At 35.7% G+C, this 144,179-nt stretch overlaps 1 protein-coding gene across 1 annotated transcript; it reads right to left on the bottom strand.

Moving 5' to 3' along the window:
• Nucleotides 1–60,843: 60,843 nt before the first annotated feature.
• CDH19 (cadherin 19) lies at nucleotides 60,844–132,047 on the bottom strand. Its single transcript, XM_043444374.1, has 12 exons — nucleotides 131,795–132,047; nucleotides 108,510–108,809; nucleotides 104,926–105,220; nucleotides 98,702–98,821; nucleotides 95,754–95,918; nucleotides 93,220–93,401; nucleotides 92,207–92,460; nucleotides 86,803–86,924; nucleotides 73,242–73,363; nucleotides 67,837–67,951; nucleotides 65,379–65,630; nucleotides 60,844–62,268 (listed from the first exon to the last, which is right to left on the bottom strand). The coding sequence occupies exons 2-12, from the start codon at nucleotides 108,702–108,704 to the stop codon at nucleotides 61,778–61,780; spliced, it is 2,313 nt and encodes a 770-aa protein (XP_043300309.1). The 5' UTR covers nucleotides 108,705–108,809; nucleotides 131,795–132,047; the 3' UTR covers nucleotides 60,844–61,777.
• Between the last annotated feature and the right edge of the window lie 12,132 nt (nucleotides 132,048–144,179).

The raw sequence follows: 144,179 nt of genomic DNA, 5'->3' as shown, positions 1-144,179 counted from the left end.
TCTTTTTTTTTTTTTTAATTTTTTATTAGTTGGAGGCTAATTACTTCACAACATTTCAGTGGGTTTTGTCATACATTGATATGAATCAGCCATAGATTTACACGTATTTCCCATCCCGATCCCCCCTCCCACCTCCCTCTCCACCCGATTCCTCTGGGTCTTCCCAGTGCACCAGGCCCGAGCACTTGTCTCATGCATCCCACCTGGGCTGGGGATCTGTTTTACCATAGATAGTAAAAGCGATTTTCAATCACTTTACTGTGCAGAGCTGAAATACAGAGATTTTGCACAGATCGAGATGAATGACTGTCCACTGTGGAAGCAGTCAGTCAAAAAAAGAGGGAAAAGATAAAGTCAAAATTGATGGCCTTCAATTTAGCATTCCTAATTATAAAGAAAACAGAATGTGGGACCATCAGAATCAAGGTAGGTACTGGCAGATATGAGAAAGTCAATTAAACTGAAAATAGTTCATGAGATTTTGTTCTTCCTAGTGTCTAATATTACGGTAGACCATAAAGAAACTAGAAAATCTGGTATTTTAATTAATTTTGTTAAGCTTTCCCAAAAGTTCTACTGGGAAAAAAAAAATCAGAAACAAAAAACGTGGCAAGTTTGAGTACTTTGAGGATAGCGTGTGAACCAGATTTCGTTTTATTCTCATCTCCATTTGTATTTCTAAAACTCAGAGTTTCTTGCTCCAGTGGGAAAATACATATCAGTACATGGACATAAGGCCAACTGCGCTGTGAAACATAATATTTGCTTTCAAGTCCGTTCTACCCACCCACCCCCACCTCGCAATTGTCCAAGTTCTTTGTGGAAAGGGAACATACAAAGAATAAAGACACTCATTCCAATGTAAAGTTTGCAAAGGAACCACAAATTCCTTCTGGATTCAACTTTGCTCATTCCTTCTACCATTTCAGAGTACAGATACAGTATAAATAAGACGTTAAATTATAAAATATATGTTAGGTAAAGAATGTGTCATTCAGTGACTTAAGGCAAACTCCTTTGCCTTAGTGAGTATGAGGACAAGCTCCCAAAAGGAAACACTCATCTGAGCCAAACACAATCATGAGCTGGAAAGAAACAGCAAGTTATCCTCATCAATTCTCATCCTAGATAATACCCTAAGTTATCCCTCTCATAGCTATGTTTCAAGTTATTGTGTAACTTGTGTATAGTGTAAGATCTTATCATTCACATAACCTGAAAAATATTTCCAGATCCCTTCCTTACCTTGACTTATCAGACCCTTCTTGCCAACCGGGCCCAGCTTACATATCTCAAGGAGATGGTGGGTTATGGAATGAAAAAAAAAAAAAAAAAAACCTCAAAAAGTTCTTTTAATAAGTAGTGACTTTCTGTTTCACTATATTTCTTTGAGACTCTGAGATCCAAATTCGTAGATTCATTCTTGATAGAATTGGAATTTGCTAAATTATTTCTCTGTGTTTTATCAGCTGCCCTTATAAGCATATTTGTTTAACAGCTTCTTGCTGCTTATAATTTTCCCCCAATGCTCTATTTTCCAAGACAGATGCCTCTAGTCAAGTGATCTGCTGATTGGCACCAGATACTCTAGCTGGATAGACTGAGGTTGCCAAGAAGCAGTGTCTTACATACATTCATATTATGGAGCTAATAAGTACCCAGAACATTAGCCTTCTTAGTCTGCCATTAGCAGTTTCATTTTGTCTCATTTACCAACTTAATGAGTTCTCTAAAATCTTACTAGGTGCAGCGTTACTAAATTAGGCCATCTACCTTTCTGAAGATGTCCACTCACTGAGAAAAGTATGCACCACTTTGTATTTACAAATGGAATTTTCCATGTGTACTTGACCAGAATATATAGAGATCCCTGCTAGAAAAATAATCAAGTGAGTAAAGCAAGTTAAATAGTAAATCTTTCAGAAATGTTTCTCAGCTTCACCTGGACCATTTCTAATTTTAAAATACAAATAAGTTGCTGCACCTTTGCCAAGAAACTAACCCTTATTTTTTTTTTTTTAAAAAAAAAGGTCACTTTTCACCCTTGTTTTCATTAATCCATCTCTTTGGGAGTAAGGTCTTTTTTTTTTTTTTTTGCTGGATAATCTAGCTTTGTAACAAACCAAGATCTCTTGAAATTGCAGAATACCAATGGCAAGAAGAAAGATAGCTCTAGTCAGTGCATAATCATTGTATGAAGAAAAGTTCTAGCTCTGGGGACAGGGTTGTGGGAACATGTGAGCATGGTCAGTCACTCAGTTGTGTTCGACTCTTTGTGACCTCATGGACTGTAGCCAACCAGGCTCCTCTTTCCATAGGATTTTCCAGGCAAGAATACTGGAGGCGGTTGTCATTTTCTACTCTAGGGGATCCTTCCGCCCAGGGATCGAATCTGCATCTCTTGTGTGTCTTGCACTGGCAGACGTATTCTTTATTATTGTACCAGTTGGGAAGCACTGATCCAGTCATATTAACAAAATGATTGTGTTTTTGAACAATCTTCTTTCAAGTGATATTTTCTGCAACTTGATTCATGCCACTGAGACTTAGCATTTCTCACATAATAATTGTTTATAATATGCCTTCAATATAGATATTAAGCTATTTATAATCATATTAAGTGTAGAATTGCATCTAGAAAGACGTTCCTGTCTAAATGTCCCTTTAATGTGAAGAATCAATGTGACATGATTTTGCTCACCCAATCCTATTACCCAGTTTTCACTAAAATAACACTGCATTAAAAAACAGCCTAAACTGTCCTGTTTTCCTTTTCATTTGTCTGTGGATTGGATGGGGAAGCTCTGTTGCAGGCCTTGAGTCAGTTCGCTTTGGCTTTCGACCTTGAGTTCCGTTTAGATATGCTCCATATTTCTCTGCATTGTCTTTGGATCAGCAGCTAGGTAGTGCACACCTTTCTCAGAGTGCTCACAGAAGTGCAAAGAAACAGGCAGAAACATGAACAGCCTCTTGAAGACTTGGCTTAGAAGTAGTATGATTGTAATTTCTTTACTAATTCCATTGACTAAACAAATCACATTGCTGAGTCAACACCAGTGGATGGGGAAGTACACTGCACAAATCTCACCTTGCATGGAAACAAAACTTACCTGCTGCTGCTGCTAAGTCACTTCAGTTGTGTCTGACTCTGTGCGACCCCACGGACGGCAGCCCACCAGGCTCCTCCATCCCTGGGATTCTCAAGGCAAGAACACTGGAGTGGGTTGCCATTCCCTTCTCCAATGCATGCATGCATGCCAAGTCGCTTCAGTCCTGTCTGACTCTGTGCGACCCCATGGACAGCAGCCCACCAGTGCTAGGAGTGAACAAGTAAAGAAAATTAATCTAATCTGCCACGGCAAACTTAAATACTGGAAACTAGGCTTAAAAACTGGAGAAGGCAATGGCACCCCACTCCAGCACTCGTGCCTGGAGAATCCCATGGACGGAGGAGCCTGGTGGGCTGCCGTCTATGGGGTCTCACAGGGTCGGACACGACTGAAGTGACTTAGCAGCAGCAGGCTTAAAAACATGCCTTGGCCCTGCGAAGGGCCCTGTAGTGTGGAATTCCTAGCAGTAGACAATATTTAGCATGACTTCATATGCAATCTAGGGATCTGTCGCTAACAGAGAATAGAGAGGAACAGCGCTTGTGGTTATTGAAACGTGGGTTCCCTTGAGGCAAAGAGTATCATGATAACATCAAGGGCAGAAGATGGATGTCCCAGCCCATGTAATCATGGCAAATTCTTCCTTTCTCAGACATCTGATTCTATTTAGGCTCTCAATGGATTGGATGATGCCCACCCACAGAAGGCAAGCTGCTTCACTGAGTCCTCTGATTGAAACACTAATTTTATCTGAAAACATCTTCACAGACATGCCCAGGAATAACATTTAGCCAAATAATCTGGGCACCTTGTCATATAGAGTTGGAACATAAAATTTACCATCACATCAGTTTCATTTTTTAACACACAAAGTGACTTGGGTATCTCATTCGCTTTTTATTATTTTGAAAAAATAAAAAAAATAATTTCCCTAAGAGAGATTGTCTCGGTTTCTTGACATATTGCTTACATACAAAGCCATCTGTCATACACACACACACACACAGTATATTTAATATGGTTTGGTTAATAATACTTCTGTTTTAACATTTATGTGTTTATTAATATTTTTCATTGAAACTAACAATTCTGAATTTCCTAGACATTTATGGTTTTTATTTAAATTTCCTAATTTGTTAACAAGTAATGATTCATGATGGTCATTTCTACATACCTGTCTTAGATACTGTTACTCATCTTTAATTTTATATTTTCAGACTTTTCTTCCTTTTCTCACCAATTATTTTTTCCCTTTATTTATCTGAATTGATAAAATCAGTCATCACATTTTTCATAGTCTATATTCCTGTATATGAAAGTCTTTTTAGGACTATTTATTTTATTCTTTGCCTATTTTTAATCTGATATCACAGAATTTAATTATAGTTTTAGAGTAGTTTTACCTGATGGTCTAGACTCAACTGCTCCTAGTAACTACTATTCATTAATATTTACATTTAAACTTTAAAAACTTCTTGCATAATTACAGAGGGAAAAAAATCAGATTCTATTTTTATTCAAATTGCTTTAAAGTTTTACATCACCTTGGAGATATTTTTATGATGCTGAGCTTCTCACTTCAAGAACACAGCACTATTCCTCATTAGTTCACATTTACAGTTGGGTCTTTCACAAGTGCTATGAGATTTCTTATTCTATTTTGGACACATTAAAGCAATCCTTTGAAATTTTATGTATTTTGTTTGTATATATAAAGTCTTTGTCTGTATACTAACATTGTATCTTACTATTCAAGAACTTTGCTATTGCTTACAATAGTTTTCATCTGATTATTTTATCTGACACTCACTGGAAAGTTCCTGTCTATTCATGTCAACAGATACATCTGATTAAATATTAAACACTCATGATGATTATAAACATGGCTCCTTGTTCATAGAACATGTCTACTACTTTCTACACAGAGACAATAGTGGATTGGAGATGTTTATGTGTAATATATTCATGAAAAACGTTGCATCATTTGTTGTTCTTGTCATATATGGAGATGTGTGTATGTATAGTCTCTAAGCCATGTCCAACTCTTTGCAACTCCATGGACTATAGCCTGACAGGCTCCTCTGTGCATGAGATTTCCTAGGAAAGATTACTGGAGTAGGTTGCCATTTCCTTCTCTCTAGCTAGTCCATAAATATATTTTTTTTATTTCTTAGAAAAGAAATGATTGATTATATTAAAGTTGAATAGTTTTTCAAATATTGTAATACATGTATATTTTTTCAAGTAGTTTCACTTAAGTTTGATGTATTGCTTTTCAATGATGACATTTGATTTTGTTTGCAAATATTTGCTTAGGGGTTCTGCAACAATATTTATGTGAGTTCATTGGAAGTTTCCTTAATATCTGTAAACTATTGGATAGAGACTTCTTTTGGGACAAGGGCTTCCCTTGCAGCTCAGCTGGTAAAGAATCCACCTGCAATGCAGGAGGTCCTTGTTTGATTCCTGGGTCAGAAGATCTACTGGAGAAGCAATAGGCTACCCATTCCAGTATACTTCGGCTTCCCTGGTGGCTCAGCTGGTAAAGAATCCGCCTGCAATGTGGGAGACCTAGATTCAATCCCTGGGTTGGGAAGATCCCCTGGAGAAGGGAATGGCTACCCACGCCAGTACTCTGGCCTGGAAAAGTACATGGATGACCCATGGGATTGCAAAGAGTTGGCCATAACTGAACAACTTTCACTTTTCACTTAAATTTTTATTGTTTTTGTTATGTTTACTTAATTAAAATTGTGTTTTCAAAAAACTTCCGTATGTTATGAAATAGTTAATTTTGAAATATTCTTTTTTCTTTAAGTTGTGGAAAATTTTTCCCTGTGGAACTGTCTGAGCCTGGTATTTTGGGACATGTTACAAAACTTTCTCTTTCATAAAGGGAAATTGATCTATTTAGACTCTTCTATTTCATCACAGACTAGTTTTGGTAAGTTGGTATTTTAAGTCAGATTTGCAAATGCATTAGAATAGACTTGTGCAAAGTTGAAATCTGTTATTTTTTAAAAGTTTCAACTATTTTAGTTTTTTTTCCTCCCTAGTTATTTCTTATTTTGTGTATTTGTACTTTATTCCTGTATTGTGAGATTAGATACTGAGAAATCATTCTCTTTTACTGACTTTTGCCTAAGGGGAAATTTTTATATTATACTTATGATAGTCTACAGATTTTCTGTTTTCTAACTCATTAGTTATCGTTTATATCTTTGCTTCCTATTTACTTATTTACGTCTGTTTTCTGATAGAGTTCTTAAACATTTTTCAACTTCAGATGAATAATTCATGCATTTTTATAAAGAAATTAAAGATATTTATGTATTTGTATACACATAATGATATAAGTGTATCAAGCCCCTATCTTCTGAGCATTGCTTTCTTTCTATTCATAGAGTCTGATTCTCTCTTAGCTCAGCTGGTAAAAAATCCACCTGCGATGAGGGCGATCTGGTTTCGATCCCTGGGTTGGGAAGATCCCCCAGAGAAGGGAAAGGCTACCCACTCCAGTATTCTGGCCTGGAGAATTCTATGGATTCTATAGTCCATCGGGTTGCAAAGAGTCAGACACGACTGAGCAACTTTCACTTCACTTCCGGTTCGATTCCTGGGTGGGAATATCCCAGGAGAAGGGATAGGCTACCCACTCCAGTGTTCTTGGGCTTCCTTTGTGACTCAGCTGGTGAAGAAACCGCCTGCAATGTGGGAGACCAGGGTTTGACCCCTGGGTTGGGAAGGTCCCCTGGAGAAGGGCATGGCAACCCACTCCGGTATCCTGGCTTGGAGAATTCCATGGACTGTATAGTCCAAAGGGTTGCAAAGAGTCGGACATGACTGAGGACTGTCACTTCACTTCATAGAGTCTAACACAAGATGTTTTCATTATTACTATTTTTTGGAAATCATGCATCTCAGCTTGTAGTTCCCCATGGATCTGAGATTTTTCTACATGGCTTTCTGTTTGTTTTCTGCAGAGGTTTCAAATTGTAAAACAAAAGTAACTATTGCTTCTAAATTTATGCTTCTTTAAAATAACACAAGATAGTTTTGTATGCATCATTTCTAGTTTGGGGAACTTACTGAGATTTTTCTGGGGGGCAGATAGATAATCCATCTTCATGAATCATACATGGGTCCTTGAAAAGATGTACTTTGCTTCATTCCACATTTTAAATTTATTCTTAACATTTGAAAATTTTTATTGAGGAAATACAATGCACAGGTAACACAATACAGGAAATATATATAGCTTAATAAATAATACTAATACCCATGATCCACGTTTCCACAGACAATCTGGGAGTAGCTCCTTGAGGTTCCAGGGAGCATGTCTTCCTGAGAAGAGACTCAGAAGACGGAGGTTATTGAGACCAGCTACACCTTCCAACGCTGAGGCTGGTCCTCAGCATCCACTGTCACTTATCCTCTCCCTCCCCACTTTTCATTCTAACCCCACCTGCAGCTCGCCCTGCCCCCGCATGTGGTCTTGGGTGTGCAGTTTCACACTCATCATCTCCATCTTTCATTATTGCCTCTAGGTTCCAGGGAAGACTCTCATCTGTCCCAAAGGAGCAAGTACAAGCAGCACAAATGTGTCTCATTTTCCTTCCTCTGCTCCCCTCTCTTTCTGCATGATTTATTTATTACTGGCCCCTGTGGAGAATTCTTGGTGGCTGGGCAGTAAAGAATCTACCTGCAAAGCAGGAAACTTGAGTTCAATCCCTGGGTGAGGAAATTCGCTGGAGAAGGAAATGGCAACCCACTCCAGTATTCTTGCCTGGGAAATCCCATGGACGGAGGAGCCTGGTGGGCTACAGTCCATGGGGTCGCAAAGAGCTGGACACGACTTAGCAACTAAACCACAACCACAACAGTAGCCCTTGTTTTTTTTTCTTATGAAATAACTAAGTTGATTAGGTTATTTAATCATCCTTTTCTGCCAATAGGCACTACTGCATTCTTGAGAGTTCCATGGGTTATTTTTGACTTGGTTTATCAAAGGGTGTTTTCAAGATGATATTCTCATTATAAACCTTCTAAAGCTTTGTACTCCCAGGGAACTCTTGACTGTGCTCTCTCCTTTAAATGTTATTTACAATAATGGTTCTAAAATTACAGAATCAACTTTGCTTTCAATACTTTGAAAACTGACTTCCTTGTCTCCTTATATCAAACTGAGTTGTTTCTAATTATCTACCTTGTATCTTTTCTCTCAGATGCTATTGAATTTTCTTGTTGCCACAGGTGTCCTTACATTTTATCATATTTCTAGATGTTTGTATTCTTCTGTTTGGCAATTAGTATAGCATTTTACATCACCTTCAGTCAGTTCTTCTTCTTTTTTTTTTTTTAATTTCTTGATCCTTGTTAATGTTTCTAACACTATATTTTGAGTTTATAAATCTCCAAGAGTATTTCATATCCTCATGATAAATCACTTTTTTCCTTCTCAAGTTTTTCTTTCCTTTTTTTAAAATTTTAATCTTTTTAACACCAAAAGCATTTTGTATCGGGGCATAACTGATTAACAATGTTGTAGTTTCAGGTGAATAGCGAAGGGACTCAGCCATACATATGCATGCATCCATTCTCCCCCAAACCTCCTTCTCATCCAGACTGACACATAGTATTGAGCAGAGCTCCAGGTGCTATACAGTGGGTCTTTGTTGGTTATCCATTTTTAAATATAGCAGTATGTACAAATGAACTTACTTACAGAACATAAAGAGACTCACAGACTTAGGAAATGGACTTATGGTTGCCTGGAAGGAGACATAGTTAGACTTTATATGAACAATCATTTATCTGACCAAACAAATCATGTCGTCATTTGTGGGGGAAAAAAATGAATAAACACAATAAAGAAATGAGTCAAAAATTATCTCTACAAAACTTCTCCCCTGAAATCCTGTTTAAAAGTTGACTACAGTAGAATTCATTTTGTTCTTTAATACCAGGACAATTAATACCCTACTCTACCCCTCCCATGAGAGAGAACACACATGACATATGTGACATTTATTTTCCCTGTTGCTGAGGAGACGAATTAGCTTACTTCTAGAATTGCATTTTGTTACAGTCCACTGGCTTATAATATCAGATTGTTAAATAAATCATTACTCTAGAGAAAAGACTACATCTTAATTGCTTTAAGTGTATAAAACTATTCATGACATGAGTAAATTTAACATAAAGAAAAATCATAATTTTTATTTTATGGACTAGTCCTTTTATTATTTTCTAGAACTGCAAAATATGCTTAAGACATTTTCAGTCCTTACATGACTGATTCTGCTGTATTGTCCTTCCGACAATCATTGTTGGAATAAATGCTCGTGGATGTGATTCTAAACAGAAAGAGTGGAATAAGGCATATCTGTTCTGTGTGCTGTCCTAAGTCGCTCCAGTCGTGTTGACTCTTTGTGATGCTGTGGACTGTGGTCCTCCAGGCTCCTCTGTCCATGAGCTGTCCCAGGCAAGAATGCTGGAGTGGGTTGTCAGGCCCTCCTCCAGGGGATCTTCCCAACCCAAGGATCGAACCCACATCTCTCATGTCTCCTGCATTGACAGGTGAGTTTCTTTACCACTAGCGCCACCTGAGAAGGCATATATAGTCAGAATAAAACCAAATAAAATATAATTTTCTCTCTAGTTATTTTTTGACTATTTTTATATGAATATCTAGAGTAGGAAGGGACACACATGATATATTCAAGCCAAATATCATGAAATTAATGTACTTCCTCCCCTGTAACAAATCTGTAATTCGAACATTAAAAAAAATGAAATTCTTGGGTTTAATTCTCTATTACAAAGAGAAACAGTTTCACTTGGAACTATAAGCATGAACACAAATGTACTAAGAATAAAGAAAAATATATCAACTAGGATCCATGTGTAGAAATAGTAACATCTCCAAATAATGTACTGTAATAACGAAACTATAGGAATAGTAAGCAAGTAGCATGCAAACAGCATGAATAATTCAAGTATCAAATGATGATTCTGGGTATTCTGAAGGGAAATTAGGAGTAAAGTTTGACATTGTAATTCTTATTCCATTTTCTTCTTCCTTAGTCATTTTATGACTGTATTTTCATGTTTACTTTCTACTGTACTCTAGTACTAGAGGTTTATATTCAACAACAAAAGCAGTTGAGATTAACATGCATACCTTTAAAGCAAACATTATGTAATAATCTTTTTCAGGATTGAAGGGAAAAGATTCTACTAGTCTGATTTAGCAGCGTGGATTTCACAATTAAAAAAAATAATGTTGTTAAAGCAGACTATGCCGTTGTAAATATGCACCAGCACCTCATCAGCTTGTAATGAGCTTTGAGACACCCGCTAAATCTCAGGACCACAGCAGTGTTGTCTTTAGAATCTAACTGAACAGTTGTTTTTGCTTCTTGGGTTCCTGAGGAAGGTTCTAAAATTGAATAGAAATGCGTTTGGGAACAATATGTAATTGTGCATATATATTAAGAATGGGTTGGAATGGGGGTTTGCATGCAGCCTGTGTGTGCCTGTTCTCAGCCCTCCTTGTTTTAGAGTACATTTCATTTTCATTTCTGAGTGGCATACTTTCGTTTAGATAACTTCCCCTCTCTCCATAGTATTGCTAAGAGAATATATCATCTAACACCTCCAGGGTTGAGGGTTCTTAACCTTGAGAATTAGAATGTTGCACAGGCACACTTATCTGTAAACACTCAGGGTCTGAATTATCATGATGACAACAACCTCCTGATGAATCTGTTTTCAACCTTTGAGTTTCCTAGAGCTACTTGTTTTCTCTCTGTGATGAGTTGGTGGGATCAGCTTTTTTTTTTTCCATAGATTAACTCCTTTGATTAACCAAGGATAATCTAGAAAACATCTATTTTTGTTTAATGTTATCCAAATTTAACTGGCTTTGATTGCCATGAAAAAAATCAGACAAATGTAGGTAGTTCTAAGGACTAGTGCTTCCTGTGACAGAAAATCACAAATTTGAGAAAAAAATTGTCATTATCCACTTAAGCAGACTATGAAAACAGTCAAAGATTTATAGCAAATAAATGTACACTGAATTTTTTAAAAAGGCAATAAAAAAATGTAAGAGAGCTTAATGATGTTTTTGTTCTGCCTGTCCCACCTTCTCCCTGGCTTTGTAATAGTATTGAAGAATGTAGCTCATATATCCTGGGTAGGGCCTGGACCCTATTCTAGAAGAAGCAGAGAATACCTCAGCCTCAAAGAACTATGTTGTCTGTTTTAACTTGTCTGTTGGGTAGTATTTGCAGGTAACATGATCTTATATGTATAGAAAATCCTAAAGTAACCACAAACAAATTATTAGAGCTAAAAGCTAGATTAGCAAAGTAGCAGGATAAAAGATCAACACATATAAATTCCTTGTGTTTCAAAGCACTAGCAATAAATTATCTGAAAAGGAAACTAAGCACAGAATTCCATTTCCAATAACACCCAAAAAGTAAAATATCTAGGAATAAACTTACCTAAGGGGATGAAAGACTGTATGCTGAAAGCTACAAAACACTGCTGGAAAAGATGAAAGAATATTTAAATAAGTGGAAAGACAACCTATATTGATAGATTGGAAGGTTAACATTATCAAGATGACAGTGCTACCTAAGATAATCTACAGATTCAGTGAAATCCCTGTAGAAGTTTTAATGACCTTTTCGTAGAAATAAAAAAGACAGTCTTTAATTCACATAGAATTTCAAGGAGCCCTAGATAAAAAATCTTGAAATATAAGAACAAAGTTGGAAGACTCATACCTCCTAATTTCAAAACTTACACAAAGCTAATATAGTCAAAACAGAGTGATGCTACAATAAGAATAGACAGACTAATGGAATAGAATTACATATATATATATAACCATTTTATTTTCTTAATTTCAAAAGGGGCCCAAGACCATAGAGTGAAAAAGAATAGCTTCTTCAATATATGATTCTTGATTAACTGAATTTTGACCTAACAGTGAATGAAGTTGAACTCAGACCTTACACTGTAAACAAAAACTACCTCAAAATGGACAAAAGACCTAAATATACTGGCTGAAATCCTAAAATTGTCAGAAGAAACAGAGGAGTAGATCTTCATAACTTTAGATTTAGCTGTGATCTTTTAGATATTATAAAGGAAGCACATGCCACAAAAGAAAATACAAACAAATTTGGCTTATTAAAAACAAATTTTGTTGCATCAAAGGACATTATCAAGTAAGAGAAAAGACAGTCTACAGAGTGGGAGAAAATATTTGCTATCTATAAATCTGAAAAGGGTCTAATATTCAGAATATAAAAAGATTTTTACAACTTAACAACAACCAATCTGATTTAAAAATAGGCAAAATACTTAAACAGACATTTCTCTGAAAAAGATATACAGGCAACCAACTAGCACATGAATTGAAACAGGTGCTCAAACAAATATTTGGACACAAATGCTCAATGCAGCACTATTGACTGCAGCCAAAAGGTGGGACAAAACCAAATGCTCATCAACAGACAAAGGAAAAGCAAACTGGGTTATATCCACACAATGGGCTTCCTTGGTGATTCAGAGGTAAAGAGCCCACCTGCCATGCAGGAGACAGCAGGAGATGAAGATTCCACTCCTGGGTTGGGAAGATCCCCTGGAGGAGGGCATGGCAACCTACTCCAATATTCTTGCCTGGAAAACCGCATGGACAGAGGAGCCTTGTGGGCTACAGTTCATGGGGTGGCAAAGAATTGGATTGGACTGTGCACACAGCACCGCTATACAATGGAATATTAGTCAACCATACAATATGAATTTTGTACCGATACATCCTAAACATGTATGAGCCTCGAAAGCTTATGCTTAGTGAAAGAATCTAGCCATACAACATCAAATTATGTCGTTGTATTTTACGAAATACTAATAATAGGATAAACAATGGGGCCCGAAGGTGGATAGGTGTTTGCCAGGGCTTTGCTGGGGCACCGAACAGAATGACCGTTCGGTGAGTTTCGGGTTGTCTGGGGGTTGATGAAAATTGTTTGATGCAAGTGGTAGTTGCACAGTATTGTGAATGTTCTAAATGCTACTGAATTCTATATTTTGAAGTGATTATTTTTATCCTATGTAAAATTCATCTCAATAAAAAATAAAACATATCAAATTTACGTATTTGTCTTGCAAAATTAAATAAACACTTTGGAACCAGTTTCTTCAGCTCTTCAGAGTGGATATGAATGACAGCAGGTAATATATTTGCAGGATTTCAGAGGTTCTTATAGCATATCTATAGCTTTAAAATTAATGTTTCTAATTGATTGGAGATAATGACAAAAGCCCACCTTAGACCTACATGCATTCTAGTAGGGCCATACTTTACCATCCATGGCTATCTGTCCCATCATAGTGCCTCTGCTATGTACTTGGAGAGAAAGAGAGACAGAGAAGAGAAATTGATTTTTTGCACTGAACTTTTCCCACCAGGTTCCATTTGCCTTCATGAGGCAAAAATGTGAGGAAAATATTATTTATGTGTAGGGTATATACATTAGCTAAATTGCATTTATTCTGAGAGGATTTGGGGTTTGTGTTTATTTTTAACTTAAAAATACTTTTCTAATTTCTTCCATATTTGTCTGTCTGTCCCTCTCCACACATCTTTTTTCAATTCTTTTAACAGTAGGTTGATGTAGTAAAAACTGATTGCTTATATTTAAATCAGAAATTGCATATGAAAGATAGTTATAAAATTTTTCAGGCCATTTAGAATGAAAGATGGGTGTTTTAATGACAGAAAAATGCTTTATTGTTGTAGTATTTTTCCACTCATTTATGAATGAAATGCAATGGTCCTCTGAGAAGTGAGAAAGTAAGTATATATATTAGAATTACAAAGGTTAGGGTAGGTAATATTAATGTCTAGTATTCAGTAGAATTAATACTAAAATAGATAATATTGATTATGATATAGAGTGGTGATTTAAATGCAAATACAATTATTATGGACTTTTAAAAATACATATAGAACAAAATACATTGATTTAGTATCTTCATCATTCAATATATATTAAATGATATAGGCAATGATGCCAAAATGGTTAGATTAAAATTGCTGCTAGAGATGCATTATTTCCTGAAGCTTCCTGTCTTTCTAATTTAATGGCAGTGGTCTTTGTGCTTATGCCAAACATTTGGCAGCTAATTGGGAATGAACCCTCACTTTTGTATCCTAATTTCAGATCTATGACAAGAATTTAATTTTATCATTCCCTTAAAAACAGAAAGCATTCACCAACTGTTGTCCCGCTGATGTTGAGACAATAGATTTTGCTGTTTTAACCTATAGGTTAGACTATCATCATGTCCCTTTTAAATGGTCTTTTAGGAAAAAAAAATAAAGAAAAATGTCGCAAAGGCTCCACTTCAGCAAAATGCTGCTGTCAAAATTTTATTCACACTAAATGGCCACAGCATGCTGCTGCTTTCCTGTGGGAACTGCGATGGCTCCCTGTCAAACACCAAATTGATTTTAAAATTGCTTGGATGGCTTCTGAGGCCGAGCAGTTGGGAGCTGTGTGTTTATCTGAGTCGGTGTCAGTGCACGAGCTGGGTGTCTTCCGGTAGGTGTGAGGTATGTTGATGCCATGTTCCAAGCACAGGAGAGGTCAAAGTCTCAGGTTCCACATCTTAACCTGCACATATGTTGATCACAGGAGCACCGTCAGTTACACATGTGAAATATTTAGCCTGTGTGCCTCTAATGTGAAAAGTGAAAGTGAAAGTGAAGGTTACTCAGTCATGTCCAAGTCTTTGCAACCCCACGGACTATACAGTCCATGGAATTCTCCAGGCCAGAATACTGGAGTGGGTAGCCTTTCCCTTCTTCAGGGAATCTTCCCAACCCAGGAATCCAACCAGGTTCTCCTACATTGCAGGTGGATTCTTTACCAACTAAACTATGAAAGTGAGCACGTTTGGAAAAGTTATCTTCCATAAGGTGCTAAATTGCTTCAGCTGTGTCCAACTCTTAGCAACCCCATGGACTGTAATACACCAGTCTCCTCTGTCCATGGAGTTTTCTAGGCAAGAATACTAGAGTGGGTTGCCATTTCCTTCTGCAGGGGATTCTCCAGATCCAGGGATCCAACCCACAGTCTCTTACGTCTCCTGCGTTGGTAGATGGGTTCTTTACTACTAGCGCCACTGAGTAGTGGGAAGCCCAAAGCTCAAAATTTTTAACTTGTTTTAAAATACATGACATTTTATATTCAGATTGTGACATAGAAATATGCTGTATACCCCCCCAAAAAAATTAAGGAAAAAATAAGTTTCCAAATGCAGTCATTCAGCTCTTATACATTTAGAACTTGTGAAAGAAGGCAGAGGATAAATCAAGGAAACTTGCAAATTCTCTGAAGATTTGGTAAATTTTAAGGCAATTAATCTTTATTTCCATTGTGCTTATTAACCATCAGTCGTTCAAAACGGACTATGAAAAATTACACCCAATTACATTTCAAGGGCACACACACAAACAACCTAGTTAACCATTTAGCTTTTGTTTGTTCTATATCTATTTTGGAAAGAATAAAAATGTGTTGATATTGTAAGAGAAAAAAATTAATTAGGAAATTTAAGAAGTCAAGAATATAGAAAAAGATGGGAGCAAGTTCAAAAGAATCAAGTTTATTTCCAGCATACAAAAATTGCCGAGTTTAGCGCAACAGACCGCATCCACCCTAGGAGGGACAGTAGATGGTGCAGACACTGTCGTGTGAGCATGTTTGGTGGCAACAAGGAGCACACACAGTCGTGTGAAATACCACCAAAGAACACGCAGAACCGCTGCCAACTTCCTACAGGATGTGGGGCATGGATGTGATGCAGGGAACATGAAAAGGTATTTTGATTGGGTTGTAAGAGTGAAGTAATATTCACAGGAAATAGCTAGGTTCAATAAGAAAAGGATATACACGCACCCTGAGAAAGATAAAGAAGGAACAATAAAGGATATTTTGCAAGTAATTGACTGTGAGTATGAGCGAAAATGGTAGAAGATTTTGGAGGATCAAAAAGGCATCTCAGATGGGGTCTCATTGACGGGTTGCCTAGCAACATACACAGAACAACTCATTGGATGATGACATCCCTAGAAGCTTCAGCTTCTGCTACAACTGAGGTCCCATGATCTGTAGGGCATGATGAGATCCACTATGATGATGTCTTGCAGGGAATGTGTGGGTGGGGTCAATGTTAACTCTATGGGTTCTTTTTGTCTCTCCTCCCCAGGAGGTTTCCTTTTCAGTCAAAACAAAGAGAGGAGGTATGATAGGAACATGCGGTGCTCTCATGGACTTCCCTGAAGTCCTCCTGTAGGGCAAGTCTTGGCCAGAGACAAGTCCGTCTATCCAAGCACCTGAGACCTCCAGGCATCTGGTATATTTTATTACCAGGGGGTGATCCTTCTTACAGACACACAGCTCTGCATGCCATCATAACACCTTGTTGTTTACTCTCTTATATCTCTCAGTGGTGACATTATCAAGAGTACTAATATTTCTATTTGTTTAAATGATTTAAAAAATGAAATAAAGGGTCTGACTCCATTTTTTACTGTTTGGCTGCTGACAGTGTGAAGCCTCAGTACCCTGCCCTCCGCCCGCCACTTATGTCCCACATCCGGACAAGCTGATAGAAAGTCTGGGTTCTCACCTCTTGGGTGCAAGTAGGAAATTCAAATAGAAAGTCTCTGCCTACGTGTGGGAAACCTTATCCTAACCCTTCCCCTTTAAAACTGAAAAAAAAAAAGAACAAAACCCAGCCAGCATTCTTGCTCTCAAGCCATCTCAGATGTGCTTTGGAGAGGCTTTCACCAGAGACCTCATTTCTGTACATAAGAAGAGTTTACATATTCTTGGAGTGTGTGTGTCATCATCGGTCTCAAGAGCCAACTAAATTATGTGAATTATATGTTAGGATGCTTCTGCTTTTCAGGGTGAGACTAACAATTGCAAGCACACACACAAAAATACCCTATTTAGAGAAAAGCATGTGTGTATTTCCTGAAGGGAATGAACCCTGAATATTCATTGGAAGAACCAATGGTGAAGCTGAAACTCCAGTATTTTCACCACCTGATGGGAAAAATTGACTCATGGGAAAGACCCTGATGCTAGGAAAGATTGAAGGTGGGAGGAGAAGGGGATGACAGAGGATGAGATGGTTGAATGGCATCACCAACTCAACGGACATGAGTTTGAGCAAGCTCTGGGAGATGGTGAAGGACAGGGAAGCCTAGACTGCTGCAGTCCATGAGGTCACAGAGTTGGACACGACTGAGTGACTGAACAACAAACTTTGAATATTAAAAGAAACTACATTTTCAACCTTCAAAATTATAGTGGCTTCAATATTGATCTCATATAAAATTTCAAAATAGGATATTTTGTCATAACTTATCAAAGTAAATATAGCAGGATATTGAGAGTGAATGTATGACTTTGATAATTGGCAAGGGAACACACAGCTAAGCTGAAAAAAAATTCAATCCTACATTTGAAATGGAGCTGCAAACATCCTGGCTAAAATGTCCTCCAAGGGTTATTAACTGGTAGGCCAACTAACTTCACTACGCTGACCATAATACCAGCCTGATATCCGCTATGGAATCCTTCATTCCTCTATACCCATAATGGCAGTTAGTTTGCAGAGGGGAGTTATTGGATAAATATACAGTCAGAATTAGAGGCATGCATTTGGAAATGTTGAGAATACTGCAAATTTTCTGTTAAAAGAAAGAGAAATGTATCTAAAAGCCAGGTTATAATAGAATCATGTGTAGGTAGGTGTTGAGGCTCATTCAAGGGAGTTATCGTCCACTCATGTCCAGGAAGATGGCAGTTTAGGCATTGAATCTCATGTCTCCTGTGCTTCACGGAAGAGAAAAGACATCAAAGAGAGAAAAGTTATACAGGCACCAAATAACTTCATAAAAATTTTCACTGTAATGTGTTTGTTTTTGCTTGCTTCTACTCAAATCTAGAGTTGGTCATTTCTAACTAGACTTTCAGTAACAGACAAGAATGTGACAATGTAGACATGGTGTATGTTATGATGTTGAAATAATATCAATGATTTCTTCCCTGTGTTCTCACTGTGTAAATGGAAATTCCTAGATTTTATTTTTAAACACTTTAAACATTATTACACACCTCACTGCATATTTTATGGCAAACTATAGGTGCCTAAGTGCAGACACTAGTATTGGACATATTTATATTTCAACCTCAATTCCAACACTGCATTTCACTAAACAGATGTTAATAATTTATTAAAATTATTATTGTTATTTTGTTAAATAAAGGGATACTTTTAAAATTTATATTATGGGACACTGATACCTACTGAAATGTTCTAGAAGGAAAGAAACTATTATTGCATTGTTGTTCATTCTTAGATAAGTCATATTTCTTATTTGAGCCTTAATTTCCTTTTGCATAAAATGATAGTCCTGTATTAAATCAGTATGATTTGTGGAGAATTACATGGAGTAGTGTTTAAATCATGGGCTCAGCAGGCAAATGGCTTGGTTTTGAATTGTGACTCTGTCTTTGACTATCTGTGAATTTGATAAGTTATCTAAACTGTCATATTTATGACAGGAATACTTGAGTATTAACTGCATACAACTGTACCTAGAATAAAAGTATATCCATATCTTATTATTTGACATCAAGAATTATTGTCTTAATAATTAGTCCTAACATTTTAGAGGAAATTACCTGATAGATCACTTACCAGTTAAAATACTTACAAAATAGTTTATTTCAGAATAAACATAGGAAACAACAGAACCTAGAATATAAAATTAATGTATTCAACTATCTGACTGTTTGAAGTATTTTTAATGATATAAAGTCACTGCAGATACAAAAATCATTACTAAAGTCTTTAGCTTTTCAAATTCTTTCCTTAATAGATGGATTATATCCTGCAAAACTATCCATTTGGTGAAGTCAATTTCCATGCATTTTTTAGAAGATCAGAACATATTTTTCTATTTAACAACAGGAAATTGGGGAAGCAGATGAAACATGAAATTGAATCTCATGAGAGATAAAGGCAACAATTACAGTAAAATCACTTTATAGAGATTTTAGAGCCAGTCCCTCAAACTGCATTTACAGAAATATTCTTGGGAGAACTATGAAAAGATATATTGACAAGTAATAGATGAAATCATGTTATAATCAAAAACTTCTTAAGAGGGTATTTTGTATTTGTATTTCCTAATATGAATTTAAAAGGTATCCATGTGTTGTATTTCTCTTTCACTGAGGACTGTCAGGGCTATTCGTTTTAGTTTAAGTACAATACCATATATTTGCATTTCAGTTTCCATATAAAATTCTGGTTTTCATTGTTTACTCAAGGATAAATGGGACTCTCCCACGACTTAGTTAGTGTACGTGGTATTCCTATAGAACATATTTAGACTGTTTACAAAATTAAAATCTCAGTATATATAATCAACTTTGCATGAAGGACCATGGTCATATGCTGGAGAAACTCTGCCTGATGCATATTTCTGATTAATTAGTCCTCTCATTTGACACTAACTTCACCCCTAGGTCTCAGGATCCAGATTATGAAACTATTGTTTGGCTTATAATTATGTCATACAGCCTACAGTTTGTTTATCATATATTTGGTGGTTTTCTGTTAGTTACTGTTAATTCTGTTACTTACTAACCAACTGTGACATGAGATACTCAAGACAACTTAGTGGTTTAAGAGTGTATTTCTCTCTACATGATGGTTAAGTGGAGATGTTCCAGGCCTGAGTGTAATTCTCATTCATTTGTTGGTTCACACTCAGAACCCTTCCATCTGTTAGGGCTTACTCACCACCTGCCCGATAGACCCCTGGTCACCATGTATAAGATGCAGATGATGAAACAAAAGGGATGTGTGAAGCTGGTATGCTGCTGACTTAGAAGCCTTTGCTCAGAAACAGAACACTTCTGCCTACATCCGATTCCCTTACCAAAAGATCAGACCTAAGTGAAAGAGTGGTGGAGAAATGATGTGCACCCTGACGAAGGGGTGGCTGAGGAAGTTTTGACAGCTAATAGTCTCTGCCACCCCATTATTTCCTTAGCTTTCACTGTGACAAATTTCTTATTCGGTATTCCAGGTATCATTAGGAGTTCTTTGGATGGGAAATAGAACACTCAAGAATATTTCATTCCATTATTTCTTGATAACACATCAAAATCAAGTGATGCAGGTTATTATTCCCTCAGGTATTCAATCTGTCCTCCGAACAGTGTCTCCCGGAGGGCAGGTGTGCCTCGTAAACTCAGGATGCAACTGGGGTCTTGGAGTAGAAGATGAATGTGCTCAACACCTTGGTTATGGTGTGAAGAATGGTGGCCAGGCAAAATTAAGATGGCTTTGCTATTTATAAAGATGGAAATGTTACTAACAACTAATTGCATTTGATTGCGACCCTGGGGATTTTTCACATATTTTGACACTAAATTTAAATAAAAATATCTGTAAGTGAGAGGGTTTGCCTACTTAAAGCAAGTTGATAAAGACTGACTCAGATGAAGTGCTAGTTAGTTCACTGCCATGTCATATGAAGAATGATAGCTGAATTATGACTAATTAGCTTATAGGGAAAAAAAACCACATGAGACTATGACAGCTGTTTCAAAGAAACACATATTACTGTTTCTGGAACTCCAAAGAAAATCTATATTTTTGGCTAGAAGTTCGTAAAGTGAAAGTGTTAGTTGCTCAGTTGTGTCCAATTTTTTTTGTGACCTCTTGGACTGCAGCCTACCAGTCTCCTCTGTCCATGGGATTCTCCAGGCAAGAATTACCAGAGAGGGAAGCCATTTCCTTCTCCAGGGGATCTTCCCAACCCAAGGATTGAACCCCAGTCTCCTGCATTGGCAGGTGGCTTCTTTATCATCTGATCCACCAGGGGAGCCCAGAAGTTCTTAACATGAATTTAAATAAGTAACTTTAATATATATCAAGAGGAGCCCACCAAGATGGTCACAGAAGGTTCCTAAGCTTCCTTCTTCCCACAAAAACACTGAATGTATAGCTGCAGAAGGGACAATTCCCTCTGAAAGAAACCCAGAAGCTAGCTAAGGCACTCTTACACAGTATGCAGGTGAGAAACGTTGAAACGTTTAGGAAAGGCAGAGACACAAACCCCAGTCCTAACATAGCGCCATACATCTGGGCAAGCATGCATGCTAAGTCACTTCAGTCATGTCCAGCTCCGTGGCCCCACGCACTGTGGTCCAACAGTCTCCTATGTTCATGGGATTCTCTAGGCAAGAATACTGGAGTGGGTTGCCATTCCCTTCTCCAGGGGATCTTCCCGACCCAGGTGTCAAACCTGTGTGTCCTCCATTGCAGGCAGATTCTTTACCATCTGAACCACCAGGGAAACCCTCATATGACTAGGAGGGACCCTGAACTCCCAGCTTCTCCTTGAGGGAAAAGGGTTTGGACTCCACATCTAGACCTCAACTTTTAAGACTCCCACTGCAGGGTCTGGCTTCCAAAACACCTAGTTCAATCTATTTCTGCTTTATTGACTATGCCAAAGCCTTCGACTGTGTCGATCACAATAAACTGTGGAAAATTCTGAAAGAGATGGGAATACCAGACCACCTGACCTGCCTCTTGAGAAACCTGTATGCAGGTCAGGAAGCAACAGTTAGAACTGGGCATGGAAAAACAGACTGGTTCCAAATAGGAAAAGGAGTACATCAAGGCTGTATATTGTCACCCTGCTTATTTAACTTATATGCAGCATACATCATGAGAAATGCTGGGCTGGAGGAAGCACAAGCTGGAATCAAGATTGCTGGGAGAAATATTAATAACCTCAGATATGCAGATGATACCTCCCTTATGGCAGAAAGTGAAGAGGAACTAAAAAGCCTCTTGATGAAAGTGAAAGAGGAGAGTGAAAAAGTTGGCTTAAAGCTTAACATTCAGAAAACTAAGATCATGGCATCTGATCCCATCACCTCATGGGAGATAAATGGGGAGACAGTGGAAACAGTGTCAGACTTAATTTTGGGGGGCTCCAAAATCACTGAAGATGGTGACTACAGCCATGAAATTAAAAGACGCTTACTCCTTGGAAGGAAAGCTATGACCAACCTAGACAGCATATTAAAAAAAGCAGAGACATTACTTTGCCAACAAAGGTCCGTCTGGTCAAAGCTATGGCTTTTCCAGTTGTCATGTATGGATGTGACAGTTGGATTGTGAGGAAAGCTGAATACTGAAAAATTGATGCTTTTGAACTGTGGTGTTGGAAAAGACTCTTGAGAGTCCCTTGGACTGCAAGGAGATCCAACCAGTCCATCCTGAAGGAGATCAGTCCTGGGTGTTCATTGGGAAGACTGATGCTGAAGCTGAAACTCCAGTACTTTGGCCACCTCATGCGAAGAGCTGACTCATTGGAAAAGACCCTGATGCTGGGAGGGATTGGAGGCAGGAGGAGAAGTGGGCGACAGAGGATGAGATGGCTGGATGGCATCACCGACTCAATGGGCATGAGTTTGAGTAAACTCCCGGAGCTGGTGATGGACAGGGAGGCCTGGCGTGCTGCGATTCATGGGGTCGCAAAGAGTCAGACACGACTGAGTGACTGAACTGAACTGAACTGAATCAGGGAACTGCAAATGGAAACCACAATGAGATGTCACCTCACACTACTTAGAATAGCTATTATCAGAAAGTCAAGAGATAACAAATGCTGATTAGGACCTGTAAAAAAAGGGGACTCTTTTGCCTTATTTGTAGGAATGTAAATTGAAACAACCAGTATGGAAAACAGTACAGAATTTCCTCAAGAAATTAAAAATATAAATAACATATGGTCTATCAATTCCTCTTCTGGGTATGTATCCAAAGAAAATGAAATCATTAAGACATATTGGCATTCTCATATTTATTGCAGCATTATTCACAGTAGCCGAGATATGCAAACTACCTAAGTGTCCACTGATGGATAAATGCATAAAGACAGTGTGGTATGCACATCCTATGGAATATTATTCAAATAAAATTATATTATAGTATATTTCAATAAACCTGTGAATTCAAGGTTTTCTCTCTGATGAACAACTTTTGGTTTGCTGAATGAGAAAGTAAAGTCATTCAAATAAATAAGCAAAATCATATTGCCAAATATTAAATTTATATTAAATTGCCATCATTAATTTTAATATCATAAAATTGACAAACTATTTTTCTTTTATTTACCCTTGCCTTGAGTTTTAACTGAGTTATAACTAGAGACAGTATTAATAAAGCCAAATGAGTAAAGCTGCATCACATTCATCATTGCAGGGGCTTCTATTCTCCAAATCATTGGGGGAATAATGCCCTTTTCAAGTGTATCAAGCAATCTTTACACTTGACGACAAGCATCTGTTAACAAAAATAAATAAATAAATAAAATGCAAACAAAAGCATAAAATATGTAAGCATATGGGAGCAACTATAAAAGGCATTTCTCTTTGATTTTCAATAAATAGTCCTTGGCTCAGCTACAGAGAGTATCTATTCTCTTTGTGGAAATAAATGCAGTTCACTTGATATCTGCAAAATGTTGGAAACACAACAAACATAAACATACTTAAAATATTTTCATAATCATTTACCTGATGCAAAATATTTAATTTTAGTTTGCATTTTGTGTTGATTAATAGAATAGAAGTCTATGAGCCTGTATCCATCATGTATCATCAATATCTGTCTTGAATTGACTTCATAACCCATAATGCAATGCATCACCACACTTCCCTTGCTACTGCTTCTCTGTATTTATGCAGCAATGATTGGCATTTTGATTTTCAAATAACTGGAAAATTTAAAAATTATAGCAAAATAATACAGCATAAAAATTACTATTAAGCTTTTCCTTTTTTGGCTCTGCCACGCACCATCTTAGTTCCCCAACCAGGGATCAGACACATCCCCTGTAGTGGAAGTGTAGAGTCTTAACCACTAGACCACCAGCAAAATCCCTACCGTTAACCATTTTTAAGTACAATTCAATGGCATTAAGTACATCCATGTTGCTGTGCTCCTATCACCATCATCCATCCACAGAAGCCTTGTTATCTTGCAAAACTGAAATTCTATACCTAAAGTAAAGTACTCCCACCTACTCCCAGTTCCTACCAACCATTATTCTATTTTCCATCTCTATAAATTTGATTACTGTAGGTACCTTGTGTAAATGGAATCCTACAGTACTTGTTCTTCTGTGATTGGCATACTTCACTTAGCATAATGTCCTTAGGGTTAGTCATGCTGTAACACATGTCAGAATTTACTCTCTTTTTAAGGTTGAATAGTATTCAGTTGTATGCATATTGCACATTTTGTTATTTCATTCACCCATCAATAGATGCTTGAGTTACTTCCACCTTTTGGCTAATGCAAATAATGCTGCAATAACATGGGAGTACCAAATACCTCTTTAAGATGTTTCAGGTTCTTTTGGATACATACCCAGAGGTGAAATTGCTGTATCGTATGGTTATACTATACTTAATTTTTTGAGGAACTGCCATACTGTTTTCCACAGCAGCCATACCATTTACATTCTCATCAACAGAGTATAAAATTTCCCATTTCTCCACATCCTTGTCAACACTTCTCATTTCCTATATTTTGAGGATAGCCATACTTATGAGTGTGAAGTGGTATCTCGTTGTCATTTTTATTTGCATTTCCCTAATTATTAGTGACATTGGGCATCTTTTCATGTGTTTATTAGCCATATATATTTTTTCTTTGGGGAAATGACCATTCAAGTCCTTTCTCTCTTTTTTTAAATTGATTTTGTTCTTGTATGTGTATTATCAAGAAGTCTTTATGTGTTTATGTGTTTCTGATATTAATTCTCTTGCAGATATTTTCTCCCATTTTATGGATTGCCCTTTCATTCTGGTGAGTGTTATGTTGATGCAGTTCTTCATCTGTAGGTTTTATTTTCTTCATCTGCCTGATACATATTTTCTCAGCAGTTATGCCTACATATTCCATGCATTCATCACTAAATTCCTTCAGTCAATTTTTCACAAACTTTACAATAATATTCACATCTTATCTCTGCAAGTAGTGATCTACACTGTTTTAATAATACTGAGAAATTCCATTGGATATGTTTATTTTCTCTATCAGATTTGCTCTTCGGTCTTCATTGTAGATTTAATTTTAATATTGGCCTGGCAGTAACTCTGTTATACTGCAGTAGGCAATCAAAACAGATATAAGGCTTTCAAGCAAGAAAATACTTATGTTGTGGTTCTCACAAAAAAAAAAAAAACTCTTTAATTCCTTAAACCATTTTCATCCATTTTACCCCTTAGAATACCAAACTTATTAACTTCTGCTTACTATTCTATGTTTACAGTAATTAAATCCACCTTGCCTCTAAAGTTTAAGCAATACAATTTGACATCTTCTATTTCGCACACAGCTTTCTTTTTAGGGTAGAAGTGATATGGCCAGTGAGGAAAATCTGGATAGGAATCAATACTGTAATGTCTAGTCACTCAGTCATCTCCAACTCTTTGCAACCCTGTGGACTGTAGCCCACCAGGTTCCTCTGTCAGTGGGATTCTCCTGCATTTTAGCAGGGGCATTCTTTACCACTGAGCCACCTGGGAAGCCCAGGGAGGAAAAAATGGATAGATACTGTGATACGTCAACCCACAATTCTCCCTGAGTCCCCCAGTTCTACCTCTGAGCAGGCATGTGAATTTTGACCATGATAGGGACCTCTCCAGGTCTGGTTCTTAAATCAAAATATGCATGTAATACACATATATACATGCAAAATATGAAATATATATAATATATGAAAGAGATAAGCATTAATTCATTGCTGGAATTCTCAGATGCAATCTGAGTGTTAGACTTGAAATAAGTGACAATCTAACATAGAATGAGCCCCAAAGAGGATGAACAGGATTTTGAGGAAAAGAAAAGTTTATGTATGTGAAATGAAATATGCCCATGCAAGGAAAAAATTGGGGGAGGGGACATGAATATTTTCTTTAAATTATTAAAAGGACACCCTCATAAGAGGAATTAGATGTATAGAATAAAATCCCAGATGAGAGAAGTATAATAAAAGTAATGGATAGAAACTATGGTGAGGAAGATTCTGTATCAAGCTGACAATATTCTTTAAACAACTACAGAAAAAAAATGGACTAAAATTTCTCTAGAATGGGCTTATTCTTACCTCTGTGGATATTTTAAGCAGAGTGGGATGTGCATTTGCCCAGTATGTTGAATGAATTTATGCACCTCAGGACAATATGCTAAGCAATTAATTTTGATTATGAGATCCTAGCCCCACGATAAGTTATAATTAATTCATGATTATATTTAATGAAATATCCAGTAGCAGAATTAATATACATAATATGAGTATTAATAGACATTAATATGCATAATAAGTATTTGTTTATTATAAAACTTTGTACCATAAAACATATAACACTTTCATTGGGAAAAAAATAAATGATTACTGACAAATTCAAAACAGCCTAGAGGTAAGGATTCATTTATAAAATTATGTATGAAATGTTACAGTGTTTTCTCACATAGTACTACTGAAAGTCATGGTTATGATATTTCATTTTACCTTTTATTTATTACAAGCTTACTTTTCTACTGTTATTAGTCAATGTTAATACAACTTAAACTAAACCAGCATTATTCATTTTGTTTTGTTTTTGTGAAACTTGGCTTTGCCGGGTATAATAGTGACTAAAGTTTTATAGGCAGCTCAATTTCCCCTCAATAATCAGGTTCAGTTTCCCACCCAGTAAATTAATTCCCTTCTTTGCTTAAATCAGAGACATGAGGAGGTAAAAATGGACAGAGGCAGTAGTAACCTCTCACTAGTGGAGACATTTTGTCTCTTTGAAGGAAGCACTCATTCCTTTGCCAGGGTGCAGGCTCAGTCATGTCCAACTCTTTGCGACCTCATGGCCTGTAGCCTGCCTGGCTCCTCCGTCCATGGAATTTTCCAAGCAAGAATACTGGGATGGGTTGCCATTTCCTACTCCCAACCCAGGATCAAACCCATGTCTCTTACATCTCCTGCTTTGGAAGACAGATTCTTTCACCACTATACCCCTGGCAAGCCCCATTCCTTCCTTTGGAAGTCTCTAAATTAGCAGAGGACATCATGAGAAATGCCGGGCTGGAGGAAGCACAAGCTGGAATCAAGGTTGCCGGGAGAAATATCAATAACCTCACATATGCAGATAACACCACCCTTACGGCAGAAAGTGAAGAGGTATTGAGGAGTCTCTTGGTGAAAGTGAAAGAGGAGAGTGAAAAAGGCAGCCTAAAACTCAACTTTCAAAAAAGAAAGATCATAGCATCTGGTCCCATCACTTCATGGCAAATAGATGGGGAAACAATGGAAACAGTGATAGATTTTATTTTTTTGGTGGGGGGAGGTGCTCCAAATCACTACAGATGGTGACTGCAGCCATGAAATTAAGACTCTTGCTCCTTGGAAGAAAAGCTATCACCAACCTAGACAGCATATTAAAAAGCAGAGACATTACTTTGCTGACAAAATCTGTCTAGTCAAAGCTATGGTTTTTTCCAGTGGGCATGTGTGGATGTAAGAGTTGAACCATAAAGAAAGCTGAGCACTGAAGAATTCATGCTTTTGAAATCTGGTGCTGGAGAAGACTCTTGAGAATCCCTTGGACTGCAAGGATGTCCAACCAGTCATTCCTAAAGGAAATCAGTCCTGAATAGTCATTGGAAGGACTGATGTTGAAGCTGAAGCTCCAATACTTTGGCCACCTGATGCAAAGAATTGACTCACTGGAAAAGACCCTGATGCAGGGAAAGATTGAAAGCAGGAGGAGAAGGAAACTATAGAGGACAAGATGCTTGGATAGCATCACCAATTCAATGGGCATGAGTCTGAGCAAGTTCTGAGAGATGGTGAAGGACAGAGAAACTTGGAGTGCTGCAGTCCGTGGGGTCACAAATAGTCAGACTCAGAGACTGAACTGAACTGAACTGAAGCTAGGAGAGCCTAACTTCACAGGTATAGGAAGCAAATGATTCACTTGTAGGTCTGTGGGCATCAGTATGAGTCAGCTACTCCCATTTCCACTCTTGATTCCTGAATGTATAATCCTGGATATGGGAAAAGCAGCAACATTTTTGAACACTGATTAAAGGTATATACAGAATTTTGAACATGTCCCTGGTCCCACTTGTATTATTACTTAGCTGACACTGAGAGTCTTCAGAAGGCCTCCCTGTCCCTCTATCAAGTCAGGTGGACCAGTGAATTGCATTTGCATGGTTGCACTCTATTTACTGTCTAATGAGTTCCACGATATGAACAGATTAAGTCTGTCATTTTTTTATTTGTTTCTAACTCATTGATGTAAATAAAAAAGGAAAAAAGAAATGTTCATTCTCAAGAAAATAATTAGCAACTGTGGAGACACATTGAGTTTGTTTCAAAGAAATACTTTATAAAAAGTCAAACAGCATTCCTATGATAATGCAATACATCTTTTTTTGGTTTTTTAATACAAGGATAAGAGAGTGAATATTTTTTCAAAGCAATCTGAAGTCCGGGTCTCAGAATTTTTTGTGCTTAGGAAAATTTGCTTCAAAAGGACACATTCCAGATAATGGAAAATCTAACCATAAATCAATTTTTGTATAAAAAAGCTAATTGCATATTGGAGAAGATGAGTTGGCTGCATACTGAGTGATGGTTCAGGGGGTGCTGTAAAACTGACTTTTTAATGAATATTGTTATTTTGCCAGGCTTTTAAAAACCATATAACCACATAAGGTAATGAATAAGTCCTCAGTAAAGATTTTTGAATGGCTGAAGATATGAACAAATGAGAGATCACAAATTTCATAATAAATGTGTTCTTTGACTTATGCATATTAACAAAATTACATATTTTATCACTGTCTTCATAGAATTAATAATTGCTTAGAAATATATTAAATTATCCATAATTTATCTAGGACAGTCAATTTTTATAATATCTGAATATTTTGAATTGGAAAAGTTGAGAAATCTTAAGGATTAGTATCTAGAAATTTTAAAATATAAAATATTTACATATGCCATTTATTCACAAAACCATAAAGTACCGTAAAAGGTGAATGAAATAATTTGGAAAAATGAAGCAAGAATTACAATATGGAATAATTACACTTACTTTGAAAATGATTATTTTTAAAATTAAAATAAAGACAGACAAGCTAGACACACTCTAGCTAATTGAATACTCAACAAGGGTTTAAAAGCATACAGATATAAAACTAAGAAAAGGCAAGTGAAACTCACAGAACAAAGATATTTTAAAAAAGAGGAATAACTTAAAATATATCTCCCCTAAAATTTGGATATTCAGATGAAATGTATTCTTTGGAGAAAATATAGCACACAAAAACTGCAGCCAGAAGATGCAGAGAGTGTAAATAATTTAAAAGAATTTCCCAATAAAATACCCTAGACTTGTTATTTTTTTCTGAGGGCAATTTTACCCAATTTTTAAAGATCAGAGAGAGCAAATTCACATGTAAACTGTTTCAGAGAAAATAAAAGATATTTTTTCAATTTGTATGGAGTTATACTGAAGTGTAATTAGTGTAAATGATAAAGCAATACATTAGGCCAATATCACTTAAGAATATCATTGAAAATTATTATCAAGCAATCCCACAGAAAACTAAAGATAACCCCTTAAGACTAACTACATTTTTAAAATTCAATGACTGTATAGATCAAGAAAATATTTAATATAATACATCTATTTCTAATACTTGGAAGTAATATATTCTTTGCTGTGTAAACTATATTTTTAAAAGTTGAACTTCAATAAGTACCTGTGATGTCAGTTTTACACATGAAAAAATTGAGGTTAAGATGGTTTAAAGGATTTTTTCAGAGGTGACACAGCTAGCAAGTGGGGGATGTGGGATTCCAGTCCTCACCTTCCTGATTCTGTGTGTTTGGGTAGTGTTCAGTCGTGTCGGACTCTGCAATGCCATGAACCCATCAGGTTCCTCTGCACCTGGACTTTCCCAGGCAAGACTATTGGAATGGGTTGCCATTTCCTACTCCAGGGGATCTTCCCAACCCAGGGATAGAACTCACATCTACTGAGTCTCCTACATCAGCAGGCAGATTCTTTGCCACAGCTTCCTGATTTTCTGAACTGTTTCAATTTTGGTTTATCTGTTGCTGAAGCAAGCACTTACCTTCCTGATTCTAAATGTCACTGTAACCCAGTTCTCACCAATGGGCAAGGCTTTCATTTACATGCTGGAGAGTTGCTCTGTGCCTGGTACTGTTCTACATGTCTTATTTCCGTCATCCTGCTTAGTCTTCACCACAGTCTCATAAGACAGGTAATATAATTCTTCCTGTTTAGTGAAAATGGAAACAAGCCCAGAAGTGTTTAAAAAAATTAAAATTCTATTAATTATAAAAAGCAATAGAATAATGTGACATATGGTCATGGCCTGTTTATATTATAAACTCACAAGTCAGAATCTTATTGGTCACTGGGTACCAACTTCCAACTATAAGATGATAAAGTTCTGAGGATTGGATTCACAGCATTGTGGATACAGTTGACCGTACAGTTGTATATTCTCAAAGGTTCTCACCACAGAAAATAAATGGCATTATGTGACATGATGGTGATGTTAAGTAATCACACTGCACTATATTAAGTGTATCAAATCAACCCATTGTATTCATTAAGCTTACACATGTCATATGTCAATTACAGTTCAATAAACCTGGAAAATTGTATATAAATAGAAATAAAATTACTAAAAAGAGAGAGACAGTGATTCCACCTAGCTCTGGAGCCCCTTCTAACATGTGAGGACACAATGAGAAGCTTGCCACCTGGGAGTGGACCGTCACCCAATCATGCTAGCATCCTGATCTGGGACTTTCAGCCTCCAGAACAGTAAGAAATAACTTTCTGTTTCTCACAAGCTACTTGGCCTGTGGCATTTTGCTACAGCAGCTCAAATGAGCAAAGGCAGCAATATAATAAAAATTATTAATACGACACCTCTGATTTCCATCCGACTTTTTTGTTGCTACTCTCCAGGATACCATGTACAAATAACTGCTGTGAGAGCAGGAAAATTCTACAAAATCCAAAGGATGAAACTGGAGCCATTAATAAACTAAAGGCTGTGTTCCTTCATTAATTTGGGTCCATGTATAGTTCAAGCATGAACTGTTTTAATGCAGCAAGATTGTGTTTAAACAATTGTTGATTACTTATGTCTTATTTTTACTGAGATGATAAGTGTGTATGTTTTCAAGGAAACAATGTTTTTTGTTTGGTTGTTCTTTTAAAAAAATTTTGAATAAAAAAGTGTGCCTTGAGAAAATCCTTTCACTCTTCTTCCTGGATTTACAAAGTTAAGTCTGTGCATTTGTTTTGGAGGGAATGTGGGGAATGAGAATATAAGATGTAGATGTTTACTGTATACTTTTCAGTAATATAACAACCTTATACTGAATATTATATGAATTAGACATAGGACACCATGTCTGTGCAGACATAGATCTTTGGGTGAAGGAATAGGGTATGGCATCTTAGTCTGCTTGAGTTGCTATAAAAACTATCACAAGCAAGGTGGCTTATACACAATGTTTGTTTCTTATAGTTCTAGAGATAGGGAAGTCCAAGATCATAATGCCGGCAGATTCAATGTGGTTTCTGGTGAGGACTTCTTCTTGGTTCATAGACTGTGCCATATGCTGGAATGGCCAACAAGCTCTTTGGTGTTTTTAACAAAGGACACTAATTCCATCCATGAGGACACCACCCCCAAGACCTAATCATCTCCCCTAAACCCCATCTTCAAATACTGTCACCTCAGGCTTAAGATTTCAACACAAGACTTTTGCAGGACACAAACATTCAGTCCATAGCAAATTCCATGATTTTAGCCATCCTTTTTCTCTTCTGCAGGGTATACAGACCGCACACAGGTAGCTCTGTCCTGACAGAAACCCACTCGCTGCCTTCCATGCAGTGTGATAACACTGCCCTCATTCAGTCCTGGAAGGCTCCAATTCAAAGACACCTTTACTTTCTACAAAAAAAAGAACCCTGATAGTCTTCAGACATGACTGAGCGACTTCACTTTCACTTTTCACTTTCTTGCATTGGAGAGGGAAATGGCAACCCACTCCAGTGTTCTTGCCTGGAGAATCCCAGGGATGGGGTCACACAGAGTCGGACACGACTGAAGTGACTTAGCAGCAGCAGCAGCAGTCTTCAGGAACCTTGTTAGGCTTCCCAGGTGAACCAGTGGTAAAGAATCCACCTGCCAATGCAGGAGATGTGGGTTCGATCCCAGGTTGGGAAGATCCCCTGGAGAAAGAAATGGCAACCCACTCCAGTATTCTTGCCCAGAGAATCCCATGGACAGAGGAACCCGGTGGCCTCCAGCCAAGGGGGTCACAAAGAGTCTGACAGGTCTTAGCAAGTGAACAACAATAAGACTTCAGACAGTGTCCAGAGAAATGACTTCATGGTACAGAATATCTTGGAGATATTCATCTTATCCCTGAGTTATACCTCACTTTTAGGAAAATCTGAAGCCTACTAATTCCTAAGCATTTTGCAAGTTTTCTCAGGAAAATCAGGGAGCATCTTGACTTTCTCTGCTACCAGTTTACGATTCTTCCTTCTTGTGGCTGCTAAGTCACTTATCACCTTCGCAGGTCCTCTAACTTTGGTATTTTGCTGTTGTTTTCTTCATTCACATTCTCTCTCTTTTTTTTTTCTTGGAATCATCTCTTAAGAATCCTAGTATTGTCATTTTAGGGGGATTTTTATGGCAAGGGAGGTAATTCATATAGTCATTTCAATGATTCTACATGAATTGATTGTAGGGTTTTGAAAAGAACATGTTTATAGTATTATCTATTTTTTGCCCATATCCTTGAGGTGTTGAGCACTAAAAGAGAAAAACTTAACAGGGAAATCATGAATGTGGATAGAAGGGCAGAATACTGCTCGAATGGATGGGATGATATTTCATCTGCAATCTGCATGACATTACCTGCCTGAAGAATGGTTTCTTTCAAAAACAGTTTGTTTCTCCAGTCGTATTCTATTAATCACATATACAAATATGATAATGTTAAATTCAATCCAAACACATGATAAAAGCAAAAAAATAGCAGAATAAAAAAAAAAAGCTCAAAATATTTATGCCACATTAATCACCTGCTACTCCCAATACTGTCAATTATCTCTTCATCGTATGTGGACTGTTCAAAGAAACATTGGTACAGGTGGTCTGGACATACACTAACTAAATATGCTTAATTTAATTCCTGGAAGGTATAAAGTACATTGAAAATGACTTGCATTGTCTTAAGACAACATTTTTTTTTTTTCCCATTCGCTTTATGGGAAGAGGTGCAAAAGCTGAATCTTCAACAAGCGAGATACACTGTTGCTACAATTAATATTATAATTTGAGGGAATGTAAAGATGTGTGGGTCAATGTAAATTTTATCATTTGCAGTATTTATCCTGAGGAATAATGTTAAACTTTTGCTTCTAAATAATAAACTCTAAATAATAATAAATATAAAACAGAGAGAGAAAAGGAAAATTCTCAAACTTCCTCAGTGTACACTGCATATTAGTGGAACTAAAGGTAAATCAAAATGTGGAGAAAAATGTAGTCCTTATGCAGATGTCAAAAATTGGAAATACACTTACTGGGGCAAGCCCAGATTAAGTGTGATTCACATGAATGCAGTTTCATTTATTCTATTTTACCAAGTTAGATGGTGTTAAGGAACCCAAGGAAGGAACAGACTTATTGAACCAACATCCAAGTTATCAATTTATTTCAAAGAAGATTAATTTAGGATGAGAGATTTTTCTGGTTTAAATTCATGGTACTATCTCCTGGAAGCAAATCCAATATGGTGATGAAAGTATAGACAAGAATTATGCTTCAGGAGAGAAAACTTACAACAAAAAATGAGAGCACAGAAGAATACTTTCATGTAACAGCTGATAATGGCTCCTGATATCTGAAGGGCCTAAACGTGGAAAAATTGTACCCCCATCTCATCTACTTGGCTTTGTGTGCCTTTCAGCAAATCATGGGGGAATGGGCTTTATTAATTCACTTGCCTTCAGAGTTTGAATATGATGGTATTTGGCCCCTTACTAACCCACTACTGAAAAATCCTAAATTCATGCTTCACACACTGGTCCTGGTGACAATGTTTTGGCTCTACTTTTCACTATTAGAAGAAAAAGGATCATTAATATTGTTATTTCTCTAATTTATTTTTGGCGAGTTAAAACTTTTCAGCTTCTTGGTAAATAAATTTGAGATAAAGAAAAATTATTGCAAGTTGGCAGTGTTTATACCATGAATTATTTACCAGTTTTTATTAGAAATGCTTGAATAACACTACTAAAATTTATCACATTCAGAGGAATGGGATTTGTGCTTATCCAGACATTATTTTCACAGCAGAACACAATTAAATTTTTATATGAAATAGTAAATACACTTTTTTAAAGTTATTCTTTGTTCTCTTTATTTGATGATTTTTCTACAAACCCAAGTTCTTAAAGTTTTACATTAAATATTCTATATAACTGAAAGAAATAGCTTTATTTTCACCAGAAAGGTGACGTGTTAGTTTTAAGGGAGGTTGACATTTTTCTCTCTTTAAATATTACAGATGATTAAAACTCAGTTATCTTTCAATGAAATATTGCCATTTGTAGCAATGTGGATGGACCGAGGCAATGCTGTGCTTAGTCAAATAACTCAAACAGAGGAAAAAAAACAAAACAAAACACTGTATGACATCACTAATACATGGAATCCAAAAAATAAGCAAATGTATATGGCAAAATGGAAACACACTCACAGCAAGATAAAACAAACTAATGGTTATCGGAGGGGAGAGGGAAGCAGGAAGGGGCAAGTTAGGGGTATGAGGATAAGAGATGCACACTACTGTGCATGAAATAGGAAAGCAACAATGATATGTCATATACCACGGACAATTACAGGTACTGTCTTGTAATATGGAGAAGGAAATGGCAGCCCACTCCAGTGTTCTTGCCTGGAGAATCCCATGGACAGAGCAGCCTGGTGGGCTAAAGTCCACGGGGTCGCAAAGAGTCAGACACGACTGAATGACTAACACACACACATCTTGTAATAACTGAATGGAATATAATTATAAAAATACTGAATCACTATGCTGCACAACTGAAACTAATCTATTAATAGTAAATCAAATATACTTCAAACAGCAAATTTTTAAAATAAAAGAAAGCTGAGTGCAGAAGAATTGATGCTTTTGAACTGTGGTATTGGAGAAGACTCTTGAGAGTCCCTTGGACTGCAAGGAGAGCAAATCAGTCCATCCTAAAGGAAATCAGTCCTGAATATTCATTGGAAGGACTGATGTTGAAGCTGAAACTCCAATATTTTGGCCACCTGATGTGAAAGGCTGACTCATTTGAAAAGACCCTGATGTTGGGAAAGACTGAAGGCAGGAGGAGAAGGGGATGACAGAGGATGAGATGGTTGGATGGCATCACTGACTCAATGGACATGAGTTTGGGTAACCTCTGGGAGTTGGTGATGGACAGGGAGGCCTGGTGTGCTGCAGTTCATGGGGTCACAAGGAGTTGGACACGACTGAGCAACTGAACTGAACTGAAAATAAAAAAGGGGGAAAATTGACTGCTCTTTCAAGTTCTTACTCTTCATTTATATTTAGACTAAATGAGTCTGATTATGTTTATGAAATAAACACCATGATTGACTAAATTTGGGATGAATAGTCCCTTACACACAACAATCAAATAACATATATAGATAAAATAATAATTTAGGTGAATTTAAGCATAATTCATTTTCAAGACTCCATCAAACAACTAATGCTCATAAAAATATTTTTCTCAGGAACCATTTGAATTGCTTAATGTACTTTAAGTCACTAAATGGTTGTAGCTTTATTATTAGTTATATCCTACCTATGAGAAAACAAGGCATAGAGAAACTTGTTCAAGCTGGATATACTTGGCTGGTTTCATACTCAGTCTATGAGGTGATAGTTTTCCCTGGAAAGTAATTTCAATTCCCATCATGTTATAATGCTTCTTATTAAAGTTAAAAATGTGTTTGTTCACTTTGTATTTTATGGAATTCATTTTATGTAATTAAAATTGAAATTATCATAAAGGATTTGAATGTGAGAATTTTTTTTTTTTTACTTTTTTTTTTGTATTTGCCTCTTTTTTTCCAGTTTTATTTATTTATTTATTTTACTTTACAACATTGTATTGGTTTTGCCATACATTGACTTGAATCTGCCATGGGTGTACATGTGTTCCTCATCCTGAACTCCCCTCCCACCTCCTCCCTATCCCTTCCCTCTGGGTCATCCCAGTACACCAGCCCGGTGTACTGTACACCCTGTCTCATGCATTGAACCTGGACTAGCGATTCGTTTCACATATGATAATTTACATGTTTCAATGCCATTCTCCCATATCATCCCACCCTCACCCTCTCCCACAGAGTCCAAAAGACTGTTCAATACATCTGTGTCTCTTGCTGCCTCACATACAGGGTTATTGTTACCATCTTTCTAAATTCCATATATATGCATTAGTATACTGCATTGGTGTTTTTCTTTCTGGCTTACTTCACTCTGTATAATAGGCTCAGGTTTCATCCACCTCATTAGAACTGATTCAAATGTATTCTTTTTAATGGCCGAGTAATATTCCATTGTGTATATGTACCACAGCTTTCTTACCCATTTGTCTGCTGGAGAATTTTATATAAAGATCAACTCCATGTTTTAGCTGAGGCATTTTTTCTATTTCACTGCAAACATGAACAGCTATTCACTACTGTAAATTGCATAAGTATCCATACTATATTAAGGTATGAGGAATCCCTTAACTCTGATAAATAATTCAAGAAATTATCATTAATCTTCCCTTCATATTTGTGATTAAATTCAAACTTCAAATTGAAATCCCAATTTAAATATGAATAGCCAATATTGTTACTATACAGACTGGGTACCACTTTTAGTGCTGGGAAAGATTGAAGGCAGGAGGAGAAGGGGATGACAGAGGATGAGATGGTTGGATGGCATCACTGACTCAATGGACATGAGTTTGAGCAAGCTCCGGAGTTGGTGATGGACAGGGAGGCCTGGTGTGCTGCAGTCCATGGGGTGGCAAAGAGTCAGACACGACTGAGCGGCTGAACTGAACCACTTTTAGAGGGTTTCCAAAGTCAGATTGCCTTCAAGTGCTTTCAATTATGTGTACAATAATAATTTTTAATGCCATTTAGTAGAATTTTTCAAGTATCAGTGAGGTCACTATATGCAATGTTAGATCAAAAGGAATAAACCTAAATTATTAGATTAAAGGAGATAAACTTGTGGCGGTAAGTTCATTGATTTATTCATTTGCCCAACATTTATTTGGCATCTATATGGGAGAATCAGGTTCAATCCCTGAGTCAGGAAGATCCCCTGGAGAAGGAAATGGCAACCCACTCCAGTATTCTTGACTGGAGAATCCCATGGCTGGAGGAGGAGCCTGGCAGGCCATAGTCCATGGAGTCACAAAGAGTTGGACATGACTGAGTGACTAACACTTTTAATTCTGAAACTCATACTCCTGTTATCAATAATGATGACCCAAGATTGGAAATATTTAAATCATCAATAGAGTCCACAGTCTCCTTTTAATCTTTGTTTCATAGAAAAAGCAACTAAATTATCAAGCTGTTCAGAAATGCTTCCCACTGCCTGCCTTGTCCCTGAGGTATGTGTCTTCTATAACATACACCGCTTATTCCCTGTAACACTGCTTGATACCAGAAACTCTCACCCTTCCTATCACTGTTGTCTACCATCTCTCTGGTCATTTCCCCCCATTTATCATCATATCTTTCTCTCTACCCAAATCTTACCTTCAGTATAAATATCTACAATCTTGATATGGATGATTCATCCTCTCTTCTTTACCCACCCACTCTCAGGATCATACCTTGAATCCTGTCAATGTAAATAATTGTTTCCTAAATAAAAAGGAAATTTAGACATCCCATTTTTCTGAAACGACTGTATAACTTTCCTGTGATAAACACCATCAACTCTTTTCTAAGAGATTCACCTTCCAGATATCTACCTTTAAAAATGCAGCACATTTTGTAGAGTACAGTTGAAATAATAGTTCTAAAAGCTAAATACACTTATCAAAATTATCTCATTGTAACTTAGAGCAGCTCTAGAGAAACTCCTCAAAATTTTTCAGTGTAACATGTATCCTTCATGAACTAGCTCTGCTTTTATTCTTGAATTTTTCATCATGCCCCAACTAAGAAGTACATTTGAAATCATATAAAAAAAACATTGTACTAGTTAAGTACGCCAGAGAAATGGAATCAATAGGAGATAATAGGTAGATAGACAAATAGATTTGTTTTAAGGAACTTGGGCTTTGACAAGTTCAAAATCTGTAGGACAGCTCTGGTAGGCTAGCATTCAGGTCACAGTTGATGTCTCAATCTTGAGTCCAAATCCTTTCTTTGGGTAACTTCAGTCTTTGTCCTTAAGACCTTCAACTGACTGGAATAAATTGGATTAGTGGTAAAGAAACCACCTACCAATGCAGGAGAAATAAGAGACTGGGTTGGGAAGATCCCATGGAGTAGGAAAAGGTAACCCACTCCAGTATTCTCGCCTGGGGAAATCCCATGGACAGAGGAGTCTCATGGGCTATAGTCCATGGGGTTGCAGAGTCAGACACAACTGAAGTGACTTAACAATCTGCTTTATGCAGAGTCTACTGATGTAAATGTTAATCACATCTGAAAAATGTCTTCCTGGCAACAACTTACTCTCATCTCTGATACAACAATTGAGTAACATAGTCTCCTCAAGGTGATACACAAAATTAATCATCAGAGACAGAAAGGAAAAAGCAAAGAAATAAGATGTGTAGTTGAATAATAAATTACACTTACATAATGTGCACATTTTAATAAGTTTGTATTGACTATGAGTATTATACTGAATATGAGTAGTGGAAAGAATACTGACAAGTTACCCAGAGGTATGGTGTCATACCATATAGATAGAATTGATAATATAGCAATGCATAAAATCTGTAAATAAATATGAGCATATACCTTTTATACACATTCATATCATTTCATACAATACATTTACATCTTTCACATAAAGCCCTGGAAATGTGTTTCTAGTGTCAATGAGTAAATACACTTTTATTTTAAAAGCTATCTAAAAATTACCAAGATAAAGAAAGGTAGGAATTTAAAAGTTTAATTTAAAAGCCATCACTTTATGGCAAATAAATGGGGAAACAATGAAAACAGTGAGAAACTTTATATTTTTGGGCTCCAAAGTCACTTCTGATGATGACTGCCGCCATGAAATTAAAAGCCGCTTGCCACTTGGAAGAAAAGCTATGACTTTTCTAGACAGAGTATTAAAAACCAGAGACATTACTTTTCCAACAAAGGTCCATCTAGTCAAAGTATTGGTTTTTCCAGTAGTCATGTACAGATGTGAGAGTTGTACTATAAAGAAAGCTGAGCACCAAAGAATTGATGCTTTTGAGCTGTGGTGCTGGAGAAGACCCTTGAGAGTCCCTTGGACTGCAAAGAAATCAAACCAGGCAATTCTAAAGGAAATGAGTCCTGAATATTCATTAGAAGGACTGATGCTAAAGCTGAAGCTCCAATACTTTGGCCACCTGATGCAAAGGGCAGACTCATCAGAAAAGACCCTGATGCTGGGAAAGACTGACGGCAGGAGGAGAAGCAGATGACAGAGGTGGCATCACAGACTCAGTGGGCATGAGTTTCAGCAAGCTTCAGACATGTTGGAGAACAGGGAAACCTGGCATTCTGCAGTCCATGGAGTCACAGAGTCGGACACAACTGAATGACTGAACAACAACAAATAATAATTAAAATATACGCTGAGTGAAGGAATGACTACAAGAATATTTTGAGTTACATACTTTTATGTTGAAATAAATATTGTCAAAATATGGTAAATCAGTCATGTTATTCTTTGGTTATCCATTTGAACTTGTGTGTATCTCCCTTATTGATATGGAATAAATGTAATAGTGATACACCTTGACATCACATTATTTCTGACAATGAGACTTCACTTGACTGGTAGTAAATAGTTAACCTTTGATGTGAAAAGATATGAACAACATTCTCCAGAAGAATTAAAAGAAAAGGTAGTTTTTGAGTCTGTACACAGAATCTTCAGAGTCACAGATTAGATGAGGTTGTGGACCAATAATGCCGAAGAAGCTGAAGTTGAACAGTTCTATGAAGACCTACAAAAATTTCTAAAACTAACACCCCCCAAAAGATGTCCTCTTAATTATAGGGACTGGAATGCAAAAGTAGGAAGTCAAGATCTACCTGGAGTAACAGCCAAATTTGGCCTTGGAGTACAGAATGAAGCAGGGCAAAGACTAAAAGAGTTTTGCTGAGAGAATGCACTGGTCATAGCAAACATCCACTTCCAGCAACACAAGTGAGGACTCTAAACATGGACATCACTAGATGGTCAATACTGAAATCAGACTGATTATATTCTTTGCAGTCAAAGATGGAAAAGCTCTATACAGTCAGCAAAAATAAGACTGGGAGCTGACTGTGGCTCAGATCATGAACTCCTTATTGCCAAATTCAGACTTAAATTGAAGAAAGTAGGGAAAACCACTAGACCATTCAGGTATGACCTAAATCAAAGCCCTTATGATTATACAGTGGAAGTGACTAATAGATTCAAGGGATTAGATCTGACAGAGTGTCTGAAGAACTATGGATGGAGGCTCCTGACTTTGCACAGGAGGCAGTGATCAAGACCATCCCCAAGAAAATGAAATACAAAAAAGCAAAATGTTTGTCTTATGAGGCCTTACAAAGAGCTGAGAAAAGAAGAGAAGCTAAAGGCAAAGGAGAAAAGGAAAGATATACCCATTTGAATGCAGAGTTACAAAGAATAGCAAGGAGAGATAAGAAAGCTTTCCTCAGCAATCAATGCAAAGAAATAGAGGAAAACAACAGAATGGAAAAGACTAGAGATCTCTTCAAGAAAATTAGAGATACAAAAGGAATATTTCATGCAAAGATGGGCTCAATAAAGGACAGAAATGGTATGGACCCAACAGAAGCAGAAGATATTAAGAAGAGTTATCAAGAATACACAGAAGAACTATACAAAAAGATCTTCATGACCCAGATAACCACGATGGTGTGATCACTCACCTAGAGCCAGATATCTTGGAATGTCAAGTCAAGTGGGCCTTAGGAAGCATCACTAGGAACAAAGCTAGTGGAGGTGATGGAACTCCAATTGAGCTATTTCAAATGCTAAAAGATGATGCTGTGAAAGTGGTGCACTCAATATGCCAGCAAGCCAATATTTGCTGGATCATCAAAAAAGCAAGAATTCCAGAAAAAATCAAGTACTTCTGCTTTATTGACTACACCAAAGCTTTTGACTGTGTGGATCCACAACAAACTGTGGAAAATTCTTAAAGAGATGGGAATAGCAGACCCCCTTGACTTTCCTCCTGAGAAATCTGTATGCAGGTAAAAAGTAACAGTTAGAACTGGACATGGAACAAACAGACTGCTTGCAGATCAGGAAAGGGGTACATCATCTGTATATTGTCATCTGCTTATTTAACTTATATGCAGAGTACATCATGCGAAATGCCAGGCTGGATGAAACACAACCTGGAAACAAGATTGCTGGGAGAAATATCAATAACCTCAGATATGCAGTTGACACCACCCTTTTGGCAGAAAGCGAAGAAGAACTAAAGAGCCTCTTGATGAATGTGAGTAGGCTCCAGGAGTTGGTGATGGACAGGGATGCCTGGTGGGCTGCATTCCCTGGGGTCACAAAGAGTCAGATACCACTTAGCAGCTGAACTGAAGAGACCAGTTAATTATCATTGTGATAGTCCAGGTGAGAAAGAATGATGGCATGTAACAGGAAGATAGGGACTTCCGAGGTGGCTCAGTAGTAAAAAAACATCTGCCTGCTATTGTAGGAAACACTAGAGACATGCATTCTGTTCCTAGGTTAGGAAGCTCCACTGGAGGAGCAATTGGCAACCCACTCCAGTATTCTTCTCTAGGAAATCCGACAGACAGAGATGCTGGCATCCTACACAGTCCATAGGGTCATAAAGTGTCAGACACAACTGAGTGAGCACACACACTCACACACACACACTCACACAACAGGAGGATAAGGACAAAGGTGGAGATAAGTAAATACATTTGAGATCTGTATAACAAGCAGAATCCACAGAACTTGATGAGAGTTTGGATATGACTGAGTAAGAACTGGGGAAAACTACCTATTTCAACTATCAATCATCACCATCATCTTCCGACCCTTGCTGAATTATGGACAGGAAACACTGAGAGCAAATTTCTGGTTGAGGTTTCATCAATGGGAAACTTTGAAAAGGAGAAAAGCAAAGCCAGTTTGGAAGGCAGAACAGAAGCAGAAACCATTTGTGTCTCCTGCAGAGTTTTCAGGTGTAGGCTTGGGCTTTGGAAGACCTGAAGCGATGTAGCTCTCCTAGTGTTTCCCTGATAATTTCCCTGTCTGCTGTTACAGGCAGTTCCTTTTATTGTCTGAAGTTTCCTTGTATTTCTGCAAAACTGACTTTCTAAAATCTAAGAATGAAATTGAGAGTTAGTAATAATTTCCCAGGCCTTGACTCCTCCAGCATTCTAACAGAATTTTAAGGTTATCATTTCTTGTATGAAACACCTACCTGTAGAAAAGGCAGGTTTCTATTTTTCTGTCTGATTCTGGCCAAACTGTGTCTGATGTGAGAAATGTGCTGAACCTCCCCCAAGTCTGCATTATTTCAGGTTTAAATCTACTGATAAGAAGTATTTGTGTGAGACCTGGAAAACGAAAGAGAAAAATAAAGGCAATTATTCCATCCAGGGTGGGCAGGACCCACAGGTTTCTGAGGAAGTAATACACTGTCAACACTTCAGGCTTTAATAATTTTTTCCTGCAAATTTCCTGTCCTCTGCTATAGGCATCTATGATCATGGGCATTTCCCTGCTAGTTTGATGACTCTCTTCATTTCCTGAAACCTCTCCTAGAAAATGTTCTACTAGACTATTGTAAATCAAATCTTCCAATAATTCTTATATACTTAATTCCTTCAATTACTTTAAACCTTTTGACTTACGTAGAGTGATAAAAATCAAACTTCAGTAGGCACATACTCAGACCTATAAATGATACTTTGCAAGTGCAAGGTTAGGACATAAATTCAAGAAAAAAAAATGCATCTGGATCTTAACAACAAACTTGAAATTCTGTCTTATGATATTTTACTGATACTTCTGAATGAAGCAGATTTTGTGATAGTTCTTTTCAGAAGATATATATATATATATATGTTAGTGAGGGTATCTCACCAGAATTGATACCTTAAGGTACAATACTAATAATCTTTTGTAGGTTAACAGTGAAATTTAAGCTCTCCAAACATTGGTTCGAGCCTTCAATTAAAAAACAGAAGACATTGTATCATTTTATCAGCTTCAAGAAAGCTGAGAGATTCAAAGAATAAATTGTATACTGTTGAAAATTCTCTTTGGCTTGTGATTCTAGTCAGTTTGCTGCTTAAGTTTATTTTGACATTTGTCAAATCCAAATCTTTAACTTATAAGAGTCACAGGAGCTCTTTCACCTGCTTGGCATTTGTTCCCATGTTTGACATGAGACCATATAAAAATAACATACAAAGTCATGTAATATAAATGCACAGTAGCATGCAGGCTGCAGCAGTTCATTTAATTCTTATTAACTTGAAATAGGAAGCTGTTATGACCCCAAAAGAGCAATCATTTCTCTCAGCCCAACTCTAACTATTTCTCTTTTTGGATAAGTAAATTTTGTAAAGATAATTTATACCTATCTTAAGAGTCTAATTTATGATTTCATTGATGACCTATTAAGCAGGCAACTCTGTACTATGCTCTGTGATTATTAAAGAGATAACTTTCTGGTATGATAAATTAGGATCAATTCAGAGAGGAGTAACAGATAAGAATTTTAAAATCTAAGCTAACTAGAGATAAAAAGATAAGTGACCACTCCATCTTCCTATGTTCTGTAAAGTGTCACTATGGGACTTTACAAATGAAGTGACTTGCATTTAGTTCATTTTCTAAACGTGCTTCTCTCTGCACTTACAAGTTTCTCAAAAAGTAACTGTGGGTGGAGAGGCTAGTGCTTTAAAACTATTTCAGAATATACTCTGCTGGTATTAATTTTGAAATCAGGAAGGCTGATCCACACTGGACTATGTTTCAAAATAATATTGCCCATAAAGATATTATAGTTCCACCCTGACAAATTCGTGTTTTAAAGAATTTTCCATAATTCTTAAGCAAAGCATTAAACCCACTTCACTGTTAAATTATATAAGAAGAAATGATCTACAGGCTTCTGTTTTAAAGAAATGACAGGGATGGCCACTACTTAAACAAGATCTGTATCTTATGAGAAGTACTGTATATGATAATCACTTTAGGAAAAGTGTCCATTCAAAGGAATGGCTGCATTGGGAGAAATTATGGATGAATTGTAGAGTTAAATGCTGAAAATCTAGGTTATTTCAAAGTCATACAATCTTCTCTGAAGCATGCAGGTTAAAACAGAGCTGAATAACAAAAAGTATGCTATAAGCATCTCCTTTAACCTAAGCTAAAGCGCCTCCTTTAACAGCAGAGGACAAGGGATAAAAAAGTAATCACTGATCAATTGCTTAATTGATCAGATAGTGTTTCAATCCACAGGAATATGTCCAGTTAGAAACTTAGGTAATATTTTGTTCAATTACTAGTTCATGTCTGACTCTTTGCAACTCTGTGCTCTGTAGCCCTTCAGGCTCCTCTGTGCATGGGCTTCTCCAGGCAAGGATGCTGGAGCAGGTTGCCATTTCCTTCTCCAGGGAATCTCCCCAAACCAGGGTTAGAACCCGCTTGTCCTGCATCGGGAGGAGGATTCTTTACCGATGAGCCACCAGGGAAGCCCTAGAAAATATTTACCTGGCTATAAAGAACAAAATATGTTTACTATTTGTGTTTATAATAACCCTTAAACATCAAGTATCACATCATGTACTATACATTTTCAGATACATTTTCTAATTTGATCTTCAAAACTTGACCAAGTGTATAAAGCAGGCATATTTAATGAACTCCTATAAAGTACTAAAATAGGCATAGGGAAGGTATGACAATTTCATTTGTTTTCCTCAACTCTGTCTTCCTTTGTCATAGACATATTGCTATATTTGATTTTTTTCACATGAATAAACTGAAGTAGGAAACTATAATTACTTGCCAATATATGGTAGAATCTATATAAAAGCTGTTCTTCATGCATAATCCAGGCAAATTCCACACCAGATTGCTTAATTCATAGAACACTGGAAAAAAAAAATCATTACTTAAAGCACTAAAGTACTAACATAGAGCTGTAATTGGATTGGATTTGCAAAGAATATCTTAAAACAAGGGTTAGAAAACTAGGGCCTGTGGGCTTGCTGCCTGATTTTACAAATAATATTTTTATGGGAACATAGTTGTGCCACTAATTTATGTATCATCTGTGACTGTTTTACTCTATAAAAGCAAACATTGAGAAGTTACAATAAACACTGTAGGCAGAGCAAGGCTAAAATATTTACCCTCTGAGCCTTTAAGAAAGATTTGCTGCCCACTTTCTGGAATTCAGAAGGGCCACAAAGAATTTCGAATTAACAACACAACTGCAGGGAGAAGGTAACCCACAGTCAGGAGGAAACTCCAAACTGCAGCTTCTCCCAGAGAAGTGAATGGCTCTAACCCCCCAAGGGAGCACCCAACTTCCTGAGTGGGTTGGGCACCCATTGTGAAACCCAAGACATGAGCCCCCAAAACACCCAACTTGAAAAACCAGCACAGCTGGGGACTCGCGGTGGCCATACCCAAGAGCGAATTGAGAAACTGCTCTTAAAAGGCTTGCCCTTGGACCTGCCTGGTGATCCAGTGGTAAAGAATCCACTTGCCAATGCAGGGGACAGGGGTTTGGTCCCTGGTCTGCGTGGATCCCACATGCCATGCAGCAATTGAGCTGGTCTGTCACAGCTCCTGAAGCCGGTGTACCCCAGAGCCCGTGTTCCAGGACAAGGGAAGCTATGAGAAGCCGGGTACTGCAACTAGACGGTCGCCCCCACTCTCAGCAATGAGAGAAAGTCAATGCAGCAACGAAGAGCCAGCACAGAAAAAACCTCACCCTGGGGCCCAGCACAGAAGCAGCTCTGTGAAAAGCATCCACACTTGATATGAAGGAAGTCATGTTGTTAAGCTTAAGGCACTGCTCTGGGGGTCAGAGGTCACTGGGATAAACCCCATGGAGAGACACTGGCTGGTGTCTTTTATTTTTCTTCTTGTCTCCAGACAGTGCCACCTTTGTACTCCTTTCTGCCTTGTCCAGCTCGTGGGCTTGTCTTCATGCTTTCCCTCTGCCTTGCAAATCTGGGGGAGTGCAACAGTGGGTAAGGAGCTTGGAAGATGTCACCCCCAGTTTGCGCTGTGAAATTCAAACTGAAACTGACTTCTTAAACCTTTCAGAGAATCGATAGTGCAGTTCACTATTGCAGGGCAAAATTGCCACACTCAACTTTGGAAAGACAGGTGAATCTAGTCGGTCTCAGCTCCTGGAGTCATTAATTGGTCATTTGAACCAGTTGCTGGAGACGGAGTGTGGACTGGCACGAGAGCAAGAAACTCCTAAAAGCTTCAGTGTTTGGTGGACCCCCCCTCTCTGGAATTCCAGCAGCTTTTAAGAAAAAGAGCCTCTGCCTCCCCCCACAAAAGGAAAGAAAATAGAGAAGAGAGAAAGGAGGGAAGATGATAAAGAAGGAAGGAAAGAGAAGGTCATAGAGAAGGTTCCTTATATTTATAGCAGTAGGAAAAGAAAAATAACCATTGTGAAATTACGTCCAGGATATTCTTGGTGGGCCTATGGAATGATATCGCTGTGGCCTACCCTCCAAGGAAAAAGACCTCAGCAGAGACACAGCTACCTAGAGACAAGGGCATTTATCTGAGTCTAGCTCCCACTCCTCCCTGCCTCACTTTAGGGCTGGCGGGAGCCAAGAAATACTTGTGAAGGTCAAAGCACACGGACAGAGAGGCAGTAAATGAAATTAACCATAAATGGTTATATAACCATGAGATATAGCCATGAGATATAACCATGATGTTATAGAATGCTTCCCCTTCCCCCACAGTATTGCCATATCATCAGAGCTCCAGTAAATAAGAGTGGATTATAAATGAAATTGGAGAAGAAAATGGCAACTCAGTCCAGTATTCTTGCCTTGGAAATCCCATGAACAGAGGAGCCTGGCAGGCTACAGCCTATGGGGTTGCAAAGAGTCAAATACAATTTAGTGAATGAGCACTTAAGCATTAATGAAATAATCACAAGGCAGGGACCTCATGTAAGGAGACAAAGAGAAGGACACTAGGGGGATTTGAAGCTATATATGTATTTATATATAAAGTAAGAAAGTATTAATACTAGATGGGTTCAGTTGTGTCTGAACCTTTGCAACCCCATGAACTGTAGCCCTCCAGGCTCCTCTGTCCCTGGAATTCTCCAGGCAAGAAGACTAGAATGAGTTGCCATTCCCTGCTCCAGGGCATCTTCCCCACATAGGGATCGAACTCAGATCTCCTGCATTGTAGGCAGATTCTTTACCAACTGAGACACCAGGGCTCAGAATCCCATGTATATATAATATCACTTTAAATATGAATGGTATAATCATTAAAAAAAAAAGATTGTAAGACTGGATATAAAAATAACTCACTATGTGTTGGATATATGGAATCCACTTTTAATGTAAAGATTCAAATAAGTTAAAAGTAAAGGGATGGGGAAAATGTACGTTAATATTAAAAAAAAACTTGAGTAAGGGTATAAATTTCATAAAGAGTGGTCTTTAGGGAAGAGAAAATTATCGTTTATAATGAAGAATATCATGTAGATTATAGACAGACATAGACAGCAATGTTGTGGTGGTGGTTTAGTTGCTAAGTCGTGTCTGACTCTTTGCGACATCATGGACAGTAGCCCGCCAGGCTCCTCTGTCCATGGAATTCTCCAGGCAAGAATACTGAAGTGGGTTGCCATTTCTGTCTCCAGGGTATCTTCCCAACCCAGGAATGGAACCCGGGTCTCCTGCATTGCAGGTAAATTATCAGTTGAGCTACCAGAGAAGCCCCAGTAGATCGCAGTGGAGAGAGTCAATTTAACAGTCCTCATTGTGTATATCTAACAAAAGAGCAACAACACATGAGGCAAAAACTTAAAGAACTTAAAGGATAAACAAATCCATTCTTTAGTTTGAGACTTCAACACCCTCTTTCAGTAACTGACAGTTCAAGCAGGCAGAAGATTTGTAATGATATAAGTACCTGACCATCAATGTCATGCAATCAAATTGGCATTCATAGAATACTCTGTTTAACCACAGCAGAACACATGCATACAAAGTTTCATCCCACAGGGGTACTTGTTAACAATTCTGCTACTGCTGTAGATCTTTGTTAGAACTGAATAATTAAGTAAATGAATGGCAGTTACTAGAAACCAGGTTTCTCACTGTCGGAGCACAGTTTAGATATAAGCAAGTGTAGAAGGCTACAATGACCCACTAGCTAATGGATTAATATTGGAAACAAAGATATGAGCTCACATTTTGCTTAATTTATGAGTTTGAGCATGCTCCAGGAGGTGATGGCGGACAGGGAAGCCTGACGTGCTGCAATCCATGAGGTTGCAAAGAGTAAGACACAACTGAGTGACTGAACAACAACTTTGCTTAATACAGATGGTTGCATATGGAAATTGTTATGGTATGAGTAAGATACATGAATCCACACATGGCCATAAACATGTGTCTATTTCCCTGCTCTTACAGATAAGAGCCTAAAAGGAAAAAAAAGAAAAAAGAAGAGAAAAACCATTATCTCAGTAACAATAAACACTCTTATTGTCCAAATCTTGGTTTCTAGTATCATTCACCAGAAGACTTTGGAGAAATGATTGCTTCTGAGAGTAAAGCAGGAAATGTATAAGGTAAACCTAGAGCACCTTATCGTGCCAGAAAGTAAGAGACGTACTACAAACAGACACAGACTCAGAGCAGGGGGCAGGAGCGTCATAAGGACACCAAAGCCAAATGCCAGAACTCCAAATGGCCAATGCTGGAACAGTGTGAGTGACAAATAAAGTAATATTAGATTATAACCCAAAATATAAAGTAAATGCTCATGAGTATATGCTGATATAAATAACTGAGTAGATAGATAAATGTCAGGAAAACACACCTATCTCTCCTGCAAAACAATCCCTAGAAATATGCACTTCTTCTCAAGGTCAGAAAGCATAATTTCCCATGTCCTAAGTGTGGGCTACATATAGGGTCTTCCTTCCTAAAAGTATATTAGGAAAAGGGAGAAAAAAATAGTGACTTAACAGTGGAGAAAGCTGACAGACACTACCTTAACCAATCAAGGCAATCAAGGTCAACATCAGTAGCACAAAAAAATGTTGACAGTATGTACCCTTGATTTGATACCATGAAAATAGCGCCTCTGTGATCTTCCCCCCAAAATCCACCACCCCAGTCTAATGCAGGAAAACATTAGTCAAATTAGAGTGGTGTACTGCAAGGTACTTGACCAAAGATACTCAGAATAGTCAAGATCATCAAAAGCAATGAACACCTAGGAGACTATCACAGCCAAGAGGAGTCTCAGGAGCGGTGAAAACAAAGTGTGTTGTATCTGGTTTGGACCCTGGAACAAAGGAGACATTAGATAATATCTAAGGAAATTTGACTCATTTGTTGACTTTAATAATCATATGTCATTTTTTTGTTGATTAACTGTAATAAGTGTGCTGAACTAATGTAAAATGTTAATACTGGGGAGAAGTGGGTATGTGGTATACAGGTAGTCTGTACTATCAACACAAATGTAAATCTAACATGTAGTGTGTGTGGCCGATTCACTTTGCTCTATGGTAGAAACTAACACAGCCTTGTAAAGCAACTATATTCCAATACAAGTTTTAAAAAACTAAACTTACACAATGTTCATTATAGTTTATTACTTACAAAGAAATAATTTGTGTTAAAACATAGGTAAAGGGAAAGTGAAAGTGAAGTTGCTCAATCGTGTCTGACTCTTTGTGACCCCATGGACTATAGCCCACCAGGCTCTTCCGTCCATGGATTCTCCAGGCAAGAGTACTGGAGTGGGTTACCATTTCCTTCTCCAGAGGATCTTCCCAACCCAGGGACCGAACCCACGTCTTCCTCATTGTAGGCAGATGCTTTACCGTCTGAGCCACCAGGAAAGTCCTAAAACATAGGTAATTAATACTCAAAAAATAAAATGTAAATCTAAAAGTAATATAACAAACATAAATATAAAATTGTTTAAAAAATAGAGTATATTCACAGTGTTCTTGGGAGACAGACATTTGTGGCCAGAGTTACCACGAGTCAAATTCTATTGCAACATTGATTGCAAATAAATAGCACCTGCAGAGCTATGCAACCATGTTCCTTCTCTGCTGCATAGTTAGACTCTCTACCTAGTATTTGCATTTGCACTACACATTCACTACTGATGTACTAGCTTTGAGGCAGTTCTTAGGTACCTGCAAGCTAGAGGGTATCACCAGAAGTTTCTAACATCTGAAGAAATCCCACTGTGTTGTAGGGACATGTGGTCACATGACCCACAAAAATCATATAAACAACCACCTCCTTACCAATCTTTTTCAAACCCAGTTCAAATGTCACCTGCTTAGAGAAAGCTGTCTTGCCACATCCCCCTGCCCCAGCCCCTCCTGGGCACTGCTTTGAGATTATGAGAACTGGACCTGCATGGCCCTCTCTGTTTAGAGTGTATTTGGGTTCTTAAGAGACCTTGTGCCATTCTCTCTGACTTTAAAGCACTTTGGCATGTAATCAGTGCTCAATAAATACTTGCTGATTGGGATGTAAAAGGAAAAATTGAATAAATATGCTGTCTATATGTCATTAGAAAGAACCAAGGATGAGAACAGCAGAATGGATTCTCACTATCTTATGGTGTGGCTTCTGCCCCTCACAATGTATGTTACTATGAGTTGCTATAGTATGTATATGTGTATATATGTCTGTATATGATGGTATTTTTCATTGCTGGGCTTCCCTGGTGGCTCAGTGGTAGGGAATTCACCTGTCAATGTAGGAGATGCAGGATTGATCCCTAGGTTGGGAAGATCCTCTAGAGAAGGAAACGGCAACCTACTCCAGTATTCTTGCCTTGGAAATCCCACGGATAGAGGAGCACGGTGGGCTATAGAGGGGTCGCAAAAGAGTTGGACATGAGTTAGCAACTAAACAACAACAATTATTTTTCACTGCATGACCCCAAGTAAACTAGAACCAAATCATCCTAAAAAAAGTAACAATATAGGGATCATGTAGCTATCGCATTTTAATAGTATTATTCAAATGGATCTTTTGAAGAAAATAATTACTAAGTAGCAAAATCTTTTAAAATATGCATTTTCACATTTTCCTCCTACTTTTAGTAGTGAATGACACTTTGGGGACTTAAGTGTTATTGTGTCTTACAAGTGGTTTAATAGTGGTTTAACTGTATGGGATTTAACTTTTGAAAAGATTAACAATGTTAACTACATAGCACCTTTCCCCAAAGAATACCTACTAAATACTTGCGTATTCCAAACCAGTATTGCTTGACTCTTTTATTACTAATGCAAAGCAGTACAGGTATGTTATTTTAAAATTCATTGTTACTCTGATCCTCTCTCACTTGTTCTGATCCTCTCTCACCTGGGGCAATGTCTTAAGTCAAAAGTTAATTGTAAAAGCCACATCTCAGATCATTTCTGCTTGAATAAAGGGACTGTCTAGAAGAAGAGATGTTCCTTGGGTCGCTTTATAAAGGTCTGATGTTGCTGAGATTCCCAGTGTCTCGGTGGGATTGATGCCATGTTTAACATATTTGATACATTTAAGTATCCTACCTTTCAGAAAAGCAATTAGAGGTCATGATGGAATACTCTGATTAATTTAATGTTACAAACAGTATGAAAGTCAATGGAAGTGATTAGGGAAGGGAAACTATGAGCTGCAACCTGCCTCAGGGGTTAGCATACCTGCCACAAAAAGTAACATTTGGCTATCAGAAGTGTAAGGCATGTGGCAAAAGAAGACTCAGCATGGAAATGAATTGCTCTGCCCCTGCAAGGCTTTTTGAGTTCAAATCCCAAGGTTCCACAAGCTTTGTGCAATTTAATTAGAAAAAAGAATACATTATAAGGCAGCAAATGATTTACAAGGGCGGAAACCCTTCTGCCACCCAAATGTTAAATACACTAAGTTGGCTCACTCATAGAAGCCTAAGAAATGACTTCTAGTTCTAGTTGTCTCTGCATTTTAATAGCTCTGGTAGTTTTTATTAATGTTGCAAACCAAACATTTTAAAAAGCTGAAAATCACAAGAAAAATTTAGGATTTTAACGTAATATAAAATTCTGTGTGGGTTGGTGCTACTTCCTCATATTCAATTATATTCTCTTTCTCTGAGCCAATAATGATCATCTTTGCTTTGGCACAAAAATACAGAAGGGCCCATAGTCAGTCTTCTATTTAATTCTACCCACCCAACCCCAAAAGTGGGTAGAATGCACCCCCTCCCAGGACAGATTCTATGGATGTCATATCTACTTTGCCTTTACCAGATCAGTCAAGCTTTATTTCATCAATAGAAACATGCATTTTAACTGCTTGGCAATGCTTCAGTAATGATTCAATGTTAATAACTGCCCACCATGCTTTAATATTTACTCTAAAAATATTAAGAAGAAGGATTTTAGGTTACTTTCTTTCCATAAGGAGAGTAGAAAGAGAACATGGAGAATAGTCACTGTAGATAAAATGGAAACTTCTATTTTGTTTTCATCCTGAGTGAAGTGGGTGTGTGCTAGAGAAATCAGTAGATGACTTGGTGCTCAGTAGTGATGGTGGCTATTATCTCAGCATTTCAGGTCATCCCTTGGTCAGTTGCTGTCTCCTTTAATCAAGGAGAACTACATTCTTTGATATAATACAGACCATGAACTCTGATATCAGAAGAGGAGAATTAAAAGAACATGTCAGGCTTATTATCTTTCTTTTGTTCCTAGGGCAGAGATCATTTTGCTGAAAAATGCATCAGGGGACCATGTGTGTTTATTTATGAAAGCTTCTTTGTGCTACCCAAACACATCAGAATAATCCAACAATCCTGTGAGGCTTGGGTTCAGTTCTCTGTCTCTGTGAACCTCAAAAGTCATTGCTTAAAAATAGCAAATCCCTCTCTCTGGTTGAGGATTAAATTATGAAGAAAATCAAACACATTCTATTATAAGTTTTAAAAGATACAGAAAATGCTCACATAGAAAAAAGAAAAAAAAAAAAAAGCAAAGAAAGGAGCGGGGGGGATGTGACAAGAAGCAATGCAAATGAAGAGTAGTTTCTCTGAATTCGCCAATATGAATTGAGTGCTTTTTCATATTCTTGCCTAATTTTCTTTCTTTCTTTTGCTCATTACATACTTGCTACTCATGACAACATATACACAATTATGTATTTGTATGCCCTTTGTGGATGATCATTAATATGCAGTGGGAAAAATACATCATATTAAGTAAATTAACATTACTGCATTTTTATGCTAGTCTAATATGACAATAATTTAAGAATGCATATCCTTAAACAATCAAGGTTCTTTCTGTTCCCACATATGTTTTGAATGTGCCATTTCTATGGTTGATTAGTAGCAATAAGGAATGCTATACAATAATAATAGGAAAAGAAGAGTGTTTGCCATTTAATGTTGATAGAAACTCAGCTTCAGTAATAATAACATAAAAGTGGCTAAGGATGTTTTGAAAAAAGAATACTAATCATCTCTTTATTCTATCCATGTGTACTTATAAATATTACCATATCATTTAAAGTAACAAATCATTGGTAACTAAATGAAAAAGCCCCAGGTAAATAACCTAAGGAGGTGACGCAGATATAGGAGCTAATACGGTATGATGGATTAAACCTTGGAATCCAGAACTAACTTGATCTTGTGTATGACTTTAGGCAAATCAGTTTTTTTTTGTCCCAGTTTCCTTCTTAGTATGCTAGGAATAATATCAGCATCTTCCTTTGCTGATAGAGATTTAAATGAGATAACATTTAGAGCAACACTTAGAACAACACCTGGAAATGCAACTGCAATTAAACAAACAAAAAAAGAGGGAGTGAGGTTTAAGGAACAGCTTTGTTTGCATATCCAGAAACATTTGAAATACAAATCTCATCATGAATACTTCCTTGGTTTTGGCCAGTAGCATAACTGAAGACCAGTGGGAGGCAGTGGCTCCTTTTCGCAGCACAGAGGGAAGTGAACTCAGCACCTTGTCTCACCTGCGGGCTGGCCAGACAGGTCAGTCTGTTACTCAGCCTCCATGTGTTGCTCAGCATTCTTTTTCAGGCGAGGATACACACATAGCGTTTGTTAGGATGCCAATCGGGCTTCATTGCACAGCACTCAACATGGAGTTGTTCAGTAGATGATACTAGTGGATAAAATCTTTGATGTTTGCTATTTATTTACAGAGGATGAGTGAACACAAGTGTGAGAAAGACATAAGATTTGCACAGTTAACACATTTTCCCAGCATGTTCTTCAGGACAAATTTCAAGTATTTACTTAAAAAGATAAAGTAACATGACTGTAGAATACTTTACAAAGTGGGAGAAATGTTTGTTCTTAAACACTGTGCTATTTGGACAAATCGTTTTAACAATATATGGTGATGGGTGAGTATGAATAAATATATTATAAGATTCATGAACTTCTAATTTTATTTATATAGTCAATGAAACGTGACATTTTCGAGTGATCAGATAAAATTCTATGTAAATTGAATTTGTCAAGTGCAGGTATGTGTTAAGTTTTAAAGAGAGTTAAACTTAGATAATTAGTTCTGCAAAGGAAGCTTCCAGAATAATGCAGAGATCTTCTGGGATGAGAAAGAAGTTTCTGAAAACTGAGGTGTCAGTATGAGCTGGATAATTGCCTAGAACTTGCCTGAGCCTTAAGAGTAGATAGAAGAGAAAAAGATGATAAAAACGCTCTCATCAGAGAACATATGGCAACATGTCATTATTTTATTTTATTATTTTTTTAAAATGAGAAAGGACAGGGGAATATAGAGAGAAGTCAAGCTGCAGCTTTTCATTTTGTATCTTCAGAGGTGATGAGAACAGTCTGCTTTGTACTTTAAATTCTTAGTATAAAATTAGAACTCTGGGTATCAGAACTTAGATGCTACAAAAGGTATGAAAGCTTTCTCTTGGAGCCCTTAGCCCATTCACTTTGTTTTCCATGTAGTTCCAATATTAACATAACATAGAAATAATTTCACTTCTCCATCTGTTACAAAAGTGAGCAAAATCAACCCTTTCTTTTTTCATAGTTTTTTTTTTTTTCCTAAAACATATAAACCTAGAAAAAGTCACCACCAAGAGCGGTTACTACTTAATTTAGCAGATCTTTTTCCAAGTAAATGTCACAGGAGGGATGTTCAATCAGAACATCTCATACATAATGTATAACTCAAGCAATTAATTTTTACTTTGGTAGTAACAGCACATTACCATGGAAGGGTCAAAGTGGGCAGTGGCAGGAAGTAACAGCAAGCTAATTATTGTCCTAAATTAATTCATATTCTTCTCACCTTTTTTTGTATTATTAACTATAGTCAACATACTGTGCATTACATTCTCAGGACTTATTTTATAAACAGAAGTTTGTAGCTTGCAGCCACCTTCACCCATTTCCACTTCATTTTCTTTTGCCCATAATATTTCTAGAGTAGGATGAATCTATGAGCATTCCTAAAGATTAACTTCATATAATTATAATAATTATTATTTTTAACAATCACACAAGTTAAAATGTCATGTTTCCTATACATTAAGCTCAGTTAATTCTTTATATGTATTATTTCAGTTACTTCCTCCAATAGTGTGATAAAGTATATATCCTTAATGTTACCATTGTACAGATGGAGCTACCAAAAGACAATGTTTTAAGTAACTTGCCAAAGTTTACATAAGGAAGAAACATTTAGCAACTGGAAAACAATGTGAAATGTACTTTATACACCACTCACTCTTTAGAATATAAGTGAAGCAATATTACAGAAACACGAGATTTCCATATATCATCTCTACTCCCTTTTTTAGGGCAAAACATTCTAAAGATTTGTACCTCTGTGTCATCGTGAATGTATATGGTCATTTCCATGTCCAGTCTTATGTCTGGCTGAGATAAACCACTTAGCACTGCAAAACCCAAAGAACAGATCACAATTTAAATCTTAAAATGAATAAGCACAAAGAAATAGCATAAAATAAAGTTGTGCAAACTATTTTAATATGCTTGCAAGTGGCCTAAGAAAACTATAAATCATATTTACTTTTTTGTATTCTGCTAATGCTTTACACTAGCAAGGTGAATTTCAAATTATTCAAACTACATGAAATGCCAAATGGATTTGATACTTTAATGTATCCACTTTATCGATTAGTTTGCAATGTGAAAGAAACATCATGAAAACGCTTTATTTTATTCAGTTTTTAAGAGACATTTCCATTGATCTTTGTTATGCCCACCTTCCAGGGTGCCTCTGTCTCCCTCCCTCTTCCACTTACTCTCTGCGTCAGGACCTCTGGTTTCTGGGTGGGGATAGAAATGTGAGAGATAAGGGACTGGAACTGTCATAATGTCACAGCCGGAGTCCTGAGTGATGACAGGCGTCTGACATCTGTCCCTCCGTTCTGGATTTCATGCGGGGGGATTCGGAGACGTCTTAAGGACCAGAGGTCCCTGCTTCTCCTTAGCCTGTGTCACACAGTCTTTGAATGACTGATTTCAGCTCCCGAAGCTTCTCCCTTCTGTGCAAAATATCTACAGCTGCAGTGACTTAACCTCTGGGAAATCAGGCAGTTTTGCCTTGTCAAAGGGTAGGAACTGCATTTTGCCCAGGTCTCGCCCTCTCTCTGGCCCTGCCCTTTCACACCAGGCAGCTTCCCATCCTCAGAGCTCTCTAGGAAGAGAAGACAAACAAGTACCAACATGTCCCAAGGATCTAACCTGTGATTGGGGTGCTGATCTCCAGTGTAATTGTGAAATTACAATTTCCTGGAGGAGGAGATAGACAATAGTCAGGAGATAGACGATAGATATGTGGATGGAAGGGTGGTTGGATGGGTACACAGGTAAAGAAGATAGACATAATTAGACATGTAAAAAGCCACACATGGGACTGGCCTGGCGGTCCAGTGGTTAGGACTCTGGGCGTCCACTGCAAGGGGCGTGGGTTCAATGCTGGTCAGGTTGCTAAGAGCCCACCTGCTGCTCAATGTGACCAAAAAAAAAAAGGAAAAAAAGCAGCATAATCCTTTCCTACATTTCTCTCACTAGTGTGCCTCCCACCTTTTAATGTCTTTGCTATCTAATGCTTATTTATATCATAAAAAAGAACAAGAAGCTACCTTGAAGGTTTTGTGCAGCCCTGCGAACTTAACAATGCATTTGTTCCCAGATTGTTTTCTAACATGTGAAGCAGAATTCCCATGCATCACAAATGTTTTCCTGCACATCACATTTCATGGGAACTTATTCATATGAGAATTTCTACAGCAATCATCAAAGGATGTGTTTTGACCAAGCAGGGTAACACCATTACCCCTCCCCACAGCAGGAAGTGATATAATTAAGTACAAAAAAGGTAAAACATCAAGCTTTTATAATTTACAGAAAGATTTTGAAAAATATTATTGTATCCCAGAACTACCCAGTGCCAACCTCGTTTGACAAATATCTTAATTCCTTATTAATATTCAACAAAGTTAAGGTTGCTTCTATATTACTTGACCAAGAAAAATAGATTGGAATTCATTACTGCATTCATTCAAGAAATAATTATTGGTCACATACTGTGTGCCAGAAGCTATTTCAGACAAGAACAAGTGAAAAAGTCAGACAATTCCTTGCCCAGTTAGGGTTTACATTGTAACAAAAGGATAAAGACAATAGCAAGTACCATATATACAAAGAAATACATGTAACTGAGAGATCTGATGCAAAGAAAGCAAAGCACGGGACCCACATTTGGGGGAGAGTGGCCCAGTAGGTCTTTCTGAAGAAGTCAGAATTGATCATGGACTTGAAAGAAGTGAGGGAATGAAAAATAGAAACCTTTGGAGAAAGGTTGTTTCAGGCCTTGAGCATGACATCGGAAGAGTGGCGCGCACTCAGAAATAAGCAAGGCACAGGATAATACAGGACCTCGTGTGTCAGGTCAGAAAGCCGACTTACGTTTCAAATGTGCTGTGAAGCCCTTGGGATCGCTCAGAGTTTGAAAAGAAAGGGATCTGTGCATTCCAGCAGAGCCGTGGTGGCTTTTGTGATGATGGGCTGTCGTTCATTGAGCTCTTGCATTTTGTCTGGTACTGCAAACTCTCTGTTTTACTTATTCTTCACAACAATCGTGTGAAAAAGGTAGATTGGACCTCGTTTTAGCGATCACAACCTCGGACGTGGAAAGATTATTCAGTTCAACAACGTTCACACAGTTACCTAAATAAAAGTGAAATAACGCAAACTCAGATCTGACAGGCTCAAGCCATGGCCTTAGTGAACAAAAATGGCTAATATTTTCTGATCCCTATAAAGGCTTTTAACATCTTCCTGTATCAACTACTAGAAATTTAAGACTTAGGCATCAACCTGTAAGTTAATGAAGAGTGTGTCTTAGTTGCTTAGTCATGTCTGACTCTTTGCAACCCCATAGACTGTAGCCCACAAGGCCCCTCCATCCATGGGATTCTCCAGGCAAGAACACTGTAGTGCAGGTAATAATGTGAAGCTGTGCTATTTCATTAAGTATCCGCACTGATTTACCTTTATTCAAATTTACAAAAATGAGATCTTAAAGCCATATCTTTCGCTTAGGATACAGCTATATTCTTGCAACACCTGTGTGACTAGAAAAAACTTAAAATAGTTATTGAAATATTACTGAGTATACTATCTAGAAAATTGCAATTTCTCTACTAGAATCTGATAGTATTATTTATATATAATTTTGAAAGAATGCTTTTTAGACTAACACATAGGTATCCATCCCTGAATCTCTTTTCCTATGTATGCTATGATTGACAATCCTATCATTAATTAAACCAGAATTTATGTTAACACATCTGCTTAATGCCACTGGACTCAAACATTAAACCTTATTGATGCAGATATTGCATCAATGTGCATTTTTATAAGGTGTTCATCCAAGTTGATAAGCTGTTTATAAAGCTTCCATCCATGACAGAACTGACTGTGAGCCCCGAAGTCTCTTTCTTTTTTTTTTTTCTAATCTATTTTCCATGGATTGCTTCACCTGCTATTTATCATACTTTCAATTTCTTTAACCAAGATTATATACACTATTTTCTAAACAGGGAGCAGCCATTCATGGAATGATTCATGAAAATTTCCCTAACTATACTTTTTCAATTTTTATGTCAATATGATAGGAATATAAATGTTCTCTCAACCCATACATTTATTTTTTACTTGCAAGTTTTTGCTCTTTTAGAAGCTTCTTTTGTTTACTGTTCTTACTTTTCCCTAAGTAAATAATGATATGCATGTACAAGGATTTACTACAGTCTATGTCCTTTCCAACGACTTTTAATAGCTTCCAAAATTGTGGTATTTCAAGTGTGTTTTTCTTAGGCTTTTGTAAAATTATTTCTGCGTTGCTGACACAAAATGATATCAATGATACCTGATTGATATTGATGAAAAAATTATCTTCTATTACATGGTATGGATGCTTATGTCTCAAAATACAGAGCGAGAGATTGTAGGTATTCAACTGTTCCAACTTAAGCTCAAAATTACTTGAAATATTTGATTTGAACATTTATGATCAACTTGGTTCAGTTCAGTTTCACACCCTATTAATAAAAAATGAACGCATAAAGCAATTTTGAGGACACAGTATTCACTACTTTCTGTTCAACCTACGAATTTCGAATTTCACTTTGATTTGGATAGAATAATAAGAATCATTCTTACAAGGCTGATTAAAATCAAAGTGTTTTATTATCTGACTATCTAATGTTACCTTCAAGCTTTATGTCCAGCAGCTTAGCATATTTCCTTCATAACATTACAATAAAAGTAACTATTGCACCTAATTTTATACTGCATAATAAAAAAATGACATGGAAGAATCAGTTACAGTCTAAGCATCAATAAAAAAGGAAATGCTGAGAATTTTATCATGTTTTATTTTATGCACAGTAAGAGCAGTGCAGTTGATCATAATATTTAGGATGAATACTAATTCCAGTTTGAACCCAGTACTCCTTTCACTTACTTCTATCATTTTGGTAGCAATAAAATTAAAAAATTTCACACTTTCAATTATTTTTAAAAAGTTTCAATTTAATCTTGAGGAAATATTGATATGTGCTTTGTGATTGCATTGTGATATGATAAAGAAGTACTTTGAAAACATAAGAAAATAACTTATGAAAATCTCCAAAACATAGTCTATGCCCTTTTTTTTATAAAGCTGTAATATCAAAGAGAATATAAATTTACACTATATCTTTGACTCATAAACAAATACCAAGCATCTGTCTAAATTTGAAATCAGTTTTAAAATGTGTTGAAGACAATTTTAAAATATCAAACTGAAATGAATCACAGACTTTCAGTCATAAGCTTGCATATTCATAGAAAAGAGTTTTTGAAAGTTGTATATAACCACCCAGATTCTCCTAGATGTTTTTCTCTTTAGAGTATCAGGAAGTTAACACACAGAAACACTTTACTGTTACTTTGCAAGATTTACAAAGTGACTAAATGAAATAAAATTAAGACTATCTAGTTCATTGTCCTTTTCATATTAAACAGTCAAAAATTTTGAGAATTTGTATTTGGCATAAAAAAAAAAAAAAAAAAATCCGAAAGAGTATTTCAGGGGCCTGCTAGCGGGAATCTGCAATGTTAGCTTCACTTCCCTTATCTGCAGTCAGGGACTATATGGGATATTTACTCCAAGAAAATCAGAGAAGAGTATAAATTGCGTCTCTTTCTTTTCCCAGGGAACTGAAGTAAACAACTTTTCACCAAGCGACTACCAGTTTGCCCAAACATACATTAGCATTAAAAAAAAAAAAAAGTCTTAATGAAAAAAGCCCTAATTCTTTGACTGCACAGCGGAACCGAACATGCACGCTAATCTTTTAAAGCGAGGTCCCAGTTGGTTAAGATAATCATAATTTTCATCGTGATCAGAGACTGTGGAGTCTAGGGAGCTCAGGGATCCAGCCAAGGACCCTGTTCCCTCAAAAGCATAGGTTTGGAGGGAGTCGAAAGGCGGGGCACAGGGGTCGGTGTCAGCCTCTTCCAGCTTTTCTAGAATGAACTGCCTGAACACCGCGCTGTCCGGGCCGGCCTGCAGAGACTGCCGGTAGAGGCTGCGCATCTCCGCCCTGGCGGCTCTGCGGGGCTTGCGGCCCCGCATCACCGCGCTGCCCCGCAGCTGCGCGATGTCAAAGGCCTCCGTGTCCGCCTCTCCGCCACCTTCATCATCGTATCTGAATATATTCTCTCTGAAGTCTTCACTTTTCTCGGGAAACAGAGTCTGTTTCCTCCGTTGTTTCAGACCGAGGTTCAGGAAAATAAACCCTGTCAAACAAAGCGTATCAGAACATTGACACAAATACAATATTATACATTATAAATGTTTAGGCTTCATATTACACTTATTATAAATATAATGCATGTTTATATTTGTATTACTATATTATAAGTAAACATATAATGCCTAATAATGTTATACTATATATTCATTCTATTTATACTGAAACACATTATCAAATATTGTTGCATTTATAATATTAATGCATACTATAATTAAATATATAGTTATCTATTTACATTATAAACTATTGTTAAAGAGTATGTTATTTATAATAAGCTATAAATTCTTGCTTTTGTTACAAGCTCAAGACATAAGCTTCAGTTTTCTGATCATAAAGCAAAGATATATTTGTCATTGTAAATTTATCAAAGGAACTTGCAGAAAGATAAGGAAGTAGAGCAGACTTAACTGGCTGATGATTTAGAGTGGAAAAACATCAGAAAAATATAGTGAACTTTATATGATGATCAATTTATGACAACAGTTTATTTTTTTTTTCTTTATTGAAAATAGAACAAAGATGAGAAGATTTTCCAATCTACGTGCCTCTGTCAATCTCAGGAACCAGTGATCCGTGTTAGAGGAAGTGAAGCACCCTGAGCCGGTTTGATTTTTACCACTGAGACACATTCTGTGGCATAATTTCTTCTTAAGTTAGTATTTATTGACTACAAAGTCTGTACCAGTCATTTTTCTAAAAGCTCTACATATATTCATTGATTTGCTGTGATACCCATATTTTATTATAGTGCTCTAGTAAAGATGGTGAAAACGAAGTGCAGAGAGATTAAATCACAAGCCCAGGAAACAAAAAGCTGGTATTCAAAACCAGAAAGCTGGTTCACAATCTGTGCTTTACTATATGACACTAATTTCAGAAATTCCAAACTTATCAGGTTTTTGAGTCATAACACTGGTATGTTCACATCAAATTGTATCAATATGAAATAGTTTTAACATTGTGTAGAAATAGAACAATTTCAGAATGCTTTTAAAAAATTTTTGGAGACAAGTGTGTGTATGTGTGTTTCATGCGCAGTCAACCCTTACACAATCTCAGATCTTATGTATCTGTTCAGAATTTCATCTACAGAAACTGAAACAAACAGGAAGTAATGCTGCTAATATTATCAAAAGAGAAATACATTAGGCAATATTTTAGGTAAATCTCACATTTTAAATAAATTGAAATAGTGTTCCTGAAATAAGTTCACTGTGCCTGAATCCAGGTACAGTAATTCAATACAGCTGAGATATATGGTTGAAATAGAAAGGGATCTAATAAATAATTTTGCAATCTATGAGTGGAAGAGCACATTCATGAAACTTTCACAGGAAACTGCTGACTCTTGTTGAACCTGACATTCCACCGTTTCAATATGACTCATGCCCTGGACTGTGAGGTTGCCCTTGGTTCACTTGCAGGGTCTTGGGACTAGGTTTAGGTCTGTACCAGTGAGCAATTTTGTACTTGCAACCTGCAAACATTATACTGTTTCTACTGCTTCTTGCCTCTGCTATCTAGTTATCTAGCTGTAAATTCAGTTTTATGATAAAAGATCATCAAAAATAATTTCAAAAACTGAAGCTAGGTAGAAAAGAAGGGTAACATTGTTAAAAGAGAAATGCATGCTTTTTAAAGCTTTGAGAAAGATGAGAAGAGTGAAGGTAAAGCAAATCCTGAAGCATTTTGTATGTCAGTTTGAGTAGTGAGTTTGGGATTTCATAACCCACGGCTCATATGGCTGCTGTCAACATTCAATACAGTTGTGTTGGCTTTGATATGAAGTTATGAGGGAAGCAACAGAAGGGTTTAGACTATATAGACTGGTATGTTAAGAAAGGGTAAAAGTTATGCTTGATGCATAATGTGTAGTTTTGAAAGCCTAGCTAGAACATCTGGAACCTCATTTGCCTCATCTGTAAAATGAGCAGAACTCATTTCCTTGTGGAAACAGCAGCAACAACAAAAACAAACAGATGAAAACAAATGGAGCTCTTTTACTGAGATTTCTTTTGTGTTTAACACTTTAAGTAAGACTCTCTCTTTTACATTTTTAGAATGAAAGCTATGTTTATTTTTAACTACAAAGCTAGCTTAAACATAATTATCCATCACAAACAAGTGATTTTTTTTTTTCTAAAGCAGAAAACTTTCTGTTTTCTTTCCTCGTGATATATGCTGGAAAGTTGGAAACCCTGGGAGAGATGTGACTGACAGAATTATGTATGTCCTGATCAGTTGGGATTTCTTTTGTTTTTGTTTTTTTTTTGAGTAGAGTTGATTTACAATATTGTGTTAGTTTTCAGCGTACAGCAAAGCGAATCAGTTATGCGTGTACACATATTGACTCTTTCTTAGACTTTTTCCTGTATAGGCCAGTGCAGAGTATTGATGAGTGCCCTGGGCTCTAGAGTAGATCCTTGTTACTTCTCATTTACATTTTTTTCATCCTAACATTTACTCCCCCAATGCTCCTAGGCTTCAGTGTGCTGTCCTAAAGGATTGGATGGAGGTGTGTTATGGTTATGGAACCTCAGCACTTCATTTACTAGCTACCTGACCCTTTGTAAATCAGGTCACTCTTTGACTTTCACTTTCTTCATCTGTCCAATACAGGCGATAACAGTTGCTACATCTTGAGGTTATCTTGAGGAGTACACTGCACAATTTCTGCAAATCACTTAAGACAGTCTCCTGGAGTATAATAAGCACTCAACCGAAGTTTGCCTTTATTATTACTAATTTTTATATTACTATATGTTGCAGTGTGTGTGTCAAAACCACTCCTAAAAGGATGTGCACGTGTGTACTCACATACTCATCAAATTCAAGGATCATTGATTTTGAACTTGGAGTGCATATTCACTCTATTTTTCATTTACTCCACTTGATTTAAGAATTGTTAACACATTCAGAAGGTCAATTCAGATCAATTGATCAATAAAAGATCAATTCAGAAGGACAATTGAACACATACACAAACATACACACACACACAAGTCAACATTATATCATTATAATGGAATTAACTCTTTTCTATATGTATCATGCTGTCAATAAATGAATATATGCTCAGTTCACATGACTTACCAAATATTATCATAATGCATATCAGAATAGCAGTTATGACTTCTGCCCTGAACCCCATGGAAAGCATAAAATCCTTATGACTGCAGGTGTGTGTGCCATCAGCATCACCACAGTCACACACGTGTATGGTAAGGGTGTTTGTACTTGTAAGTGATGGGATTCCATTGTCAGCAATTAGGATGGATACGTAGAAAACAGGCTCTTCTTGAAGGCTAAAACCAGTTCTATTGGTCAAAATCACCGCTGTGTTATCTAAAACAAAAATCCATGGGCATAATTTTTTTCAATAATGCAAAAGAAGTTCATAGCCACTAAGTGTAGAAGAGGCAGAAATGTAGAGATTAAATAAGCTCAAATAAGAAAGAGTACATTTCTGATGAAAAAGAAAATTAAAAGATCAATTAAAAAAGTCATTTCTGATTTTGACATTGCCTAAATCCCAATTACAAAATTAGATGAATTATATGAATCAGTTCTAAAATGTTTTGTTTTTTTCATTTTTTTGTAAAGATAGGAAACATACATATGGAACACAGAAAAGAAATAACTTTTTATTTAGCCATTGACAGTATACGGGGGTACTAGCATTAAATGTATAAAGACACATCAGTTTCATTTGAATTAAATACTCATGACTCATTTTTCTAACAGAAACTCATTACTTTCACAAATAATATAAATACATGAGATTTTCAAAGTCATCTCTGTCACAGTAAGTGATCTCAAATAATGTATTTATTAATAAGACAAAAGAATTAATTTTACTTGGAGTTAAAGTTTCTTTTAGAACATTTCATTTCACCTTGACATTATTAACCTATTTTCTACTTATATTTCAGAGAATCGTTAAACCTTAATAGTACTGATTAATTCACCTGGCTAGAACACTCAAATAGTTAACAAAAATAAATTATATATACAAAATTAAATTAATATTTAATTTTTTTTCCTTGAATCCCCAAATATGCTAAATGGTCTTCTCCAAAGCAGTTTATTGTGTATCAGTTTATGATACACAATATGTTTCCCCCCAGACACTTTGTTTTTTGTGTATTGGCATTCCTTGAAAGATATTCTGTAGCAATCAAACAAATTCTAGAAGATACAAACAAATAAGAGGAGATAGATAAATGGAAGTCTTTGAAATAGATAAATGAAAATAAATGGAAGTCTTTTGAAACGTATGCCTACTTATCACTTTTCCCAAGTCTCCTTTAAAAACAAATTCTCCATCATGCTATTGAAGTCTACAAACCATCTGTGATTTTATTCAGCAGACAGATCAAACAGGTGAGAAAGTTTATACTTTTTGGAATGTATTTTCTTAAATTACTTATAACCACAAATACTAAACCAATATTAAATTTTTCTCTTTATGTGTCAATATATTTATTTTGTCCCACTAATTTATTTTTTATTAATATAAACTAATCTAAGCAAATATAAACAAATATAAACAAATTCTTATTTTGCTGTTCATTTTTTTTCACTAGGGAATTTGACAAAGGCAAAGGGGAAAGAATATGTTTGCATTTATCCTTCCGTAGAAGATCTCCCCTTGATGGGAGCTTAAACTCAGGTATAAGGAAGAACAGCTGCACGTGTTTGGTTATAGATGCCTGAATAATTAATCTTACAGCGCTGCATATCTTTGTGATATGAAGCAAAATTAGAATAGAAATGTATATGAAGACAAAAAATATTTTATTGAAGCAAAAAAGAACAATGCAGCTTTGTACAAAGTTAATCTACTTCTATATGGAAGGAAAAGGAACTCTGTCTCTCCATACAAAATCCTTTAGAACATTTTGTTCTTAGGCTGATACAACCATTTTGTTTTGAAGGGAAAAGAACAGCCTTTTCATATATTTATAGCTTCTAATTAATGATTCCAAATATCTTTGAATCAATCAAGTGACTATGAAAAGTGAAAGTGTTGGTTGCTCAGTTGTGCCTGATTCTTTGGGACCCCAAGGACTGTAGTCCTCCAGGCTCCTCTGCCCATGGAATTCTCCAGACAAGAATATTAGAGTGAGTTGCCATTCCCTTTTTCAGGGGATCTTCCCAACCCAGGATTGAACTCCAGTCACCCTCATTGCAGACAGATTCTTTACTGTATTAGCCACCAGGGAAGTATATGTCATTTTCTTCTCCAGATATGAAGACATGAGAGGGACTGCAATTAGATTTTCAAGGTCATTCAGACTTTACAAGGGCTTATAGCCAATAATTACTTGAAAAAGTGCTTCCAGTTTAAAGAAATCCAGTGGGAAATGAGGCTAGTATTCCCAGAACATTACTTTGGGTTTTGTTTCCCATTTCCATTCCCACTCCTTGAATAATTTCTCAACACTATCATATTGCAGGAACAGTATAAAAAGTAATGCTATGAATTTTCTTAAAATTAAACAAGATCTCGAAGAATGAATAGAAAGCTATTATAAGTGAATGGCATTACCTTGGTTATCTATGATTGTAAAACTCGAGTTATTTTCTTCCACAGATAGATTGAAATAAAAATGGTGATGTTCTATGGATTCATCTCTATCCACTGCACTGATGGTCTGAATCACCTAGGAAAAAAAAAATGGGGATAAGTTTTGATCATTCTCTTTATAATATTCTGATTATTATTTAAAATTATTATTAGCTTTTATTAAAATTGCTTTACCAAAATCTTTATGGATATTCCAAAGGATATCTCAAAATTTGTGGAAAATATGTAAATATTTTCTGAGGTTAAAAACATGTTTACTTGCTCCTTTCAAAAGAATGTCTTGATATTACATAGAAAGTAAATTCTTGTTAATGGATGAGATGATTTCCATAAGCTAAGTTTGTCAGAAAACATCCTCCAATCCTTCCTGCCTGGATTTCTCCTTTTTGTCCTTTTCTCCTTCTCTCTTTTTTATCTGAATACTAACCATTACGATTTGCTGAAGTTAAATAGTTCCTGCATATATTGGAGACATAACTGTAATAAACTTTATTGTCTTACTTGAGTATTTGTTAAAGTAGTGAGTTTATAAGTTGATTTTAGGAATAGTGTATTTAAAGCTTAGGGGCGATGTACATGATTTCCTTTCACCCACAAGACTATAGCAAAAGTGTTCCATGTCAAGTAAATTCCTCTCTCTATCTCAGATCATAAAAAAGTGAGATAATGCAACTATGAACAAATCAGCTCACAATTAGTCCTTTGCCTTCAAGACATGAAAGTGTCAGTCAAGTAGTTAATTATTGTCAAAAAAGAGATGTGCTGTCAAGATCAAATAGTGAGACTGTGATTAATTCTGGAAATTAAAGTAAATTGACTATAGAAGTTATTGTTTTGAATTTTCTAGAATTAAATTGCTTTTAACAATGTGTCAAACAAAAATATCCTTAGTTGCAGGATGACAGATATGATTTATAATCTTATATTTCAAAGGATATCTCTCCACATGCATGAAGAATCTTGTGAAACTAATGCAGTTTGTACATTATTTCTCTACATTGATTTATCTTTTCCCTTACAACACATTTCTAATTAAATCACAATCATGGAGTGTTAATGAAATAATCTAATAAAAGAAAACATTTTTATTCAATCCATGACAACAATAATAAATGTGCATTGTATCAGAATAATGCTTTTACTTTGAGTTATTACAAGATTTTGTATAGCCAGGATGAAGGATATGGGCTTGGAAGTCTAATATTCTGAATTCTGTCTTTCCCACTTAATGTTCTAAGTTTAAAAATTGGAGAAACATTTATTTATTTATTGGCCACACTGCACGGCAAGTGGGATCTTGGTTCCCGGGATGGTGGGGCTAACAGTAAAGAATCCACCTGCCATTGCAGAAGATGTAAGAAATACGGGTTTGATCCCTGAGTTGGGAAGATCCCCTGGAGGAGGGCATGGCAACCCACTCCAGTATTCTTGCCTGGAGAATCCCACGGACAGAGGAGCCTGGCAGGCTATAGTCCATAGAATTGAAAAGAGTCGGACATGACTGAGGCAACTTAACATGCATGTAAACGATGAATCAAATCCATGCCCTCTGCAATGGAAGCCCAAATTCTTAACCACTGGAGCACCAACTAGTTCACTTTGTTGCATATTTGAAACTAACACAACACTGTAAATCAACTATATTCCAATATATTTTTTTTAATAAGGAGATATCAATTTTTTGAATTCATTTTTAAGATTTTTATCTACTTTTAGGATAGATACACATTTAGCACTCAAAAAGGTGACTGAACATCTGTTCTAAAGGTCAAAGTGCTAATCAAATAATAGAGCTACAAGAAAATTGAGTCTGTAGTCTGTTTTCTTTCTTAGTTTAGAATGTTTTTAGGAAAAAATTATTGAGAAGCTCATGGTATCCTAACATTTTGATAGTAGACAGAGGCAGAACTACTGTTTCAAAAAATTTTTCACAAAATTATATTAGATGTATTTAAATTACATTAAATGTAATGTTTTGTAAATGTAATGTAACTTGTATAAATATACATTTATTCTGTTAAAAATGATATATTCTTAGATTTTATCTCAATATATATTTTCTCATTTTCCTTTGATAAATTATTTTGTAAACATTCTTTATAAAAGTTCATATAAAATCATCACATACAAATTTAAAATTATGAAAGTATGTAATGAATATCCCAAATGTATCCATTTAACAAACATTTCACTGGCATTTGGAACATGCCAAGTCATCTCAGGTCTGGGTGTCCCATGGTGGCTGGGGCCAAGAGTGTATCTGTCACCACTGCTTACATTCCAGCAGAACAGAGGTAGACATTTTCTCTAATTATTTGGACTTACAGCATTAAATATAAGAGAAAGAACTGGCATAAAGATCTAGAAGTCATTTGCATATGAACGGTAATTGACACATTTTGTGTATAACAGAAAGAGTGAAAAAAATAAAAAGTTTGGGACAGGAGAGAGAGGAAGATGAAGAGAAAACTGGGATCGCACTGTGGGATCATAGAAACTTAGGCAGGAGAAAATTTTTACATGGAAAGAATGTAAATGTCTTTACTTTAGACAGTGTATTGGTATGAAGGAATCTAAAAATTACTGCTATTCTACTTCTGGAAAAGATATTTGGTATCAGTCAAGATAATGGGAATCATTAATTTGAAAAATGATGACTATTTACACCAAACAGAAAAGGCAAATTGCCCCAATGTCAGCTCATTTATTATATCCATACTTTGCAAACCCCTGAAAAGTTTTACTCTTCCTCTCCTCCCCATCCTGGCCATTTGCACATAAGGAACAGAAATAAAACTTCTGCTTAGCCACATAGGTCATTAGGGGAATGTCTGATTTCCTTCAGAATAGAATGCACTGTTCTGGCATTTTGGTTTCCTACAGTGATTGTATTATCTACCCAAAGCAGATAGATACAGGAGACCTTTTAACACACCATTTTGTCCAGCTGTCTGAGGCTGTGGGAAATGAGACAAGAGTGATTTTCCTAGTACGAGAAAAAACATAAAATATTTCCCTATATTTTTATTACATGTGAAAATCATCATATTCTGTCAAACAAACATTAAAATTAATTTTACCTTTTTCTCTTCTACATTTTAAAAACTTTGTGGCAAAAGCACTTAACATGAGATCCACCCTCTTAAACACATTTTTAACCATAGGGACAATGTCACAGGCTTATTCACCCAGCTAAATGGAAACATTATGCCTGTTGAAGAGCAACTTCCTCTTCTTTTTTTTTTAATGCTTTCAGAAAAATTAAAATTCTATCATATTTATTTGTCAGCACTTTACTCACTTTACTAGATAATCTTATGTTCTCAAACATATTTTCTTCTTTTTGGAAGTCTGCTTTGTATGAATTATACGTATTATTGTGTGGACCTATGCTTCGGAACACTATGAACTGACAGGGCAGGAAGCAGAGATTTAATTTTCATTATTATTTTAAAATATACTACCAAAAAATAAATAAAATACTACCAAATGTGTTTCAGTATTAAGGGAGATTTTGACTATTAGACTGAGTACCAGTTATATCATTTCATTCTTACTTTCAAATATTTTCTGCCACTCTGTAGATTGTCTTTTTTATTCTTTTAACAGAGATTTTTCACAGGCTTAATTTTGATTACATCAAATTAATACATGTTTTCTCTTATGGATTGGTATTTTGGTGCTATATTTAAGAACTCTTTGTCCAGCCATAAGATAATTCTTTCTCCTCTGTTTATCTCTAGTTTTAGGCTTATATTTAAATCTATGATACATCATAAAATAATCTTTGTATAAAGTGTGAGGCTTAGATGGAGTTTTCCATTTCCTCCCTCTTTCTTTCGTATTCATTTGTTACAGCAAAATTTGTTGAAAAGACTGGAGAATTTTAATACATTTATGTATCATCTTCCCAACACTGTTTATATCATTCAGATTTTCAAATTATTAGAACACACAAACATCACATTACAAAATAGGGATTTAATTTTTACAATTTACCTAATTTTTCTTTCTTTTTCTTGATATGCATACTCAAAGGTATCATTTCATTGTCTTTCAAAAAAATTTTTGAAATAAAATAATCTGATTAATTAAAATGTATTAACTTACTTTAAGAAAGAAAAATGAAATTTATTGAATTATTGCTTCTGAGATATTTTATAAAAACAACATAATACATTTCAAACCAACCAGAATAAATCAAGAATGTATGTAAGAAAACCTCCAATAAAAACAAAACCAATACCAGTAATACATTTATATTGGTTTTTGTAACTTTCAATTTTTGCTTTATAGTTTTGTAAGTACTTGATTTTTTTTTTTTTTTTGATGCTTCCAAATTGTGGTGTTAGAGAAGACTCTTGAGAGTTCTTTGGACAGTCAGCAGATCAAACTAGTCAATCCTAAAGGAAATCAACCCTGAATTTTCATTGGAAGAACTGATGCTGAAACTGAGTCTCCAATATTTTGGCCACCTAATGTGAAGAACTGATTCATTGGAAAAGAACCTAAGGCTAGGAAAGATTGAGGGCAAGAGGAGAAGGGGGAAACAGGATGAAATCGTTGCATGGCATCACTGACTCAGTGGACATGAGTTTGAGCAAACTCAGGGAGATAGTGAAGGACAGGGAAGCCTGGCGTGCTGCAGTTCATGGAGTTGCAGAGAGTCTGACACGACTTAAAGACTAAACAACAGCAATATTTATTCAGTATTTTAAAAAGTAGTTTGTTTTTTTTAAATGTTTTATGACATTTAATAGGATGCCTAAAAAAATGTAAAGTTATTGTGTATTGGAACTGAGATACTTAAAGGAGAATCTAACTTAAACTCTACATTTTACAAATGTAAAAAGGTAAGCCCCATATGAGAAAATGTGTGAAAAAACTGTGAAGAAATGATAATGTATTTCAAAATGAGTATGCTTTCCTAAGTCTTTATATATTTAATAATTCATTTCAAATTGAATTTCATCTGTTGATGTCTGATGTATTTTACATGTCATTTTGTCTTTATTTGCATGATGGCTGAAATAATAAAAATTAATTAATATTATATACTCTACAGAATCACAAAAAATCATTTCTATATTGACAAAGTACAAATGACTTACTATTAAATTCTAAGGGTTAGCAGATTTTTCAAACATGAGGAATTTGGAAGTAGAAAATTTGAAGTTTACATATTTTTTTGAAAGAAAGAAATTTAAATTATATGTAACTTACAACATTAAAGCCTATAATTAATATAGCCAAATAAAGGTTATTTTTATTAATATAATTTCAAAGATGGAGGAATACATAGAATATGCTATTCTCTATAACACAAAGTACTGTTTAGATATAGGCAATTTATGACAGATTCTTACCTGACCAGAGACTGCATTTTCACAAACGTAAGTCTCATAGTATTCAGAAAATTCAGGAGCATGATCATTGATATTGAGAACTTGTACATAGACAGGGACTGAAGAAATCCGTGCTATATTGTCTGCAAATTGAGTAAACAGAATGAAAATAAAGAATAATGCTGCTGTTAGGGGTAACATGGTCATGAAAATTGCATTAGAGGCTATGTGGTATATTTTTATTTCACATGAATAAAAGCTGAGGACAGGATCATTATATATTTCATTTATAGCACTATGGCCTACAAAAAATGTTCTCAGAACATTCAGCTCAATCAGTGTTTATCGAGTGCCTTGTACCTGCCATGGACTGCAGGAAGCTGATGAGGAAAAGCAGTCAAACTAAAGAAGATAGTCAGGTATGTGAACATTTTTTTTTTTTAAATCCAGGAACAGTCAAACATATTTGTATTCTCCCTGGCCTCTACTAACTAAATACCAGTAGCATTGTCCACTCTAGTTGTGATGATCTAAACTGTCTTCAGACGCGGCCTGAGGGTACTAGGAGGCAAAACTAGAAGGTCACAGCTATGACCTGTTGAAAGAAAATGCTAGTCACTCAGTCGTGTCTGACTTTTTGTGACCCTGTGAACTGTAGCCTGCCAGGGTCCTCGGTCCATAGGATTCTCCAGGCAAGAGAAGTGGGTTGCCCATGCCCTTCTCCAGGGGATCTTCCTGACCTAGGCATGGAACGTGGGTCTCCTGCATTGCAGGCAGATTTTTTATCAACTGAGCCATCAGGGAATGGTATTGCATATTATTATTTTAAATCTTTCTTTCTTCATTTAAAAAGCCACTTGAAGATACATACATTGAAGAGTGGGGAGAAGGAGTTTCCTTTGTCTCAGTGTCTTTATAATCTTGCATGCTCTTTTTTTTTTTAATCAAAAAAACATTATATTTGCAATTGTAATGTGTAAAGGCAAAGAACAATTAAAAAAAGAGAGAATTAGTTCTGCTGAAAATTAGGGAAAAGTCTTTCCTTCCTTCAACTTCTTAGAGTATTTACTTTAGAAAAGCTTGTAAATTATTTTTCTATCTCTTTGAAATGTATGTTAACTTTTTAAAACTGAGATAAATCTCTTGCCAACTTTACAACCCAAGCTTGTCTTTTTTCAGGGCTGGGAGCCAATTCTTTGGCATGTAATTAATCATCAAGGAAGATATTAATAGCATATTTTCTCCCATTTTCTGTGGGAGGGTAAGCACCTAGCTTCAGCGAAGACCTTGACCAAGATACAAAACTATTTCTTGTCACAAATGTATAAAACGTTTAGTTTCCATATGGATAAAGCCAGTTAGCAAACACAAACGGTCACTCCAACTACTTAGTGGACTTAGGATGAACTGTGTGACACATGGTGGCGTTAAGTGCTCCTGCTTTAACACCTTAATTGTCTATCTAGGCTTCCTGGTGGCTCAGTGGTGAAGAATCCGCCCTGGGTCTGGAAGATCACTTGGAGAAGGGAATGGCTACCCATTCCATTATTTTGAGACATGCCTGCAGTGGATCCTATTTGGTTGGCTATGTAAAAGGCTGAGGTTTCTTTCCGACTCAGCAATTTCTTTCCAACTATGATACATTTCTACCTCATGCGAAGAGTTGACTCATTGGAAAGGACCCTGATGCTGGGAGGGATGGGGGCAGGAGGAGAAGGGGACAATACAGGATGAGATGGCTGGATGGCATCACCAACTGGATGGACATGAGTTTGAGTAAACTCTGGGAGTTGGTGATGGACAGGGAGGCCTAGCCTGCTGCGAGCAATTCATGGGGTCGCAAAGAGTCAGACATGACTGAGTGACTGAACTGAACTGATGATACATTTCAAATCCTGGCTTGATGCTTTTTAATTATAAAACTGTTTGTATCTGTTTCACCTTGTGAAGAGATTTCCCAGGTTGGGATGAGATTTTTTTATGTAATTATTTTAACCAATACATAACCAATTAGTTAAAATTAAAACTTGCAATTTTTATTGCATATAAAAGAAACTCATGGGCTTTAGGAAATACATAAACCACTAAGAATTATTATTTGGTGACTCTTCTCTATTGTATTATGTTCAGGATCAAATAGATTAAAAACATTAAAATATGAAAAGATATTTCTAGAAATTTCAAGATGAAATTATTCAAAACCTAAGATTCACACTTTATGGTTTGTACATCACTGTAGAACAACTTTCTGCCTAAATAAAATGGGAAAAAGTATATCAGTTATAAATAAATTTAAGAAAATTAGTTTAAAAAATTCACTTAAAATCTTTGTCCTTTTTTTTGTTTGTTTTTTTCTGAAAAAGTTGCTTAAAATTAGGTTCAGGAATCAGAGAAGATAGTGGAGGAGTAAGAGGGGGAGATTGCTAGCCTTCCCCCAAATACATCAAAAACTGAAGATACGAAACAACTTCTACAAAGCAACTTCTAGGCGATTGCAGACGACCCCAGGCCTCAAAAGAGGTAGGAGAGAGGAGGGAGACATAAAAAAGAGAAAAGAGGAAGAAATTCTTGGCAGGAGCTTGTGCCCCAAGGGAGGGAGGGAGCCCTGAAACAGGAGTTCCCGTGCACTGGGAATCTCCCTCACAGGCGGGCCCAAAGGGGAGCTGCGAAGTCTTGGAAAATCAGGCAAAGCAGGGGGTTGGAGGGCAGTAAACAGAGAAAGCTGTACTTCTTAGCCCATTAACAACTCCCGGACTGTGACCCCAAACAGGCTCGGGAACCGAGAGTGGTGCTGCAGACAAACCCAATGGGCACACACAACCCTTGCAGCAGAGAGGGCGGGCCCAGGTAGCCGGCGGACAAACACAGCCGGGGCAAAGGGCGGGACTGGGGTGCAGACAGAGGGGAGGCTTGCAAACCTGGGCAGCGCACACAACCCTTCGCAGAGCCGGAAGAACAAATAACCCCCCCGCGACAAAGAGTGTAGGCAGTGAGACGAAAGAAGTGCACGTAAACCCCGCGATGCAGAGAACGGGCACGGGGAGCCGAAACAAGTCCGCACTAGCCCCACGACGCAGAGGGTGAGCGAAGCCCACACGAGTCTCCGCGACGCGAAAGGACCCACGCAAGCAGCTACCTAGCAAGTTTCGGCCAGCAGCGCAGGGCGGGAAACGGGAACAGAAGCACCGGCAAGGATCCAAGGGGCAAGTAGGAGGCTGGCGGCACTGCAGTTATGCTGAGAGGGCCACTTTGAAGCAGCTGCGGAAATAGACGCTCCTAACACCCTGAAAGCTACAACAGCTGCCCAAAGGCATACTGCACCCATAGACGCTCCAAAACCTACTACTGGACACTGCCCTTCAGACAGACCAGATCCAGCCCCATCAACCGGAACACAGGCACAAGCTCCGCCAACCAGGAAAACATCACAGGAGCTAACCCAACACCATCCACAGAGGCGAACTCCACAACCAAGAGCTAGGACCTTGAAAACCCTTCGTTTATTCTTTTTTTTTTTCCTGTTTCATTTCTTTCGTTTTCTCTCTTTCTTTCTTTTTCTCTTACTAATCACACTGTTTATTCCCCCAACATATCGCCACATTCACACTAGCATTTACTGGCACTGTGAAGTTTTCCTCTTTGAATTTCTTCTTAAAAAAAAAAAAATCATTTTAAGATTCTTTCTTTTTATAAATCACACTGCTTATTGCCCAACATGTTTCCACCATCATGTTAGTGCTTTGTGTTGCTGTGGAGTTTTCCTTGTTTAAAAAAAAAATTTTTTTTTTTAATTTTTTTTTCTCTTTTTTTTTTTTAGTAAATCACACGGTTTATAGCCTTTTGCGGTGCTGTGGATTTTCTTCGTTGTGTTCCTTGTCAAAAAAAAAAAAAAAGGCAAGAAAAACATTCATTTTAGGGTTTTGTTTTTGTTTTTCTTTTTTCTCCTCACGTTTTTTCCTTTCTTGATGAGTTGGGTTTTTTGTTTGTTTTTTGTTTTTTGTTTTGGATATACTCAATGCTTTTCCTACTGTTTTTTTACCAGCTGTAGCTATTTCTGAATATATATAAATCTTTTCCACACATGTCTATTAATATTTGCTCTATTTTTCTTCTCTTTTTTAATTTTTTAAAACCTCTTCTCCACCCTTTCCTTTTCTTTTCCCTCCCTTCTCTTTCTTTTTTCTCTCTTTTTTTATTCTCCATTTTTCCCTTCACTCTTTCTTCTTTCACCAAGTAGGTTAAACTGGTGAGCTCTCTATGCTATGTTTCCAAGTTGGCCCTCTGCTCATGTTCCGATTTCCAGATTGAGCTTTAATTAGCTCTTCTTTCAATTGGTTGATGTCACCTGTGGTTTCCCTTGCTCACCAAGTCAATCTCCTGTACTCTTTTCTTTAGAATGCTTTGGTTATAACTGTATGTGTGGAAGTGTGTGTCTTTATGTCCATTTCTCTAGATACATACCTGACCTTCTACCACAAGAACACAGGCACAAGTCACCCCCAATAAGAAATCAACACAAACCACTCAACCAGCATTTCCCTCCGAGGGCAAAAATCAAAAGGAAGAAGTTCAGTTTAGTTCAGTCATGTCTGACTCTTTGCGACCCCATGAACCGCAGCACACCAGGCCTCCCTGTCCATCACCAACTCCCAGAGTCCACCCAAACCCATGTCCATCGAGTTGGTGATGCCATCTAACCATCTCATCCTCTGCCGTCCCCTTCTCCACCTGCCCTCAATCTTTCCCAGCATCAGGGATTTTTCCAGTGAGTGAGCTCTTCACATCAGGTGGCCAAAGTATTGAAGTTGCAGCTTCAACATCAGTCCTTCCAATGAACACCCAGGACTTATCTCCTTCAGGATGGACTGGTTGTATCTCCTTGCAGTCCAAGGGACTCTCAAGAGTCTTCTCCAACACTACAGTTCAAAAGCATCAATTCTTAGGCATTCAGCTTTCTTTATAGTCCAAATCTCACATCCATATATGACGACTGGAAAAACCATAGCCTTGACTAGACGGACCTTTGTTGGCAAAGTAATGTCTCTGCTTTTTAATATGCTATCTAGGTTGGTCATAACTTTCCTTCCAAAGAGTAAGTGTCTTTTAATTTCATGGCTGCAATCACCATCTGCAGTGATTTTGGAGCTCCCAAAAATAAAGCCTGAAACTGTTACCACTGTTTCCCCATCTATTTGCCATGAAGTGATGGGACCAGATGCCATGATCTTAGTTTTCTGAGGATGAACTTTAAGCCAACTTTTTCATTCTCCTATTTCACTTTCATCAAGCGGCTCTTTAGTTCTTCTTCACTTTTCTGCCATAAGGGTGGTGTCTTCTGCATATCTGAGGTTATTGGTATTTCCCCCGGCAATCTTGATTCCAGCTTCTGATTCCTCCAGCCCAGCATTTCTCATGATGTACTCTGCATATAAGTTAAATGAGCAGGGTGGCAATGTAGAGCCTTGACGTACTCCTTTTCCTATTTGGAACCAGTCTGTTGTTCCATGTCCAGTTCTAACTATTGCTTCCTGACCTACATACAGGTTTCTCAAGAGGCAGGTCAGGTGGTCTGGTATGCCCATCTGTTTCAGAATTTTCCACAGTTTATTGTGATCTATACAGTCAAAGGCTTTGGCATAGTCAATAAAGCAGAAATAGATATTTTTCTGGAACTCGCTTGCCTTTTTGATGATCCATCAGATGTTGGCGATTTGATCTCTGGTTCCTCTGCCTTTTCTAAAACCAGCTTGAAGTAATATAACCCAAAAGCCTGGGAAAAGGAGACCTCAAGAGGAGCAAGTTAGATAAAAAAATGATGAAAATAGAAATACAACACAAATGAAAGAGGAAGGTAGAAACTCACAAGACCAAATAAACAATGTAATCTCCCTGAAAGGGAATTCAGAATAATGATAGTTAAAGATGCTCCTAAAACTTGAAAATAGAATGGAGAAAATGCAAGAAGCACTTAGCACAGTTAATGCAACCACCAAGAACATAGAGGAATTAAAGAATAAGCAAACAGAGATGAATAACACAATTACTGAAATTAAACATACTCTAGAAGGAACCAATAGCAGAATAGCTTAGAGGAATAGAGATGTGAGCTGGAGGATAGAATGGTGGAAATAACCACTGAAGAGCAGAATAAAGGGAAAGGAATAAAAAAAAAAAAGAGAAAGGCCTCAGAAACCTTTGGGACAATATTAAATGCACCAATATTCGAGTTATAGGAGTCTCAGAGGAACAAGAAAAAAAGAGGTACTGAGAAAATTTATGAAGAATTTATAGTTGAAAACTTCCCCAACATGGGAAGGGAAATAGTCAATCAAGTCCAAGAAGCGCAGAGAGTCCCCTAGAGTTTAAACCCAAGGAGAAACTCATTGAGACACATTTTAATCAAGCTAGCAGAGATTATGCACAAAGAAAGAATATTAAAAGCAGCAAGGGAAAAGCAACAAGTAACATACAAGGGAAAACCCATAAAATTAACTGTGGATCTTTCTGCAGAAACTGTACAGGCCAGAAGGGAATGGCAGGATATACTTACAGTACTGAAAGAGAAAAACTTACAACCACGATTACTATACCCAGCAAAGATCTCATTCAAAATTGGCCCAGAAATCAAAAGCTTTCAGACAAGCAGAAAGTAAGAGAATTCAGCACCACCAAACCAGCTTTGCAACAAACACTAAAGGGACTTACATAGCCTGTAAACACAAGAGAAAGGAAAGACCTACAAAAACAAACCCAAAACAATCAAGAAAATGCCAATAGGAACATATGTATCAATAATTACATTAAATGTAAATGGATGAAATGCATCAACCAAAAGATAGAGACTGACTGAATGGATACAAAAACAAGACCCATATATATGCTGCCTACAGGAGACCCACTTCAGACCTAGAGACACATACAGACACATACACAAAGTAAAAGGATGAAAGGATGAATAAAGATATTCCATGTGAACGGAAACCAAAAGAAAGCTGGAGTGGCAATCCTTATTTCAGACAAAATAGACTTTAAAATAAAGAATATTGTAAGAGACAAAGAAGGACACTACATAATGACCAAGGGATCAATCCAAGAAGACATAACAAATGTAAATGTCCATGCACTCAACATAAGAGCACCTCAATACATAGGGAAACACTAACAGACATAAGAAGAGAAATCAACAGCAACACAATAATAGTGGGGGACTTTAATACCCCACTTTCGTCAATGGATAGATCATCAAAAGAAAGAATCAATAAGGAAACACAAACCTTAAATGAAACATTAGACCAAATGGACCTAAATGATAATTTCAGGACTTTCCATCCAAATGCAGAAGAATACACTTCTTCTCAAGTGCACATGGAACATTCTTTAGCATAGGCCACATCTTGGGCCACAAATCAAGCCTCAGTAAATTTAAGAAAATTCAAATTGTATCAAGTATATTCTCTGACCACAACACTATGAGATTAGATATCAACTACAGGGGAAAAAAAACAAAACAGCAAAAAACACAAACTCATGGAGATTAAAAAATACATTACTAAATAGCAAAGAAATTACTGAAGAAATAAAAAAAATAAATCAAAGGATTCCTAGAAACAAATGACAATGAAATTATGATGACCCAAAACCTATGGGACTCAGCAAAGCAGTTCTAAGAGGGAGGTTTATAGTTGTACAATCATACCTCAAGAAGCAAGAAAAACATCGAATGGACAGCCTAATTCTACATCTAAAACAGCTGGAAAAAGAAGAACAGAAACCCCCCAAAGTCAGCAGAGGGAAGGAGAGCATAGAAATCAGAGCAGAAACAAATGAAAAAGAAATGAAGGAAACAATATTAAAGATTAATAAAACTAAAAGCTGGTTCTTTGAGAAGATTAATAAAATTGACAAAACACTAGCCAGACTCATCAAGACAAAAAAGGGAGAAAAATAAAATCAATAAAATTAGAAATGAAAAAGGAGAGATTACAATAGGTAACACAGAAATATAAAGGATCATAAGAGAATATTATGAGTAACTATATACTAACAAAATGGACAACCTAGAGGAAATGGACAGATACTTAGAAAAAATGAGCCTCCCAAGATTGAACCACGAAGAAATAGAAATTATGAGCAACCCAATTACAAACAGTGAACTTGAAGCAATGATCAAAAATCTCTCCTAAAACAAAAGCCCAGGGCCAGATCACTTCACAGGGGAAATCTATCAAACATTCAGAGAAAAGCTACTGCCTATTTTTCTGAAACTCTTCCAAAATTGCAGAGGAAGGAACACTTCCAAACTCATTCTATGAGGCCACAATCACCCTGATGCTAAAACCAGGAAAAGACAATATAAAAAAAAAGAAAACTATAGGCCAATATCACTGATGAATATAGATGCAAAAATCCTCAACAAAATTCTAGCAAACAGAATCCAACAACACATTAAAAAGCTCATGCACCATTTTCAAGTCAGGTTTATTCCAGGGATGCAAGGATTCTTCAATATATGTAAATCAACCAACATGATACACCATTAAGAACAAATTGAAAGATAAAAACCATATGATCATCTCAATGATCAGAAAAAGCCTTCAACAAAATCCAGCATCGATTTATGGTAAAAAACACTTCAAAAAATAGGCATAGAAGGAACTTCCCTCAACATAGTAAAGGTCATGTGTGAAAAGCCCACAGCAAACATTATTCTCAATGGTGAAAACTAAAAACTTTCCCTCTAAGATCAGGAATAAGACAAGGGTGTCCACTCTCACCACTATTATTCAAGATAGTTTTGGAAGTCCTAGCTACAGCAGTTAGGGAAGAAAAAGAAATAAAAGGAATCCAGATTGGAAAAGAAGAAGTAAAGCTCTCACTGTTTGCAGATGACAAGATACTAAACATAGAAAGCCCAAAAGAAAGTATCAGAAAATTACTAGAGCTAATCAGCGAATTCAGCAAAGTTGTGGGATACAAGGTCAATACACAGAAATCACTTGCACTCCTATATACTAACAATGAAAAATCATAAACAGCAATTAAGAAATCAATACTATTCACCACTGCAACAAAAGGAATAAGATATCTAGGAATAAACCTATCTAAGGAAACAAAAGACCTGTATATGGAAAACTCTAAGACACTGGTGAAAGAAATAAACAGATAAAGATATTCCTTGTTCCTGGGTGGGAAGAATCGATATTGTGAAAATGACTATTCCACCAAATGCAATCTACAGATTCAGTGCAATCCCTATCAAATTACCAATGGCTTTTATCACAGAACTAGAATAAAATATTTAACAATTCATATGGAAACACAAAAGACTCCAAATAGCCAAAGCAGTCTTAAGAAAGAAGAATGGAGCTGGAGGAATCAACTTTCCTGACTTCAGACTATACTGCAAAGGTGCAGTCATCAAGACCGTATGGTACTGGCACAGACACAGAAATACAGACAAAGGGAACAAGATAGAGAACCCATAGATAAACCCACACATCTATGAGTACCTTACTTTTGACAAAGGAGGCAAGAATATACAATGGGTCAAAGACAGCCTCTTCAATAAGTGGTGCTGAGATAACTGGACAGCTATGTGACAAAAGAATGAAATTATATCACTACCTAATGCCATACACAAATATAAACTCAAAAATGAATTAAAGACCTAAATGTAAGACCAGAAAATATGAAACTCTTAGATGAGAACATAAGCAGAACACTCAATGACATAAATCAAAGTAAGATCTCCTATGATACACCTCCTAGAGTAATGTAAATAAAAACAAAAATAAACAAGTGGGACCTAATTAAATTTAAAAGCTTTTGCACAACAAAGGAAACTACAAACAAGGTGAAAAGACAACCCACAGAATGGGAAAAAATAATAGCAAAAGAAACAACCAATAAAGAACTAATTTACAAAATATACAAAAAGCTTATACAACTCAGTACCAAAAAGCAAACAACCCAATCAAAAAGTGGGAAAGGGATCTGAAGAGACATTTATCAAAAGAATATATTCAGATGGCTAACAAGCACATGAAAAGATGATCAAATCACTCATTATCAGAGAAAAGCAATCAAAACTGCAATGAGATACCACCTCACACCGGTCAGAATGGCTATCATCAAAAAGTCTACAAAGAATAAATGCTGGAGAGGGTGTAGAGAAAAGGGAACAATCTTGCATTGCTGGTGGGAATGTAAACTGATACAGTCACTATGGAAGGCAATATGGAGATTCCTTAAAAAGCTAGGAATAAAACCACCATATGACCCAGCAGTCCCACTCCTAGGCATATACCCTGAGGAAACCAAAACTGAAAAAGACACATGTACCCCAATGTTACTGCAGCTCTATTTACAATAGCTAGCACATGGAAGCAACCTAGATGTCCATCAACAGATGAATGGATAAAGAAGGAGTGGTACATATATACAATCGAATGCTACTCAGCCTTAAAAAGGAACACATTTGAATCTGTTTTAATGAGGTGGATGAAACTAGAGCCTATTATACAGAGTGAAGTAAGTCAGAAAGAGAAATAGAAACATCATACTGACACATATATATGGAATCTGAAGAGATGGCACTGATGAATTTATTTTCAGGGTGGCAATGGAGAAACAGACATAGAGAACAGACCTATGGACAGGTGGGAGGAGAGGAGGGAGGAGGGGGGACATATGGAGAGAGTAACACAGAAATTTACAATACCATATGTAAAACAGATAGCCAATGGGAATTTGCTATAAGACTCAGGGAACTCAAACAGGGGCCCTGCGACAGGCTGAAGGGTGGATTGGGAAGGGAGATGGGAGGGAGGTTTGGGAGGGAGGGAACATGGGTATACCTATGGCTGATTCTTGTTGATGTATGACAGAAACCACAAAATTCTGTAAAGCAAATATGCTTCAATTTAAAATTTTAAAAATTTAAAAATAAAAATAAATTAAGTTCAAATTAAACCTTTGACATGACTATACAAACCATACACATATCTTTGCAGCTTCATTTTAAAGTAGTTAGTTGTTTTATTCTGTTAGGTAGTTAGAATAGGGAAAATGAGTCCCGAATGGCAGTGGCTAAAAGACAAAAAGGGGGGAAAGCCCATGAAAATAGAACAAAGGAAGGTCCCAGGACCGGAGTGAGAACCCCAGGTAAAACAAACAGCCCTCCTGGCTAGCGCAATAAAAAAAGAGGAGCCAAAATTGAGCCGGGGGCTTCTCTTCTCTTTGCGTCTTTTGGGTTGACCCACCCTTACTCCTCGATCCAGGATGTATTTTCCTTTGCTTGCCAAAATATACTGAGCTGTAACAATGGTCTGTCCATTGCTTCAAATTTCTGCTGTTGGTGAGACACAGCTGAGGAAATTACAAACTCCGAGGACAGTTCACTTAGCTGGCATGTTGATGAATAGCTTGGTGCTTAATTTGGGAAACTTCCCGGGAAAAAGACTAAGCACACAGTGAACTTCGTTTGCCAGGAAAACACATGTTAATTTGGAACATGTCTTTCCTATAATCAGCACAACTGATATGTCACAACCTTCCAGATAACGCATGCAACAAGTGCTTCATGTAACAATTTTATATGAAGCTCTGTTTTCCACTATTTGAGTGTTTTGTTTATATTAATATGTCTTAAGTGACTTAAATGGGTCAAAAATTATTTCTGATGTCAATATTACCATAAAAAATTGGCACTTACAATTATTTTCTCCAAAATTGTTCTAAAGTGAGTTTAATAATGTGCATTAAAAATGAATCAAGATATAGAGGGAAAAAATGCATGAAAATTGGATGCTTGGTGTTACATAATTTCTTGCTAAGCAAGTTCCCTTAAAATGAAACAGACATTTTACAAAATATATATTCAAATATGAGTTTAAAATAATTTTTTTACTCTAAGAAAATGAATTTTATAGCACAAGAAGCAGATCAGCAATAACTATGTAATTTCTAAACTTGATAACATTTCTAATCACTTATTTCTGGAACAGTGATTAACTTCTCAGTAATAAATTTCATGTAATATAAATATATTGTTTATTTTCAGTTTGTTTTCTCAGGAATTTTTTCCTTAACCATATTTTTAGTCTTCTTTTATTTATAAATTTTGTTTTATACCTTTTTTTTACAATATTTGTGTCTTAGAATACACATAATTAATTTTAAAGACACTGCTTTTTAATAACATAAATTGTGGCACTTCTAATTTAATAGAAGTTAATGAAATATTCTTACTTAAGTTCTCCTTATATATAAAATAAGATTACAGTGGATAATCATTTACATAAATTTCATTAAAACATGTTTTAAATTTTTTACATAAAATTACATAAATTATTTACATAAATTTCATTAAAACATTTACAGTTGAAAACTACTTCATTGAGAAACACATTTTTCAAAGATGTTCACTCATCCTTTGAATTGATTTCAATTCTTTTTTTAGTAGTTTTGTAAACAGTGATATATTTTTTTCTCCAAAATATCCAGTGAATAAAAGTTTCTTGCTTGTAGGCTAAACATTCTTGTGATTTCTGACACCAAAAGCTTTGGCATTTCTTCTGTGCAGCAGACGTTTATTCCCTTGCAATAAATTTGCTCCCATCCATTTAGTGTTTAGTTAAACAGAAAATTCAAGACTCAGAACCAGTCTTCCTGGGTGCCAAAGAGCCACTCAGTGTATAACAAAATACGCAAGAGACGCTTTCCATTCCAGCATCTCATCAGCAAATTTCTCAATAAAGTGAGGAGTAAGATACGTGTTTAAAGACTTTCAAAAAGCAAGCCAAGAAGGTAAACATGATTATTAAAATTCTATGTAAAATCAGTCTGGAAAGGATGAATTCTGATACATTTCAAATTCACAAACTGAATCCTTTACTGTATTATACAAAATCCAATGACTACAATAGTGATGATTTTGATAGTCTTTTCCATTGTGTTCTCTCTATTCTTTTGAGCTTGATTAATTTAATAACTGATTAATTAAAATTTTGAAGACATTAACTGGCAAACTGAATAATTTTATCTATGTTTTGAAACCTGAAAATGGAAAAATACCTAGTCACTACTGATTATTGAAGACGTGACCATTAGCACAGCTGACATCATGAATTTTATTTGAACACATTTCGCTGGGCAATAGTTTACATGTCCAATTTGAAAAATAACTTGCAAAATTTATATTCAATGTTTAAAAAAATTGATTTAAAATGTATTGTAAGAGCCTATACTTAATTAAAGATTTTAGAATTTCAAGTGACTTGGGTTTATTTCTTATGTTTTTCTGAATTTTCTATGATTCATTTCTTGTATTAAACATTATGTATTGCCATAATAAAACAGAGATATTTTGTGGTAAGTATATAAATAAGCTGTGGTAAGAATGAACAAGCTGTTAACTTTTAAATAATAAATTATATACACTTGCATGAATTGATATATAAAATAATGTTTAATTCTAATTTCAGCAACATTTTAACCTACCTTTTGTCCCTATGTTTAGAGATTGTTGAATGTGTTAAAAAAATACAGTGAACCAATATATGGTTCTCAAATGAATACTTACATTTTTCCGTGGCTGTAACACTTAGGTTGTACCAAGCACTAGTCTCTCGATCAAGTCGGTTAGTTGTAAAGATTGTGCCATTGTCATCAACACTGAACACCTCGCTTCTGGCAATAGAATATCTGCACACACAGACACAAATAATTTCTTAAAAGTATTATTTTCTCTGTACAACATACTTTAAAGACTACACATTGTTCTTTTTAAGCAAAAGGATATCAAATCTACATTCTAGAGAGCTAGTATAATGCTGAAAAATTTCAAAAAAGTTATTTCTACATTTATATTCAACTCAATGGAGACAGAGGAGAAAAACCTGAAAAAACTCTAATTTTCAAATGATGTCTGCCAAATCTGGACACACCACTCACTCTCATTCCCAAGAGAGAATTTTAACAAGTAAATGACTTGGTTAAAAAGAAATGGCAAAATGTCTTTTGCAAAATGAAGAGAAGTACAAATAAATGCAGGTAAAGATTAAAGCTTGTAATACATTTTTCCCCTCTTTGAGACAATGTAACACAAATCCTCACTGTAGGCTGCTGAGTCTCCTTCTTGTACCACATAGTTGCTTTCTAAATCTGTGCATCACATTATAATTACTTGATTTTTGACATATGAGAAATGTTCTTTTTTTTTTTCTGTTTAAAGGGAATAACTTGATAGTGTTTTCGCTAGGTCATGTACGATTCTTGTAACTCCCATGGACTGTAGCCCACCAGGATCCTCTGTCCATGGGATTTTCCAGGTAAGAATACTGAAGTGGGTTGCCATTCCCTTCTCCAGGGGATCTTCCCAACCCAGGAATCGAACCCTGGTCTCCTTGAGGAAGGTGGTCTCCTGCATTGCAGGCAGATTCTTTACCAAATGAGACACCAGGGAAGCCCTAATAAAAATAAAGTATATGTTATATGTGTATACATATCCTAAAAGAGAGCAAGTAAAGATAGTAGGTATATTAGGTCATTATTGGAAAGAAGTCAGATAATAAAATTCTCTCATGCAAAAGCATGGGAAATTATCTCAAATTCCACAATGAAAGAAGTCTTTGAAATACTCAGCATGTCTTATCTGCTTGCAAATGATTAATAATAAAAATTAAAGAAGAGTAATAACTAGAGTTCAATGATGGCTTCTAACTGCATATATATTGCTGAAGACTTTGATGAGACATCAGTGAGGTTTGCCATGTTCTGTGGCAGTAGATGAGAACATTTTAATCTTGAATTGACAGGTCCCTAAAATTATCACACTAATTTGTAGGTTGGTGTTCAGGGGGAAATTAAAATAGAAACTACAAAGAATTAAGCTTTAAGGAAATTCAGTTTTAACTCTGCTCATTGTTAAATCTTTATAAGCAATTTGCTTACATATCTACAAGTGGTCACATTTCCTACTTAGATTTTTTTTTGCAAAATGAAACAGTTGTTGTTCAGTTGCTCAGTTGTGTCTGACTCTTTGTGACCCCATGGACTGCAGCATGCCAGGCTTCCCTGTCCTTCACCATTTCCCAGAGCTTGCTCACACTCAGGTCCACTAAATCGGTGATGCCATCCAACCATCTTATCCTCTGTCGTCCCCTTCTCCTGACTTCAATCTTTCCCAGCTTCAGGGTCTTTTCTAATGAGTCGGCTCTTTGTATCGGGTGACCAACATATTGGAGCTTCAGTTTCAGCATCAGTCCTTCCAATGAATATTCAGGGTTGATTTCCTTTAGGATTGACTGGTTTGATCCCCTTGCAGTCCAAGGGACTCTCAACAGTCTTCTCCAACACCACAAAGTCGGACACGACTGAGCGACTTTCACTTCACTTCACCATTTAAGAAATAAGTGTGTAATATATATTAGAAAGAGCATGGACTAAAAAGCCTAAAACGTAAAGTTTAGATGTTCAGATTAATCTTTGGTTTGCTTTGCAATTCCTTTTTAAAGACTCTTCATTCCGCTAAAAGTGCTGAGTGAATAGAATGTGGTTATTCAGTGTTTTCTCACTGCTAAGGGCTCCTGACAGAAAGATATAAACAAATGATTTTTCCATGCATATAAGGATGCCTTTATAGTCTGTTCTTAATCTTCATAGACCTCTACAAAAGTACTATTCCCATCTCCCAGAAGAAGAACAGACACATAAAAGCCAAGCCCATAACAAAGGCTAAATCTTCCCAAGTAGGTTCAACTCCACCAGATCTTTCAAGGATGCTTTTAAGTATGCTTTTATGCACAAGTAATAGAGGATTTAGTTTTTTTAAAAAACTTTTAACTTTGTATTGGGGTATAGCCAATTAACAAAGAATGTTGTGATAATTTCAGGTGAAGAGGGAAACGATTCGGCCATATATATGCATGTACCCTTGCTCCCCCAACCCCCCTCCTATACAGGCTGTCACATAACATTGAGCAGGGTTCCCTGTGCTATGGGGCTTCCGTGGTCGCTCTGTCAGCAAAGAATCTGCCTCCAGTGCAGGAGACCTGGGTTCAATCCCTGGGTTGGGAAGATTCCATGGGGAAGGAAATGGCAACCTACTCCAGTATTCTTGCCTGGAGAATCCCATGGACAGAGGTGCTATACACCAGCTCCTTGTTGGTTATCCACTTTAAATATAGCAGTGTGTACATGTCCATCCCAAACTCCCTAACTATCCCTTTCCTCCAGCTTTCCCCCTGGGAACTACAAGTCTGTTCCCTAAGTCTGTGATTCAGGTGAAAGATGTTTAAAGGCAGCTTCTTCCGCTGGTGAAAGAAATCCTTGTCATTCTTGAACGAAACACAAACCTGCTTCCAGCTTATGAGCTAGACTGTTTCCCACAAGCCTGACTACTCAGATTATTTATCTTTTGCTGTGAATGCAGGCAGTTTTTCTCTTTCAAGGAATTGGTCTGAATTTATAGACATAGTGTTGTCTCAGTATATCCTTATAATACTGTTTAATGTCTACAGGTTCAATAACTGCATTCCCTCCTTCATTTCTGATAATGGTAACTTTTGTCTCTTCTCTTTTTCCCCTTGGTAGTCTGGTTAGAAGGATAATTTCTACTGGTGTTTTGGAAGAACCAGCTATCATTCCATTGTATATCTCTATTTTCAATTTCACTGCTTCTACTCTAAAAAGTTTTTAATTTTCTTTCTTTTTTTTTTTGCTTAAATTTAACTTGCTCTTCTTTTTAGGACAGAAAAGATTTTGCTGCCATTCCCATATTTATAAAAATTACAAGATTTGACTCTAGGTTTAGTTAGAAAGGAAATTTTAACAATGTCCAAGGAATGAATCATCCACAGTAGTGGCAAAAGTATTCATTCCTTCTGTCTGTCATCTAAACAATGCAGTAATATAGAGAATGGGGATAAGATGAAAAATTTCGGGAAGATTTCTTGTGCAGTTTCTTATAACTTTATGATGGAGTTTTTATTATAGATCATTTCGAGGTCCTAACTCCCAGCACACTAAAATCCTTAAAACAACTATTAATACATGTTTTCCTCCACCACCTTCCCTTATTCATCTATTTTCCATATTTATAGTCCAGATAATTACACAGGCTTCCATATACTAAGATGCTGGGTATTGCTTTGCTCTTTGGAAGAGCAACTGATACAAAGAAGAAGGTTCTTTAAATTTTTAAGACAGACAATGCTCCAGTTTCCCACTGGAACTCCTAATCACAAAATGCTGCCTTCTAACATGTAGATATAGTTCCTATTTATTAGCAGTAAATTTAGTAATGAATATATATGTAGTATATGTGTGTGTGTGTGAGTTGTTCAGTCATGTTGGACTCTTTGTGACTCCATGGACTGTAGCCTGCCAGACTCCTCTGTCCATGGGGTTCTCCAGGCAAGAATACTGGAGTGGGCTGCCATTTCCTTCTCCAGGGAATCTTCCCAACCCAGGGATCCAACCTGGGTCTCCTGCATTGCAGGCAAATTCTTTATTGTCTGAGCCACTAGGGAAGACTTCCAATATATGTGTGTGTGTATATAATCAAAGCACAGTATGTTGTTTAAATTTTAAATAGCATGTCTGTTAACCTGCTTGTTTTTCTGACAATACTAAAGAACACATAACTTAACAAATGCTTTCATGATTAAAGTTTTCATTATGTCATCATTTATAATGACACATTGTAGAAACAATTTAAATATGTAATCTCAGTTGTGTAAATAAGGCAATGAGTGATGAATGCTTTATGAAAGTATAAGTAGCCTCAGTCCATGTCAAACTCTTTGCAATTCCATGGACTGTAGCCTGCCAGGCTCTTCTGTCCATGGAATTCTCCAGGCCAGAATACTGGAGTGGGTAGCTTCTTCCTTCTCCAGGGGATCTTCCTAACCCAGGGATCAAACCCAGGTCTCCCACATTGAGGGAGGATTCTTTACTGCCTGAAACACCAGGGAAGCTCAAGAATACTGGAGTGGGTAGCCTGTCCCTTCTCCAGCAGATCTTCCTGACTTAGGAATCGAACCAGGGTCTCCTGCATTGCAGACAGATTCTTTACCAACTGAGCTATCAGAGATAATGATGAGTAAAAACATAGCTGAAAATATGGCATTAAAAAAAACAATACACAGGCATTAAATTTAGATGATTATATGTGAAATATTATGTAACATATATAAGAAAAATGTGACAACAGCAAAATGTAATAACAGCTTTTGCTTTTATCTTTAATGAGAACTACAAGGAGAATAATTTGTTTTTAAAAAAGGAGAAAATATATTACATGAATGTAACAGACTAATTAAATGGATGGTAAATATAGTTTAATTGCAACACAAAAACTTATTTCTAACTGATTGGACTCATTTGTATGCCTTTAAAGTTACCTTGTAAAAGCTTGGTTAACTTTTGAATATCATTCCCTGGTGGCTCAACTGGTAAAGAACAGCTCACAATGCGGGAGACCTGGGTTCAACCCCTGGGCTGGGAAGATCCTGTGGAGAAGGGAACAGCTACCCACTCCAGTATTCTGGCCTGGAGAATTCCATGGACTGTATAAGAGTCCATGGGGTCGCAAAGTGTCAGACATGACTGAGCGACTTTTACTTTAACTTAATCAAATACTATTTGTACGAACCACATTGTTATCAACTTTGTTTCTGCTCTGACTTGGCATAATCGAGGGTTTCTTTTCCCTCACATCCCTATCCCAATTAATAGAGTTGATTGCACTGAATTTCAGTGCACTGCCTCTCTCTTGTCCATATTTGCAAGTGCTTATTTATTTGCATCTTAACCAATAGTGAGGTTTCCTGTTTTGACTTCTTTAAACTGTTGCAAATTTTATAAATGACCATAGAGAGAAATATAGGTCTAGATATATCCTTGTTCCACTTATAAAAAATTTTATTTTCAAGCTAATCTGTGTTCCCTCATTTATCAATGTGAAGCTGGGCTTCCAGACATACCCAATAGGAGATTTCCTCTGATCAGGATCAGTGGCAGAGACCGTGCCTACAGAGGATCCATGAGGGCATTCTTCAAAGATTTCAAAGATGTAATATGGGAGGAGGAAAACAGGAGGCTCATCAACATCTTCCACCTGGATCTTGATGACAGTGGTGGAAGCTTCAGTGTGGTATTCCCTGAGTTGCTCATCAACTTGGGGGTTTTTAACTTTTGCTCTAATACGATAGTGGTTCTGGTCCTCAAAATTCACATTCTGCAAAGTAATACAGTATACAGAGAAAACCCAAGGAATTACTTAGGGGAAAAGAAAGGTTTTGTTGTTAAATTAAGTCTCAGGAGCTTTCCAGTTAGGTTTTTACTACTTATGTTCTTGGATCCCAATGAGATTGTCATTACTTAGTAGTTGTGGAGAAAATCCCTATGTTATGTGTATTTTGTTATTTACATCTATTACAAAATGTATTTGGTTAATAATTAGTTTTTTTTAAGGATTAAAACTATACTTTTCTGAGTATAAATAGGGAGTTGAGAATTAATTTCCTGTTATTTAAGATATTTTTGAAAAGTTTGTCCTCTTAAAATCTTTAAATTTGTCCTCTTTGAAATCTTTTTCAAAACCTCTCCTACAGTGTAACTCAAGGAGCTCTGTAATAACTCTCTCCTCAGTTATATCTGAAATATATCAATAGAAATATAAATAACTGAACTTTTTCTTAATTTATTCAGAAGTATCTTGCACAAAACTGATAATTAGCTATTTTTAAAGTATGATTTGTAATTTATGCTAAAATGTAGACAATAATCATATATGTTAATATTCTAAAAAATGAAACATCTTAGAATTTTTTTAAAAGCACACATATCTTTCCTTTGTTCTGTAAACTGTAAATCACTGAGTCTTAATTTAATTACTTAATTGAAACAAACACTAACTGGTTACACAATATAATTATATGTATTTCTGATTTGATTTTGCATTATTATGCAAAAGAAACAACTTTAATGCACATACCTTTTTTAGTATAATTATTCCTTCTTGGGTCTCATTATTGGTAATGACGTCAAATGTTCTTGAATCGTCTTCGATGCTGTAGTCCATTTCTGCATTCTCTCCTATGTCATTATCATATGCCATGATTTTTCCTATAGATGTCCCAACAGGTGCAGATTCAGAGACAGTCAAGCGATATAAACCTTCAAAAACAAAATTCAGGATATTTCGCACAGATAATTAACATAAAGAACTTCCAAATATAGCACCCTGCCTTTATTTAATGCGCTGTCAGAAAAAAACATACCCACTCTTTTCACTAATTGCTTATTCTAAATACACCTCACTCTCCCTTTATATTTTGCAGTCTAAACATTTCCCTCATATCTTTTTGAGTATTTATTATTTTCTCTTTAAAGATATCTTAGAAAGTTCTTTCACCACTACACATAAGTTCCAAATTTCTATACATATTTGTGTGTGTGTGTGTGTGTGAGTCAGTCAATCATGTCCAACTCTTTGTGACCCCATGGGCTATAGCTTGCCAGGTTCCTCTGTCCTTGGGATTCTCCAGGGAGAATGGGTGAACATTCCCTTCTCCAGGGGATCTTCCTGACCCAAGGATGAAACCCAGGTTTCTTGCATTGCAGGCAGCTTCTTTACTGTCTGAGCCATCAGGGAAGCCCATTCATACTCATAGCTTCTCAATATTCATGGATTTATTTTCTACTGTGTCCTTCAACAATGCCAAATTATATTTGATAAAAAGTTTTTCAATTTTACTCAGGCATTCTCTGAAACCTAAAATTACCAATAAATATAAGTATGAATTGAAGAAAGTAGAGTCTAAAAGCAAACAGTTGAGTTCTAAGTGTAGCAGTTTGATTTTTGAGAATATGAACTTGGATTGCATTAATCACAGTTGAAATGAAAGAGAAAGATGTAGAAGTATGCAGCCATAAAATAGAATGAAATAAGAACATCTGCAGCAACATGTATGGACCTACAGATTATTATACTAAGTGAAGTATGTTGGGAAGAGAAAGACAAATGCCATATGCTGTAACTTATATGTGGAATCTAAAATATGACACAAATGAACTTATGACCGATGCTGAAGCTGAAACTCCAATACTTTGGCCACCTCATGCGAAGAGTTGACTCATTGGAAAAGACCCTGATGCTGGGAGGGATTGGGGGCAGGAAGAGAAGGGGACGACAGAGGATGAGATGGCTGGATGGCATCACCAACTCGATGGGCATGGGTTTGGGTAAACTTAAGGAGTTGGTGATGGACAGGGAGGCCTGGTGTGCTTCGATTTATGGGGTCGCAAAGATCTGGACACAACTGAGTGACTGAACTGAATTGAACTGAACAAAACAAAAACAGACTTACTGATACAGAGAACAGAATTGTGGTTGCCAAGTGAGATGGGGAGTCGGGGAAAGGATGGATTAGAAGTTTAGAACTAACTGGTGAAAACTATTATACAGAGAATGGTTAAACAAGTCCTCCTGTAGAACACAGGGAACTGTATCCAATACCCTGTGATAAATAATAAAGGAAAATAATGTGAAAAAGAACGTATATATGTGTATAACTGAATCACTCTGCTGTATAGTAGATATTAACACAACACTGTAAATCAATTATGAAAGTGAAAGTCACTAAGTCATGCCCAACTCTTTGTGACCCCATGGACTGTAACCCACCAGGCTCGTCTGTCCATGGAACTCTCCAAGTCAGAATACTGGAGTGGGTAGCCATTCCCTTCTCCAGGGGATTTTCTTAACTCAGGGACTGAACTCAGGTCTCCTGCATTGCAAGTGGATTCTTTACTGTCTGAGCCACCAGGGAAGCCCAAACTATACATCAATAAAATAATTTTAAAAAGAAAAAATGATGGAGACACAATAGTTGGTTGTGAAAAACCATGCTGGTGTCAGATGACTCTATTCTTTTTATTGAAAAAAAAAATAATGGCAGTTATATTTGAGATACATTGACACAAATAAAAATAAATAAGCTTCCTTTCTTTACTTTTCAGAAATAACTTGCATAAAACTTATTAAAAATTAGTCACTCGTATATCATTTGTAACTTATGCTGAAATGTAAAAAATCATCAGGAATGATAATATCCTAAAGAATAAATCTTATAATTAAAAAAAAGGAGTACATTCAATACAATTTTCCTTTAAAGGGATTCTTGATTTCTTTAGAAGCACATTGCAGCGAGTCACTACACGGACTGCCTTGTGAGATCTTTCTCTTTCTTTAAGTGGGAGAAATGTTACTTTAAAGTTGATAATATTTTGCTGTTTTCAGGAAGTAAGAGTTTAAGTGTGCTATCGTGTATCTATCATTGTGGGGAAGTTAAAAGAATCATTTACTTGATTGCACAAATTAAAAATTGCCAACACATTACTCTTGAGGAGAGAGGGACACGATCCTAAATCTGAAAGCAGATGCTCTAACACATTGCCAAATCAAGACTTAGTCTATGCTGTTTGCCATACTTTCAAAAATCATTTGTTAGGGTACTTCTTACTTACTGTCTTTAAATATGGGTTTATTGTCATTGACATCAGAAAGTTTGACTAATACACTTGTTGTTCCAGACAGTGCTCCAGGCAGACCAATCATGTCTTTGGCTTGAATAATCACCCAATACTCATCTTGCAGTTCTCTATCCATTTTAGAAGATATTCTTATTTTTCCTTTAAAAAGGTAACAAACTACAATTATTATTTCATGATTAACCATGGCATCTCCCTAGTTAATTTCTTAAGAATTTAAACATAAGATCACTTGTTTGACACCTTTTGAATCATTACAATGTGCCAGATGCTGCCCTGGAGATAAAAATATGACAATAAACTAATCACCAACTCTGCCTAGAGTTTAGAGTAGTCATCACAATACTAATAGTAGTAAATCCTTAGTAAAACACTATGTTAAGATAAACCACAGGGAGAGAAGAAAGTCTTATTTTTCTGCTTTGCTTCTCTGACCTAAAACTAGGGTGCTACAATTAACTGTTCCCCTAAACTTGGAAGAAGTTGGTTTATTATGGATATGTGTGTAAATTAAAATGCTAAATTTATGCCAAAAATACTGTGCACCTGTGGTTTAAAATTTATTTTGAGTCATAACATATGAAGAAGGGCTATCTTCGATTCACAGTTACTCATAGTCTACCAACAGAGATATTCAAATCCACACTGGACCATGAAATTGTCATATTAAGTGTGCACTTTCTATAAAATCATTTATTAAAAAGTTAATCATTGTTGAAAAAACCTAGGAGAAACTTAAGGTGGTGAATAGGTGGGCAAAATGCAATTGTAAAGATTTGGGGAACACATAATACAAATATAAGAAAGAGAATGGCTAATCTTCAACAATGTCTGGGCAAAGGTATTGATTAAAAACTGTGATACCTGAACAAAAATAAAGGAAGGATAAATTGGACTTCACTATGATGATATTTTAACTGTGGACTGGTGTTTCACAATTGTATTCTAGTATGTGTAATCAATATGGAAACCATAGAATATTATGAAACAGATGCTGCTACTGTCTTCCCTAGGTGTGACTCAATGGAGAATTGTATTTGATGTTAGCAAAGGTGAATAATATTAGAGTTTTTGAATTATATATCCAAAGGTGTGGAGACTGAGAGGAACACAAAGGCCTTCACTTCCCATGTGTAGAGGCTTCAACTTATATTGCCTACTTCATTTTCTTTTCTTCTCATCTTTAGAATGAACAAATTTAAATATATTCCTAGATCCTCTTACACACTCCAAAATTTAACTCTTCTGTGTTTTGGCTTTCAATTGCCTTGCTGCTCACTCTACAGCTCCTCTTCTAATGAAATTAATTGCTTTAGCAAATTTTCTCAACATATAATATTTCAGAAGCCAGTGAGGACTAGGGGGGGAAAGACAATGCTTGAAATGGCTGAGAAGGTCGAGTGCCACCCGGCACACGCCTACGTCACAGACAACCCACTTTCTGTCTCCCTCCCCTTGTATTTCCTCACCCTGGTGCCTGGGTAGTCTAAGAGCTTCAACAGTTCCCCTTCTCAGGGATTTCCCACAACCTGGAATGCCTTCCACTCCTCACTTTGGTCATAGGCTCAGCTCAGCATCCTGTTTTCAGCGTATTCTGCCTTGCCAGACAATATGAAATAGTGCTTACTTTCTTCTATTGAACCTTGTTTATTTTACTTCATGATACACACAAACTGTATGCATGTATTTATCAATATGCAAATGCTTAATATTTATATTTAAATTCCAAGAAAAAAGAATTCCTGTTGTTTCCTTTTATTTTTATTTTTTTAATATTGCAGTGTTGTACGGCTGTAAATGTAGTATGTTGTAAACACAACGCCTGTTGCATATTTGGCCCTTCTCAACCAAGATCGTGTAAGAGAATGAAAACCTAATGTCTTCAGGCATCCATTCACTGCATGTATTAAAATAACTTTAACTTATACATTCAGGATAATAGAAACTAGGTATTATCCTGGGAGAATTAAGAATATAGTCACTCAAATCATATTTTTCAGAATCTGATTCTCACAAGACACCTGATTGATAAAGGCTAAGACATTTAATATTTGCTGAATGAATGAATCAATAAAGAATGCTTAAAGACCCAACACATACTTTAATTGCTTAAAGCTTTTCTTGTCATCAATATGGATATAATAATTGTCTCATTAACAACCATAGAATTTTACTGCTTTTTGTACTTGCCACATTTATGGGTAGTTAGTTAGGTACTTCTTTGTTTCACCTTTAAAGACCATAAGCATATTTATGTGGACTTAATCTTTGCAGTGACCAAAGAAGTCATATTTGTTGAATGAACCAATGTTATGTAATTCTTATGTGTTTAATAGATATAAAGAGAGAGATTTTTGCTTTATTTATTCTATAAAGTATTCAATTGATTAACAGAAATTGGAGAAGCAAGGATAGGAAAACCAAATGCTATATTCATGTAAATCAGAAGGACATAAAACACAGAGCTATTAATTTTAAGTTTCCACACCCAGCCATAAAGTCAGGATTAACCTCACTCTGGCTAGGTGTACAGGTGGTACTCTGTGATTTCAATTTGCATTTCCATGATGACTAATAAGGTTGCACAATTTTAATATGCTTGCAGGCTTTCTGTGTATCAATTTTTTGTCAATTGTTTGTAAATGTCTTTTCCCCATATTTTTAAATTGTAATAAACCTTAGATATGCTTTATAACCCATACACAAATAATTTGTGGTATGGATGTGAAAAACCTAATCTCCCAACCTTAGAAAAATCAGCTAAAAAATTAAAAATAATTAAATGCTTACGATTACATTACAACCTCCTTGTTTATGGAAACATTTGGTCCACTTTACAACACATTTGTATGCAGAGAATTTTTGCTTTGATGTTTGCCAACTTAGAATCGTGTTGAATTGCACGTTATTTCATTCAGGAATACCTGTTGTTGGTTCAATGGAGAAATATGGTTGGCCTTGTAGTAAGCTGTACACGAGACGAGCGTTATTGCCACTTGAAGGATCATCAGCGTCACTTGCTGTCACCTGGATGACTAACGTTCCTGAAGAGAACATGAATAGTTACAAGAAATTAAGCCTCTGGTCTTTTTGAAAATGGATCCTAGTTCTCTAAGATATTCTTTCTTTAGCAAGCAAGATGATGATATGCAACGAAAGACTAGCCCTCCTTTTTCTGGATTATGAAACAAATATATTTTTGTTTAGACATGAAAATATCACTTTATAAAAAATAGCCCTTATTCCCAAATACAATATAGAATTTTAAATGTGTAGATCCATGATCTAATGCAACCTAAATATTAAGTGATCCACTAAAATATATAATTAAGGATTATTCAAAGATGTTTTATTAGTGGAGTAAAAGGGAAATTTAAAAGCAGTTTTTCTTCAAAAACCATATTGTAACCAGTTCTCCAAAAAATTATAGAATTTAATAAAAATATTAATAAAGATTATTAAAATGATCTTGACATAGTGTCAAGCTGAAAATAAGCAGAATTATTTGGCTAATATTTCCTTCAACAAAATGCCTACTTTAATGAATTTTCTTTTATAGTGCAATGTAAAAATCTACCAGCTTGATAAGGTAAGCATTCTTAATCTAATTTAGTAACAATCAATAAAATTCATGGGAAATAAATATTTGTATGTTTAAAATCAATGGTTAAATTAAATATATTTATTTAATTGTGCTTTCTAATGATTTTTTGTAAATATGGAATCTAGCATTATGAGTCTTGTTGGAAACACACATTTTTGAAGCACTATGTTCTCTATTTTTACCATGAAAATAATAAATGTAAAATAAATTAAGATGACACAAATTTGAGGCAGAACTTCTAAAATTAATTTCATAAAGTCTTGCTTTATTCGTACTCATAATTTGTAAATATCAGCTATAAAACTTAGAAGGAATTTAGGAATGGTCAATTCTAACATCGCTCTAATTATCTAATTTATTTTCTTCAGTTTCTGTCTTTCTTTTCTCCTGTTTCAGTTTTATTGGCATAACATTTCATTAAATACAGATTAATCAACTTTAAGACCTCTAAATACTTTATAAATATTTTCTCTAAAAAAAGTCAGTAGAGAGAGGTAAGCCTGTATACATTCTTAATCAGTAATTTAAAAACTGTAGAAATCTTCAAAAATACTAAATTAATATAAGCAGTAATAATAAATATGCATCGAAGCAATTAAGAAATACAAATCATTTGATAATATTTTGTATATTTATATTATTTGTGAGGACTTGTCATGTATAAGAGAAATTGTACATTGACTCGCAGTTCAGTTCAGTTGCTCAGTCGTGTCCAACTCCTTGAGACCCCATGGACTGCACCTCGCCAGGCTTTCCTGTCCATCACAAACTCCTGGAGCTTACTCAAACTTATGTCCATCATGTCGATGATGCCATCAAACCGTCTCATCCTCTGTCGTCCCCTTCTCCTCCTGCCTTCAATCTTCCCCAGCATCAGAGTCTTTTCAATGAGTCAGTTCTTCACATCAGGTGGCCAAAGTATTGCAGTTTCAGCTTCAGCATCAGTCCTTCCAATGAATATTCAGGACTGATCTTTAGAATTGGCTGGTTGAATCTCCTTGCTGTCCAAGGGACTCTCAAGAGTCTTCTTCAACATCACAGTTCAAAAGCATCAATTCTTCAGCACTCAGCTTTCTTTATAGTCCAACTTGCACATCCATACATGACTACTGGAAAAACTATAGTTTTAACTAGCTGGACCTTTGTTGGCAAAGTGATGTCTCTGCTTTTTAACATGCTTTCTAGGTTGGTCATAACTTTTCTTCCAAGGAGTAAGCGTCTTTTAATTTCGTGGCTGCAGTCACCATCTGCAGTGATTTTGTAGCCCCCAAAATACAGTCTGTTACTGTTTGTATTGTTTCCCCATCTATTTGCCATGAAGTGATGGGACCAGATGCCATGATCTTCTGAATGTTGAGTTTTAAGCCAACTTTTTCAGTCTCCTCTTTCACTTTCATCAAGAGGCTCTTTAGTTCTTCTTTGCTTTCTGCCATAAGGGTGGTGTCATCTGCATATATGAGGTTATTGATATTTCTCACGGCAATCTTGATTCCAGCTTGTGCTTCATCCAGCCAAGCATTTCTCATGATGTACTCTGCAGTAAGTTAAACAAGCAGGGTGACAATATACAGCCTTGACGTACTCCTTTCCCTATTTGGAACCAGTCTGTTGTTCCATGTCCTGTTCTAACTGTTGCTTCTTGACCTGCATACACATTTCTCAGGAGGCAGGTAAGGTGGCCTGGTATTCCCATCTCTTGTAGAATTTTCCACAGTTTGTTGTGATCCACACACTAAAAGGTTTTGGTGTAATCAATAAAGCAAAAGTAGATGTTTTTCTGGAGCTCTCTTGCTTTTTTGATGATCCAGCAGATGTTGGCAATTTGATCTCTGGTTCCTCTGCCTTTTCTAAATCCAGCTTGAACATCTGGAAGCTGATGGCTCACATTCTGTTCCATCCTGGCTTGGAGAATTTTGAGCATTACTTTGCTAGTGAGTGAGATGAGTGCAATTGTGTAGTGGTTTGAACATTCTTTAGCATTGCCTTTCTTTGGGATTGGAGTGAAAACTGACCTTTTCCAGTCCTGTGGCCACTGGTACATTTTCCAGATTTGCTGGCCTATTCAGTGTGGCACTTTCACAGAATCGTCTTTTAGGATTTGAAATAGATCTACTGGAATTCCATCCCTCTACTAGCTGTGTTCATAGTGATGCTTCCTAAGCCAACTTGACTTTACATTCCAGGATGTCTGGCTCTAGTTGAGTGATCACACCATCATGGTTATCTGGGTCATGAAGATCTTGCAGTCAGGAATGTTATGCAGTACACAGGAAGTTGCAAAATCACCACGAAGCCAATGATGTGTCTTTCATGGAAATAATCAATGACTGTTTAAAGTGTCCACTTCCTTGTATTACCAGTAAAGACAGACACTTGGTGGTTGAGTATCATCTTTAATATGCATTACTCACTCTATCAGTGTATGAAGCATAGTATATGTCATACATATAATCTAACCTTTTTAGCCTCAATTTATTCATTTGATCAACATTTTAATGTACTCACACTAAAACTGATAATGTTGACTCAACAACATTAATAGGTGAAAAATTAAATTCTCTCTAAATTATATTAGAAATAAATATATTTCTAAAGGATAAATGACCTATATGTACATTAATGAAAGTTATCTTATGCAGGCTATTTTAACCTGAAGTATATCATCAGGATATTCTTCATCCACATTTGCATCATTTGATCAGTTTCTTAGATTAACTGTGTTTTATCATATAGCCCCCATTCAGTTTAATCATGTCTTAAAAAGAACTGCATTCACTGCCTGTATGTCTCATACATCATGAAAGAAACTGGAAGTAAAACAGTAGATGTCTACAAAATTCACTCTGGCTTATTGTAATGTAAGAATTAATATTTTTTTAAATTAAAAATCAGTGACAAATGCTTCTAGTACAAGTTGCCTATACATATATATATATATGTATATATATAGGTTTGACTAAGGTGGTCCTTGGTAGAACTGGATAGCTGATCACCTGCTTAGAATCACTGTGACAATGCAGAATGATCATGAAAATTTTGTGCTAAGGGAAGGAGCAATAACCCAAAACCTGTGTATGTGTACACTGAATTTTCTCACCCTTAACTCCTATTATTCTATCTTATGACACCATCTATTAATTAGAATTGGGAAATTTATGGCAACTCTTAAAAACTTAAATTGAATAAATTCTTGAAGTTCAATTAGCAAGGAAAGTATAACAGAGAGACGGAAAACCTTCGCTTGGTGACTGAAAGAGCCAAAGGTCACTGAATTTCTGAGCTGTCACTGCAGCTTGGTCACAGATGACCAAACTATTTGTAAATGCAAAGAGCCAATGATTGGACTTTTGAAGTCTAAAGATCTCTTAAATCAATTTTTATCTATCTTGTTAAACGAAGAAAGTATAATTACAAAAAATCATTTTCTCAGATTTTATTAAGAGCAACTTCTCAGTCTACTTCTTCCTTTAATAAACTTACAGCATAGCATGTAATATAATAACCTATGTCTCTTATGTCTCCAGCATTGGCAGGAAGGTTCTTTACCACTAGTGCCCCCTGGGAAGCACAGTTTATAACAACAAAATATGCAATATAGAACGTCTGCATTCTATCCATTACATTGACAGTTGATGCTGTTTTCCTATATTATCCTTGAGATATTTTCTCAAATATGCAAAATTTAAATAAACTTTGTTGTGCTGAATAGCCTCTTAATCTTAAAGGTAGTTTTTACAAAGGACTTTATGGAAATAAATTTAAGATGATATTTGACTTTGCCCACTTTATCAGACATATCATCTTACAAAAATGTATTTTATGTATGTAAATTTACATGTAAACTTGTACAAATGCTTGAAAAAAAATCACCCTTATCTGTTGATTTTATTCAACCTCACAGCAGCTTCCATGCAGCTGGAGGATCTCTTCTTTTGCAATATCGCTTCTCATGTCTTTCTTTTCTTATAGGACTGTCCAATGCCTGGTGATTCTGCTTCACCAGGCAACTCCTTTATATCTAGCAGTTCTGAAACCCCAATGTTTTCCTTTTCCCTACCTACATTCTTCAACAAGGAGATCTCATCCATTGCCATGCCCTCTGCTGTTCTCCTCACTGTGCCATGGGAATTTTTTTTCCCAGAACATGGCATGGCTGGCCCCTTTGGATCATTTTCTTTAAATATTACCTCCTAAATGACTCCACTTTGTCCAGTCAATTAGCCATCATCATATTTTCTCATACTTAACAGTTTAATAACATATAAGGTCAAATATTACCTGGCTTCTTTAAAATAGTTGCTTACAGTTTGTGCACTATAATTAAAATATAAGCTCTGTTAACTAGCAATTACTTCATATATTTCCTTTACAATCGAATCCCCAGTCTCACAAAAAATTCCTAGAACATGTTAGATCTATAATATATGGTGGTTGAAGAAGGAAAAGAAAAGAGCTAGGAGGAAAAGGAGGAGGAGGAGGATAAGGATGGAAGGAGAAAAGGAAATATATCACTGCCTAGTGATCAGACAGGACAATATTAATTCATCATTTGTATCTAAGGATAATTGGCCTTGATATATATTACACAGCTAAATTTGTTTATGCTGTTGTTAAAAATCTATGTTCTGAATACATGTAGAAATAGGTCTTTAAATTGCTAGTTGTTAAAAGGTGAAGAATCAGGAAAGTATATTATGGAATCTACATTTTTAGACATGCTGGATAATGAATCAAATGTTCAGATAAGGCAGTTTTAAAGCACCTTAACATAATTTAAAAATCATCATTAATAAATCACACTTAAATAAATTCAAGTTTATCACAAATAAATACTTTTTATGAATTAAAATTTATATACTATTTGTTGTTTTATTACAATTTTCTAACAAAGGAAGAGCAGATAACTTTGTATGATTATATGATAATTTTCCCCCATTGGAAACAATTCTGATTTCTAAGGCAGTCAATTATTATATCTTATGGAAAGCATTCTCCTTTACAAGTATTTATACTTAAAGTATTTATTAAAGTGATATTGGGTTTGAAAAAGAATTTAAAAGTGGATGTGGCTACACAGAGATCTTCAAATGTTTTGTTTTTAGTTTTCATGATCAATTGTTTGAATAAATTTAGGGATTTTTTGTCTTATAAAATTGTTTCTCTTATTTTTAAATGGAGATGATCTTATATGTTTTTTTGAGATGCAAAAGTATAGTTTATTTTGGAAAGTAAATTCTTATATGGAAGAAACTAATAAGCGAACAAGTTAAATAATTTCATGTATCACTCAAACATGTTTAACCTTTTTTTATTGAAGACTGAAATTATATTTTAACAAGACAAATTACCTATTAATAAATAGCATCATTGCTTATAAAATTTTAGTGTATAGTCAAAATTTTCAAATGTTTAACTTAACAGATTTGCAGAAGGAAGTACCCAGGTAGAACTTTAAATAATTCATGTTCAAAACATATGCTTGAAATTTTAAATCTGTTTTCATTGTTAACAGGTACATCTTTGATGTAAATTAATATGCAGTACCTTCTGGAGACATCTCTGGTACAATGGCCTCATAAGGTTCATCTAGGAATTTTGGTTCATTGTCATTGATATCCGACACTCTGATGACAAACTCAGACTCAGGTTCCACAGCCCTTCCAGTATTGGTGTCGATTACCTGGGCTCTGAGAGTGTAGAGGGACCGTTCCTCCCTATCAAGCTTCTGTTCAGCATATATGTCACCTGTTCTTTCATCAATGACAAAAATACTTCCAGCTCCAACTCCCAAAAGCTTGTACTGGAAAGAGTTGTTTCCTTTGTCTAAATCAGATCTCAGCTGCAAGTGCAAAGAGAGATGGTTTATTGTCCAGATATGTTAAAATATTTTCATTGTTTCATTTTCATGTTTGCTAATTATTCTCCAAACTAATAATTTCATAGAATTCCCATATTCTATTAAATGAGGTGAAATGTTAAGTTTAAGATTAAAATCTATCACCAGGCAGATGACTCTGAATTTTCACTGTAAATCACTATACAAATTTTATTACTCTAAATAGATGATTCCAATTAGAAACGATAAAGATTGAAAAACAAAGTCTCTTTTATACATTATGCACAACACAGTCGGTTCATGTTTACTCAGATGATTACATTTTTAGTCATTAAAATCATACTCTCAAATATTTATATTAGATCCAGATCTAGAGACAGTTAAAGAGATAATGACTTACATAAATTTAAATAGTGATGCTCTATCTCTAGGCTAAAAACACATAGAAGACATGGAAATATTAGTAAGAAAATTAGGGAGCATGTTGAGACTATGATAATAATCTCAGTCATCCATAAAATCTGAAAATTGCTTTATATTAGTTTTTTCAATTAATCCTCATACTAATATTGTGTAATACATATTGTTGACTTAATAAATTCTTTGAATAGAGAAGAGAAGTGAGATTTAAAAATGCAAAAACTTTCACAGAGTTGTATGGTTTGGGGGTTGAATTATGATTTGGACCAAAGCCCTGTTTGACCCCAGACCCTTGCCTACATAGCTCCTCCCCTCTTAGAAACCACTATGTTACATGGTCTTTTAGTCCTCAAATTTTAGCCAAATTAGATCTAATTCTTTCTTTCCAATATAGTCCACTTAATTCTCAAATGTACCTATTCTTTGGCTCTCACTAAATAGCTTATTCATCATAGTGCTAATGGAATTTTGAATTTTATACATTAAAAAGGGTTATGATATAGATAATACTACATGATTTTTCATATCTAACTTATTTTACATAAAGAAAAGAAGCATTAGAGAGTAACCTCCTAATTATCGTGAATCCATGGTTTTCTTGATTCCTTATTCATATTCCAATTTATGAATGTGTGTGTGTGCTCAATCATGTATGACTCCTTGTGACCTCATGGAATATAGCCCACCAGGTTCCTCTGTCCATGTTATTCCAGGCAAGAATACTGATGTGTGCATGTTCTCCTCTGTACATGGAGTTTTCCAGGCAAGAATACTGGTGTGGTTTGCTATTTCCTCCTCCAGGGGATCTTCCTGACCCAGGGATCGAACTCATATCTACCGCATTGGCAGGTGGATTCTTTTCCACTGTGCCACCTGGGGAGCACTATTTATGAATATGCCCTTCTTCAAAGTAAGAGCTTCTCTGAAAATGTACACATTTAACCAATAGATACAAGCTTAATTTCATAATTTTTCTCACAGCTCAAGGTACAATGTATCATTATTCTGGACTAATTAATACATTTTTCTATGTGAGGAGAATAACTCAAGATATCAAAATGAATAATTTAATAATTATAGTGTTTTCTTGAATCACTGTTTTACAATAAAAGAAACAAATTGGAAATAATGAAAAAAGAATTACAGCTCTTAAATTTTGAAAGTCCTTAATTATTCATAAAAGTGAAGTCCACATGCCCTAATGATAAGAAATTAAGGAAAACAAATGTATGTTCTAAAATAAGTATTAGAAATGAGAAGAACCACAGCCCCTGGTTTCCAATATCATTTCAATGTAGTTCGAATATCATGATGAAGGAAAGTCAGATTTAGTCATGAATAAATGCATTTCAAGTATATTCAGTTTAATTGTCATAGATCAGTGAGCTTGATCTTTTTAGGATTCAGATTTAATTAAAATAAAAACCATAATTTCAACATCTTTCTATTTATGTCACAAAATGCTTAAGTTAAACACATTTCAATTTCATGGTTATACATATTCTATATTTCCATTCAAAACCATTCTTTTCAATTATGTATTTACTATCAATTTGGCAAATCAATACGACTGAATCTTTCCTTAATTGTGCTTCCAAATTTTAACCCCTTTTAACAAATATATCAAAAAGAAAGTGATTTTGGACATGTCAACTACATTGTCTTTTTACCAGCTCTGTCACTACAAACATGTAAATATTCACTATTACTTTCTTTTAAACAGTTGCCTGTATGTTGTTTAAGCCTAATGAGGTTGTTTAGAGGAAAGATATCTGTTAGAATAGTTTCATAAATATTTTTACAAAATGAAAAACAAAGCTAAATGCTATATGAAAGGAGGAAATGGAAGTTATCTGTAATGAGCAAAAAAAAAAAAAAAAAGAAACAAGAAAATGTGAATTAATCACATCACCAGTCCTCATTCTGATTGCATTGATGTGCTTCCCTTAGAGCCTTACCACTAAAAGTCAAAAAAGGTATGAGAAATATTACTTATAGCAGGTACACACACACACACCAATGACTGAAATCGGCCTAAAATCCTAGCCGAGGTCATTGGTTGAATGTACTCATATATTTGGCTGAAGGCTAGATGAACTCGTGTGGAATCCAGAGAACATACTAACAGAGAAGTTCTCTTGAAAGGGCTAGAAGGAGGGAGTTAATGAATTTTGAGTGCTTCACCCTTTGGGCCCAATTAAATTTTAGTGCTAGTTAATTAGCGGTTAAACTTATTTCAGTTCATTCATCCAGAGAAAGAGCCTTACAGAGAAGAAGGACATGATATTATAATTACCTCTGTTTAAAGAAAATTAAATAAGAATAAAAACTGAAAACATAAATAGGAAATGTTTTGTGTCATTAATGCCATTTTCTTAAAATGTTTTTATAGAGAGAAGTGAAATAATTATTGGTTTTACTTCAACTTCACTAATCAAATGAAGTGTGTAGGTTCTTGAAGCTACCTGACTGTAAAAGGATTTGGTATTAATCTATTTCATTAAAATTTAATGAGGGGTAAATCAACACCCACTTAGCATAATGGAAAATTCTGCTAAATACTGTTGGTAAACATTACTGTTGCTTTGATTCATTACCAAAAATAACACCATCAGATTTCCAGATGTTGATAAATGCTGCATTTTCACATGAGAGACTAAAGTGGAATTTGAAAAGCAGAGCTTTCCCTATTCTTCAAGTTCTGTGACTATTTCAGGTGTTTGCAAATATGAAACAATCAGTATGCTGTTGTTTGAGCCTTTCTAATAGTTCCACTGAGAAGATGAAAAATTCATCAAATACGGAAGTTTCCTCAACGCATTCGATTAGATTTACAAGGTTATTTCCAGTAGCACTTTCAGAAAATCAGTACCTGGCCAATGTGATGTCTGGTCTTGTTCATTTCCTCTGGTACAAAAAACTGGTTCCACATCCAGCCACGCCTGATTCTCAAATGAGATCCCGTTGGGTGCCTCACCTCCTCTGTTTTAGAGTTTTCTGCTGCTACAATGCAAGGCCATAGGAGAGGAATTCCCAACATAAAAGGCAGCAATAACCAACAATTCATTTTCTCTGGATTTCAACTGGTACTCTTCAGAGGAGACAGTGTGCTGCAAACAAAACTCATAAGCTCCCTTGTAATATTTTCAACTCTTACGTATCTTTCATATTCCTAGAGAACAGAATAAAACAATATTTTGACATTTAAAAAATAACACTTTGACTCTGTGGGAGAAGGCGAGGGTGGGATGATCTGAGAGGATAGCATTGAAACATGTATATTATCATATGTGAAACAGATCGCCAGTCCAGGTTGGATGCATGAGACAAGTGCTCGGGGCTGGTGCACTGGGGTGACCCAGAGGGATGGGATGGGGAGGGAGGTGGGAGGGGGGTTCAGGATGGGGAACACATGTAAATCCATGGCTGATTCATGTCAATGTATGGCAAAAACCACTACAATATTGCAAAGTAATTAGCTTCCAATTAAAATAAATAAATTTAAAAAAATAAATAAATATATTCTTCTGAATTGCCTAAAACACACACACACACACTTCTCACAGAATTATCGAAGGCATGGTACAACTTTTGCATCTGTGAAAATGGGACAAAATATGCATTTATTTTCCAGGTAAGCTAGTTAATCATATTTTGTAGCAATAATTTGAACAGAACAATTACAAATTTCTGCTTAGTTATTGTCATAAATCTGCCTGAAGGTGGAAAAGTTGCCCTAGAAATCTCCTTGACTGATAACTACCACTGATATGTTTTTAAAAGTTTAACCCGCTTACTTCTCTCTATTTCAGTAAAACTCAAACTATTCCATTAAATCAACTATCAAACCAGGCGACAATGTGACATTTCCTCTCCTTTTCAATAGAAATATTTTCTCATTCCGTTTCTCAAATTATGTTACTTTACATAGCTAATTAAATATTAAATAAAAAGAAAATTCAACTTAAGATCTGGGTACTTAAAATTTTATACTAATTCATAATACTGATGTTATGAAACACTTTGTGGATAGAAACTCTAAGATATTTTTATACTGCAAATATATACCAAAGAAATGTTTTTTATCTTAACAAAGAAACAAAGCCATTTATAGAAAATAAAATAAAAATTACAGTGCTTGGGTAACATGGCTGAATGTTTATAATAAGTAAAATGGAGATGAAAGGTATCTTTTAGTATTGAAATATTATGACAAAAAAAAAAAGCTAAGGACTTTTCAATTTAGAACTTTCCATTTACCTGATACTGATCATACCAACTCTCCATGAAATGATTGGTAATTCTCACCTTTAAATGAAACAGAATAACTTTGCATTTCCCATATTTACATAGTCTTCATATAACCAAATTGGATTTGTTTGGGATTAAGGAAGAAAAATAGTTTTGTCAGATCTAATAATGCCCTAATCAACATAAAAGTCATAAAATCTTTCTCAGTTAGGAGTTTTTCATATGACCTTGCTTGAATTTTCTCCACATATCTTTGATTGTCCCTGACAGATTTCTTAGGTCTTTGGCTCTTGTTAGTAAGAGTTGTTAAAAAAGGCTAATTAACAAAGAACATACTGTTGTTAATGGGAATTCCATGGTCCCTCTCTAATTCCTTCAAGCAGATGTATTCTTTGTTATAAGTTTACTTAATGAAAATCAAGAAAAAATTCACCTGAGGTAAAAATTGAGATTAATTTTACTCTTATGTTCAATATTTGAAATTTTAATTATGTCTGTTGACTAGAAATTGATAAAACACATATTTCTGATAGCAATGAATAATGAAAACATTTGTAACAAGTACAGTTTTCTTTATGAAAAGATACTTTGCATAAATTTGGAAAACTATCACTAACAGTGATATGTGTTACACTTAAAATGTCAGGTAAACTTTATAAAGTTAAGTTTATATTACGATATCTTCATACATCTAAGCATAGAATAGTATAATGAACAGCTATACGCCATCATTTAGGTTCAAAATTATCAAGACATGATCCATCTTGCTTAATCTGTATACATGGCTATCTTCTGATATTAAAAACAATTTGAAATGCCCTATCATTTTAATGACACACACAAGCAAACTTGGGCACACATGCTATATATGTGTGTGTGTACCTTTTTAAAAATCAAAATTGACTACTAAAAATTAAGAATGTCTTCAATATAATCAAATATTCAAGCAATACTCAAATTAAAATTATTTAAACATCTTTGAGTCAAGATACAGCTATTTCCACACCATGTAGTTTGTTGAGACATTAGTTAAATCTCAGTTAATTCACATCTCATCACTCTAAATTTAACTTTTTTTTCCATTTATGTGTTGAGAAAAGTAATTGATCCTATGGATTTTCCCACATTATGGATTTTTCTGACTACATCCCCACAGTGTGGTTTAATATATTTCTTTATTTACTTTAAATTAGTAGAATCTTGATTAGATGCACCTTTACATATTTGTCAACAATACTCATAACTGATACTCTACATTTCATATTGCTTGATATGTGAAGGCAAAAATTTCTTAGTTTTGTCACGTTTTATTTCCAGTCTTGATGTTGTTCTTGTTCCTAAGTTTCATTATTAGCTTCATGTCCTGGCACTTGAATCATTTATTATGAATTTCCTCATCACTCTTTCCCTTAAAGTTTTGCCAGTTATTGATGATAACTGTCTAAATCAAATATTTTAGTGACCACATAATGAAACATAACAAAGAAAGAAAAACCAAAAAAAAAAAAAGAAACTCCTAGAACTTAATGATATGATATCTAAAATCAAAATGGTTATATCAAAAGATTGAACATTATATAAGAAAATACCATTGACTTTAAAGATTATTTTTTTAATTATTCAAATTAAAGTAGAGAGATAATAGCAGCAGCAGAAAAAATAATTTTTAAAAATAAAGAGAATTTCAATAACTATGGAACAATTTCAAATAGTATAACATCTATATAATTGGAGTCCAAAAGAGAAAGGAGAGAAAATAATAATAACCAATGGTTTTTCAAGTCTGCAGAACAATATAACACTTAAAAAGACACTCAACAAACAAGTAAGGAAACAACCAAACAAAATCATGGTATTGTAAAATTACTAAAAATGTAAAGATAAAAAGGGAAACAATGAGAATGTCCATTAAATGCTCATCAGAAATAACTGATGAAAAGAGAATGACAGACAAAAAGTTCTGAGAGAAAAACTTGCAAACCTATAATTATATATCCTTCAAAATAAGGGTGATATACAGCAAGTTAGGGGAAGTAATCAACAGCACCACTGCACTATAGAACTATTAACTAGAGACTCTTCAGAATGAAGGACACGTGGACCAACATCAAGTAATGAATTAGAAGGAAATATTAAATATGTATAGATAATTACAAAAAGCTGTTTTGCATTTTTATTAATACTTTAAAAATATCTACTATTTATAAATTAGTAACAATATTACCAGGTATATAACATGTAGAATAAAATCAATGATGATAATGGTGAAAATAAAGGGGTGTGGGAAATTACACTATCTGTTATTCAACTTCTTACTTTATAGATAAAGTGATATAGTAATTGCTCAAGTAGGCTGCTGCGAGAAATGACGGGTGCACACCAAATTCAGCAGAGCAATCACTAAAAATAAACAAAATGCCATATCATGTGACCAATAAAGGGAAAGTAAGATTCTAGAAATTTTTTATTAGTGCAATAATAAAGAGGAGAATGCGAGGGAAGAAGCAAACTGAAGATTGTATAGCAAATTCAACCAAATGAATCACTGCAGTAAAAAGACATAATAAAACACTATAAATAACATGTAGTGTTTGTCAGTTTGGGATTTAAAAACGTAACCCAACAATGTACTAAACAAATCATGTAATTATAAATACATGGATAGCTTGTAAGGACAAGGAGGAGAAAAATATACCATAAAATAATAATCATAAATTAACTGAAATGCTGTATCAGTATCTCAGAAATAAGACCTCAAGATAAGAGGTATATCATCTGACATAACAAGAGCATTTATAAAGATTATAAAATGAAATTTATCAAACAGGCCTAACATTCCTAAACATAACTGAACTTAATATCAGAGCTTTAGAATACATGAAGCAAATATCAATAGAACTAAGGAGAAGTAAATAGTTATAATTGTGGAGCAGTTAACACTGGCCTCCTCTATTGAAATGCCCATTGAACAATAAAAATCCCTGAGAATATAAAAAAAAATTTTAAAGCATAATCAATCAATGTAAAATAATTAAGACTATAGACCACAGCACAAAATGGGATATAGTTTTTACACACTGCTGGTGGGAATGCAAGCTGGCACAACCGGTGTAGAAAACAGATTTTTAGGTTAAAAACTTAAACATGTACCAACCATGTGACCCAGCCATTCTACCCTCAAGATATTTGCCCCAGATGAATAAAATTACACATCCATGCAAAGATATTTACCAGAATGTTTAAAGCAGCTTTATTTAAAATAGCCCAACTGACTGCAAATCAAATGCCTATCAACAATTCAATGTATTAAGTGTAGTCTATCCATGGGGTGTAATAGTGCTCAGTAGTAAAAATAAATGAACTATTGATGCACAAAGTAACATCGCCAATAGCTAGGCTGAATTAAAAGAAGCTTGACAAAAGATAATTCAGATTGCATGCTTCTATCTGTATATAATTCTAGGAAATTCAAACATATTACAATGACAGAAAACAGGTAAGTTCTTGAGAGAGCATGGAGCTGGAGAAGAAGAAGAAAGAGGGAATACCGACGGTCTTAAGAGAAAATCAAGAGGTGATGGCTTTGTTCATTATCTTTATTGTGATGATGGTCTCACAGAAGCATAAATATCGTCAAAGAAACCCAAATCAATCTGAATATGTGTGGTTTGTTCTGTCAGTTATGCCTCACTACTGCTGCTTAAAAAATCTGATTTATTTCAATGCTACTCTCTCAAATCTTCCTACACTCTCCTCGCCACCATTGCATCCAAAAGTCTGTTCTTTTGCGCTGAAACATATGCATTAGGGCTTCCCTGCTGGCTCAGACAGTAAAGAATAAATGAGCAATGCAGGAGACCCAGGTTCGATCCCTGGGTTGGGAAGATCCCCACTCTCCCCTTCTGCTACTGAGTCCAAAAGTCTGTCCTTTCGCATTGAAATATATGCATTAGCACATGTAAAGTGCCAGTGGGAATTTCCTGTGTGCTCTGTGACAACTAGAGGGATGGGGCTGGGGAGGCTTCAGCATGTTGTAGTTTGACAAAAAAAGTGTGGGGTTTTAAAGAAGATATTGGGCTCGATTAAAAGATGTTTAAGATACAAGAGCAAGTGTAAAGTGAGGACACTGTCTAGATCTTGATTTGTATAAACACATTCTTATCCTTACATTTTTATGAATCTGTAATATTTAATATGAATTGGTTACTAGGTGATAAATAAAAATATTGCTAATTTTGCTAGTCGTTGTTGTTCTGGTCAACAACTGATAAATTTTGGTCCTCCTGATAATTAATATTCTTGAAATTGGTTAATGAGTATTTGCACTGCATTTTTAACTGTATTTAAAACATATTTTCAACAATAAAAATAACAGTGATTTATTTTATATTTGTAAAATCAATATGATGCACAGAAAGTATTAAAAATTTTAGTACCAGCAGTTGATGAAAATATACAGAAAACAGAACTCCCATAATAAGTTAATGAAATTAAAAATTTGAGCAACCATTGAATGGGCATACCAGGTGGCTCAAAGGTAAAGAATTCACCTGCAGTGCAGGAAACACAAAAGAGGGGTTTGCTCTCTTCATCAGGAAGATTTCCTGGAGAAGAAAATGACAACCCTCTCCAATATTCTTGCCTGGAATATTCCATGGACAGAGAACCTTGGCAGACTACAGTCCACGGGGTCACAAAGAGTTAGACATGACTGAGCACATACACTGACACAGTGGAGATAATTTGCCCAAATTTAGTATATATTTGAAAGCTAGTTGAATCTATAAACTAACAGCTATTTTTTTTAACACTTTATACCTCAAAAAAATTTTTAAATTTGTCCACTTAGAGGCAAATATAAACTGAATTATGTAGAAAAAATGTATTAAAAAAATCAAAGTTTGAATTAAGGCACCATATGATACCAAATGTTTCAAAATTATAAGATGATACATTATAAATTATTCTCATAAACTGACTTTCTAAAATAAGTCTAGGAAAATAAAAATAACAAGCAAAATTTAGTATGATAGTTAAGAGAAAGAAAAACTGGTTTAACATTTGAAGTTTAGAAATATCTGTGACATTTTTCTCCTCTGATACAACCTAAAGATATCAAAACATAATATCCATTAAACTTGAATGATTGTTATAACTTGTTATTTTTTTCAGATTAAGCACATGATTGAAATATTTAAAAGTTAAGTTATCACTATTGCATACCTCTGTATCATAACAAAACAGGAATATAATACTCTGTCATTTGAAACTCAATGTAAAAATGGAAGAATTGAAACGGTGGCAGTAAGCATATCTGAATGATGAACTATTGTGGCTTTGTTTGCGATATTCCATATTCCAAATTTCCTATAGTGGTCGTACATTTCAGGGGAAGGGAAAAAATGTTGCAAATAATGGTCCACTTTTGATTGAAGAGTGTTGGCAGCTGTCAGCAGTGTCAGACTGAGAGATACCCAGGGCTGAGTTCAGGCTAACAAGGAAAACTGCTATCAATTAATATGTCTGAAATGGGCCCTAGAGAAATAGCCAGCGACATTTCTGACCTGCGTCAGCACTCCTGGTTTTATTTTCCAATCAGGTGAATACAGGACTATGAATCTGTATTTCTTTATTTTTTAAATTTTTATGTTTAATTGGAGGATAACTGCTTTACATGCCGTGTTGGTTTCTTCTGTACAACAAAATGTATCAGCTATAAGGATACATATAATTCCCAACCGGAGTCTCCCTCCTATCCCCCCATGCATAACAGGTCCATATAGAAAAAAAGCACGCTATTACTCTGAATCATGTTAGCTTGCTTGGATTTAATATCAGTGCCAGTATCTAGACATATGTGTAAATATTAAATAAAATGTAGAGTATGGTATGTGAAGTGAAGTGAAGCTGCTCATTCGTGTCCGACTCTTTGCGACCCTGTGGACTGTAGCCTACCAGGCTCCTCTGTCCATGGGATTTTCCAGGCAAGAATACTGGAGTGGGTTGCCATTTCCTTCTTCAGGGGATCTTCCCAACTCCGGGATCGAACCCGGGTCTCCCGCATTGCAGGCAGACGCTTTAACCTCTGAGCCACCAGGGAAGCCCCCTGGTGTATGGTATACTATTTTTCAAAATACATAATATATAAAAATAAGGTTGCATTGATATTAACACAATATTACATAATAAAGTTATTAACATTTGAATAACATTATTATTATAAGCATCAATATAATATATCCAAGTAGAATCACATGATTTTAATATAGAAGAGTATATTTCATATAATATATTATACTCACATATGAAGGGATGTCTATTGAGAAATTTTAAGTGATCTACATAATACCAAATACAGGTAGGATTGGAGATATAATTTTAAGGACATAGAGGGTACAATATACTTTGTGTTTTACTGAATAGAAGAAAGGAAATGCATAGATATCTAACATTGTGTATGACATCTGTCATGGGTAGTTCACGTATTAAAGTTGAATAAAGATCTTTAAATTGCATTTTAACATTTGCACCAGTCTTGAAACTAGACATAATAAAATGTTTTCTATTATCTCCTTTTAGACCATCGTTTTCCCTCTTACTCTAAAGATTCTTGAGGTCACAAAGAAAAGGAAAGAATAAGTCAGAATGATGGATTTGGTGGCTATGTGGGGGAAGATAAAAGTTGAAGCTGGGGAAGTGTGGATCAGATAAATATAGAAACTTAATCCTATTTGTGATCTCTTAAAAATCAAGGGAAACTTGGCAGTCTCTTGGAGTGACATTATAAATAAAGGCTTTTAAATGGCTTTCTCAGAACTGCTAATAGGAATATAATAAGAAATGAGTGGATATAGCTTGCAGATATGAGTGAGAAGGAAGGCAATTTTTGAACCAAAAATTATAATTAACCATGTGTTAATTCTTTCTTCAGAGATTTAGAATGTAAAAGACCTTTTTCTTTGTTCTGTTTATGAATTCTCATTAGACTTAGATTTTACTTATTTACTGTGGATTGACAGTGTATGCTACAGATGAAGCAGTGTAGTGGCTGAAATCTCCTAAGCCCTCTTTGACATTATAGCCTTCTCCAACATTACTTGTGCGGTGTCCTAAAATGTGGAGTCAGTCCATTCCTGGGCTGGCTGTTGTGAACTCTGTTTTGGAGCAGCAGAGAGGGCAGTCCATGGGGTCACAAAGAGTCACTGCTGAGTGACTTTCACTCACTTTCAGGGAGGGCTGTGGATTAATGAGCCCCGTTTTGGAAGGCTGTGCATTGATAAGATTGAAAATGCCCTTGCAAAATATTCCACAGTGGGAAGATACAGAGTTCAGTTGATGAAATGCACACTGGCAAAATCTCATTAAAAAAAAAAAAAAATCTGGTATCCCACCTTTTATTTCCCTTCCACAAGCTACCAAAATGGGATTCATTCTTACAACTTCAAGGCTAAATCTTTATATAACTCTCTACTGAAGGTTCACCTGAACTCCTTTTGGAATATATTCCTCACTACATGTTGCCAATGCAATCAATATGTACAAAACTTAACTATGTCTTTACCAGTTTTATAATCTAATTTTAATTTAGCCATTGCAGGTCCACAGGCTATTTCTCATATGTATTTTCCTGTGTGACTGCTGTCAAAGCACTTTATTTTTTGAAATCTTTTTTTCATATAACATTCTCGTGAAAACATGTAATACGGATGAATAAAAGTGTTGTATTTCTAATATCTAAAAAAATATTCTAAAACAGTATTTTAGGAGATAAACTCATATATATTTCTCCATATTTTTCTCTCCTTGTATTTTTTTTTTCCGTTTATTTTTATTAGTTGGAGGCTAATTACTTTACAATATTGTAGTGGTTTTTGTCATACATTGACATGAATCAGCCATGGATTTACATGTATTCCCCATCCCGATCCCCCCTCCCAACTCCTTGTATAATTTTAAAACACTGGAAACACTGGAAAAATCCCTGAATACCTTGTATCTAATCATTTGGAGAAGATTTAAAAAATTGCTCTCACAGATGACAAAGAAACAAGTGAATAGAAAACAAATTTCAAAATTCATGTTGGTGGTGGTTTAGTCTCTAAGTCGTGTCTGACTCTTGTGACCCCATGGACAGTAGCCTGCCAGACTCCTCTGTCCATGGGATTCTCCAGGTAAGAATACTACAGTGGGTTGCCATTCCCTTCTACAGGGGATCTTCCCAACCCAGGGATCGAAACCGGGTCTCCTGCATGGCAGGCAGATTCTTTACCAACTGAGCTACCAGGGAAGCCCACAATTCATGATAACATCATTCATGTTATTCAGCCAGTAAATGTTATACTGTAAAGGCACTTAATGAAATGGAAATATGCTGCAACACTTTGCTAGGTGAAAAAAGAAATTAGGTACAAAATGATTCCATTAATTTGACCATAAATGTAGACAAATTCAGAGAAGAAAGCCTGGAAGACTACGCCCTCAAATGCAAATAGAAATCATCTCTGAATTGAGGATTTATAAATGGAGTAAAAGAATATGTGTTTCTATTTTTTAGTATTAATATTTATTTAGCTAATAAAGATATATGCATAGTTTTATAATGAATTATGAAGCTATTTTAGATAAAGTAAGGTTATGTAGCACCATAATGAAGATCAAGAGTTGACTGCTTCCAGAGTGAGGTGACTCTCCCAAGTAGGTGGAAATGCAATGTTCTAAGTCCGCTTGATGGGGTTAAGGGCGCCACCTGTCGAGCAAGCATGGCTATGACAAGACCAGCCCCACCACACACGGCTGTGTGACGGGCAATACGAGCTCCGCCATTCCTGCCTGGGAATCCCATGAGCAGAGGAACCTGGAGATTACAGCCCGTGGGATCACAAAGGGTCGCACACGACTCAGCGACTAACACTACCCGCTTGCCTCAGTTTTGTCAGATGAAAAATGACAATAAAATAAGGCATATCACTTGGGGTTGTTATCTTGATTAAATGGTTCAATGTACACAGAACACTGTCTGATGCATACTATGTGTTGTGTGAGTATTTTAAACTAATTCTATAAGAATGGCAACCTATGCCTAGGTAGTAAATACCTAGTGATTTCTTTATCTTTAAACCTTGAAGTAAAGTAGTCAACTGCTATTATTTCTGCAAACTTCTTGCACATATAAAAACTTTATAAATGACTATTGCAAACGTGGTGTAGGAGACATTGTCCCTAATACATGTGTTCTACAAGTATTTTCAAAGGATTTGAATGTCATTATTTTTTTTCCAAGTATGCTAAGTGACTATGACAGATAAACATTGTCATGCTTGAAGCAATGTGTGATATTGGATGGGCATATATGGGCTGAAAATGATCCCACTGTGACTCAGAACAATTACATTTCAAAGAAGACTAATTATGACTTAAGGGATGAAAAATATTATAATCTATGCACTTATACAGTTTGTTACTGAATCTAATTAGAAATTGTCTTTTCTATGACCTCTTCCTGGTTATATAAAGATAATTATTCCATCTGTGAAAACTTATAAAATATAATGTATTCTGAAAGGCTTGTGTAAAGCTGAAACTAAGCTCAACTTAGCTAGCTCCTCATAGAGACAAGCAGATGGCAATTAATACAATGTCTCTGTCTTCAGAAAATAGTTGGGTAGGTTTGGCCAAAAGAATATATCAAAAGACACACTTTGCAATGGTCAGGAAGTTTCAAAGCTTAAAGAAATAAACTCTTAAAGTCCTAGTTTCTAAAATGCTACTTAAAAATAAGATAACATATTTCTCTTTATTAATTTACAGAAGCATGTCTAATGTTTCATATTAGGATCTAAATGTGTGAAGCAAGTAAATTCTATAAAACCTTAGGGCTGGAAAATGAGGCTCTGGGGGCTGTGAGCGGTATTATTACCACAAGGGAAGTAGTTTGAGATTCTTTTCCTTTTTCTCTTTCAATTTGACAGATTTTTTTTATAAAAGAAAAACAAGGAATGCCTCTTAACAACCCCACTTTTTCCATAAGCACCTTTATCATTCCTTATAGGATAGTTGGGGGAAGGTTACAGACTGTGCCATGAAGTTCATTTTTTCCAAGATTGTGGAACTGCCTCAATATACATTTCAAAAGATACTTTGTATTTGCATGAATCTATTTAAAAGATAGATTCCTGGTGGCTCAGATGGTAAAGTGTCTGCTTGCAATGTGGGAGACCCAGGTTCGATCCCTGGGTCGGGAAGATCTCCTGGAGAAGGAAATGGCAACCCACTCTAGTACTGTTGCCTGGAAAATCCCATGGACAGAGGAGCTTGGTGGGCTACAGTCCATGTGGTCCCAAAGAGTTGGACAAGACTGATCGACTTCACTTTCACTTTCTACTTACTTAAATGGGCTTCACTGGTGGCTCAGTCAGTAAAGAATCTGCCTGCAATGCAGGAGTCTGAGGTTCAATCCCTGAGTCTAAAGGTCCCCTGGAGAAGGAAATGACAACCCATTCCAGTATTCTTGCCAGGGAAATCCTATGGACAGAGGACTCTGGAGGGTTTCAGTCCATGGGGTCTCAAGAGTCAGATATGACCGAGCAACTAAACCACAACTACTACTTACTTAAATGCAGAAGCAAGGATATTAATAATACAAAAGTGTTAAGTTCTTGAACTGTTTCAGTTGAAATATCTTGGGGACTATTATTACCTATTGTACCATTTCCCAGCTCAATGTCTTCCTTCATATTTCATTTATATTTGTTTAACCATTAGTTAATATGAGGTCAGTTTTCAAGAAATAATTTTAATTTTCTAGGAGTGCTGAAAGGCATCTGTGATTCCAGGACTTTGAAATGGTTGTTCTGTTTCTCCCAACCACCATGACAGTTTGTTGCCCAATTGAAGGCTCCAGAGCATTCCAATATTCAAGTCAATCACGGTTCACAGAAACAGATAATATGAATGAGTACTATGATGAATAATATGGAAACAGGATTAACAAAATTTGATGGCTAACTGGAATTCAAAAGAGATTAAGTAGGTTTGGAAATGCTGAGGTTGAGATATTTGCAAAAATTATAGGCAAAGCTTCCAAGTGACACTAGGTGATTCCAGTCTCAGAGACCATTGTAATTGTTAACAAGATATCTTCCCTTTCATCTTATTTCTAAGAAAAGCCTAACTTTAGTTCTGTAGGATTTCCTTAACCATCTCTAACATCTAAACAATTAGTGAGCAGAAAAGGCTGTGACTGGCATGTGAAATAAGAGAGTAAAAAAGGAACTAAAATCTTTTGATTGCTGTGGTAGACATTATCATGGTTTAGCAATAACCCTACCACAATTGGGGAGGGTTATGCATTTTATTTTGTTAATGAAATAGAAATAAAAACCACACATCTATTATTTCAGAACAGAAGCAATATAAGACGTTGGAATAGTTCTTTTGTGTTTATGTTTCCTTTCTTAGGCAACCAGATGCTGTAGTTATGAGAGGATGGAGTTTCAATCAAGCTTGAGACAATGAGTGACTGCACCCCCCACTGACTCAAGCATTTGTGGTAGAAGATTGCTGAGAACTTGGTTACATAGCTTAGCACGCCAATAAAATCACCAACTAGATTCTTAACACCATAGGAGGTACTCCCTGTATTTTCCAGTTAATATTCCTTTAATTCAATGAGATACTAATTATTAACTCCCATTTTAAAAAAGAAGAAAGATGAAAGTGAGCTTATAGAAACTAATGAGGGAAAGCAGGTCACAGAGGCCAGCTATAGATAATAGCTGGAATAAAGACTTGTCAGAGTAACAGAAGAGATAAAAATGCCTAACCTGAAAGGATACAAGAAGTTGAATAGGGTCAGAGATGGGGAGAAATATGATGTGCCCAGGGACAAGTGTATTTGCATAGTAATTTCAAAAACATTATTTCAAATAGCTGCCCAAGTTAAGTAATTTTCAAGTTCAGATATTAAGCGTAGTCAAATGGGCCACAAATCTCCATAGCCTGTATAATTCAGTTAACTTCTTGTGCATTATATCAAATCTTCGTTTCTCTAGTTAAGTTTAGTCCTCATTTTTCTGGGATATTTTCTCCACAATATTAAGTCCTGAATTAATTCCTCTGCCATTTCTTCAGTATTTTTAAAGCATATGCTTAAAATATTTTATACTGAGTATATTTTTCTTTGGGATTCCCTCATCTATCTGGTGTGTTCTGATTTGGGTACATTTCTTAAGCATTTAATACCAGGATATTTTACATGCATGGCTGCAATCTATGAAATACTAAAATCAGCTTCAGGTATTCCATTAAAAATAAAAACTTGAAAGGAAACTTCATTTCATCAAAGTCATTATGAATGACTTTTAAAATTAAGGTTAGCTAGGATAATGAACTTTCTGTAAAATAATAGATTTTAGATTTCCCCCACCCCTGCCCCGGGGTGTATAATGTATATCTTTACTTTCTGAGATAATTTAATTAAGGTATTTTTTTTTTGTTTAGAGCTATATTTGAATATAGATAAATATATAGACTGATGTTCCCTCTGGTACCATTCCTATGATTTGAGGTGGCAAGCAGAAAATATTTCTTTATTAGCTGTTTATAGTCAATGATATTATCAATGATATTAATTATAATTTAAAACAATGGCATTTAATAGTTGGAAACAAGAAAAGTAGACATAAAATGTTACTGTAAATAATTAAATATTTTACTATCCACTTTATGTATGATTATAAAGATGAAAGGAATTTGAGAGCAGCATATACAAAAAGAAATATATAACTAAAGATAAATCTACATTCATACATTAAGAAAATAGTGGCAGGTCTAAAATTTTCAAAAAGAAAGCGCAAATATACATGAACTATTCTCAATTATGCATTGTACATCAAATCCTAAGACTCAAATAGGCAATATGAATGATTTGTTACACACACACAAAACATACACAAACACTCACACACATTAAGGCAAATATGTATATAATATATTGTTTATAATACATATTATATTCCTATGTAATTAAAATGTATAAAGATAGTTATACTACATATCTATACATATACACATATAAACATATTAAAAACAACTGGAAATCCATCCAGAATTCAGCAATTACTTATCAGTCTACTTTGACAAGTATTTTTTACTTGAGCAAAATAAGTGTTATAAAACTTTTCAAGTATTAGCTTTTTATATTTTAACGTTAATATTTACATAGTGAAATATTATGAATCTTCAAAATGCACTAAAAAGATAACTATTATCTTGAATGTAAAGAGATTTATAGATAAAGATATTTATTTCTATAGATAAAAAACTACCTACCCTATAGATATATAGAACATATATATATTCAGCATTTAAAAATCTGCTTGAATGAGATATCATGGAAAGCCTTCTCAAATTGAATATTTAATCAATGAGTTAGACTCGTCTGTATTGATATGTGTATATATGAGTTGTTTTCTCTTTATTTATTTACCATCAACATTTAATGAAAAGCTTTGTACCTATAAATTAAAGAGTTGAGAATTCCACAATCATAGAATCATGCAAAGTGAGGCACTTTTTCACCTAAAACATTGTTTTGCATGACGATGCACATTATTGGTTAATTATATTCATTACATAAATGCTACCTGTCAATTTGAACTTATTTATCTCTACAAAGATAAGATAAAGTAAAAAATATTTTTCTTCTTACCAACAATATATTCTAGTCTCTTAAGAATGTATTGCAACATTTATTATTTAATCCTCAATTTCCATTGTAAATATATTATTTTGTTCTTCACTTATTGGAAATCTTTTAGGCCACTTCTTACTATAGTAAATAAAGGCACAGCTGTACTCTGACTATTTTTGCTGATGTTGTATTAGTAGCTACATAAAGCCTAGTCAAATATATCAACCAAATGCTCCTTTCTTCAATGATCAATTTTTTCAGTACAGCTTCTTTATAACTATAATATCTATAAATTTATTCTACCATCAAAAGCAATACTTAGTAAGCACCACTGCCAAATGGTGTGGAAAATATGATTTTGTTATTGAAAAAGGCATAATATAAACATGGATTTTTTAAAGGCCCAAATCTTAGTGAATGAAAAGAAAGTTTAAAGTCATACACTCTGCTATTTTGCTTGTGTTATGTGTACATGTGTATCTGTGTGTGTAGGATCAAAGCACAATTTTAAAATTCATAAAATAGTATCACAGAACCATATAGTATTGGATTCAGATGAACTGGGTGAAATATTAAAAGCATTTAAGCAAAAATACTTTTTTGACAATGGTAGTAATGGTTTTTATACTAAACTGTGAACATATGTGACAATTCTATTATTATTTTATGTTGGACCTGATTACATTTTCTTTAGTTTAAAATTTTTTACTATGCATGAAGAGAATGCCCTAATCTTTTCATGTGTAAACAGTAACATGGTTGGTCCACTCCCTCTAGCTGTGGGAAATGATTTACACACTTATTCTACATTAGTTTGAAATGAAAATTGGGATAAAATGTGGCTTTTCCACTCCACAGTTTCTGATTCAGTCAGGTATTTTTAAGTCTCTAAAGCTGATTCTAAGGCAAATACAACACTGAGGACACTCCCAGCACCATCACCACCTTCATCGTTATTATCATCATCTTATCTAACTAATATTGAATGCTTACTCCATGATTATAACAACAAACAGTACGCCATTTTTAAATGATTTGTCTTACATTTCTATGTACGCGTTCTATCTATGTTGCTATTTTATGAATGCAGAAAATGTGCACATGTAGGTTAACTAGCTTTGCTTAGCCATGTAATACTCGGTGGGGTTGGAGTTAAACTCAGGGAGCTTGCTTCCTTCTGAGTGGGTACCTTTAACCAATGTGCTTGAAGGATTTTGGAATATGGATGGCATTTTGGAAAAAAATATGTGTGCGGATATTGGCCAGGGTTTATTTTTAGAGCAGTGGTTTCCCAACTTTCATGTTTTATATACTCTAATCAGAAAAAAAAAAAAAAAAAAAAGCTTCAGGGGGCCTCCAACGTTTGCTATGTATGTGTATACTAATCATTTACTTCTACAACTTTTATGACCCTACAGGTATTTCACAAAACAAACGGAAAATGAGATGCAAAAGAACGAGATAAAACAACAAAAACAGAAATTCTTATATTTTCCCACAGCTCGGTTGATGGTCTTGTGCATGCCCTGTGTTATCTAAGCACCTGTCTGGAGGCTGTTCTTAGGATAGAGGTGCACTACGTGGTCAGGTGGATGTTCCAAGCAGACATTTCCCACCTTATCCTGCTTCCTCTCTCTTCAAGAGAACAATTTGCTCTAGTTCTCAGCCTGACTTTTACTGTGTGGCTCTGATCATGTAGGGGTAACTTTCTGGTTGCCATATTATATCTAGAATGGATGGTTATTAAGGATAATAATGACTGCAAATCTGTGATAGTAGACAAAGGTATGGCATGAAGTAAAGAATTAAATCAAATGAACTGCGGAATTTTCAACCGGCTCTTTTTCTTAATTATATTACTTGTTTAAATTCTCATTTAGTAACATTAAATTAATGCTATTAAGAAGAATCTGAATAAAATGTAAAGACTTGTACATCTATAGACAATAGTTGCATGGTACTAACTGAGGTATGGCTTCCCAACTGTCTCTAGTGGTAAATGCAGGAGATGTAAGAGACACTGGTTGGATCCCTGGGTTGGGAAGATCCCCTGGAGAAGGAAATGGCAACCCACTCCAGTATTCTAACCTAGAGAATCCCATGGACAGAGGAGCCTGGTGGGCTGCAGTCCCTGAGGTCACAAAGAGTCAGCCTGCATGCACTAACTAATGTACTTAAACAGTCTCAGACTGAGTTTCTCCAACTGCAAAATGAGATAACATACCTGATTTTTGTGTATGTTGTGATAAGTCAGGTAAAATGAATTGGGACTGCACCTGGAACATGCCAAATGCACAACAAAGGTAGTTAGTATTAAGCCATAAAACAAGCCATTAATTTAGACATTCATAATCCCAGATTTCTTCAGAACCCTCTAATTAATCCATCCTTAGACTGTGTAGGAGTCCCCATTACCACGGATATAAAAAATCAAAGGAGTTAGCTGTTAATATGAATACTGCTTAAATGGTGGACGAAAGAGCTCCCTCCAAGGCAGGGCCAGAATAATAGGAAATACTTGCTGCAGACTGCATACTAATGGCGGAGGAGTTTGGTGGGCTACAGTCCAAATGGTCACAAAGAGTCGGACACAACTGAGTGACTAAGCACACATATCAGGTTTATACACCCAAGGCTAATGTATGCAGTTTCTATTATGTGAAAAGTCAGGTTTTGGAGTAGAAGCTTACTGTCCATAGGATTTTCCAGCCAAAAATACTGGAGTGAGTTGTCAAGTCTTTCTCTAGGGGATTTTTCTGACCCAGAGATCAAACCTGCATTTCTTACACTGGCAGGAGGACTTTTTTTTTTTACCACCGAGCCACCAGGGAAGCCCGTAATGATATTTGGGAATGTCTAAATCAATCACCTTAGTTATTACCAGAAAAAAACATCTAATGAAGTCCAATCTAATGACTAGTCTTTAAAAGGTGGGGTGAGGGGTGGTTAAATGATAAATATGAGAAAATTTCTTAGATACTAGAATAATGATGCATAGATATAGAAAACTGGATCAAAAGATCAGGAAATTAGAACACTAATTCAAAAGGCACACCATCCAAAAGTAAATATCAGAGCAAGTGGAGGGGAACCATTGCAGAATAAATGTCCATTCACTGTCTTCAGGTTCTCTCATGCAGTCTACAGAAAAATGCAATTTATGTTTCCCCCACCCTAATACTGCAATGCAAACAACCTATCGAGATCAAATGGGATTTTCCATTATAACGAAATCTAAAACATACATTTACTTATGACTGTAAAATTAACTTCACAGTGGTATAACATATTGTTGCCTTCACAATAACCACACTGCTTTTAAAATCGCTCCCTTTTTCAGTTTGCAAATCTCCATACACATTTGTGTTTCTCTTTTGCCTATAGAATCTCCATTTCATTTTCTTGCCCTAAATTCTGAAGTTCCGTTCTTAAAAAATTTTTTGCCCATTCAGTACATGTTTATCTCTTGGTTTTACAGCTTCAATTAATATTTATATACTGAAGCATCACAAAGCAATCTCCTGAATAGTCTATACATATCTATTTCCTGATCTACAAGCCTATTTGCCAAGAGGCATCTCAATGATCATCTTTTATTCTTCATTCTATATCATTGCGTGCATGAGTGCTCAGTCACTTCAGTTGTGTCTGACCCTTTTGACCCTGTGGAGAGCACCAGGCTCCTCTGCCCATGAGATTTTTCTGGCAAGAATACTGGAACGGGCCCTCCACATCATCATTATGTTGTTTCTTTCACCAAATAAAACCAGCCTCCACTCAGAAACTCTCAGTTGAATAAAAATTCCCTGTTTAATGTTTTCCTCCTTTACCTCTCATGCATATTCAAGCTTCATCTATGGTCAATTCTACCTCATAAATCTTTCAAAGATATGCACTAATCTCCTATGACCTCTAAATTCCCAATCCATAGCTTCTTGTTATTACTTGTTTCTCATACCAGCAAAATAACTTGGAATGATATTTTGAAATTAGAAAATATCTTTCAGGAATGTTATGAATTTCAGACTGTTTAATCTCCTAGACTCAGGTCCAAAACTCTATCCTACAGAAATAAACTGACATTTAGAAATGCAATGCATTATTGCAATGCATTGTTTGTTGTGTAAAAAATTTGGAAATCTAATTGTTGAAGCTAGTTGAGCAATTTTTGATATATACAACCAGTCAGTGTTTAAAGAAGTTTTGGACAGAATTATGACAATGATAGTTACATAGTTTCTTGGCAGAGAAACTATATGCTATCCAGAAAGTAGAGTTTGATAGTGAGTTATATTTAATAAGAAAATCAGTATTACAAATGAACATGAAAAATAGATATATTTTTTAAGTTATCACCAGAAGAGTCCATAACAAGTGCCAATGTGTACCTGAAGTGTCCAGATTTGGCTTCTTTTAATTAATTATAAACAAAAACCAAAGGCTGGTGCATCGTGATGAATAGGTCAAGAATTTTATACGTGTTTCTCAAGAATTAGAAAAGAGTGAATTGAAGAGTGACTAACCACATCTACAGTGGTAGATGTGTCTCTCGAAGTAGTTGCAAATGACAAGAAAGCAGATACATGTCTCTGCCCACTTGGAATTAATAAACAATTTTAACATAGAAATTAGTGTTTGAGATCTCATTTGTAGGGCAATTAAATGAATGATAAGTAAAGATGTTGCAAATAAAAAAATAAACAATATAAAAAATAAAATATAACACAAATGAACTTATCTATGAAACAGAAACAGACTCAGAGATATGAGAGAGGGAACCTGTGACTGCCAGGGGAGGATGGTGAGGGAAGGATGAACTGGGGGTGTGGGATTAGCAGATGCGAACTATCATGTAGAGAATGCGTGAACAACAAAGTCCTATGGTATAGCACAGGAAACTGTATCCAATATCCTGTGATAAACCATAAAGGGAAATAATATGAAAAAGAGGGCTTCCCCGGTGGCTCAGACAGGAAAGAATTCACTTGCGATACAGAATGGGTCAGGAAGATCTGGAGAAGGGAACAGAGAAGGGAATGGATGTGAATCACTTTTTGTACAATAGAAATTAACACAACATTGTGAATCAACTAACTTCAATAAAATACTTAAAAAAGTCAAACAAACAAAAAAAGAGGTAATGAGAATTCTCTAGGGGTCCAGTGGTTAGGACTCTGCGCTTTCACTGCTGAGAGCCTGGGTTCAGCAGACTTAACATTCCACAAGCCTTGTGGCCAAAACCAAAACAAGACAAAAAATCCAAATCTCTTAAAAAAGGAGGTCACTGATGCCCCACTAGAGATTTTTAAGAATAAAATAGATGGCAAACTCTTGAAAACAATTCAGCTATAATTCAACTTAAAGGCAGAAAAATGGTGGCATTTTCCTTTCCCATGATTTATGTACAATTTCCTCATTTCTACAGGAATGACATTTCTAAATTTTGCACTTAGAGAAAATTACCTAGGTTATTTTTAGCCACAACTGATGTGCCAAAAGTACTCCCACTTTAATATACTATCCTGCTAATTTACGGAATTCATTTATCACGTAAGTTCTTAGAAGGAAGGAGCAGATAAAATGTAAATGTACTGATTTTGTATGTTGATAAGTCACTGTTCTGTGATAACATTTCAAACTTGATTTAATATGCCAAAGCAGAGTCTCTGAAAAATTACATGTTTTCCTTTAACTTTAAGACATTTTTTGATGATCCTGAATGTCTTTTACGGAGTACTAATTAACAAGATAAACTTCTGTCAAAAATATTTCTACTTTATTAATTCTAGAGCCCTTTTTTTTTTTTATGTGAAACAAGAATTGTCTGACTTGATCACTTCTGAATATTCATGCATTATTTCAAAAGGGCATAAATTGTCTCAAAAAGAAACTGATTTTCTAGAAGTTGTGAAAAGGTAGATTTTTAGAGCATTTGAGCTGAATTCTCTCAAGTGAGTGGTGGCAAGAAACCTCTCACACTGCGAGTCTTTAAAAGAAAGGTCAAACATCTTCACGGTCACCATGGCAAAAGGAACTCATTCATTTCTCAGATTATGAGTTGTTACCAGCACTGTGAGAAAGAAAGGATTCTTATGGGTTATGAAGTTCTGTATTTGTGTTTTTCCTTAATCTGTTACACCAGAGCAAAGATACAGGTATTAGATGATCATAGTTATTAAGGAAAGTCATCATGACAACAGAATATAAAAGTTCCAGTTTCTCATGTTCATCAGCATAGTCCTCAAATATTAGGGTCAGTATCATTAAATCCTAATCTAAAGAAAGGGAAATAAAAAATCAGTATGCTCTTTCAAACTGTGTAACGCATTTATTCCTATTGCATTGCTACTCAATAACATGTCAAATACTATACTATAACACTTTACATATAAAATAATGTTAATAGCATGACTGACAAAAAGTTCACTATCAATTCATAATTAGCTATTGATTATTATTTATCAAATGACACGTAGTATATTATGATAAATTTCTAAACAATAGGTTTCTTATGAATGCATGGGAATTTGTGCACATCAGTTTAAAGAAACTTCAATTTATGATAATTTAATTGAATAATTTTAAAAAATTTTCTGCAGATAAGTACCTTAGAAATATTTCTAAGGAGAAAACAAAATAAAACAAAATGCGTAAGTAGATAATCTATGCTTTAAGATTTCTACAAATTGTGTGAAAGTGTGTGTGTTTTTAACCATAAAAGGAAACAAATAAAAAACATGCTAAAACTGAAACTAAAAATTTTATATAATTTACCTAATGATCTGATTCGTTTCAGTCATTGGTAAAAAAGTGTTGGTAAAGAAAACATATAAAGAATAACAGAGCAAATGATTTCTAGATTTCATACACTCATTATTTAAAAATTTAAGCAATTCTATACCTATAAATTTGTGTTTATTCTTACTGGAAATATTTTTAAATATTTTGTTAAAAACACTTGGTAAACAGAAATATTTAGATTATATTGAAATCTAAATATTTTCAAATTTAAAATTATAAATATATATTTGCATATTAGCAATATTTAGACATTTAAAGTACTTTGAATTTGAAATAAATAATATTATGTGAAAGTATACTATTTTATTACTTTATTTGATATTGCAAATACATCTAATATATAGATATGTCTCAATTGTAATTAAAAATTAGCACATATTTTATGCAAATGAAAAGTCTTCTCTCCAGATACAGTAATTAAAAAAATAAACTGATAGAACTGAACTATAAATTTACATAATCTGAGAAAACATTTGATATTCTACTTATACATTTTGTTAACTTCTTCCTCTGTTATTTCATATGCCAGTTATAGAGTTACTAAATGCTTTGGCAAATTTACATTGAAATATTTTATTAAAATTAGTAACCCAATTAAAATTGCTTGCAACAAATCAGAATTGAGACAATAACAATCCCTTTCACAATTTGCATTTTCTTAATTATTAGTTTTGTGTATTTCATATTTGATGAATTAACCTTCATGTAATGAATATAATAGATTGAAAGCTAATATGTCTACATGTTTGAATATGTATGTATTTGTATTCATAATGTGCTCAATAGTTTGCTTTTATTATTATTATTTTTGTAACATTCTTAATTACTTAAGCTTTTTCACTTTAAGAATTTTTGAAAGTCAATGAAAAATTTGATAACCAAAAAACCTGACAAAAAGAAAGAAAATAAAATAAGTATATATTAACTTTAATAAGAAATTATCCTTCAAAGAAACATATAGTTTTATTCAGATATGTGGAAATCTCCACACTAAATATCATTTACTAAGAAATAAGTAATTTATTATTTAAAAAATATTTATTCTGTAAATAAATATTTCCACATATTTATAAGGTTTATAACTTTAAACCTTGGCATGGCATCTGATAGTAGAGTGGTAAATATTTTTTAAAAAATTAAGAAACAAAATCCTGGAGAAAGATGCTACATTCCTCCCAAGGAACATGTTTTAAATTTTCTAGATATAAAGAACTTTTATTTTCCTGAATCTGAATTGCAGAGATGCTAAATTGATCTTTGTTTTAGAGAATGTTCAATGTACACATCAAGTTTAGAGAGTTTTAGAAATTTTTCCTTTTGAAGGGAAAATTAGAGAGTTTTTCAAGTACTTTTTCGCTCTATTTTCATTGAGTTAGCTTATATAATCAATACTTGCCTGATGATCGCATTCTTACCTGTATATCTTCAAGTTCAATAAGGTCTGAAGAGACAAATTCAAACTTCACGTGAAACACATGAAGAATAGCAGGAGCGTTTGCCCTAATTTTGCTTCACAGGCTTCTCATCCAACCTTACATGAGCCACATTGCTCTGAGTTACAGACACTTGTGCTTGTAGTACCAAGACCCTCAGTATGTCACCGCTTACTGAATGCTATTTTGGGTTCTCTGAGCAGAGCCACGAACACTGAGCCTTTGTGCAAAATATCATAAGGGCATTCTGATGTCCGTTCATAGTCTGGGGTTAAAATGCAGACAGCTCCAGCAAATAGTTATGAGCTGATTTTTTTTCCCCCTCTTTTTCCTAACAAGAAACAAAAAAGAAAATAAAGTGCTTATTGGCTGGAGGTGGTAAGGAGGGAATTCAACTTATGTAAGAGAATTTTGCAAGTGGAAAGGACATGCCCTCTACTTGAGGATTAGCTGATGAAACAAATGATCAATTTAAAGCAGGCACAAAAGTTGCTAAAAAGAGAAGAGCTTTTAAACTCTGTCTCTATGACTTCTGGCTGCTCCTAAATTCAGTCTTTCTACTCAGGAATAAAGTAAAATAGAGAAAGAGAAGGCGATCTCTAAATTATGATCCTCTTCTTTCCCTTGGTTTATGAACTACATAAATCTATTTATTTTATTAAATTTATAGTTAGATTTTGTTATAAATAGTTATTGTTGTTTCTAGTGAACTACATAATATTACACTCTATACTGTTTACTCAAGTTGTTGTTAATTAAAAATCATTTTTGAACCAAATCAGAGAAAGGTTAAAGAATACAAACAGTGTCTAACACCATGATCGATGTCTATAAATTTTAATACTTTTATGGTTTACATATGCAAGTATTACAGAGAACAGCCTCAAATTTCAGAAATAGACTTAAATCCTACACTATCTGGAAGATAGACATGTTCATTCTTTTTACCATAACAATGGAAGGATGGGGGAAAGGGATTACAACCAATGCTAATGAGAACAATATAGATTATGTGATACAGATTATCTGATCTGTGAAACAGATTATGTTTACTTCGTTTTGAGTTCATATAGAACAATTCTATTGGTCACCATTTGCTAAATAAATGTTAAAGACCTCTGTAACATGCAGCAAAACCAAACAGTTTTTTTTTTTCCTGTTAGGTTTTTTTTTTAATTGTGGTAAGAACACTTAACATGGGAGCTACCCTCTTGACGATTTCTTTAAAGTGCATAGTACAAGACTGTAAACTAGTGGCATGATGTACAGCAGATCTCCAGAAATCGCTCCTCTTGTGTAACTGAAACGTTACACCCACTGAACAATAGCTCCCCAATTCCACCTGTCCCCAGGCCCTGTCAACTGACATTCTGCCCCCTGCCTCTGAGTTTGACGACTTTAGACACCTCATGTATGTGGACTCAGGCAGCACATCCTTCTGTGAATGCCTTATTTCACTTGCATAATGAACTCCCAATTCATCCATATTCCAGTTTTGGAGTACGAATCTAGTATTTTATGGGTTATAGTTTCCTGCATTGATACAGTCTCCAGCTCCACTCTGAACTGCAATTACACTTTTTCAACCAATAGCCCTGTTCAACAAGATGTCCCGAGGGCTTATCTTCAGGCAAAAAGAGAGCAAGTGTGGGTCAGCATTTTATACACTGATTATTATGAAACCACTAAAGGGGCAACTGGGACTGTAGAAAATCTACTGAGACAGGAATAAACTTTCTAAATAGTGTACAGTTTGAAACTATATGTTTTATGTCGAATACCATTGACGGCAATTTTTTATTTCGTTAACTAAAGATCTGTTATAAAACACCTATGTAAAGTGACCAACTAGATTTGTTTTTAATCTAGGCAAAAAGTGCTGTAATGCCTAAGAGTTTACAGTCCCTGGGAGAAGAAAGTTTCTTAATACCACATTGGGGAATCCAGCAAGTCTGTATATCACAACCAAGAATGTAGACTTGACTGGATTGATGGGACTGGCCATCAGATAAGCTTAGGGATTACTTCTACCACGTTTTCCTCACATCAGGAGAGAAGCTGTTTCTAAGAGAGTAGAGAAACAGGGCGTGGAACATGACTGTGTAAGAAGGGAGAGCTCAGAATTCAGTATGCACTATCCATTGGAGAGACAGAGCCCCTGGTGCCCTAAGGGTTACTGGAGGTCTCCACACCACAGAACAAACGTAGGGAGGGTGCACCATTCCTGAGACACAGATACTGTTTCATAACTACCCAGAAACATTCTAGCAAACAATCATCAGCTTTCATATGCAGTCCGGGAGAATTCTCCAAATGTCATCTGACAGTAGGCTGTTGAAAAGAGTGTGTAGTTTCAGAAGAATTCAAACTAGGATTGAATTGAGTTAATCTAAGATTTAAATTAAAATATTACAATTCATCAATGCTCTAAAGAGCCACCAATTTCTTTTTAAAAAAATACAATTAAGAAATGTAAATCTAATGATTAGCTGCAGAATGGAGCAGCTAATGAAGTTCAGACCTAACAGCAGGCAGAGGACAAAAGTCAAATGTTATTCAGGCTCAATTCCTGGAGATGAAACTTCAATCAGGAAGTTTAGCTGTACATATATCTCAGCATAGATGATCCAGATGACTTTAAGAAGATATTAAGGCTCCAATCTGCTGTGGTCTGGTTGACAGAATTAAAGGTCTACCTCCTTCCTGATCACCACAGTCGTGGAGCACACTATTATGTATTATATACTATAATAGCATATTGTTATTATAATATAATAAAATAATATTCATGAATGGTTTTAGAAAAACTCATATATATTAATAGAAATAATTTAAAATATGTTAACTCTAAATCATTTTGTCAATTAGGATTCTCTTTGGCTGCCATAGAGACAACAATACAAAATAAAGTTAAGAGAATGGAATAAACCTTGGAGAAATGTGGAACATACATAAAAATATGAAGTTGGCTTAGGGTTAGTTGGAGCCAGTGGCTTCACCCCGCAATCAGCTATTCAAGATTATTTGCTCTTATCTTGCACTTAAGAATAATTTATCCCCCCGAGAGTGTCCCAAAAACTTCATTTTTGTCTTATTGACTAATATAATCATTTGTCCATATCTGAAAAAGTTACACCAAAGAGAAAAGATTAGAGCCATTAAGCCATTCCTGCACCTGAAAGGAAGAACTACTTGGTAGAGAAAGGATTAATGTGAACAAATAAAATTTAGATTGTTGAATCTGGTTTGACAATCAACAGTGTTTACTATAGACAAATATGTAAAATAGCCTTTCAAAAAGCTGAAAATAAAAGTAATTTCTTTCCTAGAGTGACCTTTAGATGTTATTCTTTTCTAATAGTCCAGTTTGATCTATTTTCTCTTTTTTTAAAATCATGATCATATATCACAATGATAAATAAGAGAAGATTAAATATACACTAAACCACTAGCTAATCCATATATTTCAAATAACGTCAATCCTTTTGTGTTAAACTCAGAAAATTTGGCTGCTAATAAAGAAACATTCTATTGAATACGGCAACATTTTGCATAGTCTTAGAAGACTTAAAACCAGTTCAAGTCTTAAAACCAGTTCAAGCTGGTTTTAGAAAAGGCAGAGGAACCAGAAATCAAATTGCCAACATCTGACTGATCATCGAAAAAGCAAGAGAGCTCCAGAAAAACATATATTTCTATTTTATTGACTATGCCAAAGCCTTTGACTGTGTGGATCACAATAAACTGTGGAAAATTCTGAAAGAGATGGGAATACCACACCACCTGACCTGCCTCTTGAGAAACCTGTATGCCGGTCAGGAAGCAACAGTTAGAACTGGACATGGAACAACAGACTGGTTCCAAATAGGAAAAGGAGTACATCAAGGCTGTATATTTTCACCCTGCTTATTTAACTTATATGCAGAGTACATCATGAGAAATGCTGGGCTGGAGGAAGCACAAGCTGGAATCAAGATTGTCGGTAGAAATATCAATAACCTCAGATATGCAGATGACACCACCCTTATGGCAGAAAGTGAAGAGGAACTAAAAAGCCTCTTGATGAAAGTGAAAGAGGAGAGTGAAAAAGGTGGCTTTTAAAGCTCAACATTCAGAAAACTAAGATCATGGCATCCAGTCCCATCACTTCATGGCAGATAGATGGGGAAACAGTGGCTGATTTTATTTTTCTGGGCTCCAAAATCACTGCAGATGGTGATTGCAGTCATGAAATTGAAAGACGCTTTTTTGAAAGGAAAGTGATAACCAACCTAGACAACATATTAAAAAGCAGAGACATTACTTTGCCAACAAAGGTCCATCTGGTCAAGGCTATGGTTTTTCCAGTGGTCATGTATGGATGTGAGAGTTGAACTATAAAGAAGGCTGAGCACCAAAGAATTGATGCTTTTGAACTGTGGTGTTGGAGAAGACTCTTGAGAGTCCCTTGGACTGCAAGGAGATCCAACCAGTCCATCCTGAAGGAGATCAGTCCTGGGTGTTCACTGGAAGGACTGATGTTGAAGCTGAAGCTCCAATACTTTGGCCACCTGATGCGAAGAGCTGACTCACTTGAAAAGATCCTGATGCTGGGAAAGATTGAGGGCAGGAGGAGAAGGGAACGACAGAGGATGAGATGGCTGGATGGCATCATCGACTCAATGGACATGGGTTTGGGTGGACTCTGGGAGTTGGTGATGGACAGGGAGGCCTGGTGTGCTGCGGTACATGGGGTCATGAAGAGTCAGACACGACTGAGTGACTGAACTGAACTAGATTTATGTTTTAAATTCTAGTTGCAGTAGCCATCGGTTTGGTGCAATTAAAATGTGTTCATTGTAAAGTAACTATACTCCAATAAAAATCAATTAAATAAAAAAGCAAACCAACAAATAAATAAAATGTATCTGTTCATATATACCCACATTTTATTATTTTATTTTCTGTTTTGTTGCTTTTTTTCTTTTTTGTGGGAAGACCTTGCTTTGGAGCTTTGTATCTAAGGAATAATTCTCTCTGATTAAACTACAACATAAACCCCAGGACTGAGAAAATTAATTGAATAATACATAAATAATAAAAGTTCTATTCCAGAAAACATATATATTTTAGTAATTGGTAATACATAAACAATTCAAAATAATAGAATTCAGAAGTACAAGTCCCAAAATGTAGCATTAGCACCCTTGACCCCTGGCTCTTGAACTATCTATCTATTTACCTATCTATCTATCTATCAGTCATCCATAATCTTTCCTTTTGCAAGACATCTTGTTAGAGGTTACAGTTATACAAAGACAAATATGACTCTGACCAACCATCCCTGAAAATAAAAAGCACACATCATTTTAAGCATCAAACAAGATGCTTAACCAAATGAAACAAAACAAAATGAAAGTCCAACAAAATAACTTTGGAAAAGAGAGATGATAAACTCCAGACTATGTGATGACATGTAAGATATATGTATTTAATCAAGAGCTGATCAGGAGAGAATTTTAGAACAAAACACTTTCTTTGCAAACTGACGTGCTGTCGGAGACGGCCTATTCTTTGTGCTCAGTCGCTTAGTCTTGGCCAACTCTTTGCGACTCCATGGACTGTAGCCCACCAGGCTCCTCTGTCCATAGGACTTTCCAGACAAGAATACTGGAGTGAGTTGCCATTTCCTTCAAGGTCCCTAATTTGATGGACATTTTATGAAAGATTTTTCATATATTTTTATAAAGAAACAGACTTCCCAGGTAGCTCAGCGGGAAAAATTTCTGCCTACCAATGCAGAGGATGTGGGTTCGATCCCTGGGTCAGAAAGATCCCCTGAGGGAGGAAATGGCAACCCACTCCAGTATTCTTGCCTGGAAAAGCTCATGAACAGAAGAGCCTGGTGGGCTACAGTCCATGGGGTCGCAAAGAGTCAAACAAAAGTGAGTGACCGAGTGAGTGACCGAGCGCAGAGCATATAAAGAAAAACTCTGCTTAAATGGCATTCATTTAAATTAATAAAAACTAGCCCCTGGAAATTAGCAGTGCTTAAATATTTATTCAATGATATTTTATCCACATATGCAAAATAAGACACTTAACATGTCAAATAATCCAGCTTTCTGTTTTGTTTAAAAAAAAAAATCAGTTTCATTGGAATACAACCATACTAACTTGTTTACATATTGTCCAAACTGCAGATGTTTTCAAGTTCTTAAGGCAGACTGAGTAATTGCAAGAGACTTGACCTGCAAAATTGAAACTATTTCCTACCTAGTCATTTACAGGAAAAGTTTACCATTATCTGATTTATATTCATGTGGTGTAGTGTTTTTAATTAATATGTATAGGACATTTTACTTAAAAATTAAATTACACATATTTGATCAATAGATGAATAAACACACGCACAAATATACAAAAATCTACACAGCAGCAGTCATCTTGCACTACATTATCTTGCTTATCTGTGGGTCAATAAATTGCTATGGCTGACTAAAATGTTAGCCTTTTTATTAAAAGACAGCTTAAATTTTTTTTTAATTACTTATTTATTTGGCTACACAGGTTCTTTGTAGCAGTGTGTGAATTCTTAGTTGTGGTAGGTAGGATCTAGTTCCCTGACCAGGAGCTGAACTTGGACCCCCTGCTTTAGGAACACAGAGTCTTAACCACCCGACAACAAGGAAGTCCCAAGACAATTTAAATTTTTTATATTTGCATAAAATATATGTTAGGTTGGCCAAAAAAGTTCATTTGGGTTTTCTCCTAATATGTTATGAAAACATCTGAAAGAACTTATAGCTCACTCTAATGTCTTATGGAAAATCTGAAGGAATGTTTTGACTAACTCCTTATACGTTCATGTTAATTATATACATATATTTTCCCCTAGTGTATTAAGGATTTTCCTCACAGTATTATCCTCAGAATGGGTCTCTGCATCTCTTTATATAAAATATGCTCATCATGTAGCTATGTTTCCTAGTTTGCTTCTGAAGAATGAAGAAGGAATTTAAACAGACTGTGAAGACATATAGTGTAATAGACATGTAGTGTCTGGCATCCAGTGTACTGTGTAATAAACACATACTATAATATTCGGGAGATGTTTTAGGTTTACTGTGAAGTTGAATAGAAAATGCACATAGTTCCCATATTCCCCTCACCCCCACACATGCAGAGCGTCTTCTGCTGTCAATATCTCCCATCAGAGTAGAATATTTGTTATAATTATGAACCTATAGGGATATGTAATTATCACCCAAAGTTCATAGTTTACATTAGGATTTACCATTGGGTGCTTTACATTCTGTTGACTTTGACAAATGCTTGTATGTGTATCCACCATTAGAGTATCATGTAGAGTTGTTTCATGCCCTAAAAATCCTCTGTGCTCCACCGATTCATCCCACCCTTCCCCTTAATTCCTGGCAACTATTGATCTTTTTATTCTCTCTCTAGTTTTACATACAGATCTAGAAAATGGCATATAGTTGGTAACCTTTTTGCATTGGCTTGTTTTCCTTACAATATGGATTTAAAATTCCTCTCTCTTTTTTTTTTTAAATGACTTGATAGCTCACTTGTTTAATTCCTGAGTAATATTCCACACTTTATCCTTTCACCTACTGAAGGACATCTTGGTTGATTCCAAGTTTTAGCAAATGTGAATAAAGTGCCATAAATATCCATGTACAGGTTTTCATGGGGACAGAAATTTTCCTAATTTCCTTTTAATAATTTTTTCATATCTATTTTTAAAAATGCTTTCATTCATACCCTTCAACATCTTTTTTAACAGATGATCATTCCTGGAATATGTAGCTTAGATTTAATAGAAAAATAATGGTTTTTATTTTTTAGACATATTTCATTTGTTATATTCTGTAAATCCATGTTTTTAATAATTAGAAAACCTGGCATAAATAGTTTTGCAAACAAACAAAGCTGGCTTTTTGTAAAAATATATTTGCACGGTTGAGAGGAACATGTGCTCATATATTAGAGAGTATTATGGCAGGTTCAGAGTGTTCTGTTTTGCAGAAGAAATGGAAAGCTGCAGTTGTTTCATTTTACAACACATCCAGCATGGCTGTGCTATGATAGAGACTACTTAATACCCATCACACTTCTGCCAGGGGGTCATCAGCTCCCTTTACATCTGAGTAAACATGAGACAAATAGCAAAGCAAGGTCTTGAATAGTCAGAGGATTTGCTTATGCCAGAGTCTATATTGTACTCACTACAACACACTCCCTCTTTACTGAAGAAAACTTACAATTTTTAAAAGAAACATTTAAAAAATATGATCAGCAATTTAATTTAGTAGTGTTATAGTAAGCATCACTTGTAAAGCAATAAAACTAACCATATAATGACTTAAACTAAGGTTCTTTCTTCCTTTATTGATTCATTTTTTTGTCCTTGGAATCTCTGAGTATCTATTTCTTAGGCTCCTGTCTTAGTGTTGGAGGTACAGTTAGGAATGATCCAGGAAAAGAAGCTTCTATCTGGATGAAGTTCATGTTCTAGGGAAGGGGCATAGTGAACAGACAAGGTAAATTAGGAGAATATATAGTATACTAGATAAACAAAAGGGCTAAGTAGAAATGAAAGCAGATAAGGAGGGTAGTTAGTATTCTCATGGAGCAGGAAGCACAAAGTTTTATACAGAATGTTCAGAAAAGTCCAACTGAGGAGATAGTGGGTAAATAAATCACTAAGATGAGGAGTGAGCCCTGAAGTTATCAAACCAAAGAAAAGCTTAGGTCAAACAAATCTGTTAGCCGGAAATGCTCAAGGGACAACAAGGCATCCTTCACGGCTGCAGTGCAGAGAGGTGGAAAGCAGGAGAAGGAGGGGAAGGGGCAGGTGGGAAGGCAGAGGAGGGGAAGGGGAGGAAAGGAAGAGAAAGATACGGTGATTGATGGCAATGATCACGAGTGTGTCTGTGTGTTTACTTGTGCACATGGGGGCAGATTTCAGGTTATTTGGCTTTTACAAGGTCTGAAATGGGAAGTATTGGACAGATTTAATGAGGAACAATGTGACTTTACTTACATTTTAAAGACTTAATCTACTTTATGTGTTGAGATTAGAATGCCGGGGTGATGATGGGAAAAAGGGAGACATATTAAGAACTATTGTAAAATTCAGTGTCCTCTGGATTATAGCAAGTTTACAAAGCATGTAGTGATTGGTCAGGCAATTTGGGCTGTAAGGAAAAGAGATTCATGGTAGTTATGCTAAATGGACTTTCATGGAAATAAAGGAAGAAGAGCCGTGGCAGGGTTATAATAGATCTGGTGATGGCAGTGATGGGAGTTCATAGGTCTCCAGAAATGACCTGGCTACTTCCTTTTTCTTTGTACCTTTTCCAATTAATATTAGATTATGTCATTAACCTCCTGTCTCTGTGTATAGGTTTATTTCACTCAGAATTTCTGCTTATTTACAATTTATCTTGTTTATGGCTGATTGTTAACACCTATAAACTCTTAGTGACAGATTTTCAACTTCCGCTGAGTAAAGTCCTATTCTTATTTTCCTGTTAAAACTTCTAAGGGGTCAAAATATTCTATGAACATCAGCAATGATCCCACAGTCTGTTATCTTTTGGATTACTCTGGCAAAGGGCGTAGATGGTGCTGTGTGTGACAAATGGTAATTTCCCAGGGCAGGTCTTCCAGCAGCAGTGAGGTGAGGGATGCTGTGACTCTTAGGTGCTGCACAATTGTCAGGCATCGTGATATATGCTGGCTGGTATTATCTTCACCCTCATAGAAAGCATGGGGAAACTAAAGCTCTGAGAATGCCATGCAGTTAGAACATTTTGCAGCCACATTTCAAGTTTCTATCTGATGCCAAAAATGACACAGATTCTTCCACTCAGTCATATTGCCCTATATTTAGGAATGCAAGTGGATACACAGCTTTCATTCAAAGAATTCATTGAGTATTACTATGTGTGATGCACTAGGCTAGAAATAGATGAAAACAACAAGAACAAAAACAAAAACACTACTGCCTTTCCCTGCAAGAATCATGGCATCTATTAAAGAACTTTGCATTTTTTATACTTTAATAAATGCTGTGATATTTTTATAACAGGGTACTACAAGACCACAGGAGGATGTGGCTTATTCCACTGACATTTTACAGATGAAAGTGTGGAGAACGTTGGGAAAACTTTTCCAAAAGTCATGGTGCTAATGTTGAGCTCGATGAAAAATTAGGTCTACTTACATCAAGGATGGTATCTGTATGTGCAACAGACGACAACCATGTCATCTTAACAGAATGCATGGGAAATTGGCATACTTGGATCTTAATGCGGATTTTGAGAAACATTAAGAGTTAGGCATAAAAATATAGGCAGAACAAGAATGTGGAGGCATTTGATTTAGTTCCGAATGCATTAAAGTCATTGAGGAAAGGATAATTTGACTAGATCCCTCTTTCTGTTGTTGTAAATAGAGGTTTATCAATTCTAGTACTTAAAAGTAGCTTTGTTTATATTTATTTACCTACTATTTCTATTTTATTGGTTTTTCATCTTTCTTTTTTACTATTCTTTGCTTACATTTATTTGGTTTGCCATTTTTAGGAAGGGGGCCTTCTAAAGTAAGCTACTTACATTATTAATTTTAGACCTTCAACCTTTTTCAATGTGAACATTTAAAGCATATAAACACACATACACACTTGCATGATTTAAATATCTTATGTGCAAGCAATAAAAAAAATTGGACACACATGTATAGGTTTATATTCTAATTTTAGAATTTATAATTGCTATTTGCAAGAGATTCTGTCCAACCACATTACTTTGCCAACAAAGGCCAAAGCTATGGTTTCTCCAGCAGTCATGTATGGATGTGAGAGTTGGACTATAAAGAAAGTTGAGTGCCAAAGAATTGGTGTTTTTGAATTGTGGTGTTGGAGAAGACTCTTGAGAGTCCTTGGGACAGCAAGGAGATCAAACTAGTCCATCCTAAAGGAGATCAGTCCTTAATATTCGTTGGAAGGACTGATGATGAAGCTGAAACCCCAATACTTTGGCCACCTGTGGCAAAGAACTGACTCATTGGAAAGGACCCTGATGCTGGGAAAGATTGAGGGCAGGAGGAGAAGCGGACAAAGGATGAGATGGTTGGATGGCATCACTGACTCGATGGACATGAGTTTGAGCAGGCTCCAGAAGTTGATGATGGATGGGGAAGCCTGGCGTGCTGCAGTCCATGGGATTTCAGAGTTGGACATGACTGAGCAACTGAACTGACTGAATTTCTGGATTAAATTACTGGAGGCCTAACACTTTAAATTTCCCTATATTTATATACTACAATATATAAGCCTACAGATAAGGAAGATACATTTATTCATTAATACCTCAATGAGATATTAATGGGAGGCTATGTTCCTCCCATACAATTATTGTAATTAATCCTCATAACAACCCCAGTATGTAGACAGTTTCCCCATGTTAGGATTGAGTAGACTATAGGTTAGAGAGCTCAAGTAACTTCCTGAAAATTATACACAGAGTAAATGATAGAATTAGAATTCAAGCTTATGAAGTACAATACCAGTCCCTGTAATCTTCACTATTACCTTTGGGGACTGTGGAGAGGGTGATTAAAGAGTGTGAAATGAGCTTGAGTTGGCAAGAGTGAGTGGCAGACACAAGTGATTTGTTTTCGAAAGGTTTCTCTTGACTAAATTATGAGATAGACAATAAATCTGTATACAGATATTAATAATATATGTGAATAATATATTGTGCAATAATAACAGAAGGATAATAAATAATAATTAACAGGATGATAAGAAATAGCATAATAATGATAATAAATAGGCATACTTATGTGCTTAGATCTGAAACTAGTCTTATTATTTTACACACAGTTTCCCTCTATCATGTCTATGGTTAATGCTAAGCCACCACATACAGTTTCTTACATTGTGTAATAAATACTTTGGGGGCACTTTTACATTAATATTCTGTGAATAGACCCCATCGGCTTTGTATGGAACTGTACCATCAAATTCCAATGCTAGTCCTTGGCTAAGAGGAGACTCTGCCTTGGGCCCTCCGGTGTAATAAACTGCACTCCACTATCTGCATTGTCCTTCTGAGTGAGTTTGTTTCCCGGAACGCGTGGCTATAACATTTGGTGCATGGGCCGGGAAACTCCTCACTTTGAGGAGACAGGTCTCATTTGAGGCCACCCCGAGGCTTTGTAGCTTGAATCTCCTAGAGGAGGGAAGGCGCCTCGCCCCTCTGGAAGGATTCTGCTTCTCAACGCCCGGACCTTTCACGTCAGCAGGTAGTGGACGGCAGCAGGGGAACTAAGCGCTCAGTTGCAGGTATTGTCCCTT

This window comes from Cervus canadensis, chromosome 23 (assembly GCF_019320065.1).
Source record: "Cervus canadensis isolate Bull #8, Minnesota chromosome 23, ASM1932006v1, whole genome shotgun sequence".
Lineage (NCBI taxonomy): Eukaryota > Metazoa > Chordata > Mammalia > Artiodactyla > Cervidae > Cervus > Cervus canadensis.
This window is presented reverse-complemented; position numbering and strand designations above follow the sequence as displayed.

What these genes read in the sequence shown, in the direction of transcription:
- CDH19 (XM_043444374.1), bottom strand. Translation starts at nt 108,704, where the DNA reads ATGAATTGTTGGTTATTGCTGCCTTTTATGTTGGGAATTCCTCTCCTA. An exon ending in CCAGACATCACATTGGCCAG is followed by an intron (nt 105,221 to 108,509) that starts GTACTGATTTTC and finishes TTGCACTTGCAG; the next exon opens with CTGAGATCTGATTTAGACAA. An exon ending in ATGCATTATGATAATATTTG is followed by an intron (nt 62,269 to 65,378) that starts GTAAGTCATGTG and finishes TTTGTTTGACAG; the next exon opens with GGTTTATTTTCCTGAACCTC.